Here is a 140,598-nt window from a genome sequence, read left to right on the forward strand (position 1 = left end):
TTCTTATGCCTCTAGATTAACACATTTGTGAAATACCATAATTCCCCTTAAAGGAGATATTAACCCTCAAGAGGTCACACATCTTATTACTATCCTGTAATCCAATTAATTCCTGCCTTGCTTTCTCCTACCTCTATGTAATCGTCCTTACATCCCCTCCTTAATTTCAAATGCAGAAGCTGCAAAACTGTTACTCAAAGAAACATTTGAGATCTTGCTCCCTGGCATATGTAGTCAGTTTGGATCAAAAAAGCTTATAAAGGGAGAAACCAAGATGGCGGCATAGGTAAACACCTAAACTGCTGCCTCGCACAACAATTTCAAAACTACAACTAAAAGACAGAACGGACACCATCCAGAACCACAGGAAAGCTGGCTGAGTGAAAATTCTACAACTAGAAGGAAAGAGAAAAACTCACAGAGAATTGGAGGTACGGCAAAGGGGCTTTGTGCACGCAGAGAGGAAGGGCGGCTGAGAGCCAGGCTGACTTTCTCTGGCGGAAGGGGGAAAGAAGCCTCAGACCGCACTGAACCCCAGTTCTAACTGCACTGAACCCCAGTTCAGGGCGAACCCCTGGGGACCCAAGCTCTTACAGGGGGAGTCTGGACTCTCGGGCGGAGACTCGAGCTGGGAAAGGCAGAAGTCTGAAGGCATACGCGGGCCAGTGCGCACAGAGGCTGCGGAGGTTGCCACAGGCTTTCCCTAGTGGAAGGGAGTCAGAGGATCCTGACTGCACTGAGCCCCAGTTCTGACTGCAGTGAACCCCAGTTCCAGGTGAGCCCCTGGGGACCCACGCTCTTGTGGGGGGAGTCTGGACTCTCGGGCGGAGACTTGGGAGCCGGGGAAGGCGGAGGACGGAAAGTGCGCACGCGCGCGCGCGCCAGTGCGCACAAAGGCTGCGGAAGTTGCCACAGGCTTTCCCTAGTGGAAGGGAGTCAGAGGCTCCTGACGGCACTGAGCCCCAGTTCTGACTGCAGTGAACCTCAGTTCCAGGCGAGCCCCTGGGGACCCACGCTCTTGTGGGGGGAGTCTGGACTCTCGGGCAGAGACTCGGGAGCCGGGGAAGGCGGAGGACTGAAAGCGCGCGCGTGCCAGTGCGCACAAAGGCCGCGGAAGTTGCCACAGGCTTTCCCTAGTGGAAGGGAGTCAGAGGATTCTGACTGCACTGAGCCCCAGTTCTGACTGCAGTGAACCCCAGTTCCAGGCGAGCCCCTGGGGACCCACGCTCTTGTGGGGGGAGTCTGGACTCTCGGGCAGAGACTCGGGAGCCGGGGAAGGCGGAGGACTGAAAGCGCGCGCGTGCCAGTGCGCACAAAGGCCGCGGAAGTTGCCACAGGCTTTCCCTAGTGGAAGGGAGTCAGAGGCTCCTGACGGCACTGAGCCCCAGTTCTGACTGCAGTGAACCCCAGTTCCAGTCGAGCCCCTGGGGACCCACGCTCTTGTGGGGGGAGTCTGGACTCTCAGGCGGAGACTCGAGCTGGGGAAGGCGGAGGACTGAAAGCGCACATGCGCGCAAGGGCAAGGCTGACAGGAAGCCAAGACTGAGACTCCACCCCATCCAAGCTGAGCACAGAGGCTATTGCAATTTGGCAAGTCTAATCCTATAAGGCTGTCTCCAGCACCGAACTTCTCCCAGCAGAGACACAGCTGATCCTTACAGCCAACTGGCCCGGAGGTCAATTCTTCCCAGTGATACCAACAACAATAAAGACTTAATTACAACAAGGCTGTACACACAGTCCACAAAGGGGTGCACCAAGAGTGTCCACCTCAGGTTAACTGGGGAAGCAGACCCACTGGGCCATATTGGAAACCTAGCACAAATATCTACCTTACCAACTCAGGGAATCAGTGAAAATGCGGGGTCAAAGAATCAGATCACAAACGAAAGAAATGGAGGAAAACAAATGACTGGATATAGAATTCAAAACCACGGTTATAAGACTTTTTAAGAATATCCTAGAAAAGGCCGATAAATATAACGAGACCCTCGAAGATATGAAAAAGGACCAACTAGAAATTAAACATACACTGACTGAAATAAAAAATATTATACAGAGACCCAGAAACAGAATAGAGGAACACAAGAATCAAGTCAAAGAATTGAAATACAAAGAAGCAAAAAACACTCAACCGAAAAAGCAAAAAGCAAAAAAAAAAAAAATCCAAAAAGTTGAAGATAATGTAAGAAGACTCTGGGACAACTTCAAGCGTACCAACATCAGAATTATGGGGGTGCCAGAAGAAGAGAGAGAGCAAGATACTGAAAACCTATTTGAAGAAATAATGACCGAAAACTTCCCCCACCTGGTGAAAGAAATAGACTTACAAGTCCAGGAAGCCCACAGAACCCCAAACAAAAGGAATCCAAAGAGGACCACACCAAGACACATCATCATTAAAATGCCAAGAGCAAAAGACAAAGAGAGAATATTAAAAGCAGCAAGAGAAAAACAGTTAATTACCTACAAGGGAGCACCCATACGACTGTCAGCTGACTTCTCAACAGAAACTATGCAGGCCAGACGGGAGTGGCAAGAAATTTTCAATGTGATGAATAGCAAGAACCTACAACCAAGATTACTCTATCCAGCAAAGCTATCATTCAGAATTGAAGGGCAGATAAAGAGCTTCACAGATAAGAAAAAGCTGAAGGAGTTCATCACCACCAAACCAGTATTATATGAAATGCTGAAAGGTATTCTTAAAGAAGAGGAAGAAGAAAAAAGTAAAGAGAAAAATTATGAACAACAAATACATATCTATCAACAAGCGAACCTAAAAATCAAGTGAATTAAAAACCTGAGGAACAGAATAATCTGGTGAATATAATAGAATCAGGGGCATAGAAAGGGAGTGGACTGATAATTCTCAGGGGGAAAGGGTATGGGGGGTTCATGAAGAGAATGGACAAAAATCATACACCTATGGATGAGGACAGTGGGGGGGAGGTAAGGGCAGAAGGTGGGGTGGGAAATGGGTGGAGGGGAGCTATGGGGGGAAAAAGGAGAAATAATTGTAATAATCTGAATAAAGATTTATTTAAAAAACAACAACAACAACAACAACAAAAAGCTTATAAAAATTCTCTGCAGGTTGGGATGTTTCTTACACTGACAAGTAGGAAACTCAAATGCCTTCAAGCAGTCTGGCTGTGGGGCATTTATTTGTTCACAGCATGTGTGTGGTGACAGCCTGGTGAACTCGAGTGCTCAGCCCGATTTTCCCATTTTTCAAGAAAAGCTGGAAATCCTGAGTATTAAAACAAGTAAATTCTCCCAATTTAAAAATGCCAACTCAGATTTCAAAGAAACCAAAATCTCCCTGCTTGAGCCAAGCAAAACCTCTGGGAGGACTGCATCTGGCACTGCTCTGTGGTTGAGGTTGAGCACAGCTGCAGGGAGAACCCTGAACAGATAGATGGCAGGTGTGGGACAGAAAAGTGACTTGGTTTTAGTGTGATTGTGAAAAGTAATGCTAATTGCAGTAAATTGTATTATGTCCTTACTATTTGTGTAAGTCCCTTGGCAACAGTAATTTTGAGTCTAATTAAAAATTTAAGATTCTGTAAAAATTCCACTTGTATATTCATGCTTTCTCATCCTCCTTAATTTGTGGTTTGAGTAATAGGGCCAAGATTTCATGATATATATGTATCCAGGGGAACTATGCTCATTGCCGTGACTATGAGTTTTTATAAGTATACTTAATTAGGCCTTAATAAAGGCCTAGGTATTACTTCTAGTCAGGTCACATGTGTCTGACTTCCTTCAGGGCTTTATTGTATGAAAAAGAGAGGGAAGAAGTCTGCATTAACTTTAACTCTTTTGGGGTACACATTTAGTAAAAATTATTTTTATGAGAAGCAGGACTTTAGGAATCTTAATGAAAAGCGTGCATATCATATATTCACTTTATAGAGACCAACTCATCTTCAGTGGAAAAGTGTAGGTTCCTGTGGATCAGAAGCTTGATGGGGGAAGAAGGTCTGTAAAGTCCTGGAGGAAGTACAATCTTCAATAACAGTAGCCTTCAATTAGAGGCCAGCATGAGGGTGAGGGAAGAAGCACAAAACTGAAAAAGCAAGATATGAGATTGAAAATAAATTCAATTGGACTGGAGGTTGCAAAGCATTGCTCCATTTTAATTTTAATGTATAGCACTTGTCACTTTCTAATTATTTGTTTAGAATTTTTTTTTTCTATTTGTTTATTGTTTGTTCTTCTAACTCCTCCCTTCACACAGGAGCCCTAGCCTGCTGATTCCTCAGTGTCTGGCACATAGATCCTGTTCTACCGGCTTCCCTCACCACTACCCAAACTCCCGCCTTCTGCTCCCAACACCAACAGACAAAATTTTACTTCGTCAGAGTTGGTTCGAATGCTTCCTTCTCTGTGAAATCTCCCCCATCTCCTTACCCCACCCCTACCCTCAGAATTACTTCTTTCAGAGTTCCCACAGCTATTGAGTTTTCCTTGCAGCATCAATTTAATTCTGCAGTGTTAGTTTGCTGTTCTCTTCTATTGCCCAACCCTCATTAAGTTTTAAATCATATAAAGACAACGTATTTTTGTCTCTGCAAGCCTCTACACTTTGGGTAGTCTTTTATACACAAAAAGGGCTCAAAAATAGTTTGCATTGTTAACGTAAAAAAAAACATTGAAACCTGTAAAGAATTTTTGTGAGTTTATTTGAGCCAAATTGTCAACATATGCCGGGAAGCATAACCTCAACGAATTGAGATAATGCTCCGGAGACTGGCGGGTTACATTAGCATTTATACATTGTAATCAAAGGAGGGACATAGGTGAGTTACATGAAATCCACTGGTGATAGATTAAGGAGGTGGGATAAAGCAAAGCGGTGGGAAACCCCTGGGATTGGATAAAAAATAAAATGATGGACACATACTTAGGTGGGTGCAAGGACAATTAACATGATAATGAAGGAATTTGTGCTATCTGTTCTGGCCTCCACCACATTTGGTTGTGCCCCAGGGGGTCCAGAAAAAGGGAAGTTACAAGTTACCCAGACAGTTCAAGGGTGTTATCATAGATACAAAACGACAGATAGGCTCAGTTAAGGTAAAGGTTGACCTTGTCAGGGAAGATACCAGCCTAGGACGTAACTACCCACCATATCTGCGTTTAGGTAAAGTTTAATTTCAGACCATCCTTTGTGGTTACTTTAGGTCTCTCTGAGTTTGCAAGACTGTCATGCAAGCCTCCCCTGAGCCTGTCAGGTCAGCATGTGGCCCCTTTCGTCCACAGCATAAATGAATTAGAGTGAAGTCATGAACTTATCCTCTTCCCTTCCCCCAGTCCTCAGAGCCATCTTTAAAAACTTAAAATCTGCCCACGTCACGGTCCTAGTTAACTCTGTTGAAGGCCACTCTATATCCTCAGAACATACTTCTAAATCCTAAGCACCCTGGTTGCCTCAGGGCCCTGTATGAACTTATTTAGAATATGGTATCTTTATGATTTTCTCTTATCTTGTCTCTGTAGATGCCCTAAATAGAGTCTATCTTCCCATTGCCGGAACCTCAGGTTGGGTCAAAAGCTCCTCTTCTCCGCTTTCTGGGCACAATTCTATACTCAAGTACCTTGAGCAAACTGTAAGTTTCCCACCAGGGTGTGAGCTCCCAAGTGGTGCGAACAAGTCTGCACCGAGCACCAGGTTCCGGGCCTAGGCCGTTCCAGACCTATTTTCGGAGTTGAAGTAAAATCCTGCCCACCTGATCAGTGCCTTTCTTCTTTAAGGAGACGTCTCCTCCTCTCCAGGAAGCAGAACCCGCTCGCACCTATCAGGGATTGGCACTTGAAAAATAGTGAAGTATCGGCAGCCCCTGAAAGCCAAGACCAGAAGCTTCTTTAAGTTCCCGGGTCCAATAACACACCCAGCAACCGAGACAACCAGAAAAACCAGCGTAGTGGGCGGGGCCGGGAAAAGGAGACTCCGGAAGTCCTGTGCACACGAGATTGAATACCATCTCGGCAGTTGACTATTCAGCCTTGCAGACGTTCTGGCGGGCTCCGCTGCGATCTACTCTTTCGGCGCTCGACTCGCCGGCGCTGCTGCCCCCGCCGAAGGAGGGGCAAAGCTCAAGATGGCGGACAAAACGCCAGGCGGCTCTCAGAAGGCCAGTTCGAAGGTAATTTCTCAGAGGACTGCGTAAGTCAGCGAGTCTCCCCCAGTCGTCTGGGGCCTGCAGATGCTCCTGGGCGGCGGGAGGGGTTGGGTGGGAGTCCGCGTTTCGGTTGCGATGGCACGCCGGGTGCCGACGCTCCGTGGTGCGCAGGTTGAGAGGCCTGGCGTCCCTCCTAGTCCCAGCCCGGACTCGGCTGGAGACTGGCGGGCCCCGGGGTGGCGAGGGCTGCCGTGAGGAGTCCGGCCCACGCTTGGCATTGGCATGAAGCCAAAGGTTTAGATTGGGGTCTGAAGCGGCGAAAATGCGCCACGGTGTCTCACCTTGTTGCGCTCTGAGGCCGCTGATCACAGCTTGGGAGAGGTGATCGCTTCCCGGCGATTACGTCCCTGCCCATCTTTTCTCGGTTCTTTGGTTTTGGGTCTCACGGTGCCGGCTTCCCTCCATTTCCTTCAAGTCCGCTTGGGAATAAATAACCCGTGGGGCGGGCAGTTGTGAGCCGAGGACCCACCCGAGGGCGCGGGCGGGAGGCGCGGGGCGGGCGCAGCGGGGCTGCCTCTCGAGGTTCACGCGCTGCACGTGGCCTCGCCGTCCGGAGGCAGAACTGAGAGAGTACCGGGTGCGCCCTGCCTGCGGGGCGCGGGTCCCCACGCTCCCGCGTGCGCTTTACTGAAAGGGGGACTTCCGGGGTGCGAGGCTACCTGGATTAGAAAGTCGCTGTGGAGTTTGCAGGGAGTTGTGTGTGCCAGTTGGGAAACCTTTGAGCTGGAGAAGTTGTTTGGTGTTGGGTTGTGTTTAGTAGCATCAGGTCTTAGTTGCCACCTTGGGCGGGTCATTTAATGGGGTTTTGTTTTTTTGAGTTCCTCATTGTGGGAACCCCTTTCACGTCCTGCGTGATTCAGGGTTCGGGTTCTGGAGAAGGCCGCACACAAATGAAAAGAGACTAGAAAAACTTTAATTTGGGAAATGGGGGCCAGGCGGAAGCCCAAGAGAGGACTACTGCTCGCTCTGGCCTTGCCATCCCTTTTATTAAGATTAAGATGGGTACACCCATATCCCCTAGGCAGGAAACTCCAATAATAGCCAATCAGCGAATTTACTTAAGACTAACAGGTGGAGGCTGCTTCAGCTACCAATGTCTAGTGATTAGCTCTGAACCTTCAGAGCAATTAAGGTTGATCAGCCCTCCGGATTCCCTGTCCACACCTCTCCATTAATAAAACAATGATCGGCTTCAGGGACCTCATCTCCAACAGGATATAGGTATTGCCTGCAGTAGCTGTTAAGTTTTTAACGGTGATGTAAGAAGTTTAACACTTAAACGCTCTGTTACATCTTAAAGCCTCTTATTAAGAAGTTAAGTGTATGGTAGACCGGGTGGACGTGTCTTACGTTTACAGTTTGTTGTGACAAACATTAATAACCAGTTTTGTAGTTGCTGTCTCAGTTTGTAATAAATCATAATCTTGTGCCATTTGAGGAATGATGTTCACAATTAGTTTGTAAATACAGTGGCTTTACCAGACATCTTTTAGTTCTGTAAAACTATGGTAGAGGGCCAGTTTTGGCTGCTTTACATTATGCATTTACTCTTTGTCATTTTCTTCCCTCCCTGGTACATTTCCCCTTGGGGATTAGGGGTTTAGTTGGATACCTTACTCTACCCACTTTCTAGAAACAGACTCCTGACAAAAACAGCCTTGCTTACCATCGGGAACTATTGCTAAAGCTAGTTAAATCTATAATAATTCATGCATAAATGTCACAATTTTTTGTTTCTCCTCAAAATAGTATTTTAAGTATCTCCTAGTTTGAGGCCTTGGATACATTTTAATGTCTGTTTAGTCTTCCTTCTATAATAGGACTTCTGGTGATTGTGACTGTTACCTATAATTAAATTGTTGGATCTTCCAGTAAATTCTTTTGTTTGTTTTGTTAATCCTCACCCGAGGATATTTTTCCATTGATTTTTAGAGAGAGTGGAAGGGAGGGGAGAGACAGAAACATCCATCTCACATAGATTGGTTGCCTCTTGCAAGCTTGGCCTGCTGGGGATCAAGCAAGGTTCAAGCCCTTGAACCGAATTGAACCCACGGCCCTTAAGTCCGTGGGTCAAACGCTCTATCCACACCAGCTAGGGCAAATCTTTTTAGATACATTGTTTTTGATTATCATCAGTTGATGCCATTAAGAGATATTCTGATGTCTGTAAAAGGAATCAATATCTCAAGATTCAAATAATATTAATATGATTTTCTCTATTAATATAGAGGCTGCATGATGTAGAAAGATCTTGGATTTTGATAAAAAGCAAACTAAATTTGGTTCAGATCCTGTGTTGGTAATTAATTATATTTGCAATTTTAGGCAGATTTTATAAACCCTTTTTTTAAAAAATTGACCTTAAGGAGGAAGGGAGAAAGAGAGAGAAACATCAATGTGAGAGAGATACATCAATGTGTTGTCTCCTGAATCCTCCCTGACGGGATTGAATCTGAAACCTAGGTATGTACCCTGATGGAATCAAACCCACAACCTTCGAGGACGCTCCAACCAACGGTCATAACTGGCCAGGCCAGATTGCATAAACTCTTGTGAGTCTCAGTTGCTTTTGTAATGTGGATACAATTCATCCCTCTTTTACGGGGTTGATGTAAGGAGTAAATGAGCTAATGTTTATAAAGTACACTAAAGGGCTAATGCACGAAATTCATTGCAAGGGTAGGCCTTCCTTCCCCTGGCTGCCGGCACCTGGGACCAGAGCTTCCCTCGGAGCCCTGGCTTCGTCTGGAAGGTCGTCCGGACATCTGGTCTAATTAGCATATTATGCTTTTATTATTATAGATAATACTAGAGGCCCGGTGCACGAAATTCGTGCATGGGGGAGGGGGGGTCCCTCAGCCCAGCCTGCACCCTCTCCAATCCTGGACCCCTTGGGGGATGTTGGGACTGTCGGTTTCAGCCCAATTCCTGGGACCGCTGGCTCCTAACTGCTCACTTGCCTGCCTGCCTGATTGCTCCTAACTGCCCTCCCTGCCAGCCTGATCACCCCTAACTGCCCTTCTGCTGGCCTGGTTGCCCCTCATTGCCCCCCTCTGCCGGCCTGGTTGCCCCTCACTGCCCCCCTGCCAACCTGGTCGCCCCCAACTACCCCCCTGCTGGCCTGATTGCCCCTAACTACTTCCCCACCTGGCCTGGTGGCCCCTAGTGCCCCCCTGCCAGCCTGTTTTCCCGCAACCGCCCCCCTCTGCCAGTCTGGTCGCCCCAACTGCCTCCCCTGATGGCCTGGTTGCCCCTCACTGCCCCCCTCTGCCAGCCTGGTTGCCCCTCACTGTCCCCCCCCCCCCCCCCCTCGCCAGCCTGGTTGCCCCCAACTGCCTCCCCTGCTGGCCTGATTGCCCCTAACTGTCCCCCTGCTGGCCTGGTCGCCCCTTAGTGCCCCCCTGCCAGCCTGTTTTCCTGCAACTCCCCCCCCCCCACTCTCAGCCCGGTTGCCCCCTACTGCCCCCTCCCCCCCGCTGGCCTGGTTGCCCCTCACTGCCCCCCCAGCCAGCCTGATTGCCCCAAACTGCCCCCCCACCTGCCCCCCCGCCGGCCTGGTCAACCCACACAGCCTGCTGTTCAGTCGTTTGGTCGTCCCTCGCTAACGCCCCTGCTAGGCTGGTTGCCCCACCCAGCCTGCTGGTCAGTCATCCCTTGCTAACCCCCTTGCCAGCCTGGTCGCCCCACGCAACCTGCTCGTGAGTCGTTTTGTCGTCCCTTGCTATAACCCCCCTGCCAACCTTGTCGCCCCATGCAGCCTGCTGTTTGGTTGTTACTGTGAGGGTGTCCTGACCAATTTGCATATTGCCCTTTTATTAGTATAGATTAGTTCTTTTCCCTTCTCCTTTTTATACTTAGAGGAAATTAAAAGTACTTTTCAAGATGTCAGGATAATGTCTAATCCTGAGATTTAGAATCTTAAGACAGGAACTATCATAATGACTGCCCAGGTTGTTCTTTATTTTTAACACAACTCCAGAAATGATTGGAGGGAGGATCAGACTGTTTTGGCTAATACTACAGTATTTAGAGTTTCTAGCCTTTAATCTCTGGTTTGATTTCCCTTACTCTTGTGACCGCAGATGAGTGACATTCTACAATACAGACGAGATTATTCTGTTTCATTCTTTTTCTTTGCTACTTAAATTCCCATTGATATGGAAAGGGATGTTTGTAAATCATATTTCTAGACATTGAAAAAAATTTTAATTTAAAAATGTATGATATACAAGATTTTTGCATAGATAATGGCAAAAGTATTTGACATGTCTTAATTATAAAATACAGAAGTTATGTTAGATAACTTTAAAAATTACATTTTATGTATGCATAAAATGATTCACCTTTATGTGTAGTTGTTCCCAGTGAAGAGATCCCGTGCCCTTTTGTCTTCTGTTTAATTTTTTAAAAGTATATTTTTATTGATTTCAGAGAGGAAGGGAGAGGGAGAGACAGAAACATCCTTGATGGGAGAGAACCATTGATTGGCTGCCTCCTGCATGTCCCCTTCTGGGGATGGAGCCTTTGACCGGAAGCAAACCCGGGACCCTTCAGTCCACAGGCAATGCTCTATCCACTGAGCCAAACTGGCCAGGGCTCTTCTGTTTAATTTTAATTAAAGCCTGGCAAATATAGAAATTCAGAAATGTTTTAGGAATGAGCTAAGATTTTCCTATGCATTATTCCTGTTTATCACCAGACTAAAATACTACTTTGGGGGAGAGGGACATTGATGCTATATTTGATTTTGGGAGGAAAGACAAAGACAAGTTTATAATTATTTGCTTATAAACTTGTAAAACATTTTCTTATAATTTATCAAATTATCATATTAAGAGGTTTTTTTGTTGCTCAGCAAAAATGAGGATATGAAGAGAATGTGATATTTTCTTTGCTTCTGCATTTCCTGTGCTGGTAATAATACCAATATTGAATTGTGTGCCCTGCTACTGCAGTCTTTTTTTTTTTTTTTTTTTTTTAAATATATTTTATTGATATTTTACAGAGAGGAAGGGAGAGGGATAGAGAGCCAGAAACATCGATGAGAGAGAAACATCGATCAGCTGCCTCCTGCACACCTCCCCCTGGAGATGTGCCTGCAACCAAGGTACATGCCCTTGACCGGAATCGAACCTGGGACCCTTCAGTCCGCAGGCCGATGCTCTTTCCACTGAGCCAAACCGGTTTCGGCTGCACTCTTAACAATGCTTATTTTTTCCCACATTTCAAAAATTGGGTTACATAGGTAAATAAACAAAATATTGCTGGCTTCCTTGACATTAAGTACTAAGTTGGTTTGGGAACAATTTTGATTGATTGTTGATTAACCAAGTATTTCACTTATAAGAAATAAGTAAAATGAGCATTCATCCAAAGCTTGTGATCCTTAGGTATTAATTACTGCCTACGTACATGTTTTTTTGTGGTTCCTGAAAATATGTAAGATTTAAATACGAAAATCTGCAAACAAAACACAAACCTTGAAAATTAGGCTCTGCAAAGTTTCGTTTTAGATTAAACTGAATTTTTATTATTATATGGTCATAATCTTAAAATATAAGGTGATTAGTCTTATGTGTGGAAGGTTGTGTTTTGTGTGGAGAGAGGAATTATGAACTTCATATTTTTTTAATCAGTGTTTTTTAGAAATGAATATTTGCAGCATTGGTGCTTGAATATGAGTAAAAAAAATTCCTATCTTAATTGGATTGAATTGTTTTCAGAAAGTCTTTTTTTAAAATTTTTTTATTCCTGAAGATTTGTTTTTCCTGTGAAGTATACCAATAAAAGATACCCATTTGCCTTACTATATACCATTTGGGATGTGAGATGACTCCTGCCTTTCTAATCCTTTTTACAGAGAGCATAAATTTTGAAATAAAAATTAAAACTTGATACAGGAGAGTAAACTAAAAAACATTGATATTACAAATAATTTGTTTTATGTGCTATTATTAAATACCTTTAACATTTTATTACACACCAGCTATGTGCTAGAAATTTTGTGGAAATAACCTTTTTGAAAGCAAGAAACATTTGCCTGTAGCACTTGAGACTATTATTGCAGGACACTCAAAATGTAGTTACAACTTTTCATGTATTGGTACTGTTTTGGATGTAATTTTAAAGATTACTTCAGGTTTGTTATTTAAACTTTATTATACACTAGAGGCCCGGTGCATGAAAATTCATACACTGGAGGGGGGCCCCTCACCCTGGCCTGCCCCCTCTCACAGTCCGGGGACTCTCAGGGGTGGGAGGCAACCCAGCGATCAGGGGAAGGCGATGCCCCCATCACACCTCTGCTGCTGCCACTGCCGGCAGTGCAAGCCTTGGCCAGCCCTGGATACCTGAGCCTCGGGTGGCCCTGGGCAGCTGGGCAGCCGCCAACCGAGGCTTGCCTGTGCCTCAGGCTGGCCCTGGGTGGCTGGGCAGCCGACATCCGAGGCTCGCCTGCACCTCAGGCCTGCCCTTGGGGGCTGAGGGGACTGGGGGACTCCGGAGGCAGGCATACGGAGCGGCTGTGCCGCGCCTGCTGCCCCAGCGGGTCTGAGGGCACCGGGTGCTGCCATTTTTGAGGGCGTGGCAGTCAGTTAACATATTCCCTTATTATTGGCTGTGGGTGCCACCATCTTTGTGAGAGCATGATGGTCAATTAGCATATTCCCTCTTTATTATATAGGATAGTGCATGTCTCAGTGATCATATGGAGTTTTTTTGGTTTGGCTTAGAGAGTGGTATTAAGCTAGATAGCTGTTCCATGTTAGTGAGTGGACAGCATAGTATGTAAACAGTGTATGTTGCAATTTTGTTATATAGGTTAAGCCAACAAATATATCGAGTTCCTGTCACTTGCCAGATCTTGTGCTTGGTTTTGAGAAAGAAAACATTAAATAAGACCCTAGCCACTTTTGGGGGAGCATGCTGTCCAATGAAAGAGGAGAGTCAACATCAAAAGTACCTACAAGTTGGGTGATAGAAGTGACAGCTGGTTGAATGGAGGGTGGGTGGGGGAATCTTTAAGAGCATAGAAGAATTTGACTGATTGAGTCCTTTTGAGCAATGAGAGTTTTGAAGGATAGAGATAAGGAGTGTAAAAAAGAGATGGGTGAGGTGAAGAAAAAGAAATCTCAGGGAAGTGGTCTTGTTTAGATACGGTGCTTGCATACTATCTAATAAAAGAACAATATGCAAATTAACCACCACTCTGCCATGCCCACCAGCCAATCAGGAGTGAGTATGCAAATTAACCACAACCAAGATGGCTGCGAGCAGGAGGCTTGGGTTTTCCCGGCAGTGGAGGAAGCCAAGTTTCCTGCACACTCCGGCCAGCCCAGGCCTCCACTCAAGGCTACAAAGTTTCAATTACATGAGATAAATAAATCCCAACAAAAATGGCAGCAGCCACAGAGCTGGAGAGAGCAGGAGGCTCGAGTTGCCCCCGGCAGTGGAGGAAGCCAAGCTTTCCACACACCCTGGCCAGCCCAGGCCTCCACTCAAGGCTACAAAGTTTCAATTATAGAAGATAAATAAATCCCAACAAAAATGGTGGCAGCCACAGAGGGAGCAGGAGGCTTGGCTCCACTCCAGGCTACAAAGTTTCAATTATAGAAGATAAATAAATCCCAGATAGCAGGGCCTCTGCATGGGTCGCCGGGGTTCGTGGCCGGCCTGCAAACCACCACAGGCCCCTCGCCCAGGCCGCCCCATGCCCCAAGGGAACCCCCACCCTGATCTGGGACACCCTTCAAGGCAAACCAGCTGGCCCCGACCCGTGCACTAGGCCTCTATCCTATCTAATAAAATAGTAATATGCAAATTGACTGTCGCTTCAACACAAGATCGCTGCCCCTATGTGGTCAGAGATCCTGCCCCCATGTGGACACAAGATGGCCACCACAAGATGGCCAGCAGGGGAGGGCTGTTGGGAGGGACCAGGCCTGAAAGGGAGGGCAGTTGGGGGCGATCAAGCCTGCAGGGGAGGGTAGTTAGGGGTGACCAGGCCAGCAGAGGAGGGAAGTTGGGGGCGACCGGGCCTGCAGGGGAGGGCAGTTGGAGGGGACCAGGCCTGCAGGGGAGGGCAGTTAGGGGCAAACAGGCTGGCAGGGGAGCAGTTAGGCATCAATCAGGCTGGCAGGGGAGTGGTTAGGGGGTGATCAGGCTGGTAGGCAGAAGCGGTTAGGGGCAATCAGGAAGGCAGGCAGGTGAGCAGTTGGGAGCCAGCAGTCCTGGATTGTGAGAGGGATGTCCAATGGCCCGTTCAGGCCTGATCCTACCGGGATCGGGCCTAAATGGGCAGTCAGACATCCCTTGAGGGGCCCCAGATTGGAGAGGGTGCAGACTGGGCTGAGGGACACACACACACACACACACACACACACACACACACACACTGTGCACGAATTTCGTGCACCGGCCTCTAGTATGACATAAAAGGAGCTGAGATGGAAAGGTTAAGTTTTAGCTAAATTGTGGAGGGCTTTGAATGCTACAGAATACAATTAAAGAGCCATTCTGGGGGCATAGTTTAGGAAGGATTTGGAAGTGAGGAGGACCAATTTGAAGATTATTGCAGTGCTGATATTAAGGATTGCTTCAAAAATCTCACCTAAGATTGTTTCTGGGAAGCTCTTCTGACATCTTCCTCACTCCCATGAAGATTTGCCTCTGCTCTTGTGGCATAGCTACATTTTTCACTTGTCTCTTTTATTAGCTCCTAATGACAGGAGCTATGCCTTACTTTACTTTATATCTATAATGCAAGGCATAGTACCAGTAGATGGTTGCCCAATAAATGGTTGAATAAAGGGGAGATCTGAACCACAATGGTGTCTTTAGCAAGGGAAAGGGGTCTTTGTAGAAGAGCTGTATTAGAGGCAGGATGAACAGAATTTGACTCAGTTGGTTATAGGGGATAAGGAAGGAGTCCAGGATGACCCTGTTATTATGCTGCTGCTGGCTCACACATTGATTAATTATTATGTACCAAACACTGAGTGCTTCACTTGTATTTATCCTTCACATCATTGCGGAGGCAGGTGCTATTCAGCTTTACACATGAAGGAACTAGTCCCAAGGCTTACAGATCTGGTAAATCTGATTCCAGAATTTGTGCTCTTAACATTTTACTATTTCCAGATTATGAGTTATTGAGAGTTACCACCTAATGTCAGAAGTAAGGTCCAGAGGATAAGATAGTTTGTGAGTCATTTCACATTTATTGGATTTGGGAATGACGATCCAGGGAGCAGTTTGAGAACAGACTGGAACCTATGGGAGGACCGAGGTTAAGATCAGGAATTGGCAGTCATCTCAGTACAATAAAGGTGTTGATTTGCTTCCTGTGGGAGAGATTGTTAAACTTTGGGGAGATGTAAGTGGATGCTTTAGAGGATGAGAGGACAAAGTCATCTGGGAGACAGAAATGGGAATGGAGAGCTGATTAGGCAGAATGGCAGCGCTGGAGGGATGTTACTGTGGATGGCTTGCTAATTTGAAAACTCAGGTGTGGAGGCCTTTCACTTAAAGTAACATTGGAGCAGCCAGGACGAAAAAAAGTTTTTATTCTCAGTCACCAAGATACAGGGTCATATGGTATGAGTATAGTTGGCCTCAACGTTTATCTTGTATCCTCAGCAGCCATCAGAATGATCCTTTTTCCTTTTGGATTTTCTTGCTGTCCTTCTCCACATCTGTACTGTCACTTGATAAATTCCTCTTTATCTGCATCTTTATTTCTTCAAACCTCCCTTATTCTGCCCTTGTTTTTGGGTATTTTCATTTGGATGAGGAATTGTTCTGTAACTTCAGAAGATCTTTAAGCATTAACTTGTTTTTAGGTTCAAGAGAAAATAAAAACCCAAGCCCAAGACAAATAATATGGTTCAGTTCTAGGTTAAGAAGAGGGAGAAGCTCAACTTTTGAAGTAGCATTATATTTACAGTTTACCTGGACCACTAGCTTTAGAAGGTGGCTATTCTTTTAAAAATCTTATTAACTACTATTTGAATTTAACTTGTCTTAAATGTCTGGTTTGCACTAAATATGACCAGTGCCATCTTAGGGTAATTGAAATCAACTAATGTCTCTTCTTAAGCCAGGCTGTTATTTTTAAATCTTAGAAATGATTTGGATGTGGTGGCATAGAAAATTAACAGACTAGCACATTCTTAGGTACTCTTGTATGCTTATTCTTCTGAGTGAACTTTAGAATTATTTTTGGCAATACCCTTGCCCCCTTGCAAAGATTTCCCTTTGGGATTTTGAGCTGTTGAATGAAATTGTGTTAGAAATGTGAATAAATTTGGGTATAATGGACATTTTCTTAATGAGTTTTCTCATGCAGGTATTTGATGAGTCTTTTCAAAAGGTGACTTGAATAACTGAGTCCTTCTGTAAAGTTTGCGTTTTCACACAGGCTGTATACATTTTCTTTAGTTGGTTTCTAGGTGTTTTATGTTTTTGTTACTATTATGATTAGGATATTATTTTTATTAATCTATATATATAAAAGCCTAAGCGACCGTTGCAACCGAACGGACGACCGAACAGGCTGCATGGGGTGACCAGGCCGGCAGGGGGGTTAGTGAGGGACGACCAAACGACTGAGCAGCAGGCTGCATGGGGCAACAAGGCCAGCAGGGGCTTAGTGAGGGATGACCAAAAGACTGACCAGCAGGCTGTGTGGGGCGACCAGGCCGGAGGGGAGTTAGTGTGGACGACCAAGCGACTGAGCAGCAGGCTGCGTGAGGCGACCACGCTGGCAGGGGGGTTTAGTGAGGGACGACCAAACGACTGAGCAGTGAGCTGCGTGGGGCAACCAGGCCATCAGGGGCGCAGTTGGGGGCAACCAGGCCAGTAGAGATGGGCAGTGAGGGGCGACCAGGCTGGCGGGGGGGCTGTTGGGGGTGACCAGGCCAGTAGAGGGGGCAGTTAGGGGTGATCAGGCAGGCAGGCATGGGAGCAGTTAGGAGCCAGTGGTCCCGGATTTTGAGAGGGATGTCCGACTGCTGGTTTAGGCCCAATCCTGCTCAGTCGTTTGGTCGTCCCTCACTAGCCCTTCTGCCGGCCTGGTCACCCCATGCAGCCTGTTTGGTCGTCCGTTCGGTTGTTTCTGTTGCAACGGTCGCTTAGGCTTTTATATATATAGATTAACTGCAAAACACACTTTCAAAAACAATTTGAAATGTGCCCATTTGCAGACAGTGAGAAAATCCAAGAAAATAAATACTCTTAGAAAAGAAAAATGTTCAGTCAGAAGTCTGAATGGTCTGGGGGAAAAAAAATCAACTGCCTTCCAATATAGCTATATTTATTAATCTGCTAAGTAATAAAAATAATATCCTAATCATAATAGTAACAAAAATACAAAACACCTAGAAACCAACTAAAGAAAATGTATACAGCCTGTGTAATCGGGCCTAAACCCCCAAGGGGTCCCGGATTGGAGAGGGTGCAGGCTGGGCTGAGGGGACCCGCCACCTGTGCATGAATTTCATGCACCTGGCCTCTAGTTTAAATGTAAAAAATTTCTTCTTCCATACTATCTTGCCATTTAAGAAAGGTTAGCTGGGAGAAGAAAGTAAATGAGGAGGATCACAATAAAAGTTGGAAAAAGAAAAGCGATGGATAGAAGAACAGAGGTAGGAAGTATCTCCATGGTTGGTTGTTTTGGCCTGATTTTGACTAGGACCCAGTAAAGTAGAGTTCAGAGCAATTAACTGATTCAGTATAAAAATATGGCCTGCTGTTCTTAGCCTTATGTTTAGATAAGATAAATAATGTAGTACTGTGTGGATCTCTATGAATCTTATTTAAATAGTCTTGCAGCTTGGCTTTTTTGTCTTTAATAGTACAAAACCAATAAAATGTCTGCTGAATGTGAACTGTAGATTAATGAAGAAAAAAGATAAAATTTTGAGAGTTGACATTGTTGGCAAGTGCCATGACTTGAAGACTACTTGTGCAATAGTCAGCAACAATGGCATGCCAAAGTTGAAGCAGTCCCCTTAAAACAAGTTGCAGGGCCCTGGCCAGGTATTTAGTTGGTTAGAGCATCATCCCTGTATGCCAAGATTGTGGGTTCGTTCCCCAGTCAGAGCACATACAAGAAATAGTTAGTGAATGCATAAATGAGTGGAATAACAAAGAGGTAGATCTCTCTCTCTCTCTCTCTCTCTCTCTCTCTCTCTCTCTCTCTCTTTCTCTCTTTCTCTCTCTCTCTCTCTAATCAGTCAATCAATAAAGAATTTTAAAAAGCTGCAAATGGAGCCCTAGTGGGGATTTGATAATAGGATTTTGTTTTTCTTTAAAATTTTTCGGCAGAATTGTACCTTTTTATATATCAAGAGTTTATATGTGTATTTTCTTGCTATTAGACTGCTTATATGACTCCTTGGGTGGTTGGAGAAAGTAGGAGAGGTTTTTTTGCTGTGTAGTAAGTTGCTGCTAGGTCAGTGTTACAGCCGTGATGTATCATTTGAATCATATTTTGGGAAATACACATTCTGAATTTTAAAGAATGGACTTGCGCATTATTTTGGATTGCAACTTTTTCATATTAGAGATTGCCCTTTGGTTTTATTAGTTGAGAAGAAATTGCTACAAATTTGGAAAAATTAAGTCTGAAAAATTGAGTATGAGAAACACTTGTTAGTATAGTAAGACATTTTCTGATTGTTTAATATTGACTTACTTTTCATACTTGCAGACAAGATCATCAGATGTTCATTCATCTGGATCTTCAGATGCACATGTGAGTATAAAAGGCAATCTTTGTATGTTTTTTTAAAATTTAATTTCTCTTTGTTTATATCCCTACCCTTATGATTTTACTTGATAAGTACAATTATAATGTACTAGTGGCCTGATGCACGAATGAAGATTCATGCAAGAATGGGCCTTCGTTCCCCTGGCTGTCGGCACCGCCTTTGCTCTGGCTGGAGCAGCCTTTCCGCTCCGGAGCAGCCTTTCTGCCTTCCCATGCTGCCTAGAGGCCCGGAGCAGCTGGGGTGGTGTGGAATGCCTGCGTCGTTGCCATGGCAACGACACAAGGGTCCCACTCAGCGCCTGCGTATGCAAATTAACCTGGCATCTTTGTTGGGTTAATTTGCATACTCGCTCCTGATTGGCTGTGGGCATCGCAAAGGTACGGTCAATTAGCATGTTACTCTTTTATTAGGTAGATGTGCCTATTTGTTTTTATCTTATTTGTTAGATGCCCTTCTCTTTTTGTTCTGTTCAGATAAGTTGGAACAGAACATGTTAGAAACCCAGTATGTATATTTCCTTTTTTTTATTGTGCTTATAAAATTCTATGCATACATAAAGGTGTATACTTGTACATTAACTATGGCATTGCACTATACATTCTCATTCTTTTCTCATTGCACAATATACCTATTGAAATCCCTGTAAGTTAACAGGCATAGCTCTAGTCTAGTTTTTCTAATGGCTCAAATTTGAGCATCATAATGTTCCACAGGAAGAGGTACAATTATTTATTATGGTATTTCTCTGTTGATGGGCATAAACTTTTTGTTGAAAGGGTTTTGGTATTTTGTATAGTACTGCAATGAACATTCTTTACATGTTGTTACAGCAGTACTCAAAGTATGGTCTTCAGACCCCTGAGAGTCGAGAATATTTTAGGGGGTCTCTGAGTTCAAAACTATTTTATAATAACACTAACACATTATTTGCCTTTTTCACTGTGTTGACATTTGCACTTATGGTGAAAAAAACAATTGATGGGTAAAATGTTGGCACCTGAGCACGAATCAAGGCAATGTTTCCCAAATGTATTAGTAGTCATTGTATTATTTTTCTTAGGCACAGAAAAATATGCTAGTTTCTCTTAAGACTTTTTTGATGAAGAAGTAAAATTATTATTAGATTTTGTCCTTTTATATGAGTCTTTTTAATGTCATATATTATGAAATGGAGAGTACCAATAAGGCAGTTCAACTTACCAAAGTGTAATGTTTATCTTGAAAAGTACTTGTGGGATTTTTTAAATTGAGAAATGAAACTAGCTTTTTTTTTTTTTTCATGGAATACTATTTTTATTTGAAGGAGCAACTGAGAAAGCATGGTTGGGTGTTTGGCAGATATTGTCTTGAAAATCAAAGAACTGAACCTGTTACTTCAAAGTAAAGAGCTCTTTGTTACTGATATAAAATTTGAGCTTTCATTGAAAACTTTCCCCATAACTAAGGACCTTTCTGATGAAATTAGTGATGATATTAAGGGATGAGTGTTTTGATAGTGTATAATTAAATTTGTCAATATTTGGACAATGGGGTTATTTCTAGTTTTCAACACTACATATGTGTTGAAACATATAAAAAAACTTGTTTTCCTTTTCCTATAAAGATGGATGCATCTGGACCCTCAGAGAGTGATATGCCAAGTCGGACACGACCTAAGAGTCCAAGAAAACATAATTATAGGAATGAAAGTGCCCGTGAAAGCCTTTGTGATTCTCCTCACCAGAATACTTCAAGAGTAAGTTGTTGATAAAAATAATAAAGTATAGTTAATGAATTTTTTTTTTTAATTGATTTCAGAGAGGAAGGGAGAGGGAGAGAGAGATAGACACATCAATGATGAGAACCATTGATAGGCTGCCTCCGGCACAGCCCCCACCAGGGATCGAGCCCACAACCTGGAATCAAACCCGGGATCCTTCAGGCCACAGGCCAACGCTCTATCCACTGAGCAAAATCAGCCAGGGCTAGTTAATGATTTTAATCTGTCCTTTAATTTGGTGCTTGGATATCTTGTGTTTTTTTTGTTTTGTTTTGTTTTTTAAATATATTTTATTGATTTTTTACAGAGAGGAAGGAAGAGGGATAGAGAGTCAGAAACATCGATGAGAGAGAAACATCGATCAGCTGCCTCCTGCACACCCCCTACTGGGGATGTGCCCGCAACCAAGTTACATGCCCTTGACCGGAATCGAACCTGGGACCCTTCAGTCCGCAGGCCGACGCTCTATCCACTGAGCCAAACCGGTTTTGGCTGGATATCTTGGTTTTGTACTTGTTTCATCTTGTACTATTTGAAAATAGCATTTTTTGTTGTATTTGGGTTAACGATAAACTTAAGTTCATCCAAGGAAATGTTTTTTAGTTATAAGTGAGGTATGTTTTATTTAAAATTTTCTTTTAAAAATCAACGGGTGTTTTGGATGTAAAATGGTTAAATGGTCACATTTTTTGTCCTCTCTCCATCCCCCCATTTATACCACACATTTACTGAACCAAGTGCAAATGCCAGTCACATACACAGATGTTTAAAAAATAGATGGCTCTTGCTCTCAGAGAGCTTATAGTCTTGCCTTGGGAAGTAGACAGACAGGTGCTATTCACACTGGTTAGTGCATTGTCCAGGGCAATACGAGAACCCAGAGAAGGAGCTTCCTTACTGCATGTGTCTGAAAAGTGCTCTCTTTTCTGTTTTAAATGTTTTCTTGTGATTAAATTTGGAAAACATAATAATGAAGTAATCAGCACCAGCCAGTATTAACATTGATAACGCTTAAAAAATTTTCCATGACTATTTCTCAGCATAAAAATATTTTTACTTTGCTGAGATCCATTTTACAGGAACACACTTAAAAATATTCTGTCTTTAGTTCTGATTTTTTTAACTTTCGCAAAATAAAAATTTTTAATGGATGATTGTATTTCTTTGCGTGAATAGTCCTTAATTACCTTAACCATTTCCATTTTGGGTTTAGCTCTTAGGCTATAAATAAAAATTGAGCCCAAACATTTTGTTTTATAAAATTATGTCTTTCATTGAATTTATATGCGATTTTATAATTTGTTTAAACTTTTTAAGTTGAAACCAAAGATGTTGACTGAATGATGGCAAAACATTTTTCTTCCTATTTCAGAGAAAAAATTATCTTGAATCTGTTCCTGAAATCCCATATTGACTTTTGGGTTATAAGCTGCTTTATTTTTTTTTCAAAAGGAATTTAATGTGACTTTAAAATAGTTTGCAGTAATATTACTCTTTCATTTTGCATATTGCAAGGGCAAGCCTTTAAAAAGCAGTTAAAACTGGGATTGATAAAGTCTAATTTTGCAGTTGGTTAACTTCTCATTTTGGTAGGTGCTAGAGAAACCTTCAGATTTAATGGCATATTAATATTTTCAGTTGTATTTAATAAACATTTTAAGTTGTGAATCATAAGCTAACATTCAAATTAATAACTGAACAACTAAAGGTCTATAATTTATTCAAACCATATTTCAGAAGAAAATACTATTTCCTCACTATTCAAAAGTGATTGATGAATGTTTACTTGTGCAAAAACCTGAAATACTGTTTATGATATATTCCCAGCAAAGAAAATGATGTTTATAAACAACACTATTGTTGATGAGGTGATTTCAGGTGCCCCTCAATAGATGTGTGGAGAAAAATTAGTAGTACATATAAACAAGGGAATATTACTTAGCCATAAAAAAGAATGAAATTTTATCATTTGTGACAGCATGGATGAACCTAGAGGATATTATGCTAAGTTGATTAACTCAGTCAGTGAAAGACAAATACCATATGCACTTATATGGAATCTAAAGAACAGAATATATTAATAAGCAGAATTAAAATAGACTCATAGATAACAGAGAACAGACTGATGCTTGCCAGAGGGGAGGAGGGTTGAGGAACTGGGTGAAAATGGTGAAGGGGTTTAGAAGTACAAATTGGTAGTTACCTTATACTAGAGGCCCGGTGCACGAAATTCGTGCATGGCGTGCAATGACCACCAGGGGGCAGATGCTCCAACCGGTAGCTATGGCGCACACTGACCACCAGGGGGCAGATGCTCAACACAGGAGCTGCGGAGCTGCAGTGACTTGGCAGCTGTGGTTCTCGGGTGACGCACTGGAACCAGAGAGGAGGGAGCCCGATTCCAGGGTGCATCACCGGAGAACCGCCCTCTTTCAATCCGGGACCCCTCAGGGGATTTCAGAGAGCCAGTTTCGGCCCAATCCCCGCAGGTCAGGCCAAGGGACCCCACCAGTGCACTTGCCTCTAGTACAAGATAATATTGAATGTAAGCTGTAAGTGGGAAAAAAAAAATAGAAAAGCATTGAGGAAAAAAAAAGAATGAGGTAATTTACTGAATTATACAAGGAAGTGATGCAATTTGTGGTACCTGAACTGTTGGTTATAAGATTTCTACTTAACCATGGAAATGTATGCCTCTTTCTCTTTATTCGAAATGTCTATTTTCTATACTGCTTCTTTTGCTGGGAAACATCTGTGCTTTCCCTCCTCAGTTGCTTTTTTATTCTTGCTGCCAACAAGCAAGTTGAATGAGTTCGAAGCCTTTTTTAAAAAACCTTTTGTATGTTGGTAACCTTCAGCTAACAAATGAAGCTATTCTTTGCTAGCTGAAAGTAATGTATACTCACATCAGATTTAACCTTTAAGGTATGCAGGTACCTGATGCTTAGCATACTCTCAACTTTTTTTACAATGATTTTTTTTTTTTTAAGTTGTCTGTTCTGAAGATTTGGTTATCAGTTTAGGTCTATTAGTTAAGTTATAGATAGTATTAAGACTATGTAAAGGTATGCTTTTTATTTCTTTTCATAGCCTCTTCTAGAAAACAAACTTAAAGCATTCAGTATTGGAAAAATGAGTACAGCTAAGCGAACTTTAAGTAAGAAGGAGCAAGAAGAATTGAAGAAAAAGGTAATGTTTAAAATGTATTGTGAGTGATCCTTGGAAATAAATGTATCCAAAGGGATAGTAAGTGTATGGGCAGTAGAGATATGTTTTTCAGAGATTTTTGACTTCCAGGGTATTCTTAGCTGCCGCCTCCAATTCAAGTCTATGACACAAGGTCTGTTCAGAGGAGTCCGGCTTCTATCCCTGTCTCCTCCACTGTTTTCTCTCTACTATGTAACTATTTTGATTATTTTCTGGTCTATTCTTTTCTATAAGCAAGTGTGTACATGTATATTGTACCCCACTCCTCTTTGTTAGGTGCACAGTAGCATATAGTTTACCTTTTTCATCTTGCTTTTTTCACTTAACATTATGTCTCAGAGATTACTACAAGTATATTGAGATATTTCTCTTTTTTTAAAGTATTTGTGTAGATATGCAATTGTTTATTCAATGAAAATCCTATTTGTTTTGGTCTTTTGCCATTTCAGATAGTGCTGCTATGGATAGTTAATGTGCATATGGTTTTTTCTTTGCTAATGTATCATTGGGACATATTCTGTAAGTGAGATTACTGGGTTGATGGTAAACACGTAAATGTAGCTCTGCTAAATATTGTCAAATTGCTCTCTCTCAGGGCAGGGCCAATTTGCTTTCCTGTCAGCAGTTACTGAGAGATAGTTTCCTCAGAGCCTATCAACAAAAAATGTTATCAAAGTTGTTTTGCCAACCTGGATAGGTGAAAATAGTATCTCAGTATAGCTTTAAATTTGCATTTCTTGTATAAATAAATAAGGTTGAACAACTTTTCTTGTGTTTGTTTCTGTGACTGTCTGCTCCTAACTAAACTAATCTTTCTATAAGTTAGTAGGTTACCTATATTTTTAGAAACCTTGTATATTATGTATATTAACACTTGGTCTATGATATATGGTGCAGTGTTTTGCCAAGTTCCTCGATTGTCTTTTTATTTTGCTTTCACTGTTTTCTCACGTATAAAGTACTTATTATGTAATCAGATTTATGGGTCCTTCTTTTAGGGTTTGTTTGTTTTTTTTTAGTCAAGATTTTCCCATACCCATCTTATAAAGGAATTTCCTCATTTTTTCCTAATACTCACATGGTTTTATTTTTAAAAAAATTAAATCTGTGTATAATGTGAATAATTGGCTCATTTTTATCTCTTTTAAAATAGCTATCAAGGTAGCCCCCATCATCATTCATTGAAAAGTCCATCTCTTCTTCGCTGATTTGAGATGCCACTTTTATTGAATACTAAATTTGCACATGCTGTTGGATTTATTTCCTTACTTTCTATTCTGTTCTAGTGGCCTTTCTATCCATACATTTTGAGGACATTTAGCATAGTTTTAATGGAAATTGTCAAGGTTCTGAGCTTTTTTTTTAATGCCAACTGTCTGGATATAATGCTGCTTCAATTTCTAATATTTTTGTCTTCAGTGGTTTGGAAAGGAAATCTTTGTATTTGTATTCACTGAATTAAATCATTGTGCCTTGGAAACAATATAAACATTAATAGAATAATATATTTTCTGAAGTCAATTGTCATACAATTTGACCTTAGAATTGTCTCTAAACAAATTTACTTAGTGGGTCCTTTTCTACTTCTACCACTTATATAGTCAAACCTCGTTTCTTGAATGTCTCCCATCTAGAAGAATTCAGTTCTCAACCAAGTTGTTCTCAGAAAAGATGTGGACCAAAACTTCAGTTTTCCACCTGACAAACCCTTTCATGCTGATACCTCAGCATAACAAAAAGCTTCCCTCAGGCAACAAAGGGAAGAATGCTTTTGTTGCTGGCCAAATCAGTCGGATGGTTAGCACAATTTTAAAACATGATGACACCATCAAGAGTGCTAATGTTGCTAAAGGTGTGAAAGTGCTCACAAAAACAACTATCACAGGCTTTTGAATAGGTAGAAAACCAGTTGATTGGATAAATAAAAAGCAGGTAGCAGCAATATATGAAAATTTCATTTAAGGCTAATAGGGGATGGTTTGATAAATTTAAGAAAAGAATTATTTATTTGTAGATTATACAGTATATTAGACATGTACTGTGTATAAGAAAGAATAATTTGAGGGTCTGGAATTGATTAATTCAATTTACATTATTTCTAATGGGAAAGAATGATTCGATTTCTGAACAAATCACTTCTTAATTTTTTGGAATGAATTATGTTTGAGAACTGAGGTTCCACTGTACCAGGAGAAGAGCAAAGCCTCTTAGTTTCAGTGTTAATTAATATGTAATATCTATGTCTTAGATTACCTATTAAGACTGCTTAACCTACTTTCCCCAGCAAAGGGAGAGGTTTTGTTTACATTATTCCTTGATGAGTTTAAGCCTACGTACAATAATAATTTTTTGTATTAGGCTATATTAAAGTATTCATGTGTATTTAGGAGGACGAAAAGGCTGCTGCTGAGATTTATGAGGAATTTCTTGCTGCTTTTGAAGGAAGTGATGGTAATAAAGTCAAGACATTTGTGCGCGGAGGTGTTGTTAATGCAGCTAAAGGTAAGCATGAATATTATAGCCCTTGTGTAAACCCAAAAGCCTTGGTTGAATGACCAAGATAATTATGAAAGAAGTTTGGTTGCTTTTGAATTTAATGTTTCCTTTCTATCAGCACCCTTTAGTGGTGATATTAATTATCAAAATAAGTGGCCAAATGTGGATTAATGAGAATTGGAGCCAGATAAGTTTTAAAAATATTTACTACCTTCCAAATTTTAAGACAGCAGAACACTCTGCAAAAACATTAATAAACTTCAGTTTTACTATGAAATTATAAAATTGGTATTTTTGAGACTATTATGTATCAGTACTAAAAGCATTTTATTTTTAAATACAAATAGCAAGTAAACAAAATTCAAATAATATGAAATTAATATTGAAACTTAGTATTTTAAATTTCAGAAGAACATGAAACAGATGAAAAAAGAGGCAAAATCTATAAGCCATCTTCAAGATTTGCAGATCAAAAAAACCCTCCAAATCAGTCATCCAATGAAAGACCACCGTCTCTTCTTGTGATAGAAACCAAAAAGCCTGTAAGTCCTTCTTAAATAAGTGATCACTTACGTTGAGATGACACTGTCAATGGTACTTTTAGAACTTCCACTGTAAGCAGGACTTTGGTTTCTTTTTAATTCTTTTGGGACTAGATGTTGAGTTTTGGACCTTAATCTTCCTAGATGAGAGAGAATAATTTAGAATAGGACATGTAGATAATAGTTCGTGCTCTTTGAGCACTGAGCATTTGCTATTACAATAGTCATAGCATTGAAAAGCAATTGAAAAGTTGACTATATTTTAGTTGTAAATATAAAATAATGGGATTGTATTTTTAAACAATTCTGAACTGAGATATTTATATACCTTGGAAGACTAAATATGTCCCATGTCCCACAGTGTGTCTGGTGATTGGTACATTTTTGGAATTTATTTGGAATTACTACCAGAATTAGTGACACTTTTAAGTATCCTCAATGCTAGAAAAGTTTTTATTTTTTGAGGGTGAGCTTTTTATGTGGGAAGGTAGATGTCATTTAAAAGTCATCCTTATAAAGTATACAATTCAGTGATTTTATATTTTTAGTATCTTTAGTTGTACAGCAATCACTGATCTCTAATTTCAGAATATTTTTATTATTCCAGAAAGAAACTTTATACCTATTTTTAGTCATCACCAATCCCTGGCAACTTTATACCTATTTTTAGTCATCACCAATCCCTATACGTTCTGTCTCTTTGGATCTGTCATTTCTGGACATTTTACACAGATGGAATCATACAACACAAACTCAGCCTTTTGTGTCTGGCTTCTTACATAGTGGGTTCATATGTTGTGGCATATATCAGTACTTCATTCCTTTTTATGGTTTGATGATATTCCATATTATGAATATATCACATATTGTTTATCCATTTATCTCTTTTTTTTAAACATATTTTTATTGATTTCAGAGAGGAAGAGAGAGATAGAAACATCAGTGACGAGAGAGAATCATTGATCAGCTGTCTCCTGCATGTCCCACACTGGGGACCGAGCCCACAACCTGGGCATGTGCTCCCAACTGGAATCGAACCTGGGATCTTTCAATCTGCAGGCCGTTGCTCTATCCACTGAGCCAAACCAGCTAGGGCTCCATTTATCTCTTTTATATATATATATATATATATATATATATATATATATATATTATTGATTTTTTTACAGAGAGGAAGGAAGAGGGATAGTCAGAAACATCGATGAGAGAGAAACATCGATCAGCTGCCTCTTGCACACCTCCTACTGGGGATGTGCCCGCAACCAAGTTACATGCCCTTGACCGGAATCGAACCTGGGACCTTTCAGTCCGCAGGCTGACGCTCTATCCACTGAGCCAAACTGGTTTTGGCTCCATTTATCTCTTGATGGACATTTGGATTGTTTCCACTTTTGGCTATTATAATAGAACTAGTGGCCCAGTGCACGAAATTCATGCACATTAAAGGGGGATTAATTAGAGGAAATAATTTAATATTGCTATTTGCCCTTTATCTATAATAGAAGTGTCAGAGATGAAAGAAAATTAGTAAAATGTATATGAAAACCTTCCTCCTATCAGAGTCTGGGGCCACCATGGGATCCAGAGTCAAGTCGATGCCCACGCACATGCGCCTCAAAATCGTGTGAGACCCAGACTTGGCCAGTCCCACCCCGGTCAAGCCCCACTCGGCAGGGGACATAGCCTCAGGTCCCTTGGCCAGGCGCCAGGATGAGGGACACGGCCTGAGATCCCCTGTCAAGTCCCGCTTGGTGGGGGACATATCCTGAGGTCCCCCATCAAGCTCCGCAGGACAGGGGGGGCGGGGGAGGGTGTAGCCTCACGTCCCTACTGATTGCTTGTTAAGGCTTCTTATGGGAACTTGGCCTCAGCTGTGGGTGCAGCCATCTTTGTGACGGAGTGGTGGTCGATTAGCATATTCCCTCTTTACTAGATAAGACTAGAGGCCCGGTGCATGGAATTTGTGCATGGGGGAGGGTGGTCCCTCAGCCTGGCCTGCACCCTCTCCAATCTGGGACCCCTTGGGGGATGTCCGACTGCCAGTTTAGGCCTGATCCAGTCAGACATCCCTCTCACCATCTGGGACTTCTGGCTCCTAACCGCTCGCCTGCCTGCCTGCCTGCCTGATCACCCCCTAACTGCTCCCCTGCCGGCCTGATTGATGCCTAACTGCTCCCCTGCCAGCCCAATTGCCCCCAACTGCCCTCCCCTGCCAGCCTGGTTGCCCCCAACTGCCCTCCCCTGCAGGCCTGGTCGCCCCCAACTGCCCTCCCCTGCAGGCCTGGTTGTCCCCAACTGCTCTCCCCTGCTGGCCTGATTGCCTACAACTGCCTCCCCTGCCAGCCATCTTGTGGTGGCCATCTTTTGACAACGTGGGGGAGGCCATCTTGTGGCAGCCATCTTGTGATGACGTGGGGGCGGCCATCTTGTGATGACGTCGTGTGACACCACCTAGGCTTTTATTATATAGGATAATGCTAATATAAACATTCACATAACTTTTTGAGTAACTGCCAAACTCTTTTCCAAAGTAGCTGTATCAGCAATGTATGAAGATTCCAATTTTTCTATATCTTTATCAACACTTGTTAAAGTTGTCTGTCTTTAAATTTATTATAGTCATATTAGTGGGTGTGAAGTTGTACCTAATTGTATTTTTTTTATTTACATTTCTCTAATGATGCAAAACATTTTATATGTTTATTATCCATTTATAATTTTCTGTGGAAATGTCTTTATGGTTTCTTGGCCCATTTTTTAATTTGCTTATTTACCTTTTTTGTTTGATTGTAAGAATATTCTACACCTTTTGGAGTCAAGTTTCGTATCAGCTCTGATTTGCAAATGTTTCTCCCATTCTGTGGGTTATTTTTGCACATTCTTGATAGTGTCCTTTGAGCCATAAAAGTTCAATTTATTTGAAGTTCAGTTTATCAGTTTTTTTCTTTTGTCATTTGTGCTTTTGGTGTCATGTCTAAAAAATTGTTGCCTAAGGTCATGAAGATTCACTTCTGTGTATTTCTCTTAAGAATTTTATAGTTTTAGCTCCTAGATTTAGGTGCGTGAACCAGTTGAGTGAAATTTTTTATACAGTGGTGGGCAAAAGTCAGTTTACAGTTGTGTGTACGTGAAAGACAGTTTATTCTTGTATTTTTATTTATTGTATTATAACTATACACCTACTTTTGTTCACCCCTGTATGGTGTGCAGTAGAATTCCAACTTCATTCTTTTTTGCATGTGCATATTCAGTTGTTCTAGTACCGTTTGTAAAAAAGACTATCCTCCTTTGAATTATTTTGGCTCTTATAAAAGGTTATTCTAAAAACACTTTTGAAAATAGTTTTTTTAGGACTATTACATGCAACTTTATTTATACACACACACACACACACAGAGACATATTTTTTTAAATAATTCTTTATTGTTGAAAGTATTACATATGTCCCCTTTTCCCCCCATTGACTCCCTCCAGCCCACCAGCCCCAGGCCTTCAGCACCCTATTGTCTGTGTCCATGGATTATGCATTTGTGTATACAAGGTCTTTAGTAGATTACCATCCACCCACCCACCCTCCCCCATCCTCCCTTTGAGATTCCGCACTCTCTTCCATGGTTCTATGTCTCTAGACCCACTTTGTTCAGCAGTTTATTTTGTTACTTAGATTCCACATAAGAGTGCGATCAAGTGATACTTGTCTTTCTCTGACTGACTTATTTCACTTAGCATGATACTTTCCAGGTCCCTCCCTGCTATCTTAAAGGGTAAGATACTCTTTTTTTACAGCTGCATAGTATCCCATGGTATAAATGTACCACAGCTTTATTATAAATTGTGCTGCTATGAACATAGGTAGGGGTGCATACATTTTTTGTGATTGGTACTTTGGGTTTCTTAGGATATATTCCTAGAAGTAGGATCATGGGGTCAAATGGCAGTTCCATATTTAATTTTTTGAGGAAACTCCATACTGTTTTCCATAATGGTTGCACCAGTCTGCATTCCCACCGGCAGTGTACTAGGGTCCCTTTCTCCACATCCTCACCAGCACTTGTCATTTGCATCTCTCGGATGATTAGTGACTTTGAGCATTTTTTCATATGTTTCTTGGCCATCTATATGCCCTCTTTGGAGAAGTGTCTGTTTAGGTCCTTTGTCCTTTTTTTTAATTGGATTTTTTGTCTTCTGTTAAGTTGTATGAGTTCCTTATATATTTTCGATATTAACCCTTTATGAGATGTGTCATTGCCAAATATGTTCTTCCTTACAATTGGCTCTCTTTTCGTTTTATTGATGGTTTCTTTTGCTCTGCAGAAGCTTTTAAATTTGATGTAGTCCCATTTGTTTATTTTCTCCTTTGTTTCCTTTAGCTTAAGAGATGTATTTGTATACATATTGCTATGAGAGATGTCTGAGATTTTGCTGTCTCTGATTTCTTCTAGGATTTTTATGGTTTCCTGACTTACATTTAAGTCTTTTATTCATTTGAGTTTATTAGTGTGTATGGTGTAAGTTGGTGGTCTAGTTTCATTTTTTTGCATGTATCTGTCCAATTTTCCCAACACTGTTTATTGAAGAGACTGTCTTGACTCCATTGTATGTTCTTGCTTCCTTTGTCAAATACTAATTGAGTGTAGTGGCTTGGGTCGATTTCTGGGTTCTCTGTTTTATTCCATTGGTCTATATACCTGTACTTGTGGCAGTACCAGGCTGTTTTGATTACGGTGGGTTTGTAGTATAACTTGAAATCTGGTATTATGATTCTCCAACTTTTTTCTTTCTCAAGATTGCTGCAGCTATTCGAGCTCTTTTTTGATTCCATATAAATTTTTGGAGTATTTGTTCTAGGTCTGTGAAATATGCCATTGGTATTTTAATAGGGATTGCATTGAATCTGTAAATTGCCTTGGGTAGTATGGACATTTTAATGATGTTGGTTCTACCAATCCATGAACACAGTATATTCTTCTACTTGTTTATATCTTCTTCTATCTCTTTTTTTCAACATCCTATAGTTTACTGAGTACAGGTCTTTTGCCTCCTTGGTTTAGTTTATTTCTAAGTATCTTAATTTTTTTTTGTTGCAATGGTAAATGGGATTGTTTCTTTTTCTGAGAATTCATTATTGGTGTATAAAAAAGCCATCAATTTTTGGGTGTTGATTTTGTATCCTGCTACATTGCCAAATTCATTTATTAAATCTAGTAGTTTTATGGTGGAGTCTTAGGGTTTTCTATATACAATATCATGTCATCTGTTGAAAATAATTTTTTAAAAGAAAGTCTAAAGATATTGATTGTTTTTAGTAATTCATATCCTCCCAAGGTAATTGTTTTGAAGAGTGCATATATTTGGTAGTTTTGTTCATGGAAGTTCAGTTACTTTTGCACCCCCCCCCTCCCCTCGTAGCTCAGTTGTTTAGAGCCTCATCCTAATACCCCAAGGTTGTGGGTTCCACTCCCCCCCACCACACACACACAAACCCCCAGTCAGGACACATTAAAAAATCAACCAATGCCCCTGGCTGGTTTGGCTCAGTGGATAGAGCGTCGGCCTGGGGACTGAGGGGTCCCAGGTTCGATTCCAGTCAAGGGCATATACCTTGGTTACAGGTACATCCTTAGTAGGGGGTGTGCAGGAGGCAGCTGATTGATGTTTCTAACTCTCTATTCCTCTCTGTAAAAAATCAATAAAGTATATTTTAAAAAAATCAACCAATGAATGTGAATGCATAAATAAGTGGAACAACATACCCCTCCCCCCCAGTCAATAAATTAAATATAAAAGAACTTATTAAATATTTTTTGCCCTACTTCTTCCATCAATACTCAGGCTTGATTATTGCAGGCTTTTGGGGGCTAATATTAGTGGCTCCTTTACTTTAAGACTGATGGTTGTCATTTTGTTTAGTTGTTTTTATTTTTTAAATTTAATTTTTTCCATCACCATTTATCACCTCTATATCCTCTTCCAACTCCCTTTACCCTCCTCTCTCCACAATCACCAACCTGTTTAATTGTTTTTAAAATTGTTAAATACTTAGTTTGAGAGAACAGAAAGGGAAACTAATAACAGAAGCATTCATTCTAATTTAAACAGTTAAAACATAATTGGCACTAAAATAAAAATTATTTAAAATGATTATTGAACCATTGGTTTTGTTTAACCGTCTTTTGTTTGAAGTATAACTTGTCATATCCTTCATAGCCACTGAAGAAAGGGGAGAAAGAAAAGAAAAAAAGCAATTTGGAACTCTTCAAAGAAGAATTGAAACAGTAAGTTTACTAGTGCTGAGAATGGCTATCAGAGGTATACTGAGCTGATACCTACAGATATTATAGTGGTATTTTGTGGAGTATGTATGAAAATGTATCATCCAGCATTTGGGTTGCTAGCATTATGTGGATGCAATTAAGCTAATTAATGTCCGGAGTCCTGTTTGCAGTGGAAACAAAAGCTACTGAAGAGTGGGGATAAGGAATGGTCAAACTTAGCCAAGAAAGAACAAATTCTTGTTTTTAATGTTGAATTTCTTCCTCACCTTCAAAGTGGGCTTTGTAGTTCATTGATTATGTGATATATCAGAAATTTTCTCATAACTCTGTTATAGCTGAGGGACTCTAATCTTATTTGAAGGTAATATCTGGATAAGTTCTGTTTTTATTAAATGTGAACAAACAAATTTTGGCTCATTATTAGTGATTGTAAATATTTTCAACAGAATTCAAGAAGAGCGTGATGAGAGACATAAAACAAAAGGCAGGTTAAGTCGATTTGAGCCTCCTCAGTCAGATTCTGATGGTCAGCGGCGTTCTAGTAAGTGACATTTATTTTAATGTTTATATTTGTGATTAATTATTCTGAAAACTAAGAATTGTGGTGGTTTTTTTTTTAAGTGGATGCGCCTTCAAGAAGAAATAGATCATCTGGTGGTAATACAGTTTTTTGCTCTTTTAATTAATAGAAATTGTCTAGACTTTGTATTTTTCAAATTATAATTTTTATTTTATAATTTTTGCTCTTTGCTTAGTTCTCGATGATTATGCACCTGGGTCACATGACGTGGGAGATCCAAGCACTACTAATTTATACCTTGGAAATATTAATCCACAGGTAATAGAAAAGTACAATGAATGTTGGTTTATATGCTTTTATACTTTTTTGAAGAAAACTGCTTTGTGAATCAGTAAAAAAAATAAAGTCAAGAATCTGATGTAAACAAATTTGATAGAACTACAGTCTTTAAAGTTATCTTGCTGGTATGAGCTGAATTGTCTTGCTATTCTTATTAAGGGCTTGTTTCCTCTTTCTAAAATTGCACTATATGCACTCTGAATTCAAACTGTTTTGCTAGGTGCTGATTTTATTATTTATCAATGAGGATAGGCCAGTGGTGGACAATATCTTCCTGATGCATATTTGTATTTTTTGTCTTTTATATGTTAATTCTTTTTCCCACATCAGTGTTAATTATATTATGAGGGATGTAATGGTTCTTATATATATAGTATACTCTTTCTTAAAAATTACATATCTTCTGGGACCCATTGCATATTTATCATTTTCTCTGTTCTTGATTACACTGGTAGCTGGGTGCTGGAAAAAGAAAAGGTGATGAGATCCTTTTTTTTTTTCTTTCATTGCCAACAAATAAAAAATCCTTAACCTAAATGTGGTAATTACTGCTGCCTGAGAAAACATTCATCAGTGCCTAAACAGACTTATTTTAGATGCAGGGATCTCCAAAGGAAAAACAGGGGAGGTAGAGGTGTGCTTTTGATTTTTCCAGCCACTCAGCCTCTTCACCCAGACTACTTGTTTACATAAAATAGTGAATGTCTGGTATGAAAAGATTTGGGAATATCCCATGAGGGCAGGATTTTATTTGTATAGCAGTCCTAGTACTTGAATGGAAAAATGTAGCATTAATATGTCTCTTTTCATTTTGCAAAAACTACTTTGCTTTCTGTTGCGTAGAATTATTTCTTCCCTTTCTTTTTGGCATTCAAAAAACTCTTATGCCTTTGAATAGATGAATGAAGAAATGCTGTGCCAAGAATTTGGAAGATTTGGACCGTTAGCCAGTGTGAAAATTATGTGGCCTAGAACTGATGAAGAAAGAGCAAGGGAGAGAAATTGTGGCTTTGTAGCCTTTATGAATAGAAGAGATGCTGAAAGAGCTTTAAAAAATTTAAATGGTAAGAGGTTTTTATTTTTCATTTATAGAATTCAGACCTTTTCTTTTGGTTCTGGAAAGTATGATATAAAGATTTTGGAGAAATAAATGGACCAGAAATGGAAAGGTTAAAAAATTCATTTAAATCCCTGAAATCTTTTATTTTCTTTTGTAAGTTATTACCAAGGTGATCTTTCTTTTTTTTCTTGTAGGAAAGATGATTATGTCTTTTGAAATGAAGTTAGGTTGGGGTAAAGCTGTGCCTATTCCTCCACATCCAATATACATTCCGCCTTCTATGATGGAACATACTCTTCCCCCACCTCCATCAGGACTGCCTTTTAATGCGCAGCCTAGAGAGCGGTTAAAAAACCCCAATGCTCCCATGTTACCACCACCTAAAAACAAGGAGGATTTTGAGAAGGTAATTTAAAAAAATGTACATAGGGCGGATATATTTGTAAATACTAAATCTGTGGTAGTATTTCTTTTCAACAATTATATAGAAAATATGTAATTCTGTTTGGCAACTCTTAAGTAGATGTATGTTCCCTGCCTTAGCCCATGGATACCCTGTTTGAAATACTAGGTCCTATTTTTATTGTGGCTACCATTTCTTTTTGACCATTTATTAAGTCCAGCTCCCACCACTTCCTCATTTGTCCGTTCTTGAATCCTGGTTTGCTTAAGTACAATATCTAAATTTACTTTGTTCTGAGAAAGTGATACTTTGTATTTAGTTAAGTGACTTTTCAGTTAGAAATACCTCCTAAATAGCTAAACGTTTGGATGGCATCTAGCTAACATAGTTCTCAAGATATGAAGTATTAGAATATTTAAGAGCATATGTGATTTTTAAAAACATTACTCTAGTAAAAGCAAAGGGTGAGTATTTTTTTTTTTTAATTAAACATAAAACCACCTTAATTTCAAGTTATAAGAATTTGTTGGTTGCATTATGAGTTAATTGCAACTGGCTGGTTTTAAAGGCTTGGGAACAAAAGTAGCAAACTATATTATGGTCAGAAGCAAAAGTTAATTTATTTCACAAATTAAAATCTTTATCTGATAATTCTCAAGTGTAGTACCTAATTCAGTGCATTGATGTGCATTCTGGCAGGAATGTTCTGATTCTTTGCATTTGGTGAACATTTATTGTTCACTGGACACATCCATTTGATTTTATGTAATTGCTTAGTGTATAATTACTTCAAAAGCAGTGATTGCCTGCAAAACTTGTGATTAGATGTGTAGTATTTTCATTGCATATGTATATTTTTGCTTGTTACTTGTTAACAATACTCACATATTCTATGTTTATTATCTGATGTGACTTCATATACAGACTCTGTCGCAAGCCATAGTCAAAGTGGTTATCCCAACAGAAAGGTACATGTTTTTCTTTATTATTACTGATCTAAATATAGACAATATCCCCTTCTGAATTAAAAGAAAAAATGGTGTTGAGGAAAAGGTGATATCTTGACTGAGCAATGGTTCTTCCCAGTACTTTTTTGGGGGATATGTGAAATTTAACTAACCAGTATATTGTGCAATTTTATGCCATTATCTGTTTTGCTTTTGTTACCATTGTAGGGGATTTTATAGCTTTGGTAGTTAGAATGTGTTTAATAGATTTGATCTGGTATTTTTAGTTTAATTGCATTAGATTATTGTGATGGGAAAATACGGATTTTAAATGTATCTTAAATCTTAGATAACTTTCTAGTTTGACCTAATCTGTTATTTTTCTTTGTTTCTGTGTTTAATATGCAACCTTAGTTTGAGTTTCCTTATTGAAGACATAGCTTTGTTTTTTTCTGATTGAATTTAAGAAGGAATTCCTATTAGTTTCATGAACACTAAACCTATTAGAAACTTTTAAAATGATAATAAAGTTTTTTGGAATTCTTTTCTTTTCCTTTCTTTTTTCTTTTCAACATAATGTTGAAGCAGAAGAATTCATGCTGTAGGTATGCTCTTGCTCAGTCAAGTTAAGCCTTTTCCCAAACACAGGAACACAACACTGGTTGAATAATAAATGAACACAAAAGAATACCAAATTCTCTTTGACATTGGCCTTGGTGAGCAACACCAGCTGAACTGTCTGCGGCAGCGGGGGACCAGGAAAACATCATGGGATGGATTGGGAAAGTATACAGTTTTTGACCAGACATTGGTACGATCGACTGCAATAAATGTGGTTTTATTATAACTGAGAAACATTTTTTTGTGGTTTTTTTTTTGTTGTTGTTGTTGTTGTTGCCCAGAATAAGATAATTACCATTTTAAAATAAAATAGTACACTTAAAATATATCACCTTTTTGTACTACACTGTTTCATTCTGATAGTAAAGTCACCTTTCTTAAAATAAGAAAAACAATCTTAAGGAAAAAGAGTGTGATTACAGTTATTTAATAATGTTGGATTCAAATTAGAAATAACTAATTGTCAGATTCTGATTTTAAATAATTATATGCAACATTTTTAAACTTTAAATTTTCTAAAAATAGATTTTATCAGTTACAAGCCTATTTAAAACTATAAGTGGGTTTTTTCTTCCACTGATAAATCATTCACAGGAAAGTATTTTGTAGCATTCAAAAAGCATATATTAAGTAGTAGCTTTACATGTGGCTCAGCTTCTTTGTAAACAAAATTTTGAGTACATTTTGCTAAATGTCTTGACGCACTACTAGAACGAATCCTTTGTTTTAAACTTGCTAAACCATTTTTAAATCTATCTTTAATACCCTAAGTCAAGTTAGTTTTGACTTAATTCATACAACTTTCTGAATGTATAGCATTTATCCACCTAGAAAGTGACTTTATACTGTATATTGTGATACATAAGATTTCCCTTTATTGTAATTTGACACATAGCAGTAGGAGTTTTGGAACTGAATCATAACTTTGAACTAACCATAGATCTGAGAATATGTTCATTTTCATTTGGAAATCAAGAACTGCAAATTTGCAGAGCAATTAATACTTCCATGAAAGAAAAAAAAATACTTAGCTTTAAAATTAAATAATACTTTTTGTTTTAACAATTTAAAGTTGAATCAATAGTTTTTAAGTATGTAGTTCCCCTTTGGAAAGATTAAACTTTCATATAATTTTTTGACCTCTTTTAGGTTCCTTTAGGAGGTGAAAAAATTCATTTTTTCCCCCCGCTATGTAGAGATTTTAGTGTTCACTTAAGTAGGTTTGTTTGAAAACTGAGAGAAAATAATTATAATAACCATGAGATAAATTATATTACTATTCATGTACTCTGAAGCAGGCATTCTAGAGCCAAAAAAATTCTGTCTTATTCTATAACTATATATATATTCTGGCAGTTTCATAAACTTAATTTCTTGATTTGAGCTGGGAATGCTAAAGGTGTAATTTTTGTGTGCCTTGTACCAAGAGCCAATATCCTTTTGCTTTTCCCAATTATTATTTGCCAATTCTATACTGGGGGACTGGTGAAATGAGAAATCAAGAGCAGCTTATAGTAAGTTGAGTCATTTTGCCTGACATCATAACCAATGTCTAAAATTATGTTTGGAGTCTAATAAGGTATATGATTTTAGAACCCAGCTACAGATTTTAAAAATAAAGACTGTCTATGAGCCCAACCCATAAAATGAATGTATTAAAAAATTGCATGTTTATTTTTGGCTTAAATATTGGAAAGTAATTGAAAAATATGAAGGGTATCCCACCATGTCCCTTATTTGAAATATTTTGGAAAGAGGACTCCATTTATTTAAGGCTTTGTCAATATAATTGCTTCATTGATTTATAATACACAGGCAGAATTATACATGTCATGAATTGTGTGAACTAGTTTAAAGTGTGGTCCAAAGATATGTTGCCTCATTAAAGGTCAGATTCAATAAAAACTCTTATCTGCTATATGTGTACCAGAAAAACACAGGAGTTGGATGGATTTTTTATTAAGTCAGGCCTTAAATTTGTTAAATAGTTTTGCATTTTTATAAGTGGCAGTCGTGTACGTAACATTTCAACACCGCAAAGTGCTTGGTTTAGGAATATTTTAAAACTGAGAGAGTGTGTAAGATTTTAGATGGCTGTGATAACATGTAAGGTCTAAATTACTGACACTATATATTTGCAGCTTTTTAATTAGTTGTGATTCATAATTTAATGTTTTGCATTTGGAAAATGAAATTAAGTGGCATTTAGAAAATTAAGTCTTTATTGTTATGAAGCTGTGTTGTGATTTTCTACCCTTCCTTTACCATTCCTCCCCCTCCCTTTCTCCTATCCCTCTGTCCCACTCCCTCTTAACGTACAAGGCATTAACATGCTCCAGGTTACTTTTTTGGTATAAAATTCTGTATTAGCAGAATAATTTTTTTCTGCACAATATAGTAACTTAGGTCAAGTGTAGTTTTATATAGTGTTAGGTCTGAATCCATTTTCTTTAACTGTGTTGTTGTTGTAGGAATTTGCTCGCCCTGATACATCGAATGATAGAGTTTGTTGTACGTGAAGGGCCAATGTTTGAAGCTATGATTATGAACAGAGAAATCAACAATCCCATGTTCAGGTGTGCATTTTTTTGTGTGTGTGTGTTAAAATCCTATATAATAAAAGGCTAATATGCAAATTGACCGAATGGCAGAACGACTGGTCACTATGACATGTACTGACCACCAGGGGCAGACGCTCAATGCAGGAGCTGCCCCCTGGTGGTCAGTACTCTCTCACAGTGGGAGCACCGCTCAGCCAGAAGCCGGGCTCATGGCTGGCGAGCGCAGTGGTGGTGGTGGGCACCTCTCCCGCCTCTGCGGCAGTGCTAAGGATGTCCAACTGACGACTTAGGCCCGCTCCCCCTGCAGCCATTAGTTGGACATCCTCTGAGGGCTCCCGGACTGCGAGAGGGCACAGACTGGGCTGAGGGCCCCTCTCCTCCCCACCCCAGTGCACAAATTTCGTGCACCAGGCCTCTAGTACATATATAACAAAATTTACCATTTTTATGTGTACAGTTCAGTGGCATTAAGTATGTTCACATTGTTATGTAACCATCACCAGTAATTCCTTTCCAGAACTTTTTTCGTCTTCCATAACTGAAACTTTGTACCACTTTAAACAACTCCCCATTTCCTTGATTCACCTAGCTTCTGATAGTCACCATTCTGCTCTCTTTGAATTTGGTTACTCTAGGTACCTCATATAAGTAGAATCAGATAGTATTTGTACTTTGGTGACTGGTTTATTTCACTTAGCATAATGTCTTCAAGGGTTATGCATGTTGTAGCATTTGTCAAAATTTCATTACTTTAAAGTCTAAAATATATTCCATTGCATGCTTTACCACATTTCATTTATAATCAGTATGAATTTTAAAAGTACTTTTCATTTTTGGAATTAGATATATTTCCAAGAATAAAGTTACAAAAGTATCAGGTTATTTTTGCAATGGGATGAAAAGGCATATTTAGTAATTGAACTAAAATGTATTTTGGTCAGTTTTCCATCTGATTTTGCTTTAGCTAATAAAATAGCATTGTTTTTAGCATTCTCTAGGAGGAAAATACATTTCATTATGCTTTTCAATGAGTTTTTCATAAGTGAGATATAGTAGAACAAATGAGGCTTATAGGAAATTGCTTATCTTCTAAGACATCCATTTAACACATTTTTTTTTTTTTTGGTGTGAATGAATCAAAATTATACCTATTTCATTTAACACTCTTACGTAGCTTTAAAAAAAACCACCGTTTAAAATTATATCTTGGGAAAATATCTTTATTGTCAGACACAGTATCTGGCACATTTTATTGAACACAATACAATTGTAAGATTTAGCAAGATTCATATATGCCTTGTGAGTATTAATATCAGTCATGAAGGCATTCTGGGGCTGGGTGAGGAAAGACATAGATAGCACATGACATGAATAGGAGTTTCTCTTCAGTAATCTTTGCTTTTGGTTTTATTTAGAACTAAGTAGGCAGATATTTTTCATTTGTTTATAATTACTTGAATGCAGTTCTTCCTTAAATAATCTGATGCTTAATTTGTTTTATTTTAGATTCTTATTTGAAAACCAGACACCAGCCCATGTTTACTATAGGTGGAAGCTTTATTCTATTCTTCAGGCAAGTAGAATCAGTTACTTTGTTAATTTTGACTGAGGTATTGGAGCTTTCTAATAACATTCTGGGTGTTTATTAGGGAGATTCTCCAACTAAGTGGCGGACGGAAGATTTTCGTATGTTCAAAAATGGATCTTTTTGGAGGCCACCACCATTAAATCCATACCTGCATGGGATGTCAGAAGAGCAAGAAACAGAAGCTTTTGTAGAGGAGCCTAATAAAAAGGGAGCACTTAAGGAAGAGTAAGATTTTTTTCCCTTTCTGTTACATATTCAGAAAAGTCCTTTAATGGTGCTTTAATTAATGGTCTTAGTAAGATGTTAATCTTAAAATAAAGTTTTTAAATGTGCTTAAACATCTTAGCAAGAGTAAGTGTGTATTTTATTGACCTTGACCTCTTCCTACTGATAAAATTGGTAATAAAATTTGTGATTTTTTAAGCAGTGATTCTCTAGCAGTGGAATACTTCATATTCTTACAGAAATTACCTCAATAGTCTTAGAATTCTTGTCTCTCTGAATGCAACATAAAGAGGAAAAATAGTTGTCTGGCTTAGTAAGGTCAGATGGTTGACTGTTGAAGTGTCTCTACAGTGTACAGTATATGGCCACCATGGGTGCATATGTTCTTAACAGTGCTCTGCCAGCTCTGGGACAGTGAAGTTAGCCTGGTTTAAGAAGCAGAAACATCTTTTCCCAAGCGGCTGATGAAGATGGTGGAGGGGCAGGTCCTGGTGCTTGGTGGTTAAGGCATCTCCTGGGCGCCTGGCGGCCATCGTCACTATGCACTGTGAAGACATCAACATTTCTGACAATTTTTACAGAAACAAGTTGAAGGTTCTGGCCTTCCTCTGCAAGCAGATGAACACCAACCCATCCCAAGGTCCTTACCACTTCCCAGCCCAGCCGCATCTTTTGGCGGACTGTGTGAGGCATGCTGCCGCACAAGACCAAGTGAGGCCTTCGGCCTTGGACTGCCTTAAGGTGTTTGATGTTGATGGGATCCCGCTGCCCTATGATAAGAAAATGCTAATGGTGGCTCCTGCTGCCCTCAAGGGTGTGCGTCTGAAGCCTACCAGGGAAGTTGGCCTACCCAGGATGCCTGGCTCATTAGATTTCCCTGAAAGTACCAGCAGTCACAGCCAGTCTGGAAGAGGAGAGGCAGGAGAAGGCCAAGATCCATTACAGGAAGGAAAATCAGCTTGTGAGGCTGTGGAAACAGGAATGTGGAGAAGAAAACTGACACACAGAGGTTGTCCTCAAGAGTCATGGACTTCCAATCCGAGTGCAATAAAATTGACTGTTAATTTCTCATGCTGGGCCTGGCCTGCCCTTCCTCACTGCACCCTAGGATATGAGGGACCTCCAGGGGCTGTCATCGAAGGCTACAGGCACTGTGGACAGTAGTAGACTGGGAACAAAGAAGGGTCCTTAGTCACTGCTGTTTAAGAAACGCCTTCTAAAAGGTTTAAATGGCTCTAAGAGCTGTACAGGCATAGTTTGCCTGTGACCTACTCATTCTTGAGAGCTTTAGGAAATTAGCAGTTAGAATAGCTAGTTCAGTTTCAGTATTTACAAGTAAGCTGGAAAACAAATTTAAACTTCCCACATGGTCAGATACTGTGTTCTGCAGCAGTTAGGAAGTGAGTGAATGCTTTGGGTCAGGATGAGCCTGATGTACGAGCTATCACATGCTTAGACTGGGTTGGACAGCATGGGAGTCACAGGCATTGCCCTTGCATCCTCCCTGTACCTTGTGATCAGAAACGAATAAATTATTTTTAAAAAATGTAACTACTAAATGTTCAGTGCAAGTTCTGTATACCTCATGGAAAAAGAATTTTTAGCATATAGGATTATATATTTCACTGCATAGTCTATAAATCTGAATCTAGTTGCACTGATGCATTGTTTATGAGAGCATTTGGTAATGGAGAACTATAGTATTTGAAGTATATTTGCTTCTGAAGATGTGTGTTCATTATTTTGACTAGGGGTCCACAAACAGCCCACAGGCTAAATCTGGCTGCCTTCTGTTCTTGTAAAGTTTTATTGCAACACGGTCATGTCCATTCCTTTCCATGCTGTCTATGGCTCTGTGGTGGTGTACTAGCAGTAAAGTAACTGTGACAGAAACCATATGGATTGCAAAGCCTAAACTATTTACTATCTGTTCCTTTACAGGAGAAGTTTATCAGCCCCTGTTTTAGCCTTTCCTAACGCTATGTAGCAGTGCTAAAAGTAACAGACTTCCTTCAAAGGAGGGTAAAGAACAGGAAGGTTCTTTTTCAGTGGAGTGGTGTAAAAGGACTGGGGTGCTTTTAAATACTCTTGAAAAAGTGCCCATAATTTTAAAATGACTTAATTTGTAAAATAAAAGTCACTGGAATTGTTTATTAGTTTAAGGCCAGGAAAATTATTCTTCCTCATATAAGTTCTTTATAAAAAAAGGAACATATTTGGGGGACTTATTACAAATCAGATTTAACACACTTTAATTGTCAGAATTATTTTACTGATTGGGTTTTAAAGAAATTAAGTTTATAAGCAGTAACTATAACGACATTTGAAATTTGTATTTAGACAGAGGGACAAATTAGAAGAAATCCTGCGGGGGTTAACTCCAAGGAAAAATGATATTGGAGATGCAATGGTTTTCTGTCTTAATAATGCTGAAGCTGCTGAAGAAATAGTGGATTGCATTACTGAGTCATTGTCCATCCTAAAGACACCCCTTCCCAAAAAGGTATGATTTTTGTTTTTGTTTATTCATGAAACCATTTAAACAGTTGTTTATTCTGATGGACTTCAGTTAATATTATTACATTGATATTTTTAAGTCTAATTACAAAATTCAAAAATAAACATTTTTAAGAAAAGAAAGTAATCATATGGATTATATAAACCACTTAACAGGTTAATTGTTTATAAGATACTGCTTAATTCCTAATTGAGTAGATTATTGAGTTATATATCTAATTTAAAAATTATAATCCCTCTTGAATTTAGAAATTCCAACAAGTAAAAGAAGATCTGCTTTTCATTCCTAGATCTTATCACTAGCTAACTAGTCTTGGATGGCTTATAAGTTAAAATGAATGCTTACTTTGCCAAGGTTCCTCATCATATAGTAATTAATGAATCAATTTGTCATTTATTCATTTAGATAACATTTATTGAGTTATGTGCCAGCTGATTTTTCTTAATAGACAGATTGATTAGGTAAAAGGGGAGATAATAGTTGACTCTTTGGATTGAAATTGGTTTCCTTTTTTATATGAAGACCTTGAGCCAGGAAATCTTTTCTTATGCAGTCTTGTTATGTTAATTGACAGAGAAGTTAATAGGTTGAAATGTAAATGAGTTAAAGTTTTATCCCTGCAAAAGTCATGATTGTGGAATTTCTTGTAACTATTCTAATTAGTCATGATTATTAAATTGTAAACATTAGCCTTATTACACCGATTCCAAAAAATTCAATATGGATTTTTTTTCTAGATATGTTGTTTGCTGATGGTTTTTATTTTTAATTGGTTTTATGTTATCTTTTGGTATTCTAGATTGCCAGATTATATTTGGTTTCTGATGTTTTGTACAACTCTTCAGCAAAAGTTGCCAATGCTTCATATTATAGGAAATTGTAAGTATAATGATGTAAATTGATATTTCTGAAATAAAATACTTTAGGGTAAGGAGTTCAGAAGAGAGCACTGTTTTGTTAACACCCTCCAATAATAAATAATTTGAATTTCTTTGTAGTCATAGAATATTCTAAAAAATTGGATTGCATTCATTGAACTAAACCACTTTCAAGCTAAAGTAGCATTTTTTTGAAAGTTTTTATTGGTTAACTTGGTAACAAGACAAATAGGACCAGTTAAAAAGTAACTTTTTTATTGAATATTTAGCCACTTATATAATAAATAAACTGAAACAATGGCAGACGAAGAGACAAAAGACAAAGCATTAACTATCTAATATGTGTTTTTTTCTGATCATCATTATATTGTTGTAGTTCATTGCTAATGCTTTCCTCGGCAATAGGAAATTATGTTGCTTAACTGTAATTAATTTAGAACTCTTCCATAATTCCCCAGAGTTCCTTTTGGTGTTTATTTTATGAATTAGGGAAATATTTCCTCCCTTAACAGACTCTGAGAGGAAATTTGGAGGTGTGGGTTCTAATCTTAGTTCTCCTATTTGTTTTTTTGCCTTGGAAAAGTCACTTAACTCTTTCATTTGCTTTTTTATAAAACAAAGAGTTCAGACTAGGTGGCTGAAAGTGTCAGATGTAAAGTTCCTTGCTAATCAAGGAACTACTACTTAAGACTCTTGGGGATTTTGCAGGAGAAAAATTTAGAATTAGGTATTAAAGCAGTTGAATTACAGTTTTAGAGGTTAAGCACCTAATTCTTGATTTTTACAAGATTACTTAATTTATTGGTAGGTTTTGTTGTGTTTTTTTTTTAGGTCCGGGAGGGGTTTGGCTAGCACACTGAAGTAGATAGGGATTTTTAAACAAATTCTGTTTTAAGAATATATTATTTCAATTTCAGTTTTGAAACAAAGTTATGTCAGATATTTTCAGACCTCAATGCTACCTATCGTACAATTCAAGGCCATTTACAGTCTGAAAACTTTAAGGTATGTTTACTATTTTATTATTTTTGCTGCCTTAGTGTTGAATATGGGGGATGGGAACTGAGAAGCACATTGGATGGCTAGAAAAGTATATAAGACATACTAGAGGCCTGGTGCACGAATTCGTGCACCAGTGGGGTCACTCGGCCTGGCTTGTGGGATCAGGCTGAAACCAGCTCTCCGACATTCCCCAAGGGGTCCCAGATTGCAAGAGGGCACAGGTCAGGCCAAGGAACCCCACCGGTGCACGATCGTGCCTGGGGAGGGATGCGGGAGGTTGGCCAGCTGGGGAGGGGCCTCAGGAGGGCTCCAGGGTGTGTCCAGCTCATCTTGCTTAGTCCCGATCTGCCGGACCCCAGCAGCAAGCTAACCTATTGGAGCGTCTATCCCCTGCTGGTCAGTGCATGTCATAACAACTGATTGAGTGGCCTTAGCATATTGAATGGCTAACCGGTCAGTTGGACACTTAGCATATTAGACTTTTATTATATAGGATATAAAACATAACTTGCCTGATTCAGAAATTATTCTGAAATTTACTGTGATGTTACCTTCATTTCAAAATATACCTGAAATTTAAAATGTATTATCTAGTGTTATTTTGTCGATTGTTTTAGTTTTAAGTACTTTTCACTGAAAATTAGTCTGCACTTTTCAAAAAACACACTCAGAAGATCACTTATCTTGCAATGGTATACAGTAATGCACTATAAAGACATTTCAGTAAAAAATGATGGTGGGCCCTGGCTGGTTTGGCTTAGTGGAAAGAGTGTCAGCCTACAGACAGAGGGTCCTAGGTTCCGTTCTGGTCAAGGGCATGTACCTGGGTTGCAGGCTCAATCGCCCCAGTCCTGGTCGGGGCATGTGCAAAGGCAACCAATTGATGTGTCTCTCTCACATTGATGTTTCTCTCTCTCTGTCTCTCTTCCTTCCATTCTCTAGAAAATCAATGGAAAAATATCCTCAGGTGAGGATTAAAAAAAAATAATAATTTTTAAAAATATAGTGTTTCTTACACAAGATTATAGTGGAACTGAAAAACTCCTTGCCTAGTGATATCGTAATGACTAGTGCAGCATATTCTCACATCTTTGTAATAATGCTGGCGTAAACAAACTTACAGTGCTGTCAGTCACATAAAAGTATGTTATATACTATTATGTATAGTCATAATACTTGCTAATGATAATAAATGACATACTTGTTTTTGTATATACTTAACTTTTTGATATTGTATTTTTTGGGGGCATTAATCCTCACCCTAGGATATTTTTTCTATTGATTTTTAGAGAGTGGAAGGGAAGTAAGGAGTGGGGGGGGAGAGAGAGAAACATCTATGTGAGAGAGACACATCAATTGGTTGCCTCCCACACTCACCCCAACTTTGGGCCTGGATCAAACCTGTAACCCAGGTATGTGCTTTTGACTGGGCATCGAACCCGTGATCCTTTGGGGTGTGGGCTGATGCTCTAATCACCAAGACACACCAGCCAGGGCACTTTTATGGTTATTTTAGAATATACTCTTTCTGCTAAATAAAATGTTTGCTGTAAAATAGTATGTCGTGTTACCTGGCAACAGCCTCATAAATCTCTTGAATATTGTTCTCTTGTGCTTGATTTAATCTCATGTTTTGTACAGTAACATGCTTGCACAGGTTTGTAGTCCAGGAGCAATAGGCTATACCATACAGCCTAGGAGTGTAGTAGCTGTACCATCTAGGTGTTGTAGGTGCACTCTCTGATGTTTGCACGATGAAATCACTTAACAATACATTTCTTAGAACAATATTCCTGTTGTTAAACTTTTATAATTTGGCTGGATTAGGAACATACATTTTAATTATCCACGTTTACAAAGTATATGCATTACTAATTTTTATAACCTCTTAAGCTGTAAGCCCATGTTAAGAAAAGCTAAACAAAATACCTTATCCTATCTAATAAAAGAGTAATATGAAAATTGACCGTACCTCCCTACACCCACAAGCCATGCCCACCAGCCAGTCAGGAGTGAGTATGCAAATTAACCCAACCAAGATGGCTACAGCCACAGAGTGAGCAGGAGGCTTGGGTTTCCCCGGCAATGGAGGAAGCCAAGCTTTCCACCCGCCCTGGCCTTTGCTCAAGGCTACAAAGTTTCAATTATAGAAGATAAACAAATCCCAGATACCAGGGCCTCCGCTTGGATCACTGGGGGGCGTGGCTGGCCTGCAAACTACCACAGGCCCCTCGCCCAGGCTGCCCCACACCCCAAGGGAACCCCCACCCTGATCCAGGACACCCTTCAGGGCAAACCAGCCAGCCCCCACCCATGCATCAGGCCTCTGTCCTATCTAATAAAAGAGTAATATGCTAATTGACCATCACTCCAACACACAAGATGGCTGCCCCCATGTGGACACAAGATGGCTGCCACAAGATGGCCAGCAGGGGAGGACAGTTGGGAGGGATCAGGCCAGCAGGGGAGGGCAGTTGGGGGCGATCAAGCCTGCAGGGAAGGGCATTTGGGGGGGTGTTGACCAGGCCTGCAGGGTGGGCAGTTAGGGGCAACCAGGCTGGCAGGGGAGCAGTTAGGCATCAATCAGGCTGGCAGGGGAGTGGTTAGGGGGTGATCAGGCTGGCAGGCAGAAGCGGTTAGGGGCAATCAGGAAGGCAGGCAGGCGAGCAGTTGGGAGCCAGCAGTCCTGGATTGTGAGAGGGATGTCTGACTGCCCGTTCAGGCCCGATCCCAGATTGGAGAGGGTGCAGGCTGGGCTGAGGGACACACACCCCTGTGCACGAATTTCGTAGTAATTGAATAAATAGATGTATTTTCATTGGAAGAAGACTTCTGTAAGGAAATTTTTTAGCTTGGAAAGATGCCCAATGACAGCACCATTTAGGGGATTCAAACAAACCAACAGCACTTAAAATATTTTAACCTTAAATGACCATAAGTCAGAGTTTATATAGAGAGGTTTAGGGATGGGACCAAAAAAAAAGTGTTAGCCAGAATTAGGAAGTACTTCATTGGATTATAAAGGAATTTGGGTCCTATCTTACATACCTTGATATCCAGCTTTCATAAGTTCCTAAGATAATGTTTCCCAGAATGTGGCCTCATGTGTACCACTAGTGATATGTATGGGACAGTGATCTTAGGATGATCAAGAACAAATAGTGCTGCTTTTTAATTTTTTTTAATTAAATTTTTAATTAATTTTAATTAAATAACGACATTGATTTGTTTAAAAACATGGCAATGATAGTTATTTTCTTTAAATTGTAAAAAGAATTTTGACTTAGTGAAAAATTCAACAAATTGTGATATTTATTTTCATGAGATGAAGTTTGAATTGTTGTCATAAATAATTTGTTATGTTTTCCTATTTGTTTAGCAACGGGTAATGACCTGCTTCAGAGCATGGGAAGATTGGGCAATTTATCCAGAACCATTTTTGATCAAATTACAAAATATTTTCTTAGGACTTGTAAATATTATTGAAGAAAAGGAAACAGAGGTAGGTACTCAGTATATTTGTCTGATTATTATATTTAAGTAGAGACCCAGTGCACAAAATTTGTGCATTGAGTGGGGCTGGTCCCTCAGCCCAGCCTGCAACCCTCTCTAATATGAGACCCCTTGGGATCGGGCCTAAACCTGCAGTCGGACATCCCTCTCACAATCCAGGACTGCTGGCTCCTAACCACTCGCCTGCCTGCATGCCTGATTGCCCCTAACTGCTTCTACCTGCCAGCTTGATCACCCCCTAACTACTCCCCTGCCAGCCTGATTAACACCTAACTGCTCCCCTGCCAGCCTGATTAACACCTAACTGCTCCCCTGTAGGCCTGGTCGCCCCCAATTGCCCTCTCCTGTCAGCCTATTTCCCTCCAACTGCCCTCCCCTGCAGGCCTGTTTCCCCCCCCAACTGCCCTCCCCTGCCGTCCTGGTCTTGCTCCCAACTGCCCTTCCCTGCCAGTCTGATCTCCCCTAACTGCCTCTGCCTGCCTGATCACCCCTAACTTCCCTCCCCTACAGGCCTGATCTCGCCCCCAACTGCCCTCCTCTGCCGGCCAATTTGGTTCTGATTGGTCGGTTTCTATGCCAAGTCAGTGTCTCTGGGCGTATCAACAGGGCCTGATCAGAAAGGTGGGGCTGATCAGTAACCCCGGTGGAGGCCTGGAGAGAAATGGAGGTGCGGCTGCTGACCAGGCCTGGAAAGAAAGAGAAGCAAGTGCTGATCAACAGCTGCCACAGAGGCTACAGATCAGACTCTGCTTCTCTCTTCAGGCCTCTCTCCTGGCCTGATATTCGCAGCCCCCTCAGCAGTTAGTGTTGGGTCTCCATGGCAACCCAGCGCTGACAGCAGGACTAACTTCTGGTTGGTCGAGCCTCCCGATTGTTGCGGATGTGATGTACCCAGGGTTTTTTATATATTAGGATGATTTTTATATGATGATTTCAAAGAGAAATAGAGGAAAGGAGAGACAGAGAAACATTAGAAATCTTGACTTATTGTTCCACTAATTTATGCATCCATTGGTTGATTCTTGTATGTGCCATTACTGGGGATCAAACCTGCAGCCTTGGTGTACCGGGGCGATACTCTAAACCAGCTGAGCTACCCAGCCAGGGCCTTGTCTGATTATTTTAAAATTTATTTCTGGGGATGCTCTGGAGTGTGATATGTTACAGATAGAAAATTTCTTCATGAAAATATTTTTACCACTAAATAGTAGATTTTGTTGCTGGAATTACTAGAACTCACTAGTTGAGATTATTTGTAACAGAAATTCTCTGTTTTGTGTACTTATGTGAAAATCAGTGACTGGTTTTTTATTTGATGATATGAAAAGATTTACTGTATACCAGTAGAAAAAAGCAAGTAATTGGGAATCTATGTAGTAGGATTTTATTTTGTTAGACTAAAGATCCTATGTAATAAAACTCTAATATGCAAATCGACGGAACAGCAGAAATACTGGTGGAACTACCGGTTGCTATGATGCGCACGGACCACCAGGGGGCAGACACTCAATGCAGGAGCTGACCCCTTGTGGTCAGTGCACTCCCACAGCTGGAGCACTGCTCAGCCAGAAACTGGGCTCCCGGCTGGTGAGCTCAGCGGCAAGCCGAGCAGGCAAGCGCTAGAGTGAGGGGTCCCAGATTGCAAGGGGGTGCAGTGCAGGCCAGGCTGAGGGACCTCTACTTCATCCCCCCACACACACACACACACGAATTTTGTGCATCGGGCCTCTAGTAGCTATATGAGTATGTATGAACATGAAAAGATGTACCACAATGATAGTGGATTCTATTCATCACCATTCTGTTGCTTTTTACCTCCTCAGTAGTTCTTGAATCTTTCATATTTATAATTCAATCCAGCTGTCATATTTTCACTTTCTTCCTTACAAGATATTCCTAATTGGCATCCATATTCCAACCACATGGTACTGTGTCAATTTCTTTTTATTTTTCTTCAATGTATAATGTTTCCTCCTACCATAGCTCTTTCTGGAACATCTTTTTTATTTTACCTGAGATCTTCAGACCTCAGTTTAAGCATGATGTCAGAATCTTCTCTGACCTCTTTAGGTGAAACTACTTATTATGTACTCTGATAGTATGATATACCTCCTTGTTTTAGCATTCATCCTAGTTGCAGTTATATGTATATTAGAGACCCCGTGCACAAAATTCGTGCACTCAGGGGGTCCCTCAGCCCGGCCTGCGCCCTCTCGCAGTCCAGGAACCCTCAGGGGATGTCTGACTGCCAGCCCAGGGAGCGGACCTAAGCTGGCAGTTCAAATTCCTTAGCGCTGCTGCGCAGACAGGAGAGGCTCCCGCCACTGCCACTGTGCTCGCCAGCCATGAGCCTGGTTTCTTGTTGAGCGGCGCTCTCCCTGTGGGAGTGCACTGACCACCAGGGGGCAGCTCCTGCACTGAGCGTCTGCCCTCTGGTAGTCAGTGCGCATCATAGCAACTGGTCATTCTGCCATTTGGTCGATTTGCATATTAGCCTTTTATTATATAGGATAAGATTGTTGTGGTTATCTGATTACCTGGCTCTCCCCCACCCCCCCAAATTCTAAGCTCTATGACAGAAGAGACTAAGGGACCAAACTTGTTTTCACTCATCATTATATACTCAGTGCCTCACATGGTACTTGGCATCAGTAAACACTTGGTTAATATTTGATAAATAATGCATGAATGAATGGCTGCTGTTCCTTTGTCAGACTGGATGATAAAGCATATTCTTTCAACTGATTTTTAGAAAGTGAAAGGGAGGGAGGGAGGGAGAGAGGGAACGTGTGAGAAACATCGATGTAAGAGAGACACATCGATTGATTGCCTCCCTCACAAGCCCCAACTTGGATGGGGATTGAACCTGCAGCTCAGCTATGTGCTTCTGACTGGGAATCAAAACCAGAGACCCTTGGGTGCTCAGGCTGACACTAACCACTGAGCACACTGGCTAGGGCATAAAATACAAGATGGGGCAAAGTAGGTTTATAGTTGTGAGTACCCAAAACACAGTTTATTCTTGTATTACTACTTATTAAGTACTAGAGGCCTGGTGCATGAAATTCCTGCATGGGTGGGGCCCCTAGGCCTGGCTGGCAATCAGGGCCAGTCTGGGCGACTGGCGGGGTGATTGGGGGTCTTTCCCCCCCCCCCCCCCCCCCCCGCTGGCACCCACCTTGGCTGGCCTGAGGGCTGGGGGCAGCTCCTGCGTTGAGCGTCTGCCCCCTGGTGGTCAGTGCACGTCATAGCTACTGGTCATTCTGCCGTTCGGTCGATTTGCATATTAGGTTTTTATTATGTAGGATTGTATTATTTTCCATACAAACAACTGTAAACCTACTTTTGCTCCTCTCTTGTCCTCACATTAGACCTGGGAATGTGGGTATCCATTTGGTTGGTTTATTCTATACTGCGAATTCATCTTTAGCAATATGACTTCAGTAAGTTAAAGAAAATGTTACTGTTGTATGTGTGTTTCCATAGGATGTACCAGATGACCTTGATGGTGCTCCTATTGAAGAAGAACTTGATGGTGCACCTTTGGAAGATGTGGATGGAATTCCTATTGATGCTACTCCCATTGATGATCTTGATGGAGTCCCTATAAAGAGTTTTGATGATGATCTTGATGGAGTGCCTTGTAAGTTCAGATTTCAGACTGATTAAATCTAAATTTGTTAATACCTAAGTTTTATTCCAAAACTCTTGAATGTCCACACAAGCTGATATGGAAAAAAGTTATAATTTCTGAATAAGATGTCAGTCATTAACTTTTTTATTTCTGCCTTTTCCAAATTCAAATACAAGTAATACAATTGTGTGAAGAAAAGATATTCTTTCTGGTCACATTTTTTTTTTGTTGGGACAGTGAGCCTATTATATTAACAAGCTTCTCTTTTTGTCTTTTTTTTTTTTAATTATATTTTTATTGATTTCAGAGAGGAAGGGAGAGGGAGAGAGATAGAAACATCAGTGATGAGAAAGAATCATTGGTTGGCTGCCTCCTGCACAACCCCCTCTGGGGATCAAGCCTGTAATCCGGGCATATGCCCTGACCGAGAATTGAACAGTGACCTGGTTTATAGGTCAACACTCAACCACTGAGCCGGTCGGGCTCTTTGTTTTTTTTTTAAATATATATTTTATTGATTTTTTACAGAGAGAAAGGAAGACGGAGAGAGAAACATCAATCAGCTGCCTCCTGCACACCCCCCAGTGGGGATGTGCCCGCAACCAAGGTACATGCCCTTGACCGGAATCGAACCTGGGACCCCTAAGTCCGCAGGCTGACGCTCTATCCACCGAGCCAAACTGTTTAGGGCATCTTTTTTTTTTTTTTTTTTTTTTTGTCTTAATTGTCAAGAAACTAAAGGTAAAATCTTGTGCTCAATTGTATTCATAATCCCAGGTGCCTGCTTTTATCAGTTCTGTTTTTATTATTAATCTTCCTAACAAATAGGCTGTTTTCTTAGCTGCCAAAAATCAGTTTTGGAAATAAGAATTCTATGCAATCTCCATTACATTTGAATTATGTTAAGATATTGCATGATATATGCGATCTGTGGTTTAAATGGTAATTTAAGTAAAGATATTAAAGATTCTTTTACTTCTTTATTTGCTTGAAATAAAAATAACCTACATGTTCTGAGTTGATTTATATGCTATTTAAAAATTTGATCTCAGACTCAGAGAGTTGTGTAGTCATAATCCTTGTTTTTATTTTTTTATTATTTATTTATTTGTTTTTATTATTATTTTTTGTTGTTAATCCTCACCTGAGGATATTTTTCCATTGATTTTTTTTAGAGAGAGTGGAAGGGAGGGGGAGAAACACAGAGAGAGAAACATTGATTAGTTGCCTCCCACATGCGCCCCACACAGGGCTGGGATCAAGCCTGCAACCGCTGTATGTGTGACCGTGGTCGGAATCAAACCCGGGATCCTGAGACCCTTTAATCCGTGGGCTGATTGATGCTCTATCCACTGAGCCAAACCAGCCAGGGCATAATCTTTGTTTTTGACACTAGAATTATTAGTCCATGTGTGGCCTTATTTTTATTATTATTATTATTTTTAATACATTGTAGTGATTTTTCATCTCATGGCACATACATAAACTATAATTACTAAAATTCTGCATGCAGCACACCAAAAATACCATTTTATGCCCATCTGACAAAAAAAAGGTATAATTTTGATTCATTCACACTGGACAGCTATTGTGTTATCTGTTGTCGTTTTTTAATTTGACAATCTAAGAGAAAAGAGGTCAGGTATTGGCGTGTTTTAAAAATAGCTGATACAGTGAATACCCATAAACTCTTTAATTTAGGTCATCCCCTGGAAGTCAGGGTTAATGGCTTATGTTTCCTCATAGTGGATGCCACTGAAGACTCAAAGAAGAATGAGCCTATATTTAAAGTTGCTCCATCAAAATGGGAAGCTGTAGATGAATCTGAATTGGAAGCACAGGGTGAGTAAAAAAACAAATACTGAATTTTAGAAAATTCAGTACTTAAAAAGCAATCATTGGGATATGTGAGTATGTTTTACAATATTTCAACCTTAAGACCCAGTGTTACCAGGTTTATGTCTAGTGGCTAAGTTTTCATAGTGGTACCTGTTATAATTTCCTTAGATCTTTCCGTTTTTATGCTTTGAGAGTAATTAGAGAAATCACTAAAACCCTTTCAGGTTAAGGCATTTCAGTAGAAAATGTAGATGGGAGGCTGTACCTGTGTGGAAATCTACTTAGAAGTCAGTTTCAGAGAAACCAAGGTTTGGCCCTCCCATAGTGCTTGTCTTGGATCTGCCTTTCATACTTACTTGGACATGTATCCTGCTGCTTATAACCTGTATTTGTTAATACTTGTAGGTTCTAATGAAATAAATCTTACCATCTAGCACAGAAATAAGGATAACATTATTTGTCATTTCATGAATTTGAATAAAAGTATAGTGTAGGTGTGAGGAGGAAAGAAAGAGATTTTAGCATAGAAATGGCCAAAGAATAAATAAACGTAGATAACCTTTGTAATACAAAATTTCACTTCTATAGCTGGGCTTCTACTAAGCTTCTGCAAAAATGCTAACTTACCTTACGGAATTAGATCTTTTTTTCCCCTTCCACCCAGCTGTAACAACTTCTAAATGGGAGTTATTTGACCAGCATGAAGAATCAGAAGAAGAAGAAAATCAAAAGTAAGAATCTAAGGATCTAAGTTTTTAATATACTCTGTTTCTTATTGCATATGTGCTCCCTTTTTTTCATTTTATTGCATAGTAGAGAGGGAAACTTCACTGTTAAAAACCTTGTTATGAGTATCAATTTTAGTTATCCATTGTTTTTCTAGTGAATGAGGAGCTTTAGATTTCTGGTCTTGCTGCATCTGGTTTCACTTTGTTGTTGAGTTTATTTTTCTGTGCTAGGTATTACATTCTCACTTTGTGGTTACTAAATGGTCACCCACATTTATTTTAAATCTTTTTTCTTTTGCTTCACAGAAAATTTATTAAAATGTGAATAGGAAGGTTATACTTCTTTTCTTTTAGATTGTACATTGCTGGAAAAATACATATTCAATCTGTTATGTTATTTAAATATAAAAACCTCAAAAGAATTAATATTAAAAGGAAAAAATATTCCTTAATGCATGAAGAAATTGTAATTTTGAGTTTTGCTTATTGCTCATCACTCCAAAATTGTTTTTGCATGTGACGTCAAATGTAACTATAGGAATCCCTGCTCCCGAATTCTGCAAGTTAATATTAGTAGTTTTTCCATAGCACTTGACACCTTTTTAAAATAATTGCACAGGAAGTTAACTTTTTAACTAGAAAAAGATGTGGCCTCAAGAACACAAGAATTTCTGATTTTTAAATGTTTGGTTTTTTATTGCTCTCAAATGGAAGAGTGAACAAAGGGACCTTTGTGTCCCAGCACAATTTGAGCATTTGTATGGATTCAATAAGTGGGTATTAGTAGCATTTAGAGAAATATGATTGATTAGCATTTGTGGAAACAATTTTTTTAAATTTTTTTTATTGATTTCTGAGAGGAAGGGAGGAGAGATAGAAACATGAGAATCATTGATTGGCTGCCTCCTGCACGCCCCCTACTGGGGATCAAGCCCGCAACCCAGGCATGTGCCCTTGACCAGAATCAAACCTGGGCCCCTTCAGACTACAGGCTGACGCTGTATCCACTGAGCAAAACCGGCTAGAGCCATTTGTGGAAACAATTTTATATGATGAGGAAGACATGGCAACAGTAATGCCTTTCCATAAATGTCAGTGTGTTCAGAAGAAGTCAGCAATTGTTATCACAGAGTATTTAAAAATGTAGATATGGTTTGTGGAAATACCTATCTGAGACTGTTTAGGAGTATAGGAATTGGGAACAATGGTTTTCTTAACTGTTTTTATATCTATAATCCCATTAATAACATCTTCCAACATTGTAGAATCACTGCTGTAGAATGAGTCTGTGTACTCATAGAATGATTATTTAATTTAGAGTAAAGAAAGGGTAGAAAAGCCATTGCAGAGTTCAAATACTGTTTAATGGGTTTCATTTATAAAGGTGTTAATTTTTTTGCATACATTTGATATTTGTGTTAATGTTTGGAAGAAATGCATTGTAGTATTGAGAATAATCATGTTCATACAGTAAGGCATGGATTACTGAAAATATAATTTATATTTTTTATTTTTATAAGAGCTCTAAATAAATCATGATAAGAAAAATAATTTTATGAAAGTACAAAGCAAGGAAGTTTTTCCCATACAACTTTGAGCCTTAAAATTTTCCTATGTCTCACTACTGCTCTCTAGTGGCTGAATACAAAACGCCTTTTTACTAAGGAACTGCTTTTTGAAACTAGTAATTATTGTGGCAGAAATGTGATTTAAAAATATATATAGTATCACAAATGTTTAGGATAAAAGTTCCAAATAGTAATATAACTTCATTTGTAATGAATTCTGTATGGGTTTAGAGTCTTGAGTTTCTATTTCTTTAAAGAGCAAGATGAAGTTGTGATAAGATCTGAACCTAGAATTGATAATTTAAGAGCTAAAGTCATAACCAATTAAAACACACTGCTTGGGCCTTGAAAAATTAAAATGAGAATTCTAAAATATATCTTAAATTATTGAAGTGTAGTGTGTCTCATTTAATAATAGGCTTAATAATATGGTTAATGTTTAGTGTCCAGCCATCTAGATCCTTTCTCTGTATGTGTAAAAACATGCATATCGTTTTTGAACATTAATTATATAATACTGTCCATACTATTCTATGACCTGTGCTTGTCACGCTAGTGTCATGGGTATTATTTCATGTCAGTCTACTTATTTAGCTGCTCTGTAGTCATCTATATTTACAAGCAGTCATTGAGGTAAGTGCACAAGGAAGTTTACCAAGAAACATTTGAAATCTTGAAAAAAAAATCGAAACAAATAAATAATAGGCTGGAATTTACGTAATTTCCATTACACAGATGCCACAATTTATTTAACTGTGTAACGTCCTTATTGATAGACCCTGTCCAGAATAATGCTTCAGTAAACACCTACACTTATATGCACGTGCACTCGCGCGCGCATACACACACACAATTGAGCTGTTTAAAAGCATCTGAAACACTGGTAAAAGTTTTATGTACCATAAAACAAATTCTCGTGTTTAAAAAATTAAAAAATACATTTAGGACGTTTTTGACAGATTAGTGAGAAATATTAAGTGAAAAGTTTATTTGCAAAAATACAGTGTTTGTTTAATAGTTGGCCTTGATTTTTTTCTCCTTACCTAAGTGTTGTGTCAAGTTGTACCTATATATAGTACTAATGATTTGTGGGTTCTGAGAGTCTTAAGTTTATAAAGCATAGTAGTAATATACTGGAAGGGACCTTTGGATGAGAAATTAAAAAGCTAATTTTCTTAAAAAAAAAAAAAAGCTAGTTTTCTTTTATTATCATGTCTTTTTTTTATTCTAAATTGCCAGTACTTTATTTTTATCTGCTTTGCTTATGTTTTTCTCATTCAGTGTGCAAATCTTATCAGACTCTAAAATAATGAAATTCTTATTTGGGAAGAATTTGTTTATAACTGTTTTTACATTATCTTGGATAGTGTTCTATATACTAAAAGGACTCCTACATACGGTAGAATGTATTTAGTACCCAAATACCAACATATAAGGACTTCTCAGCTGAGACTTTAAACATTAAAGAGAAATGGCATATTTGCTAATACTGTTTTACAATATTGTTTATAAGGAATTTTGTTTATATACATAAACATTCTGAGTTTGTTTTTACATGGACGACTTGCTTTGCCCAAATTTAACATATACACACACAAAACCCAGACGCAAACACACAACTTTATCTTAAGCTCCTTCATTTTTTGTGTGCTTAAAGAACATTTTGTTAATCCTGTGGTAGTAATGATACACATGGTTGCCTGCCTGTCTGTTTCCACTAGATCTTCGTATCCCTACCCATGCTAGTCACTTAGTTTTTCATTTTCTTCTTATCTGACATAGAACCAGCACAACTTTCAGTATCATTAGTGTGTGCCAATATTTAAAATTTACACATTGCTTTCTTTATTCCTAGGGTTATATGCTAATCAAATAATTTCTCTACATACTCTATTGATTGTTTCATAGCAAATCTGTGTGCCTCAAACTGACGTTTCTTCTCGTTTATAGGTTCTGCTGAGGAAGGGTAAACCCTTGGCTTTTTAAACATTAAGCTGGTTGAAGTCACTCTGAACTGTGATTTCATTTAACTGCTGCAGGGAAAGTTTGGTGCAGAATGAAAGGCACACATAACATTAACATAAGCAGAATTTTTTAAAATATGGTTATGTTTAAGTTCCAACTTTTTCTGTGGAGGACACAGAGTTTTATAAAATTGTCTATATTATTTGATCAAACATTTTGTAAAAAATGTTTTTGTGATGAATTTCCCTCTTATACTTTGTTAGTGTTATTTAAACTCTAAGGCAGTTTAAGCCAGACTGTTAAATTTAACTTTTGTTTGCTGTCTTGATATACAATGTATTCTGCTTATTTCCAAAGTCAAGAAGAAGAAAGTGAAGATGAAGAAGATACTCAAAGTTCCAAATCTGAAGAACATCATTTATATTCTAATCCAATCAAAGAAGAAATGACCGAGTCCAAGTTCTCTAAGTACTCTGAAATGAGTGAGGAAAAACGAGCCAAACTTCGTGAAATCGAGGTTTGTATTGCACTGAAATTTAAAACTGCACTGACCTTTCAGTTTTTCTACTGAACTAGGCTTCCTCTTGGCATCACACCTTGGTACATCCTGTTCCCTCTCTGCCTCAGCTGACTTCCTTCAGGCCTCTTTGTTCAAGCATCCCTTCTCCCCCTATGTCCTTTTTCTTATCTGGATTTTCTTATATTCCCCTATTTATTTCTGTTATGATTAGTGATTATGTTTTATGGGGTTTTTTTCTTGATTGCTTGCTTAATTTCTGTATCCCCCACCTAGACTGATTTCCATGAGGCAAAGGACCATGTCTCTCCAGTGCCTGGCACATAGGAGATCCTCTGAAGATATTCTAATGAATAGATTACATCTGACATTATGAAAGTCATTACATTTTGAGTGTACATAGAATATAACTCAGAAAAGTTAGCTACTCTGTGGCATGTTCAAGTTAGGTGTACATTTATTATAGTACTAGAGGCCCGGTGCATGAAATTCGTGCATGGTGTGTGTGTGTGTGTGTGTGTGTGTGTGTGTGTGTGTGTGTGTGTGTGTGTCCGTCCCTCAGTCCAGCCTGCACCCTCTCCAATCTGGGACCCCTCGAGGGCAGTCAGACATCCCTCTCACAATCCAGGACTGCTGGCTCCCAACTGCTCACCTGCCTACCTCCTGATTGCCCCTAATCGCTTCTGCCTGCTAGCCTGATCACCCCCTAACCATTCCCCTGTCAGCTTGATCGACGCCTAACTGCTCCCCTGCCAACCCGATTGCCCCTAACTGCCCTCCTCTGCTGGCCCGGTCACTCCTAACTGCCCTCCCTTGCCAGCCTGGTCGCCCCTAACTGCTCTCCCCTGCAGGCCTGTTCCCCCAAACTACCTTCCCCTGCCAGCCTGGTACCCCCAACTGCCCTCCTCTGCGGGCCTGGTCACCCCTAACTGCTCTCCTCTGCTGGCCTGATCGCCCTCAACTTCCCTCCCTTGCCGGCCATCTTGTGTCCACATGGGGGCGGCCATCTTGTGTGTTGGAGTGATGGGCAATTTGCATATTACCTCTTTATTATATAGGATGCTAACTTTAAGTGTCTGCATCCTTTAGTGATGGAAAGACAGTAGACATTAAGTGGAGCTTAACAATAAGAAGGAGAAAAACTTATGGGAGAGTCCAAACTGTCTCCAGCAGATTCTCCCCTCCCCCTATCCCTCTCCTTTTTTAATGCCTCTATTTATTATCAAAGATATTCAAATATGTCAGGGAAGAATTCTATAATGGGAACCTTTCTTCCTGTTCCTTGCCACAAGGTTTGGAAACATGCCTTAGTGTAGCAAGTCAGTCCAGAATCTCAAAAGTGTACATGAATGGCCCTGGCCATTGTGGCTCAGTTGTTCGGGAGTCATCACATGCACCAAAAGGTTGCCAGTTCGATTCCTGCTCAGGCCACATACTCCAGTTGCAGGCTCCACCCTGGTAGGGGGCATGCAGGAGGCAACCAATCAATGTTTCACTCTCACACTGATGTTTCTCCCTCAAAACAAACAAACAAACACAAAAAAGTATACATGAGTGAATGTTAATATTCTGTCCATTCATTTAACAGTATTTATTTTTTAATGCATACTCTGTCAGTGCTATTCTTTTTACTGATAATTCATTACCTTATTTCCGTTTCTCCACCTACTCACTGTTGTGCTGGTATAAGTTCTTGTTCACCTCATTCTCAGATATCACCAAACCAAAAAGTTAACAGAGAAAGCATTTTCTTTACTTTACACAGAATCATATGGTGTTATTATAAGTTTAGAGGCGAGATTTCAGAGTTAGGTTGATTCATTTTTCCTGGATGTGTTCAGTTACACTCTCTCTAGAGTTTTTAGGGGCTCAAGGTGATGGGTGTCAATGAATACACTCACGGTTGCCCTTTTCAAGCTGCATGTGCCCCATTTTAACAGCCTTGCTGAACTCCACCTTACTGACCTGATGGAATATTGGAGTAGAAACAAAGACTGAGTTCATTAAAAATATATTTCCTTGATAATTGAAGTGACATTTTGATAATTAAAAATGCCAAAACAGACTTTGATCATTCTTAAATGTTCTATTTCCTTATTGGCTTAAAGAGAAAAAAACTAATTTAGCTTTTTTGTTAATTTCTATGTATTTGTATATATGTGCTCTCTGATAATCTGACCTTTCCTTTCTTTGCTAGACACTCCTCAGTTGTTTCTCTTGCTCTTGTAGTGCCTGCCTCTCACAACTTAATCTTTGGGGATTTGCATTGTGAACCAAATTCTAATTTTAAAATGTAATTCTTTGGGGAACCAGATACCAACTTCATTATCATTGTGTTGAGATAAGTTCTTAAGGGCATGAACCACATTCAGATTTTTGAGTCATCTTAAACGATTGTACGGAGGGCATGTGGGTCCATGCTCGATCATTTGAGTTCTGCATAGTTGGGCTTGTCTGACATGTGCTACTTTGCTGTATTTATGTTTTTCCTTTTGATACGCTTGTTTCAAAGAAAAATCTTTTTTTTTAATTGAATTTATTGGGGTACAGGTTTCAAGTGTACAACTCAATAAAAGATCATTTACACACAGAATCATGTGCCCCATTGCCCCAAGCAAAGTCTCTTTCTGTCCCCATTTCCCCTCTTTGCCCACTTCCACCACAGTTCCCTTTCCCCTGGCTATCACTACACTATTGTCTGTGTCTATGTGTTATATATACATATATATATATGGGGGGGTTTACTTAATCATTTCACCTTCTTTCATCCAGACCCCCTGCCCCCCTCCCCTTTGACAGCTGTCAGTCTGTTCCATGTATCCATGCCTCTGTTTCTATTTTGTTCATCAAGCAGTACTTGAGAAACTATAGTGATGAAAAAATTTTGTCTTTACAGCTCAAAGTTATGAAGTTTCAGGATGAATTGGAATCTGGAAAAAGACCTAAAAAACCAGGCCAGAGCTTTCAGGAGCAAGTAGAACACTACAGAGATAAACTTCTTCAACGAGTAAGGAACAAGAATACTCAATAACATGCATTTTCCAAAATTATTTGTTTGACTCTCTAGAATATTGGTATCTATACTAATAAAAGAGTAATATGCTAATTAGACCGGGAGACCCTTCGGAGATCTTCCGGACAAAACTGGGGGCTTGGCTGGCCTGCAAACCACCCCCAAATGGCCCTCAGCCCCTCGCCCAGGCTGGCCACGCACCCTCAGCAGGGACCCTCACCCCGATGGGGGCATGGACAGCCTACAAACGGCCCTCAGCCCCTCGCCCAGGCCGGCCACGCCCCCCTAGTAGGGACCCTCACCCCGATGAGGGCATGGATAGCCTGCAAATGGCCCTCAGCCCCTTGCCCAGTCCAGCCACACCCTGCAGCAGGGACCCTCACCCTGATTGAGGTGTGGCCAGCCTGAAAATGGCCCTCAGCCCCTTACCCAGGCCAGCCATGCCCCCCAGTGGGGACCCCTATCCCGAAGGGTGTGTGGCCAGCCTGAAAATGGCCCTCAGCCCCTTACCCAGGCCAGCCTCGCCCCCCGCAGTGGGGACCTCCACCCCGATGGGGGCGTGGTCGGCCTGCAAACTGCCCCAGCCCCTTGCCCCAGCCAGCACCACCCCCAGTGGGGATCCCCACCCCAATGGGGGTGTGGCTGGCCTGCAAACTGCCCCAGGCCCCTCGCCCAGGCCGGCCCCACCCCCCAAGGGGACCCCCTTCAGGGCAGACCAGCCAGCTCCCGCCCATGCGCCAGACCTCTATCTTCTGTGCTAATAAAAGGGTAATATGCTAATTAGACCGGGAGACCTTCCAGACAAAGCCATGGTGTCGGGGCCGAGGCAGAGGCGGTTAGGGGCAATCAGGCCAGGAGGGGAGGACAGTTGGGGGTGATCAGGCCAGCGGGTGAGCTGTTGGGGGCAAGCAGGCTAGCAGGGGGGCCAGTTGGGGGTGAGCAGGCCGGCACAAGGGGGTAGTTGGGGGCCAGCAGGCTGGTGCGGGGGGGGGGCAGTTGGGGGCAAGCATGCTGGTGGGTGAGATCAGGCCAGCCAGGGGGGCAGTTGGGGGCGAGCAGGCCAGCAGCGGAGGGCAGTTGGAGGTGATCAGGCCGGTCGAGGGGGGGCAGTTGGCGAGAAGGCCGGTTGGGGGGCAGTTGGCGGTGAGCAGGCCAGCAGGCAGAGTGGTTAGGGGTGATCAGGCAGGCAGGCAGGTGAGCTGTTAGGAGCCAGTGGTCCTGGATTGCGAGAAGGATATCTGACTGCCCGATCCTGTGGGATCGGGTCTAAACCGGCAAGTCGGACATCCCCCGAGGGTTCCCAGATTGTAGAGTGTGCAGGCTGGACTGAGGGACACCCCCCCACACACACACACACGAATTTTGTACACCGGGCCACTAGTATATTAAGGAAAATTATTTCAAATTGTGCCCTTTGATGTATAAATGCTGGTAGACAACTAGGAACATTTGAAATTTCATGTTTTATAATTATTTCAACTTATCAAAGGGTTAGGGCCACAGCATAATATTTTATTGTTGATATTACCTATAAATAAGAAAATCCTGCTAAGAATATGATTTCAAAACTGGAAGACCCTATAGAAAAGAGGATTTGTGACCATGAGATACCAGAAACCATGAGAAGTGGCATAGAGACAAAAAGATGGAGTTAGGGTTTAGAAAGTTCATGTAGGACTCCTTTTCCATTGTTTTCAAGGAGGGACAGCAAGTGGTAGACTACCTTATCAGTGAACTCTAAACTTTTGAGGGACCTGATATTCTTGTTCATTAAAAAATATGTAGGGATACACAGAATTTTAGGACAAGGAGACCCACATGATAATTGTTGGGAGAACCCAGAGATTTTATTGGGACTGCTATATCTTTATTTAAAATATTTTAACTATAGTTTGATTTCTATAAATTATGCATGATGAAACTATATTTTACAGACCATCAGCCTCACTTTTAAAATTTGTACTCTGTATGATATATTTTGAATAAAGATAATTTAGATTTTTTTAAAAAATGTTATGTATCTGTACCACATGAATCCCTTTGGAGATGGTGGCAGGTGTTTGACCTTTATGGAAGACTCCTCTACCTTGGAATGCTTACTGGTCCTGATGGTAGTAAGACATGTATGTTTTAGTCTCCTGCATTCCAGATTGCATTTGGGGAGAAGGGTGTCTTTTTTGAAGGTGTATACAAAGGGTTGGCAGACTGTAGCCATCACCTCATTTTGTAAATAAACATGGCTCACAGCCATTCTCCTTTAGCAGAGTTGAATATTTTTGACAGTCTTTGTGTGGCCCACAAAGCAGAAGATATTTTATATTTTCTGGCTCTTTATAGGAAATGTTTGCCAACATCTGGTACAGGCTTTTTATCAGCTATCAGATAGCTTTCTTGACGCACAGAAATCATAGAGCAGTTAAATTCCCTGTTAATGAAGATTTGAGTGGGCTTTGTGGGTACATTGTCTATAGCTACTCCTTTAATTATATAATCAATAGAAATTATAATTTCAATTGAGAAGTGGCAATTATAGCATCTGATGATAAGGATATAGTTTTCCTGGTTTATATAATTGTGTAGTCACATAGTTTTTACTTTCATAAATTAGTATTTAAAATTTCCAATACAATTGGTACTTGTCTCTCACCAATAAGATTTTCTGATGGACAATTTTTGTGAATAGCTATTTCTCCTTTTCAGCCTATTGCTTTTGTAAGGCTCTCTTTTGATTAAATCAACTTTCTGTTCAGTTAGTATCACTGCTATTTTATTGTCATCTGAAATGTCAGGGTCAGTGAGTTGTTATCTTGTAAGGGACAGCACTCTGCAGGTGGTAGTTATGAACCTTAGCTCCAGAGCTTGGGCTCAAATCCTGACTTTATTCTGTGTGACCAGGGGCATGGAACTTAAACTTTCTGAGTCTCAGCTTTCATCTCTAGAACCGGGATAAAAGTACTACTGTGGGTGTTTGGAAGAAATATATGAGATGGTGTATGAGGGTTGTTTACCAATTATCTGGCCTATGGTAAGCACACAGTAAATGTTTAGCTGCTGTCACTGGTATTACTGTTGTTATTCAGGGTGAGTAGAAGAAATGACTAGCTTTTTTGGAAGAGGAGGTGTTTTTTTTTTTTTTTTTTTTAAATGTTATTAGTGATTTAAAAATTAGTTAAGTAGAAGAGAACATATTATTATATAAATGAGATTAACCCAGATTGGTATGTTTTCATGACAAAATATTCTTTCTTTAAAAAAAAAAAATTCACAGGAGAAAGAGAAAGAATTAGAAAGAGAACGAGAAAGAGATAAGAAGGATAAAGAAAAATTGGAATCTCGGTCCAAAGACAAGAAGGAAAAAGATGAGTGTACTCCAACAAGGAAAGAAAGGTATAACACTTCTAATTTAATACCTATACTGGTTTTAGGATTTAGAATGATGTTCCATGTTATATTTTCAACACCGATTCCAACAAACTAGAAAAGTATTTTTTCATAATAAATATGTTTGGCTCTTGCCTACAGGAGGCAGAACTAACTAAAAAATGGGACCATTAGTTAGCACTTGGCTTAGTTAACTAAGCCATCATCCCTTTATATCCTTTCACATGGTTTGAAAGTTACCTTAACCTTAGTTCAGTACTAAGAATTTAGTTACCATACTAGGTATCAAACTTAGTCTTGAATAACTAAACAGCTTGCTAGATCTTTCTTGTTGTCTCCAATATAAGCATTCTGTGCTGCGTCTGCTACGTATAAACTTGAGTCTTCCAGTCCTACCTGGAAAGGAGATTATGTACATGGACTGTAAGGACTTGCTACTTACTTTATCTTCATTCCAATAAACATTGCTTCTCTTTTAATTTTTATTTTCTATGTTAATAATCCTCAAATCTGATTTAGTAGAGAAAATTGCTTCAATTAACAGTTAACTTTTTCCTAATAAAAACAAAGTGAATGCAAATTTAAAAATTCTGGCTTAGTCACTCTACAAATAGTTACAAATAGCTAAACCTATTTTTTTCTTTTTTATTATTTTGATATTTTAGATTTACAGAAAAGTTGCAAGAATAGTATAATTTCCAGATGTCTTTCATCCATGTTCCCCAAATGTTAAATATTTCTACTTTTGCCTTATTTTCTTCTCCTTTTCCCTTCCCCCAACAATTTCAGAGTAACTTGATGCCCCATCCTTCCTATATAATAAAAGGCTAATATGCAAATTGTCCCCCTCAACTGTAAGTTTCACTAGGGGGTGGGGCTGGCCGACCCCCCCAATCGGCCCCGCCCCCGATCGTTCTCCACCCCAATCCCCAATCGGGGGTGGGACTGGCCAGTCAACCTCCCATGGGTCAGCTGGACCCCACCTATGCATGAATTCATACACTGGGCCTCTAGTTATCGATAAAGGCCTAAGCAACCGTTCGACCGGTAGCTGTGATGCACACTGACCATGAGGGGGCAGACACTCAATACACAGGCATGGAACAGACTGATGAATCTCAGAGGGAAGGAGGGAAGGGGAAGGGCAGAAAGAGATTAACCAAAGATCTTATATGCATACTAGAGGGTGCACGTAATCATCCACCAGTGGGGTCCCTTGGCCTGGCCTGCAAGGATCGGGCTGAAACTGGCAGTCCAATATCCCCCAAGGGGTCCCAGATTGTGAGAGGGTGCAGGCCAGGCCAAGGGACACCCACCAGTGTACGGGCCTCTAGTCTTATATAAACCACAATAAAAGTTTCAAGATTATGAAATTAACATTTAAAAACCTACCTGATTAGAGACCTAATGAAATTTTGTCCATTGTCTCAGTAATCTCTTATAACAAAAGAAAATCCAGTATCCTTGATTTCAATTTTTGTCTTGATCAGTCTGTCTTTAAGATTTAATTGGATCTTGCTATAAAAGGCTTTGAATGTTTTGGGAAAATAACATCAGTAACGTTAGTGAAATAAATTTAGTACAAACTGGTAGGAATTAATAGCTAATTTAGTAGCAGGAACTTGAATGCCTGATCCTTTGCTCACTTATGGAATATTTTCGGGCTTTGTTCCATAGGAAAAGGCGACACAGTATGTCCCCTAGCCCATCTCGCAGTAGCAGTGGTAGACGAGTGAAGTCCCCATCACCAAAGTCGGAGCGATCAGAGCGATCAGAAAGATCTCATAAAGAGAGTTCGCGGTCCAGATCATCTCACAAAGATTCTCCTCGAGATGTTAGCAAAAAGGCCAAAAGGTAAATGCAAATCATTTTTGGCAATATTTGAAATACCAATTTCCTTATCATTCCACCACCTTTTGATAATGTTTTGGTTGGTAGCTATGTTTTACAGCAAGCATGTCAAACTCAAAGGCTATCACTGGCCAAATAAACAAGGTTTAAGTTTATGTGGGCCGCAAAAAACCAAAAGCTTTGATTTTCATAGAAATGTAGGTTTATTTTGATAGAGACATGCTAAATACAAAGGGCTGAAATAAATGAGTAATCTATACTAGTAAAAGGGTAATATGCAAATTGGTCAGGATGCCCTCACAATAACACTGAACAGCAGGCTGCGTGGGGCTACCAGGCTGGCAGAGGGGTGCAGTGAGGGGTGACCAGGTCAGCAGAGGGGGCGGCAGTTGGGGGTGACCAGGCTGGTGGAGGGGCCAGTAAGGAGCGACCAGGCCGGCAGGGGGGCGGGCAATTAGGGGTGATCAGGCAGGCAGGCAGGTGAGCAGTTAGGAGCCAGCGGTCCTGGATTGGAGAGGGTGCAGGCTGGGCTGAGGGGACACCTCCCCGTCCCTGTGCACGAATTTCGTGCACCGGGCCTCTAGTCATTAACATAAAAGAATAGAACATTTTAATAAAAATTAATATTTTTTCTTGAACATTAACTTACCAGACACTGAATAGCTACACAAATTAATAAGTGTACTGAAAGCAAAATATTTCCTGTTGCACACACCAAACATGTCAGTCCAAGACTAATCACATGGCAATCGGCCGCTAAAATATTCACTGCTATTATTAGTGGAGAGAAATGGTGCACCTGCGCGTACAGGAAATGAATGCAACATGATTATAGTAATCAGTCATTAGAGGATGCTGTAGTTTGTTATTAATAGTTATGTATAGGTTATTGTAAAAATTAAGCTATGACTTTTTTATTAAAACATTTCTTACATACTGTTATATTGGCTGGGCCTCAAAAATACTCAATGTGGCCACGAGTTTGACATGCTTGTTTTACAGGATTTTAGAAAACCAAAAAGAGATACTTTCATTTTAGATTATGCCTTCCCATCTCCCAACACCAGGCTCATGACTAAAGCACAAGAAGGCTTCCAACAAGTAAAGCCAGCCAATAACTTTAACATCACATCCACTGTTTCCTATGGAATAGGGATAGCTGCTTTAATCTTTATTCTGTTCTTTAGTTTCTATAGAACATTTTTTTATTTTTGTCAAGGCTGAAAGAAAAATACATCCTCCTTGCCCCCCATATTTCTCCTGCAATCTTAATAGTAAGTTTTTGGGTAGAGACTTGTGAAAATAAACACCATTTCTTCAGTGTATAATTTAGTGTGTACTTGTTTCCTTGTAGTTCCAGAGAAGTGGTTCAGAAATATTTTATCTGGTGTTATTTTCCTAAGAGCTAAAACTTTATCTCCTAAAACTTTATTATTGTAACCATTTTTAGTAAAATCTTTATAAAATAGATAAATTACTGGTGTACGTATGCACACACACACACACACACACACACACACACACACACAAATGCATTATTTATTTTGGTAATCTTCATGAACAGCACTTATAAAATTATGCTGCTTTACATGATTCCCTTGAATGATACTGCAATAGTTGGAGCCTTTTCCCTCAAGGAGATAGGCTGCAAAGCTGTCTTCTGTTTAAAATGTTGTGAATGCTATTAATTAGATCTCATTTTGAACTTTATCTTGTAGATTTAGAGGTTCAGACTTGGAGGTATATCACTAACTTGGGGAACTTTTAAAACTGCAAATCCCCAGTTCTGCCTTGAGATTTTTTGATTCAGTAGAGCAGTGTGGTAAGGCTTAGGATCCTGGCTTTTTAAGCAAGCGCACTATTGATGACTGATGCAGTGCCCAAGTAGTACAAAATCTGTGTGTGTGCGCATAGGCATAGTGTAGACCTGGGAAATTTACAACCTTATGTATTTCAGTGACTTTCGTTATGTTCAGTTAAAGCTCATTTTAGATAATTTAAGGAGTCAATTTTGATCACAGAGTACTATGATAAGCTGTTTTTGTTTGTTTCCTCAGATCACCATCTGGTTCAAGAACACCTAAAAGGTCTAGGCGATCACGGTCTAGATCCCCTAAAAAATCAGGGAAGAAATCCAGATCCCAGTCCCGATCTCCACACAGGTCTCATAAAAAGTCAAAGAAAAACAAACATTGACATACATTTTTAAGATTGCTGTCGCTTATTGGAAATGCAATTTTGTTTTGTGCCTGAACGGTCTGTTAAAAAAAAAAAAAATCAAATGAAAGAGCATTCCTGGGATTTTTGTTTGTTTATCTGTGAAGCATGTGTAAACTCATGAGTAACTGCATATGTAGACCTGTCATTGTTTTATATTGTGTAAATTACTTTCGTTGTGGCTGTTTTCAAGATGAAATTATTGTGGTAATGAATTTCATCAGAAATGTGTATAATGGATCTGCTGGCAGTAGTAGTATTTTGTTTTAGAATGCTGTGACTTAGCAAAACTAATACAGATGTCTTTTCCCATTTTGTAGCTTTGGCAATTTGAATTAGATTTCAAATAAAATCTGAACAGAAAACCATAATGTTGTTTTTTTTGCCCTATTGGTAAAATCAAGTCCCTTAAAGTCCTAGTCCTACTAAGTGAGTTTAGCACTTCTGTTTGTTATATTTGTATACCTAACACACTATACCTAGCTCCATTGTTCACGCAGCTAAAGTTTTATATTTACTAAGATGACCATAAAAATTAGGGAACCTGATACTCCTATTTGGTAGGTTTGCCAGCCAATTTCTTCGATAAGGTTCTCTTGGGTAATACTAGTACCCAGAGGTCAAAAGATGAGGTGAATGTGGCATGGTGTATTGCTGGCTAGAGTATATTTTATTTTTTCAAAGAAGCAATATGATTTCAGTACACTCAACCTATGTCCTAAGCAAAGTGGAAGGGAGAGAGAGAGAGAGAAACATCACTGTGAGAGAGACAAATCAATTGGTTGCCTCCTGCACTTGCCCCGACCGGGCCGGGGATCCAGCCTGCAGAGTTGATAACCGAGGTATGTGCCCTTGACCAGAATCGAGCCCGTCTGCAGGCCAACACTCTATTCACTGAGCTAAATCTGCCAGGGTAATAGTTGTCCCTTTATAGCCTTCCGTAGGCTATCTTCAAACCCCTAATGTTAGTAAATTTCTATAATATTCTGTTTAAAGTACCTGTGTGTGTGTGTGTGTGTGTGTATTTAAAAATTCAGTTTTAGCTTTAAGTAAAGTTTAAAAATAAAATAGTTTTAAGGAAACTTAACATCCAGTGGTTTGTAAATTCAAGTGCAGAAAGTTGATTAAAACCATTTGCAGAGTTGAAATCTGTTATGCAGTAGGAGAAACATTGCTGCCATCTGAGGAAGAAATAAACCTTGTATGATGTCGATCACAGTATTGCTATAAATGTAATGGGGTAAAGGGCTTTGTAAATGGAACCAACACTGCTCTTTTTGAATCTATCTCCGTTTCACATTTAGGCACTGATTTGATGTGGGGGAGGAGGGGGTTTCCCCTTAAAAGAGAGAGTAGAAAACGATCCCAAATAATAGGTTGTTTGAGTTACTTGCTTTTTAAAAATCTATTTTCAATTGTTTTACTTAATCTTGCCTAGTCACAAAATAAAATAAGTTGCACCCATTTTGGAGGGAGTTAGGTATATTAGCTGAGCAGTGAGGCATGCTATTTCCAAACTGGTCAAACAACCTACAATAGCTTTAGAAGTGAGCCAATCATATTATTTTACGTAGTGGTTCTTATCAACATGCAGTATTGCTTGGAAGTTATTCTTTTATTGTTCACTTTTTTGTTCATATTTGTTAATTTCTAAATGTTGCTCAGAATAAAGATGAACATTTGGTGCTGGTTTTTAAAAACTACATATACAGCCATTTAAAAAATTATCTTTTTCTTTGTTCATTGCTTGAGAGAATAGAATATTATATAACTAGAGGCCCGGTGCACGAATTCATGCATGGGTGGGGTCCCTCAGGGTGGCCTGCGGAGATCGGGCCCCAGCTTGTGCCCTGTCTCGCAGCCCCGCCTGGCACCCCGCCTTGGCCTGGTGCCATTGTCTCACCTGCTCCACCATTCCAACTGCAGGGCAGTCAGTCAGGGCCCAGCCCCTCACCTGGCTCCCTCAGTGCCTGGGAGCCAGGTGGTAGCCCCGCCCCCATCCACCACTGCTGGTCACTATCTGTGGGGCAATCAGGCCCCTGCTTGCCTTAGCCTGGTGCCACCCGCTCACCTGTTCCACCATCCTGCTGCAATCCCACTCTCATCGGGGCCAGCAGCACCTCCACTGCCACCCGCTCCCAGCACCGCATCAATGCCACCCACCATGTTCCGCAATGCCCCCTGGTGGTGAATGCACATCATAGCAAGCGGTCAAACTCACAGTCTCCTGGTTGAACGACCGCCAGAGGGGACAGTTTGCATATTAGGCTTTTATTATATAGGATTACTTTCTTTGGCAAAAAAAAAAGTTGAGTTTCTGCTGATTTGGGCATTTCATAATTCTCTGGTATCTAGTATAGGCTTAGAAATGAGTCAGGTAATGATTTTGCCAGTCAAGTTGCAAGGAATGCTTACTTATCTCTTAAAATATATCTGGGAGAAGTAGGAGTGAGTAGAAATTGTTAGGTCAGTTGTGGGTGCTTATTTGTAGTATTTTTTTCTATTGCAATGGGATTTAGCAGTTCTTTTAATGTGGAACCAGATACGGTGAAGATAGTTTATGTCACAGTGGGTAAGACTGGCTTCCTTTTGAATGCATGGGTGGGGATTGCTTGGTCTTGATAGAATATGTATTCTCTGAAGTTTGTTAATGTATATATTAGATTGTATTGGATTTTTTTTTTCCTGGAATTGCAATACTATTGTTAGATAAATTTTACTTACTGAGAAAATATCTAAAGTAAGCCTGTTTAATTTTCCATGGATTTCTATGAAAATTTAAGTGGATCCAGAAATTGGTGTATAGTAAGGGGGGAGATAGTCTACCATATTTTTATAATAGCATATTGCATAATGCTAAATTGAATAGCAAAATTTCTACAGGTTGACTAAAATGTTAATAGGCAAGGCCTGCTAGTTACAGAAAATGCTCTGTTTTGCTGGCTCTGTGATAGACAGTTACTATCTTCTGCCATAGTTGTCTGCTCTTCTTATAAAGGGCGTGGTGTACACCCTTTACCCTCTAACCCAGTGGTTCTCAACCTTTCTAATGCCGCGACCCTTTAATATAGTTCCTCACGTTGTGGTGACCCCCAACCACAAAATTATTTTTGTTGCTACTTCATAACTGTAATTTTGCTACTGATAAGAATCGTAATGTAAATATCTGTGTTTTCCGATGGTCTTAGGCTCTACAGCAGCGATTCTCAACCTGTGGGTCGCGAGGCCTACTCTTGCATGAATTTTGTGCATTGAGCCTCTAGTATCATATAATCTCCCTCTATTATACAGGTGAGAGAAAGGAAGTAAATGGGAGTCTATTTCTTACCAAAGAGAGACCTATGATTGAAAGAATCATGTTTTGGAATTTTTTTTTTTTTAAATATATTTTACTGATTTTTTACAGAGAGGAAGGAAGAGGGATAGAGAGTTAGAAACATCGATGAGAGAGAAACATCGATCAGCTGCCTCCTGCACACCTCCCACTGGGGATGTGCCCGCAACCAAGTTACGTGCCCTTGACCGGAATCGAACCTTGGACCTTTCATTCCGCAGGCTGACGCTCTATCCACTGAGCCAAACCGGTTTTGGCTTTGGAATTTTATTTTTTTTTTTAAATATATTTTATTGATTTTTTACAGAGAGGAAGGGAGAGGGATAGAGAGTTAGAAACATCGATGAGAGAGAAACATCGATCAGCTGCCTCCTGCACACTCCCCACTGGGGATGTGCCCGCAACCAAGGTACATGCCCTTGACCGGAATCGAACCCGGGACCCTTCAGTCCGCAGGCCGACGCTCTATCCACTGAGCCAAACCGGTTTCGGCTGGCTTTGGAATTTTTTTGACACTGTATTTACTTATTACTGTTAGTGTATGGGCATTTCTGAACTGTAACATGTTGAGTACTTAGAGATTAAAGAACTAAATAAAAAGCCCTGACCCCAGAGAATACTCTTATTTGTCTCAGGATCTTTTTGGCTTTCCAGATAAAGTTTGCAGAAGTTATTATACCCTGACCTAATTTTTCTTTTTTGCAGACCATTCCTGTGGGCTTACCCTGAGACTTTCATCCTAATTAAGGAATTTCAGAGGGAGGAAAGATTTGTATTTTGCCCCCTAAACTTGAGTATTCTTGAGCACTTGAAAATATTTTTTAAGAAGTTCCAGTTGTGCCCTGACCGGTTTGGCTCAGTGGATAGAGCGTCGGCCTGCAGACTGAAGGGTCCCAGGTTCGATTCCGGTCAAGGGCATGTTACCTTGGTTGCGGGCACATCCTCAGTAGGGGGTGTGCAGGAGGCAGTGATCGATGTTTCTGACTCTCTATCCCTCTTCTTTCCTCTCTGTAAAAAAAATCAATAAAATACATTAAAAAAAACAAATAAATAAAAAAGAAGTTCCGGTTGTACCCTAGCTGATTTGGCTCAGTGGAGAGAGCGTCGGCCTGCCGACCGAAGGGTCCCGGTTTGATTCCGGTCAAGGGCACACCCGGGTTGTGGGCTCGGCCCCAGTGAGGGCGTGCACCAAGTTGTGATCTAATTGAGGTTTATTAGAAATATTCTGTACACATTTGTCTCTGTGGTGATGTAAATTCTGAAAAATTATTTGGCCATGGTAATAGTTTATCATTTTGATCATTAAAAATGAGAGCAAATTAATCTGCTTGCCAAAGTTGCTTAACCTATTCTCAGATGATAACATAATACGTTTTTTTTAAAATATATTTGTATTGATTTCAGAGAGAAAGGGAGAGGGAAAGATGGAAACATCAATGATGAGAGAGAATCACTGATCGGCTGCCTCCTACACTCCCCCTACTGGGTATCAAAGCCACAACCCAAGCATGTGCCCTTGGCCAGAATCGAACCTGGGACCCTTCAGTCCACAGGCCGACGCTCTATCCACTGAGTCAAACCAGCTTGGGTCAGTATTATTTCTTTAGTAGAAAAAATTGTTTTTGAAAATAAATAGTACCACTTTCCTAATACTATACATTTAAGAAATAAGAGCTTTGTTTCCTTTGTTGTTTTCCTCTTATACTAGGTGTACCAGTTAATAATGGCGGATTTTGTAATCAAAACACGATAATTTCAAGAGAAACATCAAAAGTGCTTTTTTCAAAGTAATGTCCATCGCTAGGTACGCATTTCCCCATCTTTCAGGTAATTTGTGGATACAGTCCCAATGGAACTTTTCTTGTTTTGAGGCAAACCATTCAGAGACCCAATTTTCCACTTCTTCGTACGTTTTTAAGTGCTGCTCAGAAAGTGTGTGTACCATCAATCAGGACAAGTGGTAATCTGAAGGAGCAAGGTCTCGTGAATATAGCGGGTGGCTTAATACTTCCCAGTCAAGATCTTTTAACGTGTCTTTAACTGGTTTTGAAGTGTGTGATGGTGGGTAATCATGAAGCAAAATTATTTTGCCGTGTCTTCTGGCACATTCTGGTGGTTTTACGATCAAAGTGTGGTTCAAATAGATTATTTTTTGTCAGTAGTGATCAGTATTAACAGTTTCACCTGGTTTTAGAAGCTCATACTACATTACACCTTCTTGATCCCACCAAACGCAGAGCATTGTCTTCTTTCTGAAGCGATTTGGCCTTGCAGTCGATGGTTGACCTGGATCAACCCATGATTTTGTGCATTTGGGATTCTCAAAATAAATCCACTTTTCATTGCCAGTCACAATTCAATGCAAAAAAAAGACTTCCTTTCGTGCCGTTGAAGCAACGTTTTACTGATGACTTTGCGGTTTTCCATTCGTCTTTTGTTCAGTTGATGTGGCACCCATTTTCCTTCTTTTAAAATCTTGCCCATTGCTTGTAAACGATTGGAAATTGTTTGCTGAGCAATGTTTAATCTTTTTGCAAGTTGTTTTTGAGTTTGACATGCATCTTCATCCAATAATGCTTGTAATTATTGGTCTTTAAACTTTTTCGGTTGACCTGGATGTTCTTTGTCTTTCACATTGAAATCATCACTTTTAAAGTATTTAAACCAGCGTTCACAAGTAACTTGAGATGGAGCATGTTCACCATAAGCTTCCCGAAGTATACGATAACTTTTTCTTCAAAATAAAGTAATGAATTAAAACTTCCCGCAAATGGCCCTGACTGGTTTGGCTCAGTGGATAGAGTGTCGGCCTGTGGACTGAAGGGTCCCAGGTTCGATTCCGGTCAAGGGCATGTACCTTGGTTGCGGGCACATACCCAATAGGGAGTGTGCAGGAGGCAGCTGATCGATGTTTCTTTCTCGTCGATGTTTCTAATTCTCTATCCCTCTCCCTTCCTCTCTGTAAAAAAAATCAATAAAATATATTTTAAAAATAAAATAAAACTTGCCGCAAATGTTCTTTTTTTGGCACAAAATTCAACATTTTTAAGCATAACAATATCTATGATGTTAATACCTTCAGCAAATTTGACATATGAAGTTTTGAAGCTTGCTGTCAATGCAACAAAATAGCATACATATCAAATTGCATATATATCAACATGTGTAACTCCATCTATTGAAAAAAATCTGCATTATTAACTGGTACACCTGGTATTTTTAGGAAAAGCTAATTACAGAAAATTCAGTGTAGATACTAATGAAGTCATTATAAGTTTAAAGGAACATGTGACTAAAACTCAGAGATTGGTTTATTCACACTTCATATGCACGTTTTAGGTTAGAGTTCAGAGGTCTTTAATTCATTATACTTGTGGCTTTTTCTTTATTTTTTGTTACCAACTTCCCAGGACTTAGATAATATACAGATGCAAATCCCAGGGGAAGTGCTGTGATGACAAGACTGGGAACTGCTGCTGCTCAAAGTGAGCCCTGTCCCAGGTGAGGATGTAGCAGTGCTCCCTCAGTGCCACCACCTGAGCTTCCTGTACATGGGTTACATGCATAACTTGGTATCATATAGTTTTACTAGAAGCCCAGTGCATGAAATTTGTGCACGGGGCGGGAGGGGTATCCCTCAGCCAAGCCTGCACCCTCTCCAATCTGGGACCCCTTGAGGGATGTCAGACAGTCAGACATCCCTCTCACAATCCAGGACTGCTGGCTCCCAACTGCTCGCCTGCCTGATTGCCCCTAATCATTTCTGCCTGCCAGCCTAATCACGACCTAACCACTCCCCTGCCAGCCTGATCGATGCCTAACTGCTTCCTTGCTGGCCTGATTGACCCTAACTGTCCTCCCCTGCTGGCCTGGTCGCCCCCAACTGCCCTCCCCTGCTGGCCTGATTGCCCCCAACTGCCCTCTCCTCCTGGCCATCTTGTGGCAGCCATCTTGTGTCCACATGGGGGCAGCCATCTGTGACCACTGGGGGCGGTCATCTTGTGTGTTGGAGTGATGGTCAATTTGCATATTACCTCATTATTTGATAGGATATTTGGAGAGAATGACCTCACTCATTTCACTTGTAATTATTCTTGGGGTATTTGTGATTTATCTTTTTACTTCTACAGGCTCTTATACATTTTACCTTTGGTGATTTTAAATATCAGGAAATACAGTTTTTCAGAAATGAAAATAATATCGTTGGCATCAGCTCAGCTGAAATGTTCTCCAGTAAGACAATTTCTTTTGGGTGAACTGATTCCATGATTTACTCACTCTTGATGTCAGGGTTAAGTATATTTTGGAGCTGCTCTCCAGACTGTCACTTCATGGTTTTTCCGCATAAGGATTATCTATTTACAGACAAAGGTTGTAGAATTCCCCTTTTGTTGTTTTTTGACTTTTGATTACTTTAATAAAAATATGTTCTTTTCATAGCAAACTGTATACTGTTTCACATAATTTTCTCTGTATAGTTTTCTAGTGCAAGCCCAGCAACCATATCTAGTTTTTGGCAGCTTTCTTCCAAGAGAAGTAAGTGATGTGTCTGTCATCTTTATCAGTGGTAGCTAAAGTGTTACTACATTTCACATGTTTAAACTACAATAAAATATTTTCTTGAGAGATTATTCTCTTGATTAGGAAATTTTATTATTGGTTCTTTCTTTTTTTGAAGTTACTTTGTTTTATTTCATTGAGGAAAATTTAAAGCATACAATTTTAGAATTAATACTCATCAACCTGCAAATATCAACCTATTAGTATATATTTAAGTGTTTTGTTTTTAAAGCATAACTACGGTATTATTACTACATTAAAAATAATTCATTGTTTCCTTTAAAATTAAAAATTTCAATTGTGGCCGAAACCGGTTTGGCTCAGTGGATAGAGCGTCGGCCTGCGGACTGAAGGGTCCCGGGTTCGATTCCGGTCAAGGGCATGTACCTTGGTTGCGGGCACATCCCCAGTGGGACGTGTGCAGGAGGCAGCTGATCGATGTTTCTCTCTCATCGATGTTTCTAGCTCTCTATCCTTCTCCCTTCCTCTCTGTAAAAAATCAATAAAATATATTTTTAAAAAAAAATTTTCAATTGTGAAATATTCAACAAAATTTACCATCTTTAGGTATACAGTTTATAAGTATTGAGTGTATTTACATTGTGCAACCAGTTTCCACAACTTTTCATCTTACAAAATTGAATCTTTGCCTTTGCCCTGACCGGTTTGGCTCAGTGGATAGAGCGGCGGCCTGCGGACTGAAAGGTCCCAGGTTCGATTCCAGTCAAGGGCATGTACCTTGGTTGCAGGCACATCTCCAGTAGGGGGTGCGCAGGAGGCAGCTGATCGATGTCTCTCTCATTGATGCTTCTAACTCTCTATTCTTCCCCCTTCCTCTCTGTAAAAAATCAATAAAATATATTTTTAAAAAAGTTAAAAACTTTGCCTTAAACAATTCCACACTTCCCCCCCACCCTTGGCAACCTCCACTTTACCTTCTGTGACTTTGATTGCTCCCGATGCCTCAAGTACATGGAGTCATAGTATTTGACCTGTGACAGGCGAATTTCACTCAGCGTGGTGCCCTCAAGTCTCGTTCATGTGGTAGCAGGTGCCCTGGCTCTCTTAAAATCCACTTTTTTTCAAGCTTCTGTTGTTTCCTTACAGAATTTTAAAAGATTTTCCCCAAACGACATGTTAGTATTTTCTATTCTGAGTAAAACGTAAAGAAAAAAAAGTAATGCCAAATTAATTCACTCAGACATCCCTGACTGTACATGGGTTACATGTAAAGGGATGTCTGACTGTCTTAATTCATCACTTTCCCTTGCTAGGTGCAGATGCATTAACTACAGTATATGCCACCTACTCCACACCACTTTCTTTACCATTTTATCACTTTTTATGTATGATGTAATTTAATCTCAATACTTCATAGCATGAGTACAAAATATATTTTCAAAGAAAACTGTGATTTTGAAATAGTACTATATTAATGTCAGTGACCATTATAAATGTTTTATTAGTTTTATTTATTGCCTGATGAAAAGGAAATGAAAATTCTGGCATTTAATAAACTCAGTGATTGGATTAGATATTCATTTTTACTGTGGAGTTATATTTGGACTTAAATACTAGGTCTTCCTCACCATGATTTTTGAAGCCTTATTTTCTCTTATAAAATGGGGTGAATCACCCTGTGTGTTTATTATAAGGATGAAAACACATGTAAATTATTGGCACATGGTTGTCATGCAGTTGTATTTGAAATTCATAAACATTCAGTATTTCTGAAAACTAATGATATGAACATCTTTTAAAATAAAAACACTACAATTCCATGGCACTGGTACCTTTAAAAGATATTTTCTTGTACTTGATTTGTACTTATTTAACAGATTTTACATTTGGGGATAGTTGGTTTATTGCACACTGAATATTTTGTAATCTGCTTTCCCATCCTTCTGGACATTTAATTATTAATCTCCTTTGAGAAAAACTTTTATTGGGTGAATTTTTAAAAATATGTTCTATTGCCAAAACCGGTTTGGCTCAGTGGATAGAGCGTCAGCCTGCAGACTGAAGGGTCCCAGGTTCGATTCCGGTCAAGGGCATGTAACTTGGTTGCGGGCACATCCCCAGTGGGAGGTGTGCAGGAGGCAGCTGATCGATGTTTCTCTCTCATCGATGTTTCTGGCTCTCTATCCCTCTCCCTTCCTCTCTGTAAAAAATCAATAAAATATATTTTAAAAAATATATATGTTCTATTGTTTTTTATTGTAGAATTGCATAAATCAAAAGTTCCTGAAAGGAAGCCCATAAAAGAAAGTCTCAATGTAAACAGCTTAAATCAGATATATGCAGAGTGGAAAGAGCCTGGAGAATAGTATGAAATACACCACACTGGATTTGGTTGTCCAAGTTCAAAATAAAATAGAAAAATTTATACAAATTATCAGAGCTGAGCAGTAATGTGCAATTTTCACAAAATGAGTGGACAGAAGATTCAAAAGAGAGTTAATAATGTGTAATTAAACTTGTATTTGTGTGTATTTGCAAGTTATAATTTTTATTTTCAGATTACACAGAAATAAGAACTGTACCTTAAAACTACTTTTAGAATAGATAGCTAAAACTATAGAATTTGAAAAGGAAATTACACTGTAAATTCTGCTCAGGACATCTGTGAAGCTCTTTGGAGTTGTAGAAACTGTCCACACATAAGTTTGGAAAAACAAAAGTTTGATTTAAAACAGCCTTGAGCCGAAACCGGTTTGGCTCAGTGGATAGAGCGTCGGCCTGAGGACTGAAGGGTCCCGGGTTCGATTCCGGTCAAGGGCATGTACCTTGGTTGCGGGCACATCCCCAGTAGGGGGTGTGCAGGAGGAAGCTGATCGATGTTTCTCTCTCATCGATGTTTCTAACTCTCTATCCCTCTCCCTTCCTCTCTGTAAAATATCAATAAAATATATATTTAAAAAAATAAATAAATAAATAAAAATAAAACAGCCTTGGTCTTCCATCTAGCAGAGACCTTGGCATTGAATTAAGTGCCTCCCTGTCTGTACTGCCATCAGTTGAACAGCAAAGCAGTTCTAGCACGTGAAGTGCTATTAGATGATCTTTCTTGCTCAGTGTATTTTGTTTTATTGCACTTCAATAGCTATTGGGTGTGAGCAGTTTATTAAGAGTATTTAGGAAAATGCTTTCAGATGGTTTTTGGCCATGCTAACGATTTAATAAAGGATTTGTCAAATTCCTAATTTATTTCTGGGAGAATAAATTGTCAGGGCCTAATGTAGGCCTCATGGGGGTGTAGTGAGCTCTCAAAACGGAAAGGTGTTCTAAGTAGATTTTTATCTTTATATTCTTCAATCACAATAGTTTAGCTAATGTGATTTCAACAAAGTCTCAAGACCACATATGTGTACCTCATAAGTGTTTTATAGGGTGCTTATCTTCAACTCCTGATATATCCCATTTTAACAATTGTTTCCTCCCCAGAAAAATCTGCAGCATGTCTAGCTCTGTGCCAAACACTATACATGTGTGAGTGGGACAAGCAGAAATCTCACTCATGTGCCTCTCAAGATACTGGTTTAATTTTGAACTGATTGTCCTAAAAGCATGATTAATTTTACTTATATAGCAAGCAGATGTGAGAAAAAGTTTTAAAGCAGGAATTTTTTTTTTGTTCTGACATGAGCTTGTCCAAGCCACTCAGATTATTTTTTATTTGTATGTACTTTGTAATGAAACGGTGTAGTCTTTATTTTCGTCTATTCTATATAATAAAAGGCTAATATGCAAATAGACCAAAGGGCGGAACGACTGGTCGCTATGATGCGCACTGACCACCAGGGGGCAGACGCTCATCGCAGGAGCTGCCCCCTGGTGATCAGTGCACTCCCACAGTGGGAGTGCAGCTCAGTCAGAAGCTCAGAAGCTGGGTTCATGGCTGGCAAGAGCAGCGGTGGTGGCAGGAGGCTCTCCCTCCTCTGCAGCAATCGCACATATCCCAAGAGTAGCTGCAGGGGATATACCAGTATGATTAAGAGTAGGACAGCCTAGTTATCCTTGATCATGGAATGTGCATATTAATGGGAGAAACCAGACAAGAAAATCAAATGAGATATTTCAGATGGTAAAATAAACTGGGAGGGAAAAGAGTGGTGAGACAAAATGGGTGAGGATTTCCTCTTAGTGAAGTGGAGCTGACTGTAGTGTTGCAGGCCCAGGTAGCTGCATGTATGGTTGTTTTAGGAGGGGGTACAGTGTTGGTGTTTGGAGGAATGGACACAGCAGTCAGTGAGGAGAGGAAAGTGTGGCATATCATGAGGTTAGGTAGAACTGGACATTTTAAGCAAGGAAAGTGGAGTCATTTCAGATCATGGCCGCTGCCAAGAGCATGGGAGAGGGGCAAGAGGAGAAGTGGGAACCAGCAAGGAAGCTTTTGGCTGTGAAGAGTCAACAGGATCATATAAGTAAGTGGCATTACCCCAAGCACATAGCAGCTTCCTAATAACTAATCCAACTGCTCCTCTCATTTTCTTGGCTCTTGTATTCATCCTAAGATTAACTTCACTCTTAAACATCTAATCAGATTAGGACACAGCACCCTGTGGCTCCTAGACTGACCTCTGAGGAGATTATAAACAACTACAGAGCACTCTTTCCTGTCTTTAGTACCCACTGCTTGGCTACTTACTGCACTGCAGGGTGATAATAGGCACTGCTTGAAAAAAATTGTGTGATCAAGTTGGGAAACAGGGCTTCTTTGCAGTAACCCATCTCAGAACCTTGAATTTGTACTGTGTACTCCCAGGTAGGAGATGACTTATTGTATTTCCCAAACTTACCTGTCTGAGAAAGGAGGGGTGTTATCCAAGGCATCCCTTGAGATAAACTTAACCATGCAGGTATTTGGACATTTTAACATGTTAAGCACCCAACCTGTTTTGTCTTCTGGACGGAAAGTATAGTGTCAGTCACCGGTGATTGACATGACGCTTAACGTGTTAAGTAGTTGCTAGCGAAGAGACTAAGCCAGCAGGACCAAGGGTAGGCTTAACACTTAGGATCATTAAGAGTTATCTGGTCCTGACCAGTTTGGCTCAGTGGATAGAACATCGGCCTGCGGACTGAAGGGTCCCAGGTTCAATTCCGGTCAAGGGCATGTACCTTGGTTGCCAGGCACATCCCAGTAGGGAGTGTGCAGGAGGCAGCTGAATCGATGTTTCTCATTGATGTTTCTAACTCTATCCCTCTCCCTACCTCTCTGTAAAAAATGAATGAAATATATTTAAAAAAGAAAAGAAATGAAGGTCTCTAAATACGCTTAAAAAAAAGGAGTTATCTGGAGGAAATACGCCACACAAGATTTATGCAGTTGCTAAATTACACAGCACACTTTATTTTACTCATATATAAGGTCCTGGTGCCATGGGTGAAAGGGCGGGGAGAGACCGACTCCATGTTCCCTTTGTTCCATATCTCCCACCTCGTGGAGTCAGGTTCCCGCCCTAGAACCTCTCCAAGAGCCCAACCCACACTTCTGAATTAGCCAATAGAAATGCAAGGGGAAGGTAAGCCGCGCCCTGCCCCCATGTGCAACCTGATCCCGACCAATCAGCAGAGGCAACACTACCTCACCTCTCCTACCTCTCCCAGGCCCCCTATAAATCAGCGCGTTTGGGGGCTGACTCTCTCTCTCTCTCTCTCCACCTCGCCGCTGCGCTGGTGGGTGTGTGTGTGGGACTGAGCTCGAGCTAGCTCGATTAAAAAGGCTCTTTGCTTTTGCATCAAACTCGGCTCCCTGGTGGTCTTTGGGGATCACGAAATCTGGGCATAACATTTGGGGGCTCGCCCGGGATCCCCAAGAACCTCAAGGGACCCCCGATCCGTAGAGTCTGACTGGCCACGGTAGGTGTCTGTCTGTTCCTTGTCTCTTTTTTGTGTGAGCTCATTTCTGAATCTCTGGTAGTGCCCGAAGCGGTCTAGGTGGACGCACCGGAGGACCACGGGCGGGAGGAATCGGGAGACGTCCCGATCCTCCTTCAGGAGGGACGTGTATTCCCCTCAAACCTCTGGGACGAGGTGGGTCGCTCCCACCGATCGGTGTGAGGCCGTCGTCCACACTTTCGGTTTTGTCAGTTTTTGTTCCAACGACTCGCATTGGAAAGCTTGTCTCAAGGGCCCTTTGTTTGTCTGTGTCTGTGTTTTTCTGTTTTGTTTTGTGGACTCTGTTGACGGACATCATGGGACAGACTCAAACCACTCCTTTAAGCATTATGGTTGATCATTTCAAAGAGGTTAAGGGAAGAGCTAGCAAACTCAGTGTAGAGGTCCGGAAGGGCCGGTGGTAAACTTTTTGTTCTAGAGTGGCCGACTTCACCCAGAGGGGACCTTCTCTCCCCACCATCCACCGGGTGAGGGACATCGTCTCTCAGCCCAAGAAGGGACATCCTGATCAACTCTCTTACATTATTACTTGGCAGGACCTCGTGGAAGAGCTACCCTCCTGGCTTAAGCCCTTTCTGTCCCTGCGCCCCCTGGAGCTGAAACCCATACTTGCTTTGCAGGAAACGGAGAAGGTGAAGAAGGATCTCACCCCGCCATCAGCTCCCCTCTACCCTGTCTTTCAGGGGGGAACTGAAGAGGAACTAATCTTTCCTCCCTTATATCAGGCCCCTAGGAGTCCACAGGGGGGTGATCCTCCCACGCAAGGGGAAGCGGACGCCACGGGGAGCGGAGTTCCGGGAGCGGCTACGGTTCCAGTGGGCTCCCAGATGCAGATGGCAATCAACCCCATCACTATTGGCCTTTCGCCACTAGTGACCTTTACAACTGGAAGGCTCAGAATCCTAAGTTCTCTGAGAAGCCAGCAGGGCTTATTGATCTGTTAGATTCTGTCCTTTTAACCCACCAGCCCATGTGGGACGACTGCCAACAGCTTTTACAGGTCCTGTTCACAACTGAGGAGAGGGAAAGAATCCTCAATGAGGCCCGGAAAGTGGTTCCAGGCATGGACGGGAACCCAACCACCAACCCGGTCCAGATAGATGTCTCTTTTCCCTTAACTAGGCCTGAATGGAATTTCAACACGGCAGAAGGTAAGGAGAGGCTCCGCGGACTCTTCAGAAGAACGGAACCGCCGTCTCCGCCGACTCGCCGGCAACCAGGAGGACGGTAAGGGGACCGCCCGGGGCAGGAGGCGGAAGCTGCAGAAAGATCAGTGTGCTTACTGTAGGGAGATAGGGCACTGGAAACAAGAATGCCTGAGAAGGGCCAGCAAAAAGGGAGGCGAAGCAGATCGAGTGAAGGTCCTGGAGCTAGATGAACTGAGTGACTAGGGGAGTCGGGGTTCGGATCCCCTCCCCGAGCCCAGGGTAACTCTTAAAGTGGAGGGGACCCCCATTGACTTCCTTGTTGACACTGGAGCGCAACACTTGGTCCTCTGTACGCCTCAAGGAAAATTAACAAATAAGAAGTCTTGGGTACAAGGGGCAACTGGTATGAGCCAGTATTCATGGACTACCCGAAGAACGGTGGATTTAGGGACGGGCTGGGTATTCCACTCTTTTATGGTAATTCCAGAATGCCCCTACCCACTGTTAGGACGAGACTTGCTCACTAAGATTGGAGCTCAGATAACTTTCAGATAAGGGGGGCCTCAGGTTACTGATGGCAAGGGCCACCCCATTCAGGTCCTGACCATAAGGCTGGAGGATGAGTACCGGCTTCACCAAAAAGCCTCTCCAATAGAGGGCAGCACGGACGAATGGCTGCAGGAGCTCCCCATGGCTTGGGCAGAGACAGGGGGAGTGGGGCTCGCCGCCCACAGGGCCCCAATCCTGGTAGAGTTAAAACCAGGGGAAGGCCCTGTGAGAATCAAACAGTACCCCATGCCTCAGGAAGCCCGGAAGGGAATTCAGCCACACATTCGGAGACTGAGGGGCCTAGGGGTGCTGGTCCCCTGCCAGTCTGCCTGGAACACCCCCCTCCTGCCAGTCAGGAAGCCCCACACGAATGACTACCGGCCCGTACAGGACCTCTGAGAAGTAAATAAAAGAGTTATGGCCGAAACCGGTTTGGCTTAGTGGATAGAGCGTTGGCCTGCGGACTCAAGGGTCCCAGGTTCGATTCTGGTCAAGGGCATGTACTGTGGTTGCGGGCACATCCCCAGTGGGGGGTGTGCAGGAGGCAGCTGATCGATGTTTCTCTCTCATCGATGTTTCTGGCTCTCTATCCCTCTCCCTTCCTCTCTGTAAAATATCAATAAAATATATTTAAAAAAAAAAAAAAAGAGTTATGGACATACATCCAACGGTCCCCAACCCATACACTCTCTTAAGCTCTCTGGTGCCCTCCCGTGTCTGGTATACTGTGTTAGATTTGAAGGATGCCTTTTTCAGTTTGCTGCTCGCTCCCTGTAGTCAACCCCTGTTTGCTTTCGAATGGCATGACCCGGAAGAGGGTTACAGTGGACAACTGACGTGGACTCAGTTGCCTTGGGTTCAAGAACTCGCCCACCATCTTCGATGAGGCCTGCATGAGGACCTGGGAATCCTAGAGCAAGTGAATGGGCTCCGGAAGGACCTGACCGACCAGCCCCTTCCAGATGCAGACGTCACCTGGTTCACCGATGGAAGCAGCTTCGTACGGGACGGAAGCAGGTATGCGGGTGCAGCTGTAGTTACTGAAACGGACACTGTATGGGCAGAGGCTCTACCCTCCGGGACGTCAGCCCAGAGAGCAGAGCTTGTGGCCCTCACCAAGGCCCTGACACTGGGAGCTGGAAAGCGGCTCAACATCTACACAGACAGCCGGTATGCATTCGCCACCGCTCATGTTCATGGGGCAATCTACCAAGAGAGAGGGCTACTAACAGCAGAGGGGCGGACTATAAAGAATAAACAGGAGATAACTCGACTTACTCTCAGCCTTATGGCTCCCTGCCAAACTGGCCATCATACACTGCCAAGGACACCAGAAGGCTGACAACCCAGTGGCAAGAGGAAACCGCAGGGCTGACCAGGCGGCCAAGGCAGTAGCCATTTCTCCGATCCCCACCATGGCCCTACAGCTCCCAGACCCAGGAGACCCAATTCCGCCAGTTCATCCAGGATATTCCCTGGAGGAGTTACAGCACATTAGGAAGCTTCCCCAAGCAAAGGAGGAGAAGGGGTGACGGTATATGCTGGAAGACATCTTGCCCAGGTAAGGTTTTCCCGCTGAGATAGGGTCAGACAATGGACCAGCTTTTGTCTCGCAGGTAACGCAGGCAGTGGCCAAGGCCATTGGGGCAAATTGGAAATTGCATTGTGCTTATAGGCCCCAAAGCTCAGGGCAAGTAGAAAGGTTGAATAGAACTCTAAAAGAGACCCTGACCAAATTGACCATGGAGACTGGCGGGGACTGGGTGGCTCTCCTTCCATATGCCCTTTACCGGGTTAGGAACTCCCCCTACACCCTGGGTTTTACTCCTTATGAGATCATGTTTGGCCGGCCACCCCCTATTATCCCTAACCTTAAAGTCGAATTTCTTACAGAATTTGAAAGTCAAGAACTGTTTCTTTCCTTGAGAGGGCTCCAGAGAGCGCACGAAGACATTTGGCCACGCCTCCGCGCTATCTACGAGACCGGCCCAGCCCCGACTCCTCATCAGCATAAGCCTGGGGACTGGGTCTATGTCAAGAGACACCGCCGGGAGACCCTTGAGCCACGATGGAAGGGTCCCTATGTCATGGTGCTGACGACCCCCACCGCTCTCAAGGTAGACGGCGTCGCGACCTGGGTCCATCACACTCACGTCCGGTCAGCAGACCCATCTGTGATCCGGGAAGACTTCGTCACCAAATGGAGCATCGATCAAGATCAACGCAACCCGCTCAAGCTCAAGCTACGGCATGCTCGACCTGCCTGATGCTGGAGGGGGAAGGAAGGCTACTTGATGGGACACCGGAAAGACTTGGGGACTCCGATTTTATCAGTGCAGGGAATTTGGGATGTTGTACCCTCGTGACCCAGGAATGTTGTCCAGTAGAAATACAAACCGACCCATGATTGGGCCTGTAAGTTTCAAGACAAGGGGGGAATGAAAGGGCGGGGAGAAACCGACTCCATGTTCCCTTTGTTTCATATCTCCCACCTCGTGGAGTCAGGTTCCCGCCCTAGAACCTCTCCAAGAGCCCAACCCACACTTCTGAATTAGCCAATAGAAATGCAAGGGGAAGGTAAGCCGCCCCCTGCCCCCATGTGCAACCTGATCCCGACCAATCAGTAGAGGCAACACTACCTCACCTCTCCTACCTCTCCCAGGCCCCCTATAAATCAGCGCGTTTGGGGGCTGACTCTCTCTCTCTCCACCTCGCCGCTGCGCTGGTGGGTGTGTGTGTGGGACTGAGCTCGAGCTAGCTCGATTAAAAAGGCTCTTTGCTTTTGCATCGGACTCGGCTCCCTGGTGGTCTTTGGGGATCACGAAATCTGGGCATAACAATGGGTACAAGCTTAAAAGGGATCCCAGGGTCTGGTGGCTTCCTCTGAGCGATGTCGTCTCTGTGGGCTGGTGTGTTGGTCCCAGCAGGGTGAGGAGAGGGGTAGTGTCCCCATCCGAGATCCAGGTGTCCCTCTGAAGCAGATCGAATCAGAGGCTCATCTGTTAGTCTGCCATCAGTGTGGAGCGGAGTGGGAGGACTGCACCCAGACTGGGGGTGATCAGCGAAGGCAAGCTTCCAGGGATTGAACCACCAGCGTGGGGCAGGGATCAATGCAATCAGTGACGACACGCGTCCAGTAATCAAGTGAGTGATCACCTAATGTCTCTTCAGACCCCTTTTTATAGCTCATCTGTCTACCCACAGCAGTCCAGGTTCTTTAAACAAAATTTAAGGTTTTACATAGGTTTCTTATGGCATTATCAGTAAACAACTCCACTCGGCACTCTGTGTGGGAGGGGGAATACACTCTCTTGCTTATCTAAGTTGAACACACACAGCTCTTGTAGTAAGAGGTTACAAGTTAAAGTCCAGGGTTTTTCTCTACACGATTTCAAAACACTTCAAAACAAATACAGAATATTATTCTAATACATTTTTTCTAATACACACTAGGCTATTATTATTCTATCCTAATACATTACCTGAACTCAGAGGGCTAAAGTTCCATTGAGCATGTTTGGGAAACGTCTTTCAAATTGTGACTGTGAAACAGGAATTTGTTAACGTAAAAAACATTCAAACCTGTAAATAATTTTTGTGAGTTTATTTGAGCCAAACTATCAACATATGCCAGGAAGCAGAACCTCAATGAATTGAGATAATGCTCTGGAGAATGGTGGGTTACATCTGTATTTTTTAAAAATATATTTTTGTTGATTTCAGAGAGGAAGGAAGAGGGAGAGAGAGATAGAAACATCAGTGATGAGAGAATTATTGATTGGGTGCCTCCTGCAAGACCCCCACTGGGGATCCAGCCTGCAACCCAGGCATATGCCCTTGACTGGAATCAAACCTGGGACCCTTCAGTCTGCAGGCCGATGCTCTATCCACCTATCCACCGAGCCACACCAGGAAGGGCTACATCTGTATTTATGGTATACATTGCAATCAAAGGAAAGTGATGCAGGGAAGGTTACATGAAATCCATTGGTGATAGACTAGAGGGGCAGGAGAAAGCAAAGCAGGAAAACCCCTGGGATTGGATAAAAAGTAAAATGATAGACACATACTTAGTTGGGTGCAGGAACAATTAACATAACAATGAAGGAATTTGTGGTATCTGTCCTGGTGCCCAGGTGCATTTGGTTTTGCCCTGAGGGGTCTGGAAAAAGAAGTTACAAGTTACCCTGACATTTCATCACAGGCATGTTGTCTTAGATGCAAAAAGACAATAGGCTCAGTTAAGATAAAGGTTGACCTTGTCAGTGAAGATACTGGCCTAGGATGTAACTACCCACCATAAATGCTTTTAGTTAAAGTTTAATTTCAGACCATCCTTTGTGGTTACTTTAGGTCTCTGAGTTTGCTATACAGGCCTCCCCTGAGCTTGTCAGGTGAGGATGTGGCCCCTTTTGTCCACAAATTTTTGGGGGTGAAAAAGACAGGTTTTAGGAAATTTTAGCAATTAAGAGGACCATAAAAGAAGCACAGGGCCAAAGAGCAGCAGAAGGTATATTTCCATAGAATAGGGAAGCTGAAAAGCTGCAACAGGTACATTTCCATAGAATGAAGGAGCTGGGAACAGCAAAAGTCTATATTTACAAAATAAAGAGAAGGAAGCTCTTCATCCAGAAGGAGAAGAAAGCCCAAAGGGAATAGGAAAACAATGTCCCATGTGAGGTTCAACCTTTGAGCCCAGGAGTTACCATAGTAACCAGTCCAAGGGACTAGTGACCAATCAGAGGGGATATCAAGGCACCAAGATCTGCAGCCTTTATAAGCCAGAGGGAAAAGAAACTTGGTGGGACTGTTTCCCCCTCCCCACGTGGGAGTCTGTACTTGTTCTTTAATAAATTTCCACCTTTGCTATACCACCTTCTGTCCATGGATTCATTCTTCAACTCTGGTGGACAAAGAATCTGGGTTCCAGTCCAAAAATTCCGTATCAAATTGGTGTGTTGGCCGGGAATTTCTCCATAAATCAGTCAATCCTCTTCTCGTGGAATGGTGAGTAGCCATGGAGTCTGTCCCTTTTCTGTCTCTTGTATGATTTTGGAGGCTGACGGATGCCCGCCAGCATTTAAACTTGACTGCCGTCTAAAAAGCAGGCATCTCTCTCTCTTTCTCTCTTTTGCTGCTCCTTTCTGGATGTATTCTCCAGGGCCAAAAATGAAAGTGGGCATGGGTCAGTCAAGTAAAGGCCAATAGGGCGACTGCTGCTAGGAAAAAAAAAAAAAGTCTCTCATGGAAAGATAAATGGGTGCCGGGTTGGGTTAGAGCAGTGGTCGGCAAACTGCGGCTCGCGAGCCACTGTTTGCTGCTCTGTTGACTAATGAGTTTGCCGACCACTGGGTTAGAGCATTAGGCTTCCACCAGTCACAAGTCAAAGCCTGGCCATCGACTAAATGAGTGCTTGGGTCCCCGCACACCCCCTGCACCCCCCTATTCCCGCCCAACCCGGTCCGGAACTCTCGGATGTTTTTACCTGAGTAAGAACCACAGCAGGGGTGCTGGGAGAGAATCTCTCCATGGCATGTAGACCACCTCATAGGGTTTTAACAACACATGTAATTTAATTCTGACCCATCCAGGAGATGCATAGAATCCAGTATTGGTTAAGAAAAGCCTGAAATTTGTTCCTTTTTGGTAACCTGATATTTTTTCCAAAGCCTTTAGGACTTCCTCTTTACCTTGTAGTCAGGAAATGTTAGTAGGATGTGTCTCAATGAAGCCTTTTCTTTTTTTTTAATTTTTTTTATTAAGGTATTATATGTGTACATATCTTACCATTGCCCCCCCTCCCACTCCCATACATGCCCTCACCCCCCAATGTTTTGCATCCGGTGGTTACTCTTATATGCATGCATATAAGTCCTTCAGTTGATCTCTTATTTCCCCCTCCTCTCCCTAACCTTCCCGCTGTAATTTGACAGTCTGTTTGATGCTTTACTGCCTCTGTGTCTATCTTTTTGTTCATCAGTTTATAATGTTTTTCATTATCCCCAAATGAGTGAGATCATGTGGTATTTTTCTTTCATTGACTGACTTAGTTCACTTAGCATAATGTTCTCTAATTCCATCCAGGTGCCTACAAATGGTAATAATTCCTTCTTTTTTATGGCAGCATAGTATTCCATTGTGTAGATGTACCATAGTTTTCTGATCCAGTCATCTGCTGACGGGCACCTAGGCTGTTTCCAAATCTTAGCTATTGTAAATTGTGCTGCTATGAACATAGGGGTGCATATATCCTTTCTGATTGGTGTTTCTAGTGGGATTACTGGGTCAAATGCTAGTTCCATTTTCAGATTTTTGAGGAAACTGCATACTGTTCTCTACAGTGGCTGCACCAGACTGCATTCCCACCAGCAGTGCACGAGGGTTCCTTTTTCTCCATATCCTCACCAACACTTGTCGTTTGTTGATTTGTTGATGATAGCCATTCTGACAGGTGTGAGATGGTATCACATTGTCGTTTTGATTTGCATCTCTCGGATAATTAGTGACTTTGAGCATGTTTTCATGTGTCTCTTGGCCTTCCTTCTGTCTTCTTTCGAAAAGATTCTATTTAGGTCCGTTGCCCATTTTTTTATTGGATCATTTATCTTCCTTTTATTAAGTTGTATAAGCTGCCTGTAGATGTTGGAGATTAAACCTTTATCATTGATAACATTTGCAAATATGTTCTCCCATACAGTGGGGTTTCTTGTTGTTCTGTTGATGGTTTCTTTTGCTGTGAAAAAGCTTTTTATTTTGATGTAGTCCCATTTGTTTATTTTCTCTTTGGCTTCTGTTGCCCTAGGGGCAGTATCAGTGAAGAAGTTCTTTCAGCATATGTCTGAGATTTTGCTGCCTGTGGATTCCTCTAGTATTTTTATGGTTTCCCGTCTTATATATTTAAGTCCTGTATCCATTTTGAGTTTATTTTTGTGTATGGTGTAAGTTGGTGGTCTAGTTTCATTTTTTTGCATGTATCTGTCCAATTTTCCCAACACCATTTATTGAAGAGACTGTCTTGACTCCATTGTATGTTCATGCCTCCTTTGTCAAATATTAATTGTGCATAGTGGTTTGGGTCGATATCTGGATTCTCTATTCTATTCCATTGATCTATATGTCTGTTCTTGTGCCAGTACCAGGCTGTTTTGAGGACAGTGGCTTTGTAATACAGCTTGAAATCTGGTATTGAGATCCCTCCTACTTTATTCTTCTTTCTCAGGATTGCTGTGGCTATTCGGAGTCTTTTTTTATTCCAGATGAATTTTTGGAGAGTTCTTTCTAGGTCTGTGAAATATGCTGTTGGTATTTTAATGGGAAGTGCATTGAATCTATAGATTGCTTTGGGTAGTATGGACATTTTAATGATGTTGATTCTACCAACCCATGACCATGGTATGTTCTTATATCTGTTTACATCTTCCTCTATCTCTTTTTTCAGTGTCCTGTAGTTTTCCGCATATAGGTCTTTTACCTCCTTGGTTAGGTTTATTCCTAAGTATCTTAATTTTTTTTGGTGCGATGGAAAATGGGATTGCTTTTTTAGTCTCTCTTTCTGTAAGTTCACTATTGGTGTATAGAAATGCCATAGATTTCTTGGCATTAATTTTGTATCCTGCTACATTGCCGAATTCATTTATTAAGTCTGTTAGTTTTTTGATGGAGTCTTTTGGGTTTTTTATGTACAATATCATGTCATCTGCAAATAAGGACAGCTTTACTTCTTCTTTTCCAATTTGGATGCCTTTTATTTCTTCTTCTTGTCTAATTGCAAAGGCTAATACTTCCAGTACTATGTCAAACAGGAGTGGTGAGAGTGGGCATCCCTGTCTTGTTCCTGTTCTTAGGGGAAATGGTTTTAGTTTTTGCCCATTGAGTATGATGTTAGCTATGGGTTTATCATATATAGCTTTTATTATGTTGAGGTATGATCCTTCTATTCCCACCTTGTTGAGAGTTTTTATCAAGAAAGGGTGTTGGATTTTGTCAAATTCTTTTTTTGCATCAATGGATATGACTATGTGATTTTTATCTCTCAATTTGTTTATGTGATGTATCACATTTATTGATTTGCGGATATTGTACCATCCTTGCATCCCTGGGATAAATCCTACTTGGTCATGGTGTATGATCTTTCTAATGTCCTGCTGGATCCGATTTGCTAGAATTTTGTTGAGGATTCTGGCATCTACGTTCATGAGGGATATTGGCCTGTAATTCTCTTTCATTGTGTTGTCTTTATCTGGTTTTGGTATTAGGGTGATGCTGGCTTCATAGAAGGAGCTTGGAAGTGCTCCTTTCTCTTGAGTTTTTTGGAATAGTCTGAGGAGGATAGGTTTTAGTTCTTCCTTGAATGTTTGGTAAAACTCTCCTGTGAAGCTGTCTGGCCCCGGGCTTTTGTTTGCCAGAAGCTTTTTGATGACTGCTTCAATTTCTTCCATAGTTACTGGCATATTGAGCTGTTTAGATTCTTCCTGATTGAGTTTTAGAAGGTTATATTTTTCTAGGAATGTGTCCATTTCCTCCAGGTTGTCCAGTTTGTTGGAATAGAGTTGTTTATAGTATTTTTTAACAATCCTTTGTATTTCGGCGGGATCTGTTGTTATTTCACCTCTTTCATTTCTGATTTTGTTTATTTGGGTCCTCTCTCTTTGCTTCTTGGTTTGCCTGGCTAGAGGTTTATCAATCTTGTTTATCCTTTCAAAGAACCAGCTCTTGGTTTTGTTGATCTTTTGTATTGTTTCTTTGGTCTCTATGTCGTTTATCTCTGCTCTGATCTTTATTTCCTTCCTTCTGCTTACCCTGGGCTTTTCTTGTTGCTCTCTTTCTAACTCTTGAGTTGTAAGGTTAGGTGATTTATTACCATTGTTTCTTGTTTTTTGCAGTAGGCTTGTAGAGCTATGAAATCCCCTCTCAAGACTGCTTTCGCTGTGTCTTATAGATTTTGGATTGTAGTGTTTTCATTGTCATTTGTTGCCATGATGTTTTTTATTTCTTCCTTGATCTCTCTGGTAACCCAGTCATGGTTTAATAGCATGCTGTTTAGTCTCCATGTGTTTGATTTCTTTGGGTTGTTTTTATCATAGTTGATTTCCAGTTTTATGCCACTGTGGTCTGAGAAGATGCTTGATATGATTTCTATCTTCTTGAATTTGAAGAGACTTTGCCTATGTCCCAACATATGGTCTATCTTTGAAAATGACCCATGTGCACTTGAGAAGAATGTATATTCTGTGGCTTTGGGATGAAATATTCTGAAGATGTCAATTAATTCCATCTGGTCTAGTGAGTCATTCAAGATTGATATTTCTTTGCAGATTTTTTGTTTAGAGGATTTGTCCAATGGTGATAGTGGGGTATTAAAGTCTCCTACTATGATTGTATTGCTGTCAATCTCTCCCTTGATGTCCTCCAGGAGTTTTTTTATGTATTTGGGTGCTCCTGTATTGGGTGCATATATGTTTACCAGAGTTATTTCTTCTTGTTGGATTGCTCCCTTTAGTATTATGAAGTGGTCTTCCTTATGTCTTGTTATGTCCTTCACTTTGAGATGTAATTTGTCAGATATAAGTATTGCTACTCCAGCTTTTTTTTTCAGTTCCATTTGCCTGGAAAACCTTTTTCCATCCCTTCACCCTCAGTCTGTGTGCGTCTTTTTTTCTGAGGTGGGTTTCTTGTAGACAGCAGATATATGGGTCTTGTTTTCTTATCCAATCCGTTACCCTATGTCATTTGATTGGGGCATTTAATCCATTTACATTTAAAGTTATTATTATTATTATTATTATTATTTTTAAATATATTTTATTGATATTTTACAGAGAGGAAGGGAGAGGGATAGAGAGCTAGAAACACCGATGAGAGAGAAACATCGACCAGTTGCCTCCTGCACACCTCCCACTGGGGATGTGCCCGCAACCAAGGTACATGCCCTTGACCGGAATCGAACCCGGGACCCTTCAGTCCGCAGGCCGACGCTCTATCCACTGAGCCAAACCGGCTCCGGCTAAAGTTATTATTGATAGGTACTTATTTGTTGCCATTTTTATTCTTTACCCCTGTGTTCCGTCTTCACTTCCTGTTTCTTTTCTTTTTTTTTTTTTTACAGCAGACCCTTTAGCATTTCTTGCATTGCTGGTTTGGTGGTAATAAACTCCCTTAGTCCTTTTTTGTCTGTGAAGCTCCTGATTTCACCTTCAATTTTGATTGATAGCCTTGCTGGGTACAGTATTCTTGGATTCAGACCCTTCCTTTGCATAACTTTGTATATTTCATTCCATTCCCGTCTGGCTTGATGAGTTTCTGTTGAGTAATCAGTTGCTAGTCTGATGGGGGTTCCTTTGTAGGTAACTTTCTGTCTCTCTCTTGCCGCCTTTAAGATTCTTACTTTGTCGTTGGTGTTTGCAAATTGAATTATAATGTGCCTTGACGTCAGTCTTTGGGGGTTCATTTTGCTTGGGACTCTGTGAGTTTCTTGGATTTGTGTGAGTTTTTTCTTCCCTATATCAGGGAAATTTTCTGTCATTATTTCTTCAAACAGGTTTCCTATTCCTTGGCTCAGTTTCCTTTCCTTCTGGAACCCCTATTATGTGGATGTTGTTTTGTTTCATGTTGTCCCAAAGTTCCCTTAGGCTTTCCTCCTGCCTTTTAATTTTTATTTCTAGAAGTTGCTCTACTTGGGTATTTTTTCCCATCTTGTCTTCTAGCTCACTGATGCGGTCTTCTGCTTCTTCTAGTCTACTCTTGATGCTTTCTATTGAGTTCTTTACAGCAGCGATGTCATTTTTCATTTCTTGGTTCTTCTTCATTTCCTCTTGGTTCTTGCTCATATTGTCGAATTTGTCTTCCATTCTTTTCAGCCACCTTATGACCATTTCTCTGAATTCTTTCTCTGGAAGGTTGCTTGCCTCCGTTTTGTTTACTTCCTTTTCTGGCGATGCCTGCTTTTCTTTCATATGTGGGCTGTTTCTTTGTCTGCCCATGGTCTCTCTTCTCTGGATGTCCGGTTATGTAGTTCTCTCTCTCCTGCATTGATTTAAAGGCACAAAATACTGCACTACCAGGTACAACACACAAGGCACTGAACAGAAATGTATTCATGATATTAATAACCTCCAATAAAGGTGACCACCAGAGAAAGGCAAATTAGGGGATAAGAGAGAAAGAAGAAGAGTAAAAAGAAAGAAAGGAAAAAAAAAAGGAGTGTCAAAATGAAATTTGGAAAAGGAAAACAAAAGTAAGAGAGACAAGAAAGAGACTAAGAGAGAAAGGGGAACAAACTATATATATGGGGATAAAACTCCAATAGAACTATCACTAATCCCAGCAAATGCCAGCAACAAGTACCTGAGGATCATACAAACTAAAACACCAACTAATATTGAGTGAGGCAAGGGAAAATAGAAGCACAAAACAAACAAAAAAATAAACAAGCAAAAGAAGAATAAGCAAAACAATCTCACAAAGAAGCATAAAAATTCTATATAATGCCAGGACTGGTTTGGCTCAGTGGATGGAGCATCAGCCTGAGGGCTGAGGGGTCCCGGGTTCGATTCCGGTCAAGGGCATGTACCTTGGTTGCGGGCGCGTCCCCGGTGGGAGGTGTGCAGGAGGCAGCTGATCGATGTTTCTAGCTCTCTATCCCTCTCCCTTCCTCTCTGTAAAATATCAATAAAATATATTTAAAAAAATAAATTCTATATAATCAACATTCAAGCAAACAAAAGGACAGAGAGAAAAACAATTTTTTGGATAGTGAAGACAGCGAAGAGAGAGGTGTGTATGGACTTGGAGCAGGGGTTTGGAGATTAGATATGTAAGTACGGTGAAATTTTAACAGGGGGTAACAGAAAGAATAGGGAAAATCTAAAGCAGTAAAGGGGTAAGATAAACAGGACACCAAAAAGGAGGTTAGGAAGAGAGTGATGGCATAAAGGTAGAATTGGGATAGAGTAAAACGATGCTAAAGGAAAGTTGAAAATAGAATGTAGAACACTAATCCCAAAGTAAAATGAAGAGAAAATAAAATGACACTTAAAAAAAAAAAAGATAAAATAGCAGTAGTAATAATAAGGATTGAAAATAAAACTATAATAATTAAAAAGGTAAAAACAAGTGAGGAAAAAAGAAAAAAATTAGTTTCGTGAGTAAAAGATGCAAAACATGAAAATAAAAAAATAAAAAAATAAAAAATAAAAATAAAATGTGGAGTAGTGAAGTCATTCACTTCCTCTGTTGTTCTGTTTGGCATGCCTGTTTCTCAGTCCGGACAGTGTTGCAGTTCCCTGCGTTCCACTGCTCTTCAGTGTTGTAAGCCAGTCCTGATTTTAAGCAGGTGGTGTGTCTTAATTTCTCGTATTCCTTTATTTTTGATTACACAAGAGTCAATTTGTGATTCAGCCCCTGGGTGGCAGTGTTTCTGGATTGACTTCCGGGTCTATATATGGCCTCTCTAGGCAGTGTTAGAGCCTTCTTTCCCTGTGGCACTCACTACCAGTTTGTGGGAGTGGGCTGCCTCAGAGCTGGCTCTCCGATGGTCACTCCCTGCTCTGATCCCCAGGTTCCAGAAAAACGCTTTCCCCTGCAGTCTCCCAGGGTGTCCCCAACTGGGTGATCCTATGTATTGGGCTTAGTAATCAGGGGCAAGGATTTGAAGAGGAGAAAGCCCAAGTGTGTGAACAATGGGTCTGCGTGCAAGTCTAAGTAGCCGGCACACCTTTGAAATTCTTAGGGTGTCCCTGCACGTCAGATCAAAATGGGTTGCTTTTTAGAGATCCCTTCTGTTAGCAGCTCTGAGGACCCCCTTCCACATTCACGGATCATGCCAGCCCCAACAGCCACGGATTTTTCTATGCACAGACTTCCCTGGTCCTCCAGCTCCCGCAAAACGCGCGTTCCTCTCTCCCGCCGGGACCAGAGACCTCACCTTATCCCAGGCGAAATCTGACCTTTCTGTGGTGGAGTGTAGAGCTCCTCTGAATCCGTGTGTTTGTGTCAATTGGGGACCAGTGTTCTGGGGCTTGCAGCTGTTCCGTGGGTGCCGCAGTTGTGGATTCTCAGGCTTTCGATAAGCTCCACTTTCCCATTCAAGATGGTGCAGACTCCGCGTGCGAGCCCATAGCTCTGGGAGGGGACCCAGCCGCAGTGGGGGCTGCCAGGTCAGGGGAACCCCATCTAGCAGTCCCCCACCTTCTTCTGGAGTTTAGCTGTCCCTTAACTTGCCAACAGACACTCTTCGTGCAATCCTCAGCTCTTCTTTCTTTCTACTCCGGGACAAGGCTCGGAACACGTCTGTCTATTCCGCCGCCATTTTTCCTCTGAAGCCTTTTCTTTAATCTTGTTTGGAACTTAATATATTTTTATTGCTTTCAAAGGGGAAGGGAGAGGAAGAGAGAGATAGAAACATCAATGATGAGAGAGAATCATTGATTACTGCACACCCCACACTGGGGATCGAGCCCGCAATCTGGGCATGTGCCCTGACCAGGAAACAAACTGTGACTTTCTGGTTCATGGGTCAATGCTCAACCACTTAGCCATACTAGCTGGGTTGAAAATTCCTATCTTTTTTTTCAGTTAAGAGGCAGCTTGTTTTATTACTATTTTGGTTATTTCTTCTCTGCAGGTATGACTGTACATGCCTACTGGATCACTATGAGATATATGTCAAGCTACCTGAGATATTCTCTTTCTGTACTTTTCTGTCACATTTTCTATTTCTTTGTCTTTTTGCTCTATCAGTTCTCAGAGATAGTGACTCTGCCTTTAAAACCAACAATTTGCTCTTCAATCTTTTCCACTATTCCTTCTCTTATTTTATGTTGGGGATCATCTTTTTAATTGATTTTTCCTCATTTTTTCTGATTGACCATTTCCACAGCACTCAGCAGCTGACATGAGTCCCTTTCCTGAAGCAGGAGCCTTGTTTTCCTGTAAGTTGGTGGGCCGTGTTGAACGGCCAGCCTTTTGGTGCACTGAGAAGGACAGTTAGGCAGTGGCCTGGAGACCATGCAGCCAGCACCCAAAGTTTCCATTCTGGGGTGCAGTGCTTCCGCGAGGCCAGCTTGGGCTGTTCGAACAGATGTCACTGAGCCCAGCTGACCTCAGTGCCATCTTTGCACTCCAATGATCTGCCCTAGGATGGTCCTTTGTATATGTAGACCATGCTCAGGGCTCCTTCAGGCAGACCTGTACCCTGCAGTGAGGCCTCTTTTCTTTTTTTTTCTTTTTTTTACTTTTTATTTTTTTAAAATAAATCTTTATTGTTCAGATTATTACAGGTGTTCCTCTTTTCTTTCCCCCCCATAGCTCCCCTCCACCTAATTCCCCACCCCACCCTCTGCCCTTACCCCCTGCCACTGTCTTCATCCATAGGTGTAAGATTTTTGTCCAATCTCTTTCCACACCCCTCACACCCCCTTCCCCCTGAGAATTGTCAGTCAACTCCCTTTCTATGTCCCTGATTCTATTATATTCATCAGTCCATTCTGTTCATCAGATTTTTTATTCACTTGATTTTTAGATTCACTTGTTGGTAGCTATGTATTTGTTGTCTTTTTGTTGTTCATAATTTTTATCTTTACCTTTTTCTTCTTCTTCCTCTTCTTAAAGAATACCCTTCAGCATTTCATATAATCTTGGTTTGGTGGTGATGAACTCCTTTAGCTTTTTCTTATCTGTGAAGCTCTTTATCTGACCTTCAACTCTGAATGATAGCTTTACTGGGTAGAGTAATCTTGGTTGTAGGTTCTTGCTGTTCATCACTTTGAATATTTCTTGCCACTCCCTTCTGGCCTGCATAGTTTCTGTTGAGAAATCAGCTGACAGTCGTATGGGTACTCCCTTGTAGGTAACTAACCATTTTCCTCTTGCTGCTTTCAAGATTCTCTCTTTGTCTTTTGCCCTTGGCATTTTAATTATGATGTGTCTTGGTGTGGTCCTCTTTGGATTCCTCTTGTATGGGGTTCTGTGCGCTTCCTGAACTTGTAAGTCTATTTCTTTCACCAGGTAGGGAAAATTTTCTGTCATTATTTCTTCTAATAGGTTTTCAATATTTTGCTCTCTCTCTTCTTCTGGCACCCCAAAAATTCGGATGTTGGTACGCTTAAAGTTGTCCCAGAGGCTCCTTACACTATCTTCATATTTTTGGATTCTTTTTTCTTTTTGTTTTTTCTGGTTGGGTGTTTTTTGTTTCCTCATATTTCAGATCTTTGGTTTGATTCTTGGGGTCCTTTGATCTACATTTAAATTTCTGTATATTCTTTATTTCAGACAGTGTATGCTTAATTTCTGACTGGTCCTTTCCCATTTTTTTGGCATTCTCATTAAGGTCCTTGAAGGTCTCACTAAGCTCCTCAGAGGTCTCATCAAGTTTCTTGGCAGTTTTCAGAAGATTCTTGAGTAACCTTATAAATGTGGTTTTGAACTTTATGTCCAGTAGTTTGCTTTCCTCCATTTCTTTCATTCGTGACATGTTTCTTTGTCTCTGCATTTTGCTGCTTCCCTGTGTTGATGGAGTGGTTTTCTGTGGTAGGTGACCAGTGGTTCAGCCTATCACCCGAGGTGGACGCTCTTGGTGCACCCCTTTGTGGGCTGTGTGCAAAGTCTTGGTGTAGTTAAGCCTTGATTGCTGTTGGTACACTGGGAGGAATTGACCTCCAGGCCAATTGGCTGTGAGGATCCACTGTGTCTATAATGGAACAACTGCTGTGCAGGAGACACCCTTATGGGGCAGGACTTGCTTCAGTGGGGCTTTGGTGCTCACTGAGTCTGCCTTTTGAATGTGTCACTTATGGATGTGAGGAGTTGAAATCTGGTGTCTCACACTGTCCACTAGGTACACTGGCTTCTGGATCTCCAATGGGGTGCAGGTCAGCTACTGTCTGAGGCCACCCCGCAGGAGTTACAGCGAGAGCTACAGTTTTCTCCTCTTTGCTTGGGGTTTGGAGATTTTGGAGCTTTCTGACCAAAGTTGCAGTTTGTTAGGTTAAGTTGCAATATGGCAGACCATTTATATGCAAAAGCTGCTGCGTGGAGCTTGGGTGGGTTTGTAGATTGTGCGGGGCGGGGTCTCAGGGATTCACTAGGCTAGGGTGTGGCAAGCAATGATGGCTGCCAGTTAGCCGTCTCTGAGTCTCCGCGTTTCCAAGTCCCCGCATCCTGCACCCCAGCGCAGTAAACAATGATTGCTGCGCGCACCTCTGCAAGAAAGCCACCCTCACTTTCTGACCTGATGGCAGACAGTCCACCTTCTCCCCGTAGGAGTTTGGGTCCCCAGAGTCTCCCCAGAAACTGGAGTTCAGAGTAATCGGGAGCTTGTCTCCCTTCAAGTTGAAAAAAGCAGCGCACCCAGTCGCCCGTCGCCAGCCCGATTCGCGCACCTCCGTACCTCAGCTTTTCAGCGCTTGTGCATACTTGCACTCAGCCAGCTTTCCCATGGTTCTGGGTGATAGACGTTTTGTCTTTCAGTTGTAGTTTTGAAATTGTTGTGCGAGGCAGCAGTTTACGTGTTTACCTATGCCGCCATCTTGGTTCGCCACCTCACTCAGGCCTCTTTTCCACACTGCCTCTCTCTCCACTCTTGTTCCCTCAGAGAGTGCTCAAAACTTCTGTCTTTGATGCTACCTTTCCCTGGGGCTGGAGAAAGAGATGAGATAAATGGGTGTCTTTGGTCCACCATCAGAAACCAACAGTTGGGAAAGTTTTTATCTTGTGTTGTTCAAAATTCTGCTAAAAAACAAAACAAAACAAAAAAACCCTTTGCATGAAACAGTCCCACAGAGAATCTATCAAGTTGATCTGTATGCTGTATTTCTAAGGTGGCTAATATGCCTTGCATCTTACAGGTTGGAGATGCACAACCCAACAGTTCTCAGTTAGCTCTTCTACAAAATTGCTCATTTGATGACCACTCTAATGAAGCTAAGAATGCCTCTTCTGAAGCTGGGTATTCTTCCTACCTTAAGTACTGTATCTCCTTCAACCATCTGGCAGCACTTAACAGACTCATTATCTTCCAAATCCCAGTGTCTATTTTCATTCTCTGTTGATTTTATTAGATACAAAATAAAATCACTACCTATTAAAATTGCATTAAAGTACTAAGTTAAAATGACAAAAAACCGAGAAACAGAAGCCTGAGCATTTGCTTGGCCTCCTGTGTGTGGTGATTCCTGTGTTTTGTAGACTGAGTGGACTGGACCACCACGCTTGATGGGGAGCCAGCAGCACAAGATGCCAGTGAAAGGACTTGATTTCCCACCAGTCAGTGATTGAATAGACTTTCCATGGCTCAACAGTTATTTACTGATTTCTAGAATCAAATGAGGCCCATGTGAAGACTGGAAGAGAGTCGTTTTTCCGTGGCCACAATAGTGCCTCAGAAAAGTGTGGTGCTGGAGACAGTCCCAGCTGGTTACTGGGGGCTGCTGGCAAAGAGGCCAATAGAGTGGTTATACTTGCAGTATCACATATCGATGTTACTTTCTCCAGAGATTCAAATATAAATATTAACCAAAAAAAATCCTTGGTTCTTATAAAAAAGAAAAAGAAACAAAAGATTATGTGCCCATGACTTTCCAAACCAATGTCACCTGGAGTGGGGCAGATGGCCTCTGAGGGCATTTGGAAGTGTACAGCTGGATGCTGCACAGAGTGAAGGCACTGGCTCAAAGAGAACTCTGTGTGTGTGTGTGTGTGTGTGTGTGTGTGTGTGTGTGTGTGTGTAGGTGTAATGTAAAACTGGCTTTCTACTGTGTGCTGTGGCAAAAATATTTATAAGATTCTGGTTTGGACAAGTTAATGAATGAGATGGGGTGAGAAGGGCTAGGTGTTGGTGAGCCTAAATGTCTTTCTCCAGAAATGGATCATTAACTTATTTTGTCATTTCAAACACTCCTTTTACATTTCTATCTCCTTTGCTTGTGGTTCTTTCTAGATCTAAAATTCTATGATCCTTTGAGAAGCACAGACATTTACTTTGTGCCTTGGCAGGCAAGAGAATGACAAAGTCACTGGACACTGACAGGCTTTACAGGGTGCTTTTTCCTGAGCAAAGAGGAGGCTGTTTTTTTCTGGGCAGGGGACCAGCATGAGCAAAGACATGGAGGCAGGACTCCAAGAGAACAGGAGTGGAGGGTAACACACAGGTAGGGTGACAGTTTGGGCAAAATCTGTTGGCAGTGGGGAGCAAATGAAATCTTTAGATCAGGAGAATAGATTGAAAAAAGTGAATTTAATTATGAGGTTGCAAATTCCACAGAAGCTTAGGCAGGTGCTATGAAAGAATGAAGAGGACTAGAAGGGAGTGTGATGAGCTACCTCTTACAGGGCCCCTCTGAAGGGCAGCCACCACTCGGCTCCGGAAGGCTATCTTATAAAAATGCAGGTCCTATGTTGCTAGTTTTCAGGTTTTTTCAACAGAAATTTGAATTTTTACGTGAAATATCCTGATTTGCAATGTAGACAATGATATTAATTATGGTAAAAAGCAAATACTGTCCGAATTCATCAGGTACTCCTGTACAAGAGCACTGATCTGTGTGGATACTGATTCATCACTAATATGTTCCTAGGATTCAGAATATGTAGAATTCGTATTGTAATTTCCCTGGTTCGCTTTAGTTTGCACTGATGAATTTTGACAGGGTAATTGCCACTTTATTGTGCAATACTGCTGTAAATAACTGCAGATTTTTTAAAAAGAAACTCAAGCTTTTTATGTAAATAAAACTTTTCAACTGGTTAAAAAAGAAAAAAAGAAAAAGGAACTACTGTGTCAAATACACTTCAAAATATAGTGCCTTTAAGAAAATGGCCGGATGGAGGGGGGCTCTTTGCTCCATGGTCATTCAGAGACCAAGACTCCCTCCATCTTGCTATTCTGCCAGGCCTTAGGGCCTGTCCTCATCTGCATGATCAAAGTGGGGCGCAGGCCTGTCTGTGTCCTAGTGGCTCTGCAATAGGCAAACCCAGAGGTAGCTGTTGGATAGGGGAGATCTGCCAATTGCCCCCCTGCAGGTGGGCAAAAGTCGCTTTCTCACAGCTCTCTGTCTACCCCATGATAATGATTCAATAAATATATTGAATATATCAATAAATATATTAAATATATCAATAAATATATTTCTATAGCATCATATGTAATAGTTAACATAGACTGATAATATGGACATACCAGATCAGGTGGATATACTCATCTGCTTCCTTCTTTTTGGACTTTTAGATTGTTTTCTATATTTGCTATTAAAAACAATATTGTAGCCCTGGCTAGGTAGCTCAGTTGATTAGAGCATTCTCCCAATACACCAAAGTTGGAGGTCAGGGCACATACAAGAATCAATCAATGAATGCATAAACAAGTGTAACAGGTCTCTCTCTCTCTCTCTCTCTCTCTCTCTCTCCTTATCTCTCCCATTCATTCCCTGAAATCAATTTTAAAAAATAATATTGTAATGAACATTTTTAGATAAATCTTCACACACATCCTTGTTATTTTTGTTACAAAAATGTTATGTTAATCATAGATATGCATCTTTCTACCTCCTATCTCTTATTTTCTCCTTCCTTTTCTTTCTTTATTCTTTCCTTGCTTTTTATTCTTTCCTTCATTTTTTTTTATTTCCTTTTATATTGTAAAATATACCACACGGTAGAAAAGCACATAAAATGTACATTATAATTAATACTAGTAAGGTAAACACTCATGTACCACCATCTAAGTTAAGAAATATAATGTCATGAGTTCCCTTAAAGCAGCCCCATATGCCTTCTTCTTTTTTCTTTATTGATTAAGGTATTACATATGGGTCCTTATCCTCCCATTGCTCCCCACTCTCCCCCACTCATGCCCTCACCCCCCTGGTGTCTGTGTCCATTGGTTAGGCTTATATGTATGCATACAAGTCCTTTGGTTGATCTCTCCCCCTTAGCCCCACCCTGCCTTACCTTCCCTCAGAGGTTTGATGGTCTGATCGATGCTTCTCTGTCTCCGGATCTGTTTTTGTTTATCACTTTATGTTGTTCATTATATTCTGTAAATGAGTGAGATCATGTGATATTTACCTTTCTCTGACTGGCTTATTTCACTTAGCATAATGCTCTCCAGTTCCATCCATGATCTTGCAGATGGTAAGAATTCCTTCTTTTGAGGAGCTAGAAGATGGCAGCTGGCAGGACAGAGGTGAGGGAGAGGATGTGAGTAAGGGGGTGAAAGAAGAGTGTGTGGATGTGTGTGGTGTGTGTGTGAGTGAGTGAGGGACAGTTAAATCCTGCAGGAGTAGCAGGGGCTGGTAGATCTGGCGCTCCTGGTCAGGGAACACCTACCACTGCTGCGGACACTCCCTGGGCTGCGAGACTCGGGCACTGAGCCCATGTCATCTTGAAGGGGAGAGCAGCCTCTTCTAGGAACTCATCAACACCACCACCCAGACAGGCCTTGGACATTGCCTGTGATGCGGCAGCCACTCCAGCCAAAATCCTGCTGCCCCACCGCAGACCTGCAGACCCTAGGACCTACACCTCCAAAGGTGCACCGTTCCCACAGCAGTAAGTGAGACTTCCCCCATCTCCAGCGGCAGATCTCCAGACACCACAGTCATACATTTACAGTGCACATGCCTCCTGAGCCCACTGCTCCATAGGCCACTCTTGGATGCTGCTGTGAGCTCACGCTGGGCATGCTCTTATACAAACAAGGGCATACTGCCCCAGCAGTAGGAATTCTGAATTCCCTCTTCCTGGATACAAGCCCACAGACACCTCGGTTGCGTGGCTTTAGTGCCAGGGCACCTCAGAGTGCGTCAGTGCCCCGAGCTGGCAAATGCACCGCAACAGTCATGCTTGTCCAGAGAGCAGGCCTCCTGAGCCCATCGCTCCACAGGCCGCTCTTGGGTGCCGCTGCAAGCCCCTGCTGGGTGTGCTCATGTACAAACAGGGGCACACTGCTGGGCAGTAGAAATTCTGAATTCCCTCTTCCTGAATACCTTCCCACAGACACCTCAGTCAGGTGGCTTCAGTACCAGGGCCCCTCAGAGTGTGTCAGTGCGCTGCGCTGGCAAATGCATCATGGATGCCCCTGTGAGCTGTCACTGGGCGCGCATGTATCCAACCACAGAAGCAGCAGCAAAAACGGAGTCTTCCCAACCCACAGCTGCAGAACTCTGGACACCACAGTCACGCCTTTCCAGAGCACAGGCCTCCTGAGCCCCACCACCCTGACAGACAGCTCCTAGGTGCCTCTGTGAGCCCCCATTGGGCACACACAATTTCAACCAAGGGCGCAAGGTAGCAAAAATTGGGACATCCTCCTCCCAGCTGCTGACTTCTGGACACCATAGTTGCGCCTTTCCAGCATGCAGGCTTATCGAGCCTGCTGCCCTACAGGCAGCTCCTGGGTGCCCCTTGAGCCCTGGCTGGGCATGTTCATATCCAAACAAGGGTGCACAGCTCCAGCAGTTAAAATTTGGACTTCCCCCTTCTCAGTTTCTTTCTTTCTTTTTTTTTTTTTTAATATATTTTATTGATATTTTACAGAGAGGAAGGGAGAGGGATAGAGAGCTAGAAACATCGATGAGAGAGAAACATCGATCAGCTGCCTCCTGCACACCCCCCACTGGAGATGTGCCCACAACGCGGTACATGCCCTTGACCAGAATCGAACCCAGGACCCTTCAGTCCTCAGGCCGACGCTCCATCCACTGAGCCAAACTGGTTTCGGCACCCCTTCTCAGTTTCTTACCCACAGACACCGTGGTCGTGTGGCTTCAGCACACAGGCCCCCTGAGGCCACCGCCCCAGCAGGTGACTCCTGGGTGGCTCTGTGAGCTGCCACAAGGCACACTCATATCCAACCAAGGACTCAAGGCCCTGGCAACAGAAACTCGGACTTCTTCCTCCTCAGCTGCCAACATCTGGTCACTGCAGTTGCACCAATCCAGTGCACAAGCCCCCTGAGCCTGCTGCCCCGACAGGCAGCCCCTGGGTGCTTCTCTGAGCCACTGCAAGGCACAACCCTGACCAATGGCATCCAGACCCACAGTAGTGTCACTGGATATGGCTCCTGGGCACCTCTGTAAGCAGCCATTGGGCATCCATATCCAACAAAGGGTGCACATCCTCCAAAGCAGAAACTGGGACTTCTCCCTCCATGGGGCCAGTGGCACAACACAATCACTCCGATCCACTGTGTGGGCCCCACAAGCACACACCCCTTGCAGACATCTCCTGGGCCCCTCTGTGTGCTGCCACTGGATGTGTGCCTCTCCAACTAAAGGCTCATGGCTCCCTCAGTAGGATCCATGACATCCCCTTCCTGGCTACCTACCTCTGGACAGCCTGCTGCTGGATTCTGAACCCTTCGTGATTTAGAGAGGGAAATCACTTTGGCCAGGGTCCCACTGCCTCAACCACAGACTACAAGACACCCGCTCCCCACTGTCACAGGCTCCAGGCCTCTCATAGTGAGTTGCAGAGTGATGCTAATCCAGTAAGAGTCACACCACACTGGTCTCAGACCCCAAGACTCTTTCCTCCCAGGCCGTGGACTCTGGGAACTTACAGTGAGCACATACAAGTTAGACCTCAGACAACCTTTTCCACAAGAGCCGGAACCACAATCACAACGAAGCTGGGTGTGAGTCACATTGCTAAAGGGAGAAGAGACTTCATCCACGAATAAGAAACTAACATTCAAGACCCAACTACATCAAGAGAACCAAAATAGTTCAAATAGGAAGCTCTGCTAGATTACCAAGCCCAGGAGACCTGAGAGATCACACCAGTAGCACCACCCCCAAAAGAACCTCGGTAGCAAAGCAGTTGGATCTAGGACACAGAAACAATTAAAACATTACAGCAAAACATGGGGAGACAAAAAAGCAATCCCCAAAGGAGACAATAAGAGGAATCACCAGAAAGGGAGTTAAATGAAATAGAGGCAAGTAACATTGTCAGAGAAAGAATTCAGAGTAATGGTTATAAGGATCCTCAAATGGCTGGATGACAAATACACACAACTCAATGAGAACTATAAGGAGCTGAATGAGAATGTCACCAACATGAAAAGAAACCAAGAGGAAATGAAGAATGACATAGCAGCAATAAAGAACACAATGGAAGGCTTAAATAGTAGACTAGAAGAGGCTGAGGACCGCATCAGTGAATTAGAAGACAAGGTAGGAAAAAACACACAAACACAGCAGCAACTGGAAAGAAAACTTAAAAAGCAAGAGGAGAGCCTAAGGGAGCTTTGGGACAACACAAAATGAAACAACATCTGCATAATAGGGGTACCAGAAGGAGAGGAAGTGGAGAAATGAATAGAAAACCTGTTTGAAGAAATAATGACAGAAAACTTCCCTGATATTGGCAAGGAAAAAACTACTCAAGTTCAAGAAGTACATAAGAGTCCCAAATAAGATGAACCCAAAAAGACCAGCACCAAGACACATCATAATTAAATTGGCAAACATCAACGACAAAGTAAGAATCTTAAAGGCTGCCAGAGATAGACAGAAAGTCACCTACAAGGGATCTCCCATTAGAATATCAACTGATTGCCGAAACCGGTTTGGCTTAGTGGATAGAGCGTCAGCCTGTGGACTGAAAGGTCCCAGGTTCGATTCCGGTCAAGGGCACATACCTTGGTTGCGGGCACATCCCCAGTAGGAGGTGTGCAGGAGGCAGCTGATCGATGTTTCTCTCTCATCGATGTTTCTAACTCTCTATCCCTCTCCTTTCCTCTCTGTAAAAAATCAATAAAATATATTAAAAAAAAGAAAAGAATATCAACTGATTTTTCAACAGAAACACACCAGGCCAGAAGGGAATGGAATGAAATATACAAAGTGATGCAGAACAAGGGACTGAATCAAAAAATACTATACCCAGTAAGGCTATCATTCAAAATTGAAGGTGGCATTGGGAGCATCACAGACAAAAAAGGGCTAAGAGAGTTTATTATCACCAAGCCAGCAATTCAAGAAATGATAAAGGGAATGCTGTAAAAAGAAGAAACAGAAAGGCAAGAAGAAACACAAACATTAAGAATAAAAATGACAACAAACAAGTACTCATCAATAACACTAAATGTAAATGGATTAAATACTCCAATCAAAAGACATAGCTTAGCTGAATGGATAAGAAAATATGACCCATATATTTGCTGTCTGCAAGAGACCCACCTCAGAACAAAGGATTCACACAGACTGATAGTGAAGGGATGGAAAAAAATTTTCAGGCAAATGGAAATGAGAAAATAGCTGTGGTTGCAATACTTATATCTGACAAAATAGACCTCAAAGTAAAGGCCATAACAAGAGATAAGGAAGGCCACTATATAATACTAAAGGGAGCATTTCAACAAGAAGATATAACTCTGGTGAACATATATGCACCCAATACAGGAACACCCAAATACATAAAACTACTTCTAGAAGATATCAAGGGAGAGATCAATGGCAATATAGTCATAGTAGGGGACTTTAATACCCTACTGACACCACGGATAAATCCTCTAGACAAAAAATCAGCAAAGTAACAGCAATCCTAAATGACTCACTTAGAGCAGATGGACTTCATTGACATCTTCAGACATTTCACCTCAAAGCTACAGAATATACATTCTTCTCCAGTGCACATGTGACATTTTCAAAGATAGACCACATATTGGGTCACAGACAATGTCTCATCAAATTCAAGAGGATAGAAATCATAAGCATCTTCTCATATCACAATGGCATAAAACTAGAAATGAACTACAATAAAAACAATGAAAAAAATCAAACACTTGAAGGCTAAATGGCATACTATTAAACAATGATTGGGTTATGAAAGAGATCAAAGAAGAAATAAAAAGCATCCTGGAAACAAATGACAATGAAAACACAACAACCCAAAATCTATGGGGTACAATGAAAGCAGTTCTGAGAGGGAAGTTCATAGCTCTACAGTACTACCTCAAAAAACAAGAAAAAATTGTAATAAATTATCTAACTTTGCAACTTAAAGAATTAGAAAGAGAGCAACAAGAATAGCCCACAGTATGCAGAAGGTAGGAGATAATAAAGATCAAAAGCTTCTGCACAGCCCTAACCAGTTTGGCTCAGTGGCTAGAGCATCGGCCTGCAGACTCAAGGGTCCCAGGTTCGATTCCGGTCAAGGGCATGTACCTTGGTTGCTGGCACATCCACAGTGAGGGGTGTGCAGGAGGCAGCTGATTGATATTTCTCTCTCGATGTTTCTAACTCTCTCTCCCTCTCCTTTCCTCTCTGTAAAAAATCAATAAAATATATTAAAAAAAAAAAAGCTTCTGCGCAGCAAAAGAAACCATCAGCAAAACAACAAGAAAGCCCACTGCATGGGAGAACATATTTGACAATTTTATCTCCGATAAGGTTTTAATCTCCAACATTTACAGGGAACTCATACAACTTAACAAAAGGAAGATAAACAACCCAATCAAAAAATGGGCAAGGGACCTAAATAGATACTTTTCAAAAGAAGACAGAAGGAAGGCCAAGAGACATATGAAAACATGCTCAAAGTCACTAATCATCTAAGAGATGCAAATCAAAACGACAGTGAGGTACCATCTCACACCTATCAGAATGGCTATCATCAACAAATCAACAAATGACAAGTGCTGGCGAGGATGTGGAGAAAAAGGAAGCCTCCTTCATTGCTGGTGGGAATGCAGACTGGTGCAGCCACTGTGGAAGACAGTATGGAGTTTCCTCAAAAAACTAAAAATGAAACACAATGGAATACTATGCTATGGTAAAAAAGAAGGAAGGAATTCTTACCATCTGCAACAGCATGGATGGAACTGGAGAGCTTTATGCTAAGTGAAATAAGCCAGTCAGAGAACGATAAATATCACAATATCTCCCTCATTTGTAGAATATAATGAACAACATAAACTGATGAATGAAAACAGATCCAGAGATAGAGAAGCATGGATCAAACTGTCAAACCTCAGAGGGAATGTAGGGTAAGGTGGGGCTAAGAGGGAGAGATCAACCAAAGGACTTGTATGCATGCATATAAACCTAACCAATGGATGCAGACAACAGGGGGTGAGGGCATGATTGGGGGGGGGTGGGGGTGAGGAGGGCAATGGGGGGGGGGATAAGGACACATATGTAATAACTTAATTAATAAAAAAAAGAATTCCTTTTTTACTACAGCATAGTATTCCATTGTGTAGATGTACCATAGTTTTTTAATCCACTCATCTGCTGATGTGCACTTAGGCTGTTTCCAAATCTTAGCTATGGCAAATTGTGCTGCTATGAACATAGGGGTGCATATATCCTTTCTACTTGGTGTTTTTAGTTTCTTGGGATATATTCCTAGAAGTAGGATCACTGGGTCAAATGGGAGTTCCATTTTTAGTTTCTTGAGGAAACTCCATACTGTTCTCCACAGTGGTTACACCAGTCTGCATTCCCACTCCCATACGCCTTCTTAATCAACATCTGCTTTCTCCTCCAGTGGAGGTAAATGAGACAGGCCAGGAAGCCAGGACAAGCATAATGTGGAAACTGAGACAGAGAGCTGAACAAGCTGACTGAGCAATTTACAGTAGATACAGAAGGTCACCTCACTAGAGATAACATCTAGGCCTCAGTTGTATTTCAGCTTCAGGCCCAGAAAAACAGCAAAAGCAGGACCAGCTGCAATGACTAATGACCCCCTGCCCTGACACTGACCAGTCAGTGGAGATCATGACCCTGGAAGAGCACACCTGGAAAACTGATGAATATTCTGCTGAAACTCTTCCCTGAGACCTCCCCTAAGATTCCTGCCCGCAAGAGAAATAAAAGCCTCAAGACAGGACCCAGTGTGTGCTCTCACTCTGAAAGCAACCTCTGCCATTCACTTCCCCCTCTAATTCCCCCACTTTTTCTCCACAGACATGCATCTCCTGAACTCTAAGGAATCCCATGAGACTTGCAACCCTGGGAGCAATGGGCAGCGGCAGGTTGTCCCAGGCTAACCCTTTGAACCTGTCTCCAAGACCCACGTTTTTCTGACTTCCCAGAGAGGTAAGGCAGCCCAGCCTGGACTCTCCTGTTGCTTCTTCTATGCTAAGCCCTTCCTTGTTTCACTGTCCCTCCTTTAACAAACATACCATCAAAATCACTTGGACTTGTATTGTGAAATCTTTCTTGCATGAAGTTAAGAACCCACACACATACCCTAGCTGGTTTGGCTCAGTGGATAGAGCATTGGCGTGTGGACTGAAAGGTACTGGGTTCGATTCCAGTCAAGGGCACGTGCCTGGGTTGTGGGCTCAATTCCCAATCTGGGGCGTGCAGGAGGCAGCCAATCAATGATTCTTATCATTGATGTTTCTATCTATCTCTCCCTTTCCCTTCCTCTCTGAAATCAATAAAAAAATTTATATATTTTTTTTTAAAAAAGAACCCAGACACTACTGTCTGGTAGCAGTTACCATTGTATGATTTTTGTAAAAAGCATTTCCTTGATTTAAGAAATATATAGTTTTATTATGTATGTATTTAATCTAAAAGAATATATTGTAGTTTCACCTGTTCTCAAAAGTCATGTAAATGAGATAATACTGATAATCTGTCAGATCTGTCATAGGTATATATCTTTTAATCCTCACCTGAGTATATTTTTCCATGATTTTTAGAGAGAGTGGAAGGAAGATGGGGAGAGGGAGAAAGAAAAACATCAATGTGAGAGAGACACATTGATTGGTTGCCTCCCATACACACCCCCATTGGAGGCGGAGGGGGGAGGGGACAGGGACCCAGCCTGCAACAGAGGTACTTGCCCTTGACTAGAATCAAACCCAGGACCCTTCAGTCTGCAGACTGATACTCTACCCACTGAGCAACCGGCCAGGGCTGTCATATTTTGTTTATACTCTAGTTCATTCCTTTCTGTTTCATATTTCATTGTTTGACTCTATAATTTATTCATCTCTTTTACTGTTTTGAATTTTGTAAACATTGTTGTTTTGAAGATTTTGGTCTTTCTCCTGGTGTACATGTGCACAAATTCTGTAGCCAATATATCCTATCGGTAGAGATATTTTGAAGTTTCCTAAATGATGACAAAACCTGTTTCTAAGGTAGCAGTTATTTATGATCCTCAGCAGCAGTGAAGGAGAGTTCCCATCCTCACCAGCAAATTTAGTACTGCTATATTATTTGTTTGAGCAATGTGGTGGTGTATAGCAACATCTCATTGTGATTTTCAATTGTATCTCCCTAATTATTAATGAGATTGAGCACCTTTTTGTAAATTGGCAATTTCAACTTATTCCTTTGTGAAGAGCCCATTCAAAATTTTTGCAGTTTTTTCTATTAGGTTACCTGTCTTTTTCTTGCCTTTTTCTTACTAATCTGTGGTAGTTTTTTGTGTAATATGGATAGCAGTCCTTTGTCACTGACATGTGATGCAATATCTTCTCCCATTCCATGATATATATTTCCTTTTTATTTATGTTATTTTTTATTTTGATGAACAGAAGCTCTTATTTTCTTAAAGATTTTTAGAGAGAACAGAAAGGAGAGGGAGAGAGACACACACATCAATGTGAAAGTGAAACATCGATTGGCTGCCTCTTGCACACCCCCACCAGGAATAGAGCCCTCAACCCAGGCATGTGCCCTGACTGGGAATCAAATCAGCACCCTTGTGTGCACAGGAGGATGCCCAACAAACTGAGCCACACCAGTCAGGGCAAGAATCTCTTATTTTTAATGTAGTTAAGTACATATATTTTTTTCTTTATCTAGTGCTTTTGTATAAATGTTTAAAAATTTTTTTCCTATTGAGATTATTAAGCTTTTCTTATTCTTTTTTATTACCTTCTAAAGGCATTAGTGTTTTACCTTTCACATTCAGGTTTGGAATTTAGCTGGAATTGAGGTTTACTAGTATATGTAGTGTGAGGTTGGTGTCTGATGTCACTTTTTCCATATGAACATCCAATTGTCCAGGCATCACTTATTGAGAGACATCTCTGTCCTATCCTATTGCAGTGCTAACCTTGTTACAACTCAGTTTTCATCATGCTTGAGTCTGTGATAGAGCTACTTGGCCTCTTTTAGTCCATGGTCCATGTTTCTGTTGCTGCACCATTATCACATTGTCTTAAACATGAGAATTTTATACCAAGTTTTGATATCTGCAGGTCTTCCTTCTTGTTCTCTTTTGAGGTTCTCTTGGCCCTCTACATTATATGTCCATAAACTTTTATAGTTAGTGGGTGTGTTCATCCAAATAGCCAAGCTTGCCATTATTGGAAGCGGTACCTTCTGAGTAAAGCATTTGTAAGGACTTGGATATGTAACAGCAATTGGCACCCTGGAAAAAGTGATACCAGTGTGTACTCCCACAGCAGGTCAAAAGCAAATTTGTAATAGAAGACAACTATACTATATATGTTTTGTGATTTTAATTTGGGTAATGATATATTGTTGACCTCATGCCTTTAGTAGCTGCTTAAAAATTATGAGCTTAATATATGAATCTTTGGGTAAATAGAAAAGCCAAGTGCAGTGGCAAGCAGAATCTACTTTCCCTTATCATTGTAACTGCATGTGTGGTACCCCTGTGCCCTGAAGTTTTAAAATAACTGATTATATACTACTAGAAGCCTAATGCACGAATATTCGTGCAAAAATGGGCCTTCCTTCCCCTGGCTGCCGGCACTGCCTTTGCTCTGGCCGGAGCCGCTTTTCCGCCTTCCCACGCTGCCCAGAGGCCCGGAGTGGCTGGGGTGGGGCAGAATGACTGTGTCGTCACCATGGTGACGATGCAAGCGTCCCACCCTGCCCCTGGCCCCTTGGCGCCTGTGTGTGCAAATTAATCCGCCATCTTTGTTGGGTTAATTTGCATAGTCCTGATTGTCTAGTGGGCATAGCAAACGTACGGTCAATTAGCATGTTACTCTTTTATTAGGTAGATTCTGAAAAGAAGGCCTAGATATACTCAACAGAAAAATTAGCTGTTTCTAAACTACAAACCTTAAAAGCAAAAGTAAACTATATAGAGTTTGCAGAAGCATTTCAAAGGAATTATTAGATTTTAGGTGCCTGAAGTTTGCTAACAACTTTTGCAATGCTCATGAACGAGGAGTAGAAATATTTACCTTTAAATTAATAAGAAAATAGCATGAAGAGTTCATTGAGCTGGAGCCAGAGATGCAGGTTGAGAGAAAATGCTTTAGGCTGCACACGTAAACACCCAAATGCTCAGGAGCAGGGAAGCTGGAGGTTACTACTACACATACAATCCTAAACCAAATCCAAATGTACACAGTGACTAGTGGCTCATGACCTGGCATAAATGAAAGTGGTGATATGGCACACAAGATGAAAAGGGTAATAAACAAACAAGCAAACTCCACTTCAGCCTCTGTGAATCAGCATTCTGACCTCAATCATATCATAGGCAAATCAGGTGCTCGCTACTGGAATCCTGCAATTGGAATGCACCACATAGGGGAAGGAGTTCATAGGGTAGAATTTGTATTGTACTATGGAGATAATGAACTGAACCACTAAAGGTTAATGAAGTAGTCAAACTGAGGAATGTTGCAAAATCAACTTCACATCTAGGATGTTTGTACATTCCTTCATTCATTCACTCAACAAATATGTGTTCGGTGCAATCCATATACAAACACTTGTGCTAAGTTCTAAAGCAATTTTAAACATGTACATGATAGTATTTGTGGGGGGCCCTGGCAAGACTACACCAGAGGTTAAAGGCCCATTTGCCATAGCATGCGTGAAGGCAATGACTCAGCAATATCAGTAGATGCACTGACTGCACAGGTGCACTCTTATATAACCCACCTGTTTTGTGTAACACTGATGTCACTAATTGGCAAGAAGCCTCTTTTGTTTGAGCCAGTATAAAAGGTGCTACTGAACAGCTGGTGGCTGACTACTTGTTTGCAATAAAGCATGTCCCATGTACCTGCAGCTGCTTGTATCTTCTTCTGATTCCCAGTGTCCAAGGACATCTCCTCTCTAGCAAAGGAGCTCGGACCCAACAACTGGTATAGTCTTCAGGATGATCCTGGGGTAAGTACCCTCATCTGCCCCGCTGGAGGACATGTGGCCTCTGACCAGGCTGTGATATATGGCAGCAACGGTCCTGATGTCTTGGACCCTCCCAGAGGATTGGGAGCAGGTCGAGGTAATGCTGATGGCATTGAAGAAGGCGTTGTTATCCCTGATGGACCAGATCCTCAAAGACCAGCAGAAGGCAGCAGGAAAGAACTCAGAGAATTAGGAAAACAAAGCTAGCAGAGGTCAGGGGAGCTGATTCTGGCATGGCTCCTAAGGTTGTGGGAGGACGGTGCAGATAGCTTGCAGCTGTCTCCGACCAAAATGGAAAAGTTGGCCTCCATAATGACACATTCCTCCTTGCGACAACGACTACAGATCAATTGCTGTTTGGGAGCTGAATGGGGAGACCGTTTCCTGATAGATGGGTTAATAGCCGTGTCTTGAAGCAGGATGCAGGAGAATTGCCAGAAGTCGTGAGTGAATGGACTATGTATATAGATTTAGTGCAAATAATTTGGGAAATGGGCATGAGACAAGCCATGTTTAATTTGAATACTTGAGGTCCTGATGATGAGTGTTTTACAACGTACATGAAAAACTTGATTCTTGCTGTAGCCCGCCCCCTCTCCTTCCTACCCCCAGCAGCCTTCAGCTTGCTGGTAGCCTTTTTGACCCCTTTTGTAGACCATCATATACATGAAGTTACTACGGCCATGGCCGACTTAGGGGACATGGAAATCAAGCAGCGAGAGAAGGGAGTGGTGAGACCTGTGACTGTACAGAAACCTAAGGTACATAACACAGTGCCTAAGACAGCAGGCCCGGGATCCGTGAAAGTGGCAGGGACAGAGTCTGTGAAAGTTTCCTGCATGCAAATGTGTGGTAGAACAGCGATTCCAGAAGCTGCCTAAGAAAGGCAGTTCCCCTAGACCAGTATGCCTCCAGGACTATTTAGACTCTTCCAGAGAGGAGTTTGATCTCTAAGACTGAGGAACAGGCCAAGGCACCCGGTTAGGGGGAAACCCGGAAGACCGGAGGCCACATGTTAAACTCACTATATATTGGTTCCCCCACAACGTGCATGCAATGTGTGTTGGCGTTGGTGGATACCAGCGTGGACTGTAGTTTGCTCTGTGGTAACCTGGACAGATATACAGCCTGGTGGCCCATATGGACGGGTATAGGGGGAGAACTGTCCATGTATGGCAGGCAACTTTAATGCTGGGCATTGGCCGCTTATCCCTGAAGGCTTATACAGTTTATATTCCCCCCATACCAGTACATCTTGGGAATAGATGTACTGAAAGGGTTAACGATGGCAACAACCCAGGGTAAATTTCCCTTGAGGGTGCGTGTAGTGAAGCCCATCACTAGGGGGCACCGCATCACACGACCATAGGATTGGATTTCCTAACCCCTGCCCAGTGGTATGGGTACTGCAGTATCGTGTCCCAGGGGGCCATAAGGAGATTAAACAAATGATACTGTAGCTGGAAAAGGTGAAGACCATCCAGTCCATGCATAGCCCCTAAAATTTCCTGGTATGGCTGGTAAAGAAGCCTAATGGCACCTAGTGGATAACCGTGGATTACAGGGAACAGAATAAAGTGATTCCCCCACTACGTTCCGTGGTTCCAACTATAATGAATCTCATAGATGGCCTTACACTGACGTTGGGGCGATACCACAATCTAGTGGACTTAGGTAATGCCTTCTTCTCCATACATATTGCCCCAGGGAGTCAAGAACAGTTTGCTTTTATGTAGAAAGGTCGACAGTAGACTTTTCTTGTCCTCCCTCAAGGCTATTTGCATAGTCCCACCATTTTTCATGGTTTGGTGACCACCTGGGGGCAAGCCTCCCACAGTGACAATGTTCCATTATGTTAATGATATTTTGCTAACCTCTGATTCTCTTGCAGATTTGAATGCAGCTGCTAGTAGTCTACGGCAGGCCTTGGACTCATGGGGTTAGGAGTCAACGACTACAAGGGCCAGGAGCCTGGCTTATCTATCAAATTCTTAGGAATTGTCTGGTCGGGTGAGACTAAGGTGATCCCTGAAGTGGTCATTGACAAGGTACAGGCTTATCCCTGTACCCACAATGGTGAAACAGTTGCAGACCTTTGTTGGTCTTTTGGGGTATTGGCAAATGTTTATTCCCCACCTGGTGCAGTTGTTATGGCCATTGTAACAGTTGTTTTAGAAGGGGGCGACATAAGACTAGACCTCAGAAGTAGAGGAGGCCTTTATAGCTGTCAAGAGGGTAGTTGCCCAAGCCCAAACCCTACAGGTTGAAGACCCAACACAACCATTCCAGTTGGACATAACTGTTACTCCTTTGGGATTTGTTTGGGGTCTGTAGCAACAGTATGGGTGGAGAAGGGTACCCTTTGGGGTTTTGGTCCCAATTGTAGAAAAGAGTTGAGAGCTGGTACTCTCATTGAGAAACAGTTGGCAGCCACGTATGCTGCCTGTAAAGCTATTATGGCACAAAGTAAGGTGCTTGCAAAGACAGCTTACCCCATAGCCAGTTGGCTTACGTCCTAGGTAACCACACCCAAATCAGGAGTGGTGTAAACCTCAACTTCAGCAAAGTAGGGGGCCTATCTAGAACAGGGGCAGCTGTAAGTACCAGCCCTCTGCCACAAGAGTTACAGACCCTGTTGGGACCTGTAATTTATGAGACCCTGTCAAGGGATAAAGCTTGTCTGTTCTGAGAGGATTCACCACCCCTCCCGGATACCAAATAGTATACAGATGGTTCTAGTAGGGGGAACCCTGCTACATAGATGGCAGTGCTATCCATTTGGATACTGACAAACTGTAGTTTTTTTCTGGTACTGGGCAAAGTAGCCAATAGTCTGAATTATGAGTGTTCCAGATAGTTTTGACAAAAGAGTCTGGTCCTTTAGCTATTAGAACAGACAACTGGGCTGTCTTTAGAGGCTTAACTTTGTAGTTGCCAAAAGGCACAAACAATCCTATATAATAAAGAGGTAATATGCAAATTAACCCTCACGCCATCATAAGATGGTGGCGCGCACAGCAGAGGCTGGGTTCCTGTAACACAAGATGGCTGCACCCACAGCGGAGGCAGGGCTCCCGTAACAAGCTGTAACGAGTGATCAGCAGGGACCTGAGGTTGCATCCCCCCCCACCCAGCAGGGCTTGAAGGGGGACCTCAGGCCATGCTCCCCACACCAGCGGGGCTTGACAGGGCACCTCAAGGCACGACCCCCACCCCGGCCCGGGCCAGGGGACCTCAGGCTGTGCCCCCCGCCCCAGCACTGGGCTAGGATACCTCAGGCCACATCCCCTACCTGGCGGGGCTTGACAGGAAACCTCAAGGCATGCCCCCTGCCTGGCAGGGCTTGACAGGGGACCTGAGGCTGTGCCCCCCACCCAGCACCAGGCTGGGGGACCTGAGGCTGCATCTGGCCCCAGAGGGGCTTGACGGGGGTGAGGCTGGCCGGGTCTGGATCTTGCCCAGTGGGGTGGGGCTGACTAGGTCTGGGTCTCACTCGATTTCGAGGTGCATGTGGGTGGGTGGGGACTTTACTCTGGGTCCCTCGGCATGCCCCAGACTCTGACAGGAGGAAGATTTTCATATACATGTTACTAATTTTCTTTCATCTCTGACACTTCTATTATAGAGAAAGGGCAAATAGCAATATTAAAATATTTCCTCTAATTAATTCCCTTTTAATGTGAATGATTTCTTGCACCAGGCCACTAGTAGTAGATAATAGAACATTATCCCATGTATGGATAGGAAATGTAGAAGGGATATGTAGGAGCTAGGGACTACTAAAGAGGCAACAATATATCATTTGAGTGGCCATCGACCGCTGTTAGCCCTTAGAAATAATAAGGCAGATGCCTTGACAAGGGTCCCTCAAAGATCAGGCTTGGTAGCTCCATCAGAAATTGGGGCACATGGGACCGTGGACAATAATGTAGGTAGCTGAACGTTAGAACTTGGCCCTGTCTACAGCGGAACCCCTAATCACAGTATGAGGTCGTCCCCGCTGCACTCAGGCACACTTCCATCTATACAGTCTCCAGGGGGAAAAGGGCTATGTCCTCAGAGGATGTACCCCCTTAGAACATTGACAGGTAGATTTTATTAGGTCTCTCCCCATAGATCAGGGTTTTAAGTATGCCCTTATGGCTATAGATACTGCCATTGGCTTATCCTATGAGGAAGGCCACCCAATGGACAGCTGTCCAAGGATAAGAACACTTGGGGGCCACCTATGGGTGACCCCATAGCATAGCAAGTGATAATGGAACCCATTTCACAGGGAAGGAGGTACACAGGGAAGCCAAGGCCCAGAACATAGCTTGGCAGTTCCATGTTCTATATCATCCCCAAACTACTAGGATAATTGAATGATATAACGGCCTGTTGAAAGACAAGCTCTGCCTAGGGGTAGACCCGCCTAGTCTAAAAGGTTGGGCTAGAATTGGATACAACGGTCAGATTGCTGAACAAACAGCCCAGGAAAATGGGTGATTCCGCTTAGATTTAATTATGTGAAGGTATCCTCAGTCACTGCATGTACAGGTAAAAACAACAGATGAACTGTTGTGACCTAAAGTACACTCATCTAGAACCTTGTTGCTGCCCACACCTTCCCCCTTGGCAGAGGGGAAACAGGGAGTGTGGACATGGCCATGGTCTGTTACTATCCCTGTAGGGAAGTGGGTATGATTATCAGTTACAGTTGCACCCCTTGATCCAGCCCTGGCCAATAACGGTACTGGTCATAACATGTTACAGTTTATATTGTTGTGGTAGACTCTGTATTCAAGGAGCTGGCATATGGACCAGCATACTCCAGAAAAACAATTGGTGTAAGGGGTTGAGTGTGGGAGCCTGACCAGAGTACATTGAATGTTAAAGGCCCGTTTGCCATACACATGCGCGAAGGCAATGACTCAGCAGTATCAGTATGTGCACTGCGCAGGTGCACTCTTATATAACCTACCTGTTTTGTGTAACACTGATGTCACTAACTTCCAAGAAGCCTCTTTTGTGTGCCCAGTATAAAATGTACTACTGAACAGCTGGTGGCTGGCTACTTTGTTTTCAATAAAGCATGTCCCATCTACCTGTGGCTGCTCATGTCTTCTTCCAATTCCTGGTGTCCAAGGAGGTCCCATCCCTACCAGAGGAGCTTGGACCCAACAGTATTATAAAGCATTTAGATTGACTTCTTAAGTGGCAATATGTCTATCTTTGAATTGTTACATTTCTCATAAAATATTGTCCTTGTCTTTGAGAAACTTAATTTCTGGGGCAGTGTTTCTTGAAGACTAGGAACCCCTCTACTCACATTATGTCAGATCATTTTCAGGAAACTAAGGAATGTCAAAGTAAGAAACATTCAAACCTGTGAAGAATTTTTGTGAGTTTATTTGAGCCAAATTGTTGACAATTGCTGGGAAGCAAAACTTCAATAGATTGAGAAAATCTTTAGGAAAATGGCAGTTTTGCCTCTTATTTTATACATTAAAAGTGACCCAGTGCACGAAATTCATGCACATTAAAGGGCATTAATTAGAGGAAGTATTTTAATATTGCTATTTGCCCTTTCTCTATAATAGAAGTGTCAGAGATGAAAGAAAATTAGTAAAATGTATATGAAAATCTTCCTCCTGTCAGAGTCTGGGGCATGCCACGGGAACCAGAGTCAAGTCCCCACCCACCCACCCACATGCACCTCAAAATCACATGAGACCCAGACCTGGCCAGCCCCACCCCAGTCAAGCCCCGCAGGGTGGGGGTCATGGCCTCAGGTCACCTTGCCTGGTGCCGGGGCGGGAGGTGCGCCTTGAGGTCCCCTGGCCCAAGTCAGGGGGTATGGCCTGAGGTCCCCCCCATCAAGCCCTGCCAGGCGGGGAAGTGCAGCCTCAGGTCCCCTGGCCCAGCATTGGGGCAGGGTGTGCAGCCTGAGGTCCCCTGGGCCAGGGCAGGAGGCATGCCTTGAGGTCCCCATCAAGCCCTGCCAGACGGGGGCATGGCCTCAGGTCCTCCGGCCTAGCGCCAGGGTGGGGGGCCAAGCCTGAGGTCCCCCATCAAGCTCTACCAGGCTGGGGGCGCAGCCTCAGGTCCCTGCTGATTGCTCGTTAAGGCTCATTACAGGAACTCAGCCTCCACTGTGAGCACAGCCATCTTGTGTTATGGGATCCCCACCTCTGCTGTGGGCACAGCCATCTTGTGTTATGGAATCCCTGCCTCTGCTGTGGGTGCAGCCATCTTGTTATGGCATGATGGTCAATTTGCATATTCCCTCTTTATTATAGATAGGATAATCAAAAGAGGAGATGTAAGTGGGTTAATGAGATCCACTGGTGATAGATTAGGGAGGTGGGATAAAGCAAACCAGGGATTGGATATAATAGATACATCTTTTACACAGGTGGGTGCAGGATGTGGACGCAAGGGGCCACATGCTAACCTGACAAGCTCAGGGAAGGCCTGTGTGGCAGTCTTGCAAACTCAGAGACCTAAAGTAACCACAAAGGATGGTCTCAAATGAAACTTTAACTTAAAGCAGTTATGGTGGGTAGTTACATCGTAGGTCCGTGGTCGGCAAACTGTGGCTTGCGAGCCACATGCGGCTCTTTGGCCCCTTGAGTATGGCTCTTCCACAAAATACCATGGCCTGGGAGAGTCTATTTTGAAGAAGTGGCCTTAGAAGAAGTTTAAGTTTAAAAAATTTGGCTCTCAAAAGAAATTTCAATCATTGTACTGTTGATATTTGGCTCTGTTGACTAATGAGTTTGCCGACCACTGTTCTAGGCCGGTATCTTCACTGACAAAGTCAACCTTTACCTTAACTGAGCCTATCTGTCTTTTGCATCTACAATAACATACCCTTGAAATGTTTGGGTAACTTGTAACTTCCCTTTTACTGGACCCCTTGGGGCACAAACCTAACGTGCTGGGCACCAGAACAGATACCACAAATTCCTTCATTGTTATGTTAATTGTTCCTGCACCCACCTAAGTGTGTGTCTATCATTTTACTTTTTATCCACTCCCAGGGGTTTCCCTGCTTTGCTTTCTCCCGCCTCTCTAATCTATCACCAGTGGATTTCATGTAACCCACCTGTGTCCCTTCCTTTGCTTGCAATGTATAAATACAGATGTAACCCACCATTCTCTGGAGCATTATCTCAATTTGTTGAGGTTCTGCTTCCTGGCATATGTTGACAGTTTGGCTCATATAAACTCACAAAAATTCTTTACAGGTTTCAATGTTGGTTTTTTTTTTTTTTTATGTTAACAAGGATAGTTAATAATCAACAGTTAATTCAATAACAATGAGGGGTGGTCTCTGCAAAGTGGTGCCTGTGCTTTGAGGGGTTTGGAAAAAGGAAAATTACTTTGACATTCCAAAGATATGTTATTGTAGATGCAAAAACAATATACAGGCTCAGTTATGGTAAAGATTGACCTTTGTCAGGGAAGATGCTGGCCTAGGACATGACTACCCACCATAAACTGCTTTTAATTAAAAAAGTTTTAATTTCAGGCCATCCTTTGGGTTATGTTAAGGGCAGAAATAGAATAGTGGGGACTAGCTATAGTTATAAGAAATATTAATCATGCTCTGCTAACTGTGATTGTTGTGTTCTGATTAGAGAAAGCGTATTCTAACTTGGCTGAGAGTTGTATGCCCCAGGACATGCAATCTAACATTTGGAATGAAGAACATCTTCCTTTTCTGAGAAGTGCCTATCACATTCTGGAAAGATTAACAACCTTGTTGCTGAAACAGTCTGATCCCAAAGGCACCCACCCTTTGACCTCCAGCCCACATTGCCTGTAATCTGTAACCATTATACCTTGCCTACTTCCCCATGCCTGTAATTCCTAGTTTTCCATGTAATCTTTGTCCTTCTACCAAATGGTGAAGGGTGGGGGAGGGGTGCAGAGCAGATTTTCATAGATGACCTGCTGCTCTCCCATACTGCTGGCATTATTGGAATAGATGCTCATATATGACCCCATCTCTGCTTAATTGGCTCAAGTAGTGATAGGCAGCCCAGATCCCTTGGTTGTTTGGTTTTAGTTACTTTATGTCTCTGAGTTTGTAAGGCCACCACATAGGCCTCTCCTGAGCTTGTCAGGTTTGGTATGTGTCCCTTTTTGTCCACAGGAATGATTTTCAATTTTAGTTTCAGGCTGGTCTGTCTTTAACACTTTTTAATTCGTGTTAATCTTCCTCTCTTCTTTAAAAAAATTTTAAACAGAGAGCATGTCTAAGCCTTTTATAGGATTTAATCTACCTAGATTTAATAATTTCTTTTTTTGTTTTGTTACATTTATTTTTTGGTTACTTTTCATTTCTGGAACATGATAATGATTTTCCATTTGTAGTGGTGATATACAATTTCCATTTAAAATAAAGATAATTTGGGTGTTAAAAAAGAAAATATGAAATTAACAATAGAACAAGAGTTATCTGCACATGATAAGAAAGTGGTGGAGGAATGAGTGAAGATTGGGTGTTCAGCTAAGTCAGTGGTTCACAGAAAGAGCTCTGGGCATGACTGCCTTTTCTTCCTGTGGATGGAGACTGGCATTGGAGCAAGAGGTCTTACAAGTGGGGAAAATGACTATGAAAGCACAAGGGTCAGGGTGTGTGTGGCAGCTGACAGGGTTCTTCAATTTATGTGTGCGTCATAACCAGCTGGAGGGCTTGTCCAGGGTCTGCTCCTGGAGATAATGACTCAGGGGGAGGGGAGTGTTTAAGCCTCATCTCCAGAAGGTCCTCAGACCACAAGTTAAGAAGGCTTGTGAATCTAGAGAGAATAAATGCCCATATATGACAGAGCTTTGGGTCAGACCCCCTGAGGATTTTTTGTGTTCATGGATTTGCAATACAACTGGGCTGCTTCCACTTTCTTCATCTCTTCTCCGTAGTCCCTGGCAAAGTTCAATTTTCAGCACGTTTACATATTTCTCACATTACCCATAGTCTTATGTACATATTTGCTACCAGTCAGGTGGCAGTACTGCTGGAGAGATTAGGAGGAGAATGCTTGGGTGTGAGAGGATGGGGACAGGAGACCTTCTTTTCTGCATTCTTGATGCCAGACACAATGGGTTCGAGGCTGCCTGTCACTACTTGAACCAAACTAGGCAGAGACAGGGTTGAATCATGTATGAGCATTTATTCCAATACTGCCAGCAGTATGGGGGAACAGTTGGTCACCCTGGAAATTCTGCTCTGCCTCCCCTCTGGCTGATTTTATACAGCAGGGGTGGGGAACCTTTTTTCTGCCAAGGGCCATTTGGATATTTATAACATCATTTTTGGTCCATACAGAATTATCAACTTAAAAATTAGCCTGCTGTATTTGGTCAAATACACCAAATGATTTCTCAGGCCTTATATGGCCCATGGACCTGATGTTCCCCACCCCTGATGTACAGATAACTCCATGGAGTTTTGAGCTGCAAGTGTAACAGAGAAAGGGGAGGGGAGCGTCTGCAGTCTGGCCTTCCAAGAACTGAAAGTCTGATAACAAGGTGGCTAATCTATGCTGTTACAAAGAGCTCAGCCTGTTCCTGAGACCAGAGAATGGTCAGCATTCCTGAGGCAAACTTCTGGAGGAGGTCAGTGTCTAAGCATAGCAACCAAGTCAAAGTGTGTCCTGTCCTTGGTCTGCTTTTAAAATGTATTTCTTTTTACAGACCTGTTTTTTTTCTTGCCACATATCTGCCAGTTTCCCAGGGTCTGTAAGAAAACCTCTCAACTATAGTTAGTAAGGTAAATAATTGAACAACTGTGGTTCTATTCTTTTTTGAAAAAAATCTTTATTGTCGAAAGCATTACATAGCTCCTCCTATCCCCCCAATTAATCTCTTCCAGCGGGCTTTGTCCTTGCCCCAGGCCCTCACCACACTATGGTCTGTGTCCACAGGTTATGCATATATGCATACAAGTTCACTGGTTGATCTCTTCCCACTCACTGTCCCCTGCTTTCCCTGTGAGATACAACAGTATGTTCATGCTTCTATGTCTCTGGGTCTATTTTTGATCATCACTTTATTTGGCTCATTAGATTTCACATATGAGTAAGATCATGTGATACTTGTATTTCGCTGACTGGCTTACTTAGCTCAGCATAATACTCTCCAGTTCCATCATGCTTTTGCAAATGGTAAGAATTCATTCTTTTTTATTGCCGCATAGGTATTCCATTATGTAAATGTATCACAGCTTTTTAAAAAATTTTTTAAAATTTTTTATTTTTTTTATTGTTTAAAGTATTACATATAGTAGTACATATATCTCCTTTTTTTCCCCCCATTGACCTTCCCCCAGCCTCCCCTACCCCCAGTCACATGCCCTCATCCCACCCCCCACAGTGTCTTGTGTCTATTGGTTGTGCTTATATGCATGCATACAAGTGCTTTGGTTGATATCTTTCCCCCCTCCCCAACACTCCCCAGCATTCCCACTGTAATTTGACAGTCTGTTTGGTGCTTTACTGCCTCTATATCTATCTTTTTGTTCATCAGGTTATAATGTTCTTTATTTTCCATAAATGAATGAGATCATGTGTTATTTTTCTTTCATTGCCTGGCTTATTTCACTTAACATAATGCTCTCCAGGTCCATCCATGTTGTTGCAGATGGTAAGAATTCCTTCTTTTATATAGCAGCATAGTATTCCATTGTGTAGATGTACCATAGTTTTCTAATCCACTCATCTGCTGATGGGCATTTAGGCTGTTTCCAAATCTTAGCTATGGTGAATTGTGCTGCTATGAACTTAGGGGTGCATATATCCTTTCTGATTGGTGTTTCTAGTTTCTTGGGATATATTCCTAGAAGTGGGATTATTGGGTCAAATGGGAGTTCCATTTTTAGTTTTTTGAGGAAACTCCATACTGTTCTCCACAGTGGCTGCACCAGTCTGCATTCCCACCAGCAGTGCACGAGGGTTCCTTTTTCTCCGCATCCTCGCCAGCACTTGTCATTTGTTGATGATAGCCATTCTGACAGGTGTGAGATGGTACCGCATTGTCGTTTTGATTTGCATCTCTCAGATAATTAGTTACTTTGAGTATGTTTTCATATGTCTCTTGGCCTTCCTTCTGTCTTCTTTTGAAAAGATTCTATTTAGGTCTGTTGCCCATTTTTTTATTGGATCATTTATCTTCCTTTTTTTGAGTTCTGTAAGTTCTCTGTAGATGTTGGAGATTAAACCTTCTTTTACCTCATTGGTAAAGTTTGTTCCTAGGTATCTTAATTTTTTTGCTGCAATGTTAAGTTAGTTGTTTTTTTGTTTTGTTTTTTTTAGTTTCTCTTTCCTAGAGTTCACTATTGGTATATAAAAATACTATGGATTTTTGGGTGTTAATTTTGTATTCTACTACATTTCCAAATTTATTTATTAAATCTAGTAGCTTTTTGATGGAGTCTTTATGGTTTTCTATGTACAGTATCATGTCATCTGCAAATAATGAGTGTTTTAATTTCTCCTGTCCAATTTAGATGCCTTTTATTTCTTCTTCTCTGATAATGATGGCCAGGACTTCCAGCACTATGTTGAACAAGAGTGGTGAAGGAGGGCATCCCTATCTTGTTTCTGTTCTTAGGGGAATTGATTTTAATTTTTGGCCATTGAGTATGATGTTGGCTATAGGTTTGTCATATATGGCATTTATTATGTTGAGGTATGAGCCCTCTATTCTCACTTTGCTGAGAGTTTTTATCAAAAAAGGATGTGGATTTTGTCAAATGCTTTTTCTGCGTCAATTAATATGATAATGTAATTTTTTTGTCTTGCAATCTGTTTATGTGCTGTATCACATTTATTGATGTGCAAATATTGTACCAATCTTGCATCCCTGGAATAAATTCCACTTAGTCATAATGTATGTTCTTTTTAATATATTGTTGAATCTAATTTGCTAAAATTTTGTTGAAGATTTTAGTGTGTATGTTCATCAGGGATACTGGCCTGTAGTTCTCTTTCTTTGTCGTGTCTTTATCTGGTTTTGGAATTAAGGTAATGCTGGCCTCATAGAAAGAGTCTGGAAGTTTTCCTTCCTCTTGAACTTTTTGGTATAGTTTGAGGAGAATATCTCTTAGTTCTTCTTTGAATATTTAGTAAAACTCCCCTGTGAATCCGTCTGGACCAGGGCTTTTGTTTGCTGGGAGTTTTTTTTTTTTTTTTTTTTAAATACTGCTTCTATTTTATCAGTTGTTATTTGCCTACTCAGGTTTTCTGATTATTCTTGATTGAGGTTTGGAAGATTGTATTTGTCTAGGAATATGTCCATTTCGTCCAGATTGTCCAATTTGTTGGAGTGAAGTCATTCATAGTATTTTTTTATGATCCTTTGTTTTTCTGTGGGGTCAGTTGTTACTTCACCTCTTTTGTTTCTAATGTTGTTTATTTGGGTCCTCTCTCTTTGTTTCCTGATGAGTCTGGCTAAAGGTTCATCAATCTTTATAGTTTTGAAGAACCAGCTCTTGGTTTTATTAATCTTTTGAATTTTTTTGGGGGGGGTCTCTATGTTATTTTTTCCTCTCTGACCTTTATTATTTCCTTCCTTCTACTCGTTCTGGGATTTTCTTGTTGTTCTCTTTCTAATTCTTTAATTTGTAGTTTTGGATAACTTATTACCAGTTATTTTTGTTTTTGTTTTGTTTTTTGAGGTAGGCCTGTAGTGCTATGAACGTCCCTGTTTTCACTGTGTCCCATAGATTTTTGGATTAGAGTGCGTTCATTTTCATTTGTTTCCAGGGTGTTTTTTATTTCTTCTTTTATCTCTTAGGTAATCTATTCATTGTTTAATAGCATTCTATTTAGCCTCCATATATTTAATTGTTTTTGAGCATTTTTATTGTAGCTGATTTGTAATTTCATGCCATAGTGGTCTGAGAAGATGCTTGATATGATTTCAATCTTCTTGAATTTATAGAAACTTAGCTTCTGTCCTTGTGCTGTGCCAGCACAGCCAAGGGTTTGGTGAGCCTGGCGGGGGAGGCAGTGAAGGATTGAAGAAAAGACAGACGAAGTGAATAAGCTGGGTCTAGGTGGATCTCCTGTGCCTGGCTAAGGCCACAGAGAAAAGACCTAGATGGCTAGCTGAGCCTTTATTTTATAGCCAGAGGTAAACAAGGTAGTGGTCACCATAGTTACCATGTTCTTGTGAGTTTCACTTGTTTTGACAGCACTTGCTGCACCTCCCAGGGCCCATTAGCTACCCAGATAAGATCTAGAAAGTGTCATAAGGTCAAGCTTAATTATGCTAAGAGGGCTGTGCCCTCTAAGCTGGGACTTGTTTGTGGCTTTACCAACAGGTCAGTTTGAGGCTTAACACTATAGCCCAGTCGTGGGCAAACTACGGCCCGCGGGCCGGATCCGGCCCGTTCGGTTGTTCTATCCAGCCCGCGGAGCCGAAAGAGCAGAGGGTTCTCTTGCTCTCCCCTCCGCTCCTTTACTTTGAATTTGTATTAGTTCACACAAACACTCCATCCATGCTTTTGTTCCGGCCCTCCGGTCCAGTTTAAGAACCCATTGTGGCCCTTGAGTCAAAAAGTTTGCCCACCCCTGCTATAGCCGCTCCCTACATGTCCTAACATGTGGTCTATCTTTGAAAATGTCCCATGTGCACTGGAGTAGAATGTATATTCTGTGGCTTTAGGGTAGAATGTTCTGAAGATGTCAATTAGTTCCATTTATTCTAGAGCTTCATTTAGGATTGCTGTTTCCTTGTTGATTTTTTGTCTAGAAGATTTATCCAGTGATGTTAGTGGGGTATTAAATTCCCCTACTATGATTGTATTGCTTTTTATCTCTCCCTTGATATCTTCCAGAAGTTTTTATTTTTTATTTTATGTATTTGGGTGCTCTTGCATTGGGTGCATATATGTTACCAGAGTTATACCTTCTTATTTTATTGATCCCTTTAGTATTATGAAGTGGCCTTTCTTATCACTTGTTAATGGTCTATTTTGTCAGATTTAAGTATTGCTCCCCTAGGTTTTTTTTCATTGCCATTTGCTTCAACATTTTACTTTCCATCCTTTCACTTTTGGTCTGTGTGAGTTCTTTGTTCTGAGGTGGTTCTCCTGTGGACAGCATATATATGGGTCATGTTTTCTTATCCATTCATCTACCATCTGTCTTTTGATAGGAGCATTTAATCCATTTATGCTTAAGGTTCTCGATAGGTACTTGTTTGTTGCCATTTTTATTCTTTATACCTGTGTTCCTTCTTCACTTTCTATTTCTTTTTTTACAACAGACCCTTTAGTATTTCTTGCATTGCTGGTTTGGTGGTAATAAACTCCTTTTGCCTTTTTTTTTTTTTTTTGTCTGCGAAGCTCCTGATTTCACCTTCAATTTTGAATGGTAACCTTGCTGGATAGAATATTCTTGAATTCAGTCCCTTGCTTTACATCACTTTGTATCCTTCATTCCATTCCCTTCTGGCCTGATGTGTTTCTGTTGAGGAATCAGTTGATTGTCTAATGAGAGATCACTTGTAGGTACCTTTCTGTCACTCTCTCGCAGCCTTTAAGATTCTTTCTTTGTCTTTTACATTTGCCTATTTAATTATGATATGTGTTGGTGTAGGTCTTTTTGGGTTCATCTTGATTGGGACTCTCTGCTTCTTGGGCTTGTGTGACTTTTTTCTTCCTCAAGTTAGGGAAGTTTTCCATCATTATTTCTTCAAACAGTTTTCTATTCCTTGCTCAGCTTCCTCTCTTTCTAGCACCCCTGTTATGGGATATTGTTTCATTTCATGTTGTCCCAATATTCCCTTAGACCAGGGGTGGGCAAACTTTTTGACTCGAGGGCCACAATGGGTTCTTAAACTGTACTGGAGGGCCGGAACAAAAGCATGGATGGAGTGTTTGTGTGAACTAATATAAATTCAAAGTAAAGGAGCGGAGGGGAGAGCCAGAGAACCCTTCGCTCTTTCGGCTCCGCGGGCCGGATAAAACAACTGAACGGGCCGGATCCAGCCCGTGGGCTGTAGTTTGCCCATGGCAGCCTTAGACTGTTCTCCTATTTTTTTAAAAATTTTTTTCCAGTTGCTTTTCTGCTTAAGTGTTTTTTCTACGTTATTTTGTAACTCACTGATTAAGTCCTCAGCTTCTTCTAGTGTACTGTTGAAACCTTACTTTGTGTTCTTTATTGCATTTATGTCATTCTTCATTTCCTCTTGATTCTTACTAATGGTGTATTTTTCATTTAGCTCCTTAGAAATCCCATTGCATTGCATGTATTTGTCATCCAGACATTTGAGCATCCTTATATCCATTACTCTGAATTCTTTCTCTGACAAATTACTTTCCTCCATTTCATTTAGTTACTTTTCTGGTGATTCTTCCTGTTCTTTCATTTGGGGTTATTTCTTTGTCTCCCCATTTTTGCTGTTCCTTTGCATTTGTTTCTGTGTATCAGATCAAACTGCTATGCCACCCAGATTTTTTGGGTTGATCTTATGTAATGGACTAGAGGCCCGGCACATGAAATTCATGTGTGGGTTTGGTCCCTAGGCCTGGCCTGCAATCAGGGCCATCTTCCCCAGCTGCCCGCAGTCGGCCCTGCCCCTTGCTGCCACCCACCCCCGGTTTCCCATTTGCAAGTGAGTGATCGGTGCCTGAAGGCCGGGGGAAAGCACTGAGAGGTTGGCTGTTCCCGCCTGCTCACTGGCCCCGTCCTCGTTGCGGGTGGCCATCAGGCGATCAGAGCTTGCTGGCCAGGGAAAGGGACCAAAAGGTGGTCAGTGTGCCTCATAGTGACTGGTCCAGTGGTTGTTCTACTGTGAGGGTCAATTTGCATATTACCCTTTTATTATATAGGGTATAGGTCTGGTGCATGGGTGGGGTCCAGCTGGCCTGCCCTAAAGGGGGCCCAGGATTGGGGTAGAGGTCCCCACTGGAGGGCAGGGCCAGCAGGGGCAAGGGGCCGTGTGTGTTTTCAGGCTGGCCACACCCCAATTGGGGTGGGGGTCCTTGCTGGTGGTGGGGCTGGCCTGGGTGAGGGGCTGCTGGCAGTTTTCAGGCCGGCCATGCCCCCTATCAAGGTGGGGGTCCCTGTTGGGGGCAGGGCCAGCCTGTGCCGGGGCCACCGGGGGTTTGCAGGCTGGCCACACCCCCATCTGGGTGGTGGTACTCACTGGAGGGGTGGGGCCAGCCTGGGTGAGGGGCCACTGGGGGTTTGCAGGCTGGCCATGCCCCTGATCAGAGTGGGGGTCCTCACAGGGGTGTGGGGCCGACCTGGGCAAGGGGCCACTGGGGTTTGTAGGTCAGCCACGCCCCTGATCGGGGTTGGGGTTCCCTCTGGGGGCGGGGTTGGCCTGGACTAGGGGCTGCAGGTGGTTTTCAGTCTAGCCACACCACCAGCTTTGTCAGGAAGGACATCCGGAAGATGTCTGTTCTATCTGGTCTAATTAGTATATTACCCTTTTATTGGTATAGATGTTTTGTGGGACCAGTGGTGCAGTCTCTCAGGTCTCCTGGGCTGAGTGTTCTAGGGAGGCCCCCTACTTGAGATATTTGGATTCTCCTGATGTAGTTGGGTCTTGAATATTATTGTCCCATTTGTGGATGGAGTCGCCTCTCAGGGTTTCTGATTATGTGGCTTGCTCTCTACCATGTCGTGCCAGCTATTGTGGAGGTGCTGACAGAACAGCACAAAATACAACAAGACATGACACAGAAAGAACAGAATACAAATGTACACAAGACCCCTAAAACCCCAACAAAAGTGGTCACCAGAGAAAAGAGAATTAGGAAAGAGAAACGAGAGTACGAATGATAGAAAAAAAAAGGAAGAAAATATATGGGGAGAAAACGTAACAAAAAAACAAATAAACCTAAAAGCACAAATAAAAAACACCCAGAAAAGGGGCGGAGACAGAATGTTAATGCAGAGCTTAAATAAATAAAATAAGGTTAAGGAATTGGAGGAATAGGAAGGGCCACAATTTAGAATAGAGGAGAGAGAAAAGAAATCAGAAGACAAAATTTTTTTTTTTTCAGACAGAATAAAGGAGAGAGCAGATAGGCCTAAATTTACCAAATGAATCAAGTTAAAAAATGAGAAAAAGAAAACAGCAGGATAAAAGTGAAAAAAAAAATTGAGTAGTGAAGAAAAAGAAAAGAGAATGGGTAACTGAGTAGAAGCAAGGAAGAGGAAATTAGATATAAGAACAAACCAACAGAGACTAGAATTAAAACAAACCAATAAAGCAGATAGATGATGAAAATCAATTTTTTAATAAGTGGGAAAAATGAAAGGAAAGAGAAGAACTAAAAAGGAAAATGGAGGAGAAAAATGGGAGTAAAAAAGAGAAGAGTAGAAGAAAAAAGTGCAAGAAATAAAGAAATAAATAAAAGATAAAAAATGAGGTGCTCTTTGCTTCAGCCGAGTTTTAATGCCCCATGGTAGTTGGCTTAGAACCCCAGTCTTCTGTTCTGTTTGCCAATTATGGGCTTTCTGTTATGTACTTAGGTGCTAACCACTGTCAGGCATTGTCTTTTGCCTTTTAGCACCCTGCTTGAAGTTCCAAGCGATCCACCGGTCCACTGCTTGTCTCAATAGGCCTTGGCTGCAAGCAGGAGGGGCCAATCTGTTCTCTTTGCCTGTCCTCCAGCTGTCAATCATAAGCACTCAAGAGTCTGTTTCTGACAGGGCTTTAAGTAGGGTTAGTGCTGTTTCATTTTCAGGGAATATGATAGGTATGTTTTCTTGTCCCAAAGCTACTCCTCTGTGAGTGGCCCAAAATATTACTCTGCCTTTGGTTGGACAGAGATCCTTGTTTGGAGACCAATGGGGTCAGCTGGGACACTGAAGTTTTTATCAGTCTGATTCCCAGAATAGCAAAGTGGATGGCCCCTCTTCCAATCCAGTCAGTGAGGGCTCCATGAGACTGTTCAGACCCTTGGCCTCTGCCTTTGTTTCCTCTGTAAAGCTCAAAATGCAGGGTGTGGCAGGCTGTGCCACCTGCCCTGAGGCTACTGGGAGGGGCTAGCTCCTCTGGGGAGAAATGGACGCTTAGGTGCTTAGGTTTGGAAGCCTTAAGAATGTCCCAATGCAAGACTCCTGGCTACTGCTTTTCCATGTCTCCTTGCCCTGCTTCCTTCCCCTGCTTCTCCTCAGTCACCTCAAGTATGGGCCTCCCTCCCTGAAAAGCCTTGGGTGAGTGGTTGCAACTGAAAAGTCCTGTGTTTTGGGTTTAGAGAATAAAAACAAAAACAAAACAAAACAAAATGAATGAAACTGCGGCTTTCTCTCCCACCAACACTGCATTGCTTTCCCCTTTCTTTTTTTTTTAAAAAAATGTACTTTATTAATTTTTTGCAGAGAGGAAGGGAGAGGGATAGAAAGTTAGAAACATCGATGAGAGAGAAACATCGATCAGCTGCCTCCTGCACACCTCCTACTGGGGATGTGCCTGCAACCAAGGTACATGCCCTTGACCGGAATCAAACCTGGGACCTTCAGTCCACAGGCCGATGCTCTATCCACTGAACCAAACCGGTTAGGGCTGCTTTCCCTTTTCACGGCGCAGCCTTTTGTGGCTGTGGTCTCAGGTCCAGACTCCCCAGCAGCCATCAGCCCTTGTGGCTTTTCCTTTTCACAGTTGGATGTTATGCCTGCCACTGTGGGATGCGGCTATGTTGCTCAGCCTGGGCCAGGCTTCTATTTTTCTGAGAGAACAGATACTCCTGTAATGCAGCTTCCTCCTCTCCCTTTTAGCCTGCCAGCCTGCCACCCCTCTAGAGACCTCACCACCCTTCCTTGCCACCCTTCCTTCTGGTTTCTTGGCGTCTTCATTCCTTCATTGCTAGAAGTCGCCTCCTCAGCTGAGCCTCACTTGTTAATTCTGGGTGGATGTTCTCCAATTTAGTTGTATTTCCAGTCTGGCCCTGGGACGAGGTGCATGACAGGTCTGCCTATTTGGCCGCCCTTTTATCAGAACCCTGTGGTCTTATTCTTATCACATGCCCTTCTCTTCTATCATTCTTAGTTTATACTTTTTATGTAAGTCTAGGACAGGGTTAGGCATTCCATAGTCCTTGGGGAACATCATGAGATAAGGTTGCTAAAATTCTACTGGACCTAGCTATTCATGGACAAAATTAGTGCCTCATTTCCAGTCTTCTTGAAATTTCTATCCTTCTCTGATGGGGGAGTATAAGGACAAGCTTCTGTGAATTGTTTTGAAAGTGAATCATGATTGTAAAATCAGATGACAATATACTTTCTTTTAAAAAATATATATTTTTATTGATTTCAGAGAGGAAGGAAGAGGGAGAGAGAGATAGAAACATCAATGATGAGAGAGAATCATTTGATCGGCTGCCTCCTGCAAGCCCCTCACTGGGAATCGAGCTCACAACCTGGGCATGTACCCTTGACCGGAATCGAACCTGGGACCTTTTAGTTTGCAGGCCGACGCTTAGCCAAACCAGCTAGGGTGACAATATACTTTCTACTGACTGCACAGATCAGCACTGTGGGAAGTCTTGTAGGAAAGAACATGGGATTAGACTAAATGTGAGCCCAAATGCACACAGTGCATGTCCAGCACTTTGCCTTGAACTACCAGATGGATAAAAATCTGTTCAGGGATGTTTTTCTGTGTGGGTTATTTAAAAGGATATAAAAGATTGCTGACCCAGGCTTGGACCTTGGACAAGCTGTAGGCATGTGTTCAGTTATTAAACACATATTTCTAAGGGCTTCCTGTAGACCCTCAGAAAGCAAGTGCCTGCTTATGTGATATGAAAGTTTCATAAAGGCCATAAACATCCAAGGTGATGGCCAACATAGTTGGACAAATCCAGCTGTTTACAGAAACAATACCATTTAGCCAAGACATACCAAATGGCACCATCTCTCCTGGGTTCTTCTCCAACATGGCATGCCAAGCAGAGAAGCAAAATTTGAGACATGGACACCCAAGGTCTCTGATCTGATGACACCAGTAAAAATGCTATAATATGTGAAGATGTGGCCTCCATATCATGGACAGAATTAAATGGGCCAGGGACACAAAGCTTCCAGAACAGTGCCATGGATATGAATTGTGCACAAAGAAGGAGCCACATATTAAACTTGACAAACTCCTGGGAGGCCTGCTTGGCAGCCTTACAAACTCAGAGACATAAAGTAACCACATAGGATGGTCAGAAATTGAAATTTCCTAACTAAAAGCAAATCATTGCTGGTAGTTATATCCTAGGTTGGTATCTTCCTTGACAAAGGTCCATCATAAATTGATCCTGTCTATTGTGTTTTTGCATCTACAATAACCTACCTTTGTAATGTCAGAGTGATCCCCTTTTCCTAGACCCCTCAGAGCACAATCTCCCACCAGGGCACAGAACAAAGAACCCCTCATTGTTATCTTGTTCTCCCACATACCATCTCTATGTTCTGTAAATGTTAATTGTTAACTGTCCTGTACCCACCAATGTAAAAAAAGTATGTGTCTCTTTTTTACTTTTTATCCAATCCCAGAGGTTTCCCCACTTTGTTTTCTCCCACCATTTTCCCTAATCTATCACCAGTGGATTTCCTGTAACCCTCCTTAGGCCTCCTCCTTTGATTCTCACACATAAAATAAGTTGCAAAGCTGCCATTCTCTGGAGCATTTTCTCAGTCTGTCGAGATTTTCTTTCCAGTAATTGTTGTCAGTTTGGCTGAAATAAATTCTTATAAGACTTTTTCTCTTGTCGACATAATTGAGAAGAATTACTTTTCACCAGAGGGAGAGGGCTTCCTTCTGTCATCAGGGCCTGTCACTCTTAACTGTTGACACTGCCATTTTGTCAAGCAAAACACCATGTGGTGCAGCCCATCAAATCTTCATTCTCTGGGCACAGAGTCCAGTTGGTGGCAATGGCCGAGCAATGCTTCTCTATTATTGAGACAGGCCAGTAAGCCAGGACAAGCAGAATGGGGAAACTGAGACAGAACTGAACAAACTGACCAAGCAATTTAAAATAGATACAGAAGGCCACCTATCTAGGCCTCAGTTGTATTTCAGCCCCAGGCCCAGAAAAGCAGCAAAACCAGGTGGGCAACACTAGGACTAGCTGCAAAGACAGATTGGTCAGTGCCTTAACCCTAAAGAAACACATCTGGAAAACTGACGAATATTCTGCTGAAACCCTCCCCAGAGACTTCCCCTAAGATTCCTACCTGCAAGAGAAATAAAAGCCTCAGGACAAAGGACCCAGTGAGTTATCCTTCCCAGGAGCACGCCCTTTCCTCTCCACCTTCTTCCCCCACAAACATGCATCTCCTAAACTCTAAGGAACCCATGAGGCTTGCAACCAGGGAGCAATGGGCAGTGGCAGTTCATCCCCGGCAACTCCCCCTGAACCTGTCCCCAAGGTCCATTTTTCTTTGACTTCTTAGTGAGCCAAAGCAGACCAGCCTAGGCTCATTACCCCACCTTGTCTCTCTCTCCTATTGATTCTTCTAACCTATGCCTTTCTTGTTTTGCCATTCTCAGCTTTAATAAGTGTCCTCTAAAATTCACCTGGACCCATATTGTGAAATCTTTCTGGCATGAAGTCAAGAACCCACACACTACTGGCCAGCCTTAGGCAGACCCGCTCAGGGCCAGGTTCCCTTTATACTCACCATCATGAGTATAAAGCCATGAACTAAAGCAGTGGGTCTAAAGACCACCAGTATCCTATATTCTGGACAGAGAACATTTGAGGGGAAATGAAACAAAATATTCATCATTAAAATAGTGAGGAAAAGGTAAGTGTGGATGACCCAGGTGTTTATTGTAAAAATCAGAAACAGATATCTCAGTATAATAAATTCCTAATTTCTTATGTTGTACTAAAAGTTCATCAAGTGAATTAGATGCTGAAATAAATGACAAAAGGGGCATTGGCTGTAGATGAAGAAAACAATATATTTCCACATGAAGGCCAGGAGTTTAGGTATTTATTGTATTGGAATTTGACCTGTGACATTAAAATGAAGACTGCCTCCCAAAAACTGTAAGTGGGATAGGAACTTGAAGAAGAGACTTTTCTGCATAATAAGGTGGGTCCTAACAATAAAATCTTACATAAAAATAAACAGCTAACAAGGCAAAGGAAAATAAACAGTTCAACAAATCAATAAAACATTTTGTGCTGTTGAAATAGATGTGGCACAATGTGCTTGAGCTGAAAGGTTGCTCCTTTGAAGTAAATAAAACTTCATGCTATGCTGTGACTGAGAAAAGAAAAATCTGTAAAAAGGCAAGGACATATCATCTAAAAACTAATAAGGTGTTACATTTTGAGCCAAAATTGCATCTAACTTCTCAGCATGTAAGTAGGCAAGATCTGAGCCAAAGGATAAAGAGTTGACATAAAAATTTGCTTGTTCAGAACTCAGACACAGCCATAGAAGATAAAGGGGTTGGGGTGGGGACTAACTAACTATAGAGAAGAAAGATGCAGAATAAACTCTTTAAGTGGAGAACTACTTTATTTCTCTAATTTTCTCCCCTGTTGGACTTCCTATATCGTGCATGCCAAAACAATGTATCTATAAAACTGTCCCATTCCACTTCATTCACCAATACATGGCAAAAATTAAATACATGAGCAGGGAAGTCACCAGTGGAAAGTTGCTATGCTTCTGCCTAATAGTTTTCTGTAAGTTGCAAGAATGGAGATAACTGAGCCTAAATTTGCTTTTGTGTGTGGCAACATGTACTGAGAAACTCATGCCTGCCCAAAGCACCTGTCTGTCTTCAGAAAGAACTAATATCACAGGGTGTTCTTATTGTAATTAAAAGCCACCATAATTTCTTTTTCATTCTGTTTAATGCAAGCAAAGCAGCTATTTTTTATTGCTTTTGATAAATACCAAAGTTGAGAGTGATGGACTAGTTCTGGGAATTTGTAAGTATTATTTTACATATTGTACACAATATGCACACAAGCTACAGCTTCTGCTTGCTAGCTGTGCAACCAGGCATGGGCTGTACCTGTGGCAGGGAAGAGGGGCAGAGAGAAATCTCTCTTACATTTGCACCTCATGGACTAGCAGCTACTCCTGAAGAAGACTCTCCCAGCCACCTGATAACCTTCTGCAAGAGAAAGGGGTGGAAAGCCAGTGTCCATCCCTCCACACTACCCTGAGTTATTTATTGTAGGTGTTTGCTGACAATTAAGCACCAAAGTGACTGCTACTGTACTTCCCAAACCTGATGTGCAGACTCAGGGATCTTGTTATAATGCAATGTGTGTGTGTGTGTGTGTGTTTAGTAAACATTCCTTGAATGAATCCACATGTTCTTACTGGGCCATATTTTTCTTTGAGCATTTTTTTTAAAAATATATTTTATTGATATTTCACAGAGAGGAAGGGAGAGGGATAGAGAGCTAGAAACATCGATGAGAGAGAAACATCGATCAGCTGCCTCCTGCACACCTCCCACTGGGGATGTGCCCGCAACCACGGTACATGCCCTTGACCGGAATCGAACCTGGGACCCTTGAGTCCGCAGGCCGACGCTCTATCCACTGAGCCAAACCGGCTTCGGCGAGCATTTTTTTTAAAAAAAAAATGAGTGGCCTAGGTTATCAATATGACTCCTGCATGGAGTTTGTTCTGGCCAAGTGGCCAATCTTTGGAAACTCACTTGGAAAGCAGAAAAATGACATTTAGAAGTAGACTATTTTCAGTTTTAGAGTGAATATTATACTACCTTGAAGTTCTATTTCTTTCTTTTTTTTTTTTTTTTTTTTTACAGAGAGGAAGGGAGAGGGAGAGAGAGTTAGAAACATCGATGAGAGAGAGAAACATTGATCAGCTGCCTCCTGCACACTCCCTACTGGGTATGTGCCTGCAACCAAGGTACATGCCCTTGACCGGAATCGAACCTGGGACCCCTG

The 140,598-nt window shown here is 41.5% G+C and overlaps 1 protein-coding gene across 4 annotated transcripts; it reads left to right on the top strand.

Moving 5' to 3' along the window:
- The first annotated feature begins 5,973 nt into the window (after nucleotides 1-5,973).
- On the top strand, nucleotides 5,974-70,497 carry U2SURP (U2 snRNP associated SURP domain containing). 4 transcript variants are annotated; one of them, XM_080655718.1, is made up of 28 exons: nucleotides 5,974-6,155; nucleotides 18,901-18,945; nucleotides 20,565-20,696; nucleotides 23,811-23,909; nucleotides 26,315-26,429; nucleotides 26,832-26,965; nucleotides 33,173-33,240; nucleotides 33,687-33,781; nucleotides 33,862-33,897; nucleotides 33,996-34,078; nucleotides 34,998-35,163; nucleotides 35,354-35,565; nucleotides 36,487-36,530; nucleotides 39,602-39,706; nucleotides 41,198-41,264; nucleotides 41,341-41,504; nucleotides 43,845-44,007; nucleotides 44,822-44,901; nucleotides 45,818-45,905; nucleotides 49,282-49,404; nucleotides 52,902-53,058; nucleotides 54,796-54,891; nucleotides 55,553-55,619; nucleotides 59,507-59,666; nucleotides 62,563-62,673; nucleotides 65,948-66,066; nucleotides 67,738-67,914; nucleotides 69,969-70,497. In XM_080655718.1, exons 1-28 carry the CDS (start codon nucleotides 6,111-6,113, stop codon nucleotides 70,105-70,107), a joined length of 3,090 nt encoding a protein of 1,029 aa, XP_080511844.1. In that variant the 5' UTR covers nucleotides 5,974-6,110; the 3' UTR covers nucleotides 70,108-70,497. The 4 variants fall into 4 exon arrangements, with proteins under 4 accessions (XP_080511844.1, XP_080511845.1, XP_080511846.1 ...); XM_080655719.1 differs by having other exon boundaries at nucleotides 33,862-33,894; XM_080655720.1 differs by lacking the exon at nucleotides 36,487-36,530 and having other exon boundaries at nucleotides 6,087-6,155.
- The last annotated feature ends 70,101 nt before the right edge of the window (nucleotides 70,498-140,598 follow it).

The sequence above is a fragment of the Plecotus auritus genome (genome assembly GCF_963455305.1).
Source record: "Plecotus auritus genome assembly, chromosome: 2".
Lineage (NCBI taxonomy): Eukaryota > Metazoa > Chordata > Mammalia > Chiroptera > Vespertilionidae > Plecotus > Plecotus auritus.

Coding starts and splice junctions, on each gene's coding strand:
- U2SURP (XM_080655718.1), top strand. CDS start 6,111: ATGGCGGACAAAACGCCAGGCGGCTCTCAGAAGGCCAGTTCGAAG. Junction 20,697..23,810: donor CTCACCAGAATACTTCAAGA/GTAAGTTGTTGA, acceptor TTCTTTTCATAG/CCTCTTCTAGAAAACAAACT. Junction 35,566..36,486: donor ACAAGGAGGATTTTGAGAAG/GTAATTTAAAAA, acceptor CTTCATATACAG/ACTCTGTCGCAAGCCATAGT.